General features: G+C 41.5%; 3 protein-coding genes across 3 annotated transcripts; 1 reads left to right on the top strand and 2 right to left on the bottom strand.

Moving 5' to 3' along the window:
• Window positions 1–26,391: 26,391 nt before the first annotated feature.
• Window positions 26,392–35,281, bottom strand: zbtb24 (zinc finger and BTB domain containing 24). Its single transcript, XM_080750719.1, has 10 exons — window positions 35,255–35,281; window positions 33,874–34,147; window positions 32,096–32,838; window positions 31,625–31,792; window positions 30,018–30,101; window positions 29,510–29,593; window positions 29,309–29,390; window positions 28,354–28,543; window positions 27,503–27,967; window positions 26,392–27,171 (listed from the first exon to the last, which is right to left on the bottom strand). Exons 2-10 carry the CDS (start codon window positions 34,107–34,109, stop codon window positions 26,932–26,934), a joined length of 2,292 nt encoding a protein of 763 aa, XP_080606845.1. The 5' UTR covers window positions 34,110–34,147; window positions 35,255–35,281; the 3' UTR covers window positions 26,392–26,931.
• A 243-nt stretch (window positions 35,282–35,524) lies between these two features.
• On the top strand, window positions 35,525–46,204 carry ddo (D-aspartate oxidase). Its single transcript, XM_080750715.1, has 5 exons — window positions 35,525–35,682; window positions 37,350–37,538; window positions 38,105–38,213; window positions 39,480–39,656; window positions 44,341–46,204. The coding sequence occupies exons 1-5, from the start codon at window positions 35,646–35,648 to the stop codon at window positions 44,897–44,899; spliced, it is 1,071 nt and encodes a 356-aa protein (XP_080606841.1). The 5' UTR covers window positions 35,525–35,645; the 3' UTR covers window positions 44,900–46,204.
• A 667-nt stretch (window positions 46,205–46,871) lies between these two features.
• On the bottom strand, window positions 46,872–123,352 carry LOC308306108 (SAM and SH3 domain-containing protein 1-like; the record flags this gene model as incomplete). The annotated part of the gene is made up of 20 exons (XM_080751008.1): window positions 46,872–47,102; window positions 48,011–48,142; window positions 48,514–49,418; window positions 50,827–50,958; window positions 51,749–51,899; window positions 52,348–52,554; window positions 53,663–53,832; window positions 54,199–54,331; window positions 54,927–55,070; window positions 55,226–55,300; window positions 55,715–56,163; window positions 57,010–57,142; window positions 59,489–59,590; window positions 60,287–60,399; window positions 60,571–60,657; window positions 60,995–61,035; window positions 64,006–64,055; window positions 64,783–64,833; window positions 65,934–66,059; window positions 122,867–123,352. The coding sequence occupies 20 exons, from the start codon at window positions 123,350–123,352 to the stop codon at window positions 47,034–47,036; spliced, it is 3,756 nt and encodes a 1,251-aa protein (XP_080607134.1). The 3' UTR covers window positions 46,872–47,033.
• Window positions 123,353–126,865: the final 3,513 nt, after the last annotated feature.

The raw sequence follows: 126,865 nt of genomic DNA, 5'->3' as shown, positions 1-126,865 counted from the left end.
TGCTCAAAATTATATAGCGCCCCCCTTTGGCCATTTGGGGTAAGATAGGTTTCAGTGATATTTGAACTAACCCTCTACACTATTTTGTCATGAAAATCTGACTTTGCATGTATGTTTTAGAGGCAGAAGAATAATTTGCATAAAAATGCAATATTGTTTGAATTATTTAAAAAAGCATGTTTCAATGTTAAAGAAATCCGATCTGACAGATCTTTAGATATCGGTCCAAAGTTCACGTAAAAAAGGTTTTGTGCACGTGACGCGAAAATTCCAGAATAAAAGCGGGTTTACGCGTTTTACAAACTGCTCAAAATGGCGGAAAATCAAAGGGCGGAGCTTACTTAACAACGACACAGATGTCTTCCGCTTGAGTCAAAGCACGCGTGTAACAAGTTGCATGTCTTCAAACGAAACGAGTCATGACTTATGCCCGTTTGAAGTTTGAATTTTCAGACGCTTCGTATAGCGCCCCCCTTTGGCCGATTGGAATAAAATTGGTTTCAGTGATACTTTGACTAACCCTCCACATCTTTGCCAAATGCCATGAACGTGTAACTTTGCATGTATGATTTAGAGGCCGAAGAATAATTTGCATAAAACCGCAATATATATTGAATTATTAAAAAATCATTATTTAACGTACAAACTTCTCACCACATAGCCTGTGTAGATATAGGTTCAAAGTTCATGTGAAAAAAGTTTTGTGCACTTGACGCGAAAATCCCAGGAGGAGATAGATTTTTACTGTTTTTCATATAATTCCGAATTGTGGGAGACCTAAAGGTCAGAGGTCAAAAGTTAGAGGGTAAAAGTTGTTCGGCATGAGGAGACGCATAAGTGTATACAGGTTTCATGGCTGTATGTATAACACAGCATGAGCTATACCTGTTCAAAGATCGCACTTTCGAAGGCTTCCTACAGCGCCACCATTTGGCCGATTGCTGTATAAAGTAATAGCACACGTCGCCACTGTAAGCTGAACACATTGATGTTTTTATTTTCATTTTCTCATTAAGTATGTAGGAGTTGAAAGGTGCCAAAGTATTGAGGAGAACTTACTAAACTAGAAATACTGTTCCTTCGAAACAGTGTGGGCTCGCTTCCAACCCAACAAATGGGATACTTTAAGGTACTTTACAGTACCTTACAGTATTGTACTGTACCTTACTATACTGTACTGTACTGTACTGTACTGTACTGTACTGTACTGTACTGTAACTTACTGTACTTTACTGTACTCTACTGTACTGTACCTTACTGTACTTTACTGTACTCTACTGTAACTTACTGTACTTAACTGTACTCTACTGTACTGTACCTTACTGTACTTTACTGTACCTTACTTTACTGTACTGTACTTTACTGTACTGTACCTTACTGTACTATACTATACTGTACTCTACTGTACCGTACTGTACCTTACTGTACTGTACTCTACTGTACCTTACTATACTGTACTTTACTGTACTCTACTGTACTTTACTGTACTCCACTGTACCTTACTGTACTTTACTGTACTTTACTGTACTCTACTGTACTTTACTGTACTCTACTGTACCTTACTGTATTGTTTTGTACTTTACTGTACCTTACTGTACTGTACTCTACTATACCTTACTCTACTGTACCTTTCTGTACCTTACTGTACTTTACTGTACTCTACTGAACCTTACTGTACTTTTACTGTAATCTACTGAGCCTTACTGTACATATTCTATTGTGATATCTCCCTGATAACCAACAACAACCACTAATACGGCTGATTGTCCCTGCGGGTTCTAGGATATATACTGTAAATCCCATTGCCCGGGATCCTAAAACCTTATTCTTTTTAAGTAAAATTTCTAAAACACTACAAAACATGTCTCAAAGACAAATACAAGCAAACGTCTCCACAGTAACACAGTAACAGGTGTGTGTGTGTGTGTGTGTGTGTGTGTGTGTGTGTGTGTGTGTGTGTGTGTGTGTGTGTGTGCGCGTGCGTGTGCACATTGTAGATCAACTTCATAGCAGTATTAAGTGGTCCATCTATGTTTTTTATTAATAATAAAATCTGCAAAGTAACAAGTAACTGAGGCTGTCAAATGCTGTATTTATAGTAGAGTATATGTAACAAAAATGGAAAGTAGAGTAAAAGTACCTCAAAATTGTACTGTAGGTACAAGTACTTGTATATACTTGAGTAAATGTACTTGGTTACTTTGCAGCACCACAGAACAGCCAATGACAGACAGGCCTTTAATCACAGCTGTCTCAATCAGTAGAGTGTAGAGGGACATTTAGAGATATTTGTAGTTTTAACTCATACATCATACATCACACAGCGTAGATATTTGGATCAAATCAGAGAGCAGACCTGTGTGAACGCATTGATATAAATAGCATATCTGAAGTGTGAACACTGCAGCCACAGCGCCTTAACATAAACATGGGTCTATTATCCTTCTCTCCACTCTGTCCCCACTCACCAAACCCATTGGAAATGCATTGGGTGCTTAAAGTTAAACATTTTTTTTTTTTTATATTTATACTACAAAACATTTCAAAACCAAAAATACAAGCACACGTGTCCTCAGTAAGCTGAACACATAAAAAATGTAATGGTGCTGAAAGGTGTAAGCGTTTAAGAGATGAATCGCGCCAAAATATTGAGGAGATACTGACTGACTGACTGACTGACTGATAGATAAATAATGAAGATAACATACGTGTGCTCGCCTTCCAGGCGAGCCCACAATAAACAAATAAATAATGACAATATCTAAAGTGTGCTCGCCTTATAGGCGAGCCCACAACTAGCAAACCTGCTTTACAAAAATAAAAAAAAATAAAAACGCTAAAGCTATATTAACCTTGGTGGGTCTTTCTTAACCACTTAAACCCCAGCATCCGTATTCTGGGGGAAACCTGAACAGAAAATAGCAGATTGGCGTTAAGTGGTTAATCCTTCCTGTCTGTAGCGTGTCTCTCTGGGAATGCTCAACTACCTGCGCTCTGTGGAGAGGACCTTGACGACTGACCTGGCTGGTCTGTGCTCAGGGGGAGAAGAACTGCTCGGCACTGCAGACGAGACAGGCTGGATGAACGCAGCCAGAGGAGGCAGTGGGCTGGCTGGAGGTCTAGGCTCCCTCCACTACAGCCACAATTCTCCTGTCGACTACAAAGTGTGTACTGTGCGAGTGTGCGTCTGCCATTGTGCACACTGTAAGGTCCCCGGTGTTCATTTGACTCTGAGGTGTACAGTTTTACTTAAATCACTTTGTTTTTTAATGTATTATTATTTGTATTGTTATTATTATTTGCAAATTACTTCTATACACACATCTAGTTTGCGTGATTACATTGAAAGGTGTGGACAACATGAATTATGGCCCGGCAGGCAGACCCTCATAAACAATATAGGATTCCTCTACTCAAGGGCTTTCTCAACAATCTACATTGTGTTTTTCTTTTTTTTTCCAGGTGCAGTGCTCTGAGTTCATGGAGTTCCCTGAAGTGGAGAACCTTCATGACTTCTACAGCACAGAGGGCCGTTTCATCCACACCCAAGACCAGAGAGGTCTCTATGTGGTGTACGACGTTGCTTTGCAGGACCTGGAGGAACAGGAGAACCTCCTGGCTATCGTTGCCTCCCGGTTCATCCAAAGGAACAGGAGGGAGCAGGCGCGGAGGTTCGAGAGCTCTGTACCTTCCGCGGCAGCGGATGTTCAGTCGTGGGGTAGGACAGATGTGGACCGTGTGGCGGTGCTCCTCGACTTGTGGACGTGTGAAACAGAGTTCTTGGAGAGCAAAGTGCAGGTGCGGAGTGGTGATGATAATGGGTAGATTCATTTACAGATCTCTTTGTTGGCTTAGCTATTGAACACACATTTTCAGAATGTTAAGAATAATGACTTTGCTGTATTATTTACATGTTGTATTTCTCAGCGGGCATTCTGGCCTATTTAACGGTACTTACTTAAGCTTTATTTATCTGGGGACAGGTTTTTATTGAGGCATGCAGGTTCATTTGCAGCATTGTCCTGCTTTACATTCACACCATTACACACATTCTCACCTGGGAGCTGCATAGTATAACCACTCATGTCTTCTACCGCTATAACCACTGAGCAGCTTCACTGGACACATCACTTCTGCAACTCACTTTCCATTGGCTACAATAGTTCATTTCACAATGTAGCACTGTAACATTCTTGTCTATTTTCAGCTTCTGAACTGTTACTATGAAGCCTACCAGCATGTGTCAGGGTGTGAGGAGAGGTTTGCCATGGCCCAGGTTATCACTGACATCATGCACAGAAGGCCACAACTGGACCTGGGCCATGATCACTTTGTGCAAGCCTACAGGGCAGAGATGGCCTGCCTTCAAAGTCACCACAACCTCATCAGAGCAGTTCTGGACTGTCAGGTAAGTGTTTAATGGGGGGTGAAATTATATTCACCATTGTTTTTATAATAAGCACATTGTTCGAGGAATTTTTCACCTCTATGATTGTTAGTACGGATGTGGAAATCAGCAAAATGTAATGTAAAAGTGTTTAATGTACTGTCATTTGTGAAAGCAACATTGCTTGAAGGACAAAGGCAGATGCCCCCATTTCACAATTTAACCACTTGTGTACATACTTCGTGGTACACATAGAGGTAATATATAAATAGAGAGCGGACAGCCCCACCCCCAGCTATTCATTGCTCAGTGGCGTTTGAAGCCAAATAGGGACGCCAGGTTGAAAGTGGTTAATTATGCCTTGTAGAATCCCTGTGTATGGGACTGATTAAACCACAACATCTTGACCTACAGTACAACTCTGAGTCTCATGTTTCTGCCCTTTGACTTTCTCAACAACAGGGACACTGAAGCTGAAATGGAGCCATTCACCGTAGTAATATTGTCATCCAATCTGCTTCGTATTATACTGCACTGCCACAAATATAATCACGTATTGTGTTCATCGCCAGATTGACCAACAGCGCCAGTACATCCAGCGCATATGGAGAGGCGGTCAGACAGGCTCTGTTAATGAATATGGCCTTCCGCCAAACTATGTGCCCAAACATCTGGTCTCACTTGGTGGCAGCAGGCAAGTGATACACGGATAGCTGAAGTATATTTATGGGGTTTAGTGTTTGAAATGTATTTGATGCTATTGTTTACACACAACGCATTGTATGTTTTTCCTGTCTCAACGCTGTTTACAGCCCTGCACTGAACAACATGTTCCTTCTGGAGGTTCATCCGTCCCTCTGCCTGGCTGCTTCAGTCTATCACACGTTGGCCAAGGCTCACACAGAGCTGTGTCAGCTGCAGGGGGCTGTGGGGCCTGCCCAGAGAGTCAACCTTGAACACAGGCTCTTACAGCAGGCTCTACAGAACTGGAGCACCCTGGCTTCACCTGGAGCCTCCTACAGCTCTCAAACACAAAAGGATGTATGTTTCTCCCTCTGTATTATCATTATACTGTATATGTATCTGTATCTGTTTTGGATTTTTTGAATACTTTGTCTAAATGAAATTACTTGGTCAGTATTTCAAAAACTCAAGATGTGATGTAGGCTTACAGTAGAATTCACAAAAAGATGTACATTTTCCTCTGTATTGTCATATATACTGTATGTATCTGTTTTGGAATTTTCGAATACTTTGACTAAATTAAATTACTTCAGTAGTAGGTCAGTATTTCAAAAACACAAGATATAGGCCTACAGTATTCTCAAAAACACAATAGGTTTTATAATGAAGTAACCAATATTGTGTCTTACTCTGTCAGTTTGCAAGTGTTTTTCCAAATGCTTTTTTTTTATCAAATGTTTTCATGTCTCATGATCATCTGTGCAACATAAAACATCACATCTTTCCTCCCCTCTGCAGTTGTTTTCCGAAGTGTTTTTCGATGACCCCACTCTGGTCCAAGGTGTTGGTCTGTCTTTGATAAGGTCTGCCGAGGAAAGGGACGCGAGACAAGGGAAGGAGAAGCAGTTCCACGCTGTGGAGACTCTGTCCAAGTTGTTGGAGCTGGTGTCCATCCGTCATCGACTGCTGGAATCAGCCTCTGAGACTGCACACCTGTCACAGTTGAGCTAACACTCACACTTTGATTGATTGATTGAAGACTTTATTAGAAGTTTGCATAGGAAAAGGTACAGTTTCATGACGGTACAGTTCACTGGTACAAGGTCTACTAAAAGGAGATCCATGAAAAGACTAAGCTTATTTCCACTGGAAACCATTGAAGTATCTCATATAACATTGAATGACAGACAAATAGAACACAGTACTATGCAGTAGATATGTAAAGAAAAACAAAATAGAAGACAGTAAGTCAAAACAAACAGTATATACAAAGAAGGGGCAGGGGAGGGTAGGGTTGGGCTAGATTCTTTTTTACCAGTTGCGAACGGCTGCTGCCTGTAAGTGGTTTTTCAGGGCAATTTTAAAGGATGCTAGTGATCCACACTCCTTTGTGGCCTTCGGTAAGGCTTTCCACATTTTGGTGGTATAGCAGAAAAAAGAGTTTGACCCTTTGTTGGTTTTGACTCTGGGTTGAAAGTGATCTGTGGCGCTGCCTCTGGTGTTGTAATTATGGACATCCTTAATGTTTATAAAGTATTTTGACAGGTACTTGGGTATCATAGTGGTGTAGTGTATCTTGTACACCAGGCCCATTGCAAGTTGCTGTACTCTGTCAACTACTCTGAGCCACCCCACTCTTAACTGGTGAGTAGCGGTCAAAATAGAATCTTTATCAACATGATTGTTTTATTCTTCCTTGGATGGGGTGGGGGTTGCCATACTGATGAAGTCAGCCTCTGAGACTGCCCATATGGCACATTTGAGTTTCAAAAAATGGGTCAGACGTTTTAACCTGTTCTAGTACAGGATGTGCATGTGTTTTGACCTCCGGGACAGACAAGTTAAAGGGATATTTCACTTTTATTTTTTTTTGTGGTAATTTTATCGTCTAATCAGGCTTTTATGAACACCCTGAACAAATTTTAATTTGCTTGATTCAATATTAAGATATTTGATGTAAATGTTACCAGGCCCTCCAGGCACAGGGCCTCTCCCCATACACACCCATTGTAACTTTAAACTCCATTTTAACCATGATAGATTCATTAAAGATTCATTCGATAACCTTTTTCATTTATTTTTAATATATATATATATATATATATATATATTCTTTTTTTTATTTCCCCAAAGAATTATTAAAAATACATAGAAAAAGTTATTGAAAAAACATGGCCTGCTCACATATTAGGAGGGTAGTATGAGTCACCAAAAAATAATGTCTGTTTTTAATTAATCTATCTTGGTTATGGAGTTTGAAGTTACAATGGGTGTGTATGGGGAGAAGCCCTGGAGGAGGAGGGCCTGGTAACATTTACATCAAATATCTAAATATTGAATCAAGCAAATTAAAAACTGTTCAGGGTGTTCATAAAAGCCTGATTAGACGATAAAATGACCAAAGTTCTTTTTTAAGTGAAATATCCCTTTAGGTTTCAGGTTGCAAAAGTGTTTCCAAGTAATTCTTCTGTTTCTGACTACCACATGGGTGGGGTTTACCAGATGGGACAACACAATAAGTGCCAGGAAGTACACTATAAATGACTTCAGAGTCAGTCTTGTGTACTTTTCTATGATTAAGAGAACATCTGATGCAAGCCTATCCTAATGCTATGAACTCCACCCTTTTGGTGAAAGGGTGGTGTTAAAAAGCGGTTCAAACCAGTGCAACAACAGAAATCATTGCAACCACTATCTGACCCAGGTTTGCTTACAATACACACAGAAAATATACAGCATAATTAATTCAGTACAGTGAGTGTCTCAGTACAGCTGGTTGAAATCAACAATGTTGACAGCTTGAATTTAAAATCTTCCTTCCTGCATGTAAAGACGTACGCTCTGCAACAATGAGTGATTATTTGACCCTCACAGGTTATATGGAAACCTGGCCATAGAGCTTGGCCTTGATGAGTTCCACCTGTATTTGAGGCCTGTGCAGTTTGAGCTGGCCGTTCACAAAGACAAGCTGGAACACGGCCCGGTGTTTATGACAGCCCTGCTGGAAGACAATAGCTGCGTGGACAGGTCAGTATCAGTCATTTCCCTTTTTGTAATTGCATTGATGAAGATCCACCATTAAAGCATTGCACAGAAGGAAGTAATGTTAATCGTCCGTTTTAGGTACACGCCATCAAGTCTGCCTCTGAGCATTCAGGAACTCGATGAGAGCCAAATTGGGAGGTTCAGCTTCAGCTCAGAGGAAGCTGTTGTACATGTATGTTCATATAAACTAGGGGTTTATCAGTGAATAAATGAGTATACATTTTGAATTCCGGATTTATACTTTTACTTAAGTAAAACATTTTAGTACTTTTCCCACCACTGTAAATGAGTGCATAAATCGCTCGCTCGCTCACTCACTCACTCACTCACTCAATCAATCTCTCTGCCTCTCCTTAGCTTATGAGCAGACCGAGCATAGAAAACCTACAGGTGACCTTGGCATGCCAGGTTGCCCAGAAGAATGCCCTGGTCAGTGTGGTGAAGCAGGTTTGTCTTTGCTATTGGGCAGAGACATCAGCAGGTCCAACAGAGGTTTGCACATTATGCTGCATACTGTAGCTTTAGGTTCCAACTGTGTTCAAAGTAGTTGAATATAGAACTCAACATCCAACAATTATTAATTAATTTCAGCCGCATGTAAAGAATATGCTACACATGCTACAGATGATTTAATGTTGCTTTCCTGTTCACGTTTAGGGTCAGAAGAGCATTTCTTCTGACAATGAGGCAAAATCCTCCACAAGTTTTGATTCACAGATTTGCAGGGACAGTGACAGCATAAAGAAAAGGGCTGAATCTGTTCCCTCAAAAGCAGCTAAGAGTTCTGTCATTGGAGATAAGGACAGGTAGGTTTATCTGCTAGATGGGAAATTACATACATGATGATTGGTAGTTGAAATTAAAATGTTATTCCATTGTGGATGTGCACAATTAAGGACTAGAACTCTTCATTTGTTGAACTGTGATTTTCTTTGTTTTTGTTTCATGCAGACTAATGGAAGCCTTTGTGTCCATTCAACTGGAAAAAGTGGGTTTGCGTGATGAGATGCTGAATTCATTCTTCAAGAAGAAACAAGCAATGGGGGGACTTATCAAAACTTCAGTGAGTTGCATTGCAGTATAACTAAAGCTATTCAGGTGGTTGAGCATGAAGATAAATGTGATGAACTACTCACAATGTCTTTGTCTCACTCTCTCTCACCACAGGAGGAAGTTGCCAAGATCAAAAGAAAACTAATCCTGGAGTTCTGTAAAAAGTACGGGTTAAATAATATTATGTGGATGATATCAAACAACCTCATGTTTTATACATATAAGATTTTTTACCGTAGTTCAGTCTACCAGTATCAGCAAAATATGCCTAAAATGTAAAGGTGTTGGCCATTTGTTCTACAGATTCAGCATGCACATGTCTCAGTACTGTGTGAGAGCACAGATTATTGCATATTGCTCCAGCCTGACGTCCCTCTTGCATAACCTTCCCATCATCCGCCAGTCCAACTTCATGATTGGCCAAGCCAGTGAGCAGAAAGCCGGTTCAGAAGTTGACCTTTGTCCTGACCCCAGGTAGAACCAACCTGAAGTAGTGCAGTTTTGTTTTGCCATTACATGTAAATGTACACTTTAACCACTTAAATCTCTCTATTGTTTTTACCGTCTACACAAATCTCTTCTGCAAAAATAAAAGCTGATCTACAAGCTCACATTGTGACGCGTTGCGAGCTTGTACTTACTTTTGCCTGACACACTTACCAGGGTATATATACCGTCGACAAGGGACCTCCAGAGTTCTCGGTCACCGTTCTTTTCTATAATCTGCGACCAGGTGTATCCCAGTCTCTTGGTGTCTGCCTGGAGATCCCGCCGCACAGTGTTTTTGGGCCGGCCCCTGTTTCTCTTCCCTGGTGGTATTTGACACTGGTTTGCGTAGTGTATGCCCGATTATAACATACAAAGAGACAGTAGTACATCTACTGCAGGGAAAATGGGAACTTTCAGGGGAGCACCAAGCTGGGAGGGAGGCTTCAGCCCTTCACAGACACAACTGGGATGTGGGAATTCATTGTCCCATCATATTAACCACTATGTCCTATGTACTTCATTATATGATGGATAGCAAAAAGAATTTGCTATTTTGACATTCTTTTTGTGTAAACAACAGAAGTGGTTTTGTGTAGCCTGTATTGCAAATAGAAATCACACACACTCACACAGCACGCACAATACACACTGCCATGAGATCACAGAGATGCATTGTGTTTATTCAGTGTCACCCAGAGTCTAACCCAACTCTTCCTCTGAACAGGACCTTGCAGCGTCGCCTTCGAAGGTTGCTGTCTGCAGACGGTAAAGCACTCATCAACCTGTGGTTCATCCCCCACTATTCTGAAGTACTACGCATGTTCAAAACCATAGATGCTTCGGTGAGATACAGTACTAAATCCAATCACATGGATATACAAGCATGGATATTCCCCCTTGTAATTTCTCATTTCTAATGTACAGGCATCTGCCAAGGGTCTCCGTCACGCGCTGGAGATAATGTCTTCTCTTCATGACATAGTCCACTATCTGGTCAGCTTTGCCAGACTAGGAAACACGGGAGAGCCCTTCTCCACCCTCTCCTGGAGGAGAAGACCAGAGGAAGCACAGCCGCATCTGTCGGCTGATTGGGGAGGCACTGAGGGCATTGGTAGATAAATCTTACCAATCAACATTCAAAACAGGGGTTTCACAAGGGGGGGGGGACTGAGTTACTAGGGCCCAAAGTGGAGGGGCCTTAATTATTTTATACTTTAGCTATTGAAAAATAGCAGATATACACTGTGAGCTTGTATATCTGCTATTTTTGAAAAGTCGTGAAAATGTGTGCAACTCTTTGAATATATGTATTTTCTAAGCGAACATAACTCAAATTTTGCTTCTGGGGGGTCCCTGGAACTAAATGTTTTGAGATGGGGGTCAGTGGCCAAATACATATCATTTTGGGGTTCCTTCACATGAAAAAGTTTGAGCACCGCTGACATAGAAACATAGCTTTTTCAAAAAACCTTAGTAGAATTTGAAATATTCAAAGACTTTTTTTACGATTTTTCAATAATAGCAGATCTACAAGCTTGTATATCTGCTATTTTTCAATAGTTAAAGCACAACATAATGCGTAATGAAGAACATTCATGGGGGGCCCACAGTGAATCCTTGTACCCAGGGCCCAGAATTTGGTGCGACGCCCCTGATTCAAAACATTTATCACTATTGTACTGATATCTTTGTCCAACCCTGGGTGTTTCATAGGGGCTGAGCTATGGGACATCCAGCGGCAGGTTGACAGTCTGTCTGATCCTGGCAGCCCTGAGGCTGTGGGCCGTCTGTTGCAGCTCCGAAGGCAGGTTCTCTTCCTGCAGTTTGACCACGCTGTAAGACACCTCATCAGGTGAGTGCCAGGCTGGACAAACAGGAACACATTGTTGTGCTGAGATGATCAGTAGACCCACTGTGTGCGGATGACCGGTGTAGCTTTACAATGATGAATGATAATGCTGATCATTTTGATTTGGACTTAAGCTTTGCTTTACAGGCAAAACAATGAATAAACATAAATAAACCTGACCGACATCTTTTTGTGGCTTTGCGGTTGTGTGTTTCATGTTTTTCTTGTCTTTCTTTTCCATCAGGGAGGCATTCCTCTCCTCAGGTGACATGGTATCTTATCAGAGTGTGAGTGACAACATGGTGGGTGCCCTCCCTCTGCTGAGTGACAGTATTAGACCCACCGTCTACAGTTCTCTGCTCTCCATTCCTCAACCTCTAGAGCCTCAAAGTCTACGGGTTTGTGTCTTTCTTACAATACATAGAATTTAACATGAACATCCCTTGTGCTAACATGTACGACTAGGATAAGTGTTAATATGTACTGTACTGTAGAATATCGATTTGTGTCAAAGGAAAAGGGGAAAGCCTACAATATGCATTACATTCACCCATTGACATCAGCTCATCGGGTCCGCAGTTAGTGGTTAAGTGTCTTGCTTGAGGACACATCTTCGACCTGCAGCCAAGAGGAGCCGGGAATCGAAACCAGGAACCTTCTGATTTCTGAGATGGCCACTCTGAGCCACTGCTGCCCCAGTGAGGGTAGCTGTGGTTTTCAAACGGATACATCTCACTGTCAAAATAGTATTTGAATGAGGCCCACACCAACCCCATAGGAGAAGCTTCTGCTGCAGCCAGAACCCAAATAACACAAAGATAACACGCAGATCTGCATATGAAGTGTTCACTGTGTTTGCATTTCTTTCTAGGCTCAAAGAATGTATCCATGGAGATGTTTTCTAGCTTGTCATGGCCTGCATCCTGTGGATATTTGTGATATCCCGCCTATTGAATATTGCATGCAGGTACATGTACCGTGTATACCACACACAATTCTCTGATCCTCTTCATTTTCCAATAGACTACAATTAGTCATCTCCAAATGGGAAAAATGTTGGTATCAAAACAGAAAGGTGGAATAAACCCTTGTAATATAACAAGATAAGGGTAAATGAAGTACACAAAACAATTATATCCGTAAACTAAGGCAGCTACATGTGTGTTGCGTTTGTCTCCAGCTGTGCCTGAGCGGTCTCGGGGATAAAGGCAGAATGCAGGCAAACGCGGCGATGCTCGGAGTGTCTCTCCTTATGGAGGACGTCCTAGGCAGCGGGCTGGAGGCGGAGCCTCTCTGTCTCCATGACAACAAAGATGATGACTTCCACCGTGGAAGATGTGATGAGGTACAAACCAGGCTTGTAAGGTTATTTAAAAAAATCTTATGTAACAGTCCAGGCTGTCTATAGCAGCCTGGGACTACTCATTATTTATCTACGTATTTAGCAAACTATATCAAATCCTTATTGTTAAATTTATCCTTTTGTAACTCTGGGAGTGTAAATGTAAGGGTCTATTTGGTTACATTTTTAAGAGTTAAACTACAGATTTTACTGTGGAGTCGTATCAAAAAAATCAATAATCTGGCCTTCAAGAGAGACCGACTATGAAGTGAAACACAAATGCTGCATAATAAAAATATTAAATGGACACTGTTGCATTGACAGCTTTGTGGCTTAACTGGTTTCCAGGAGGACACGCAGTGTTTGGAAGCTGACAATGAGGAGACACGTGTCCCAGACTCCATGGTTGCTCTTCGGGATCCCATCCAGGTTCAGTCTGTGTTGAAGGGCTTCTTGCTGCTGACAAAACAGCTCCAGGTGTTCAAGGAGAGCTGGGCTCAAACACATTTGTCTGTAAAGAGGATCAGTACGCCCAGTTTCTACGGACAGTTCCTGAAACTTTACAGGTAGTTGAATCTGCAGTTGAAGTAGACTTCTGGGCACAGATGTATAGACTCCACCACCTTTAACCCTGATGTCCCTATTGGGTATATCATCGTAGGCAAAATGTTTAAAAAATGTTCTGAAACTTCAAAAATAGGGTGTGTTTAAGTGTTTGAATCTGATCATTTCTATTTTGTAAAGACAAATAAAGCGTTATTTTTGTTGCACATTTGATACACAGAGACACACCTAAAAACTAAATTCAGCTAAAACGATATGCACCACTAATTTTATTTTTGATCATAAATTGTTTCTGCCCACTTTAAGATCTGAGATCTTCTACCCCAGTATGAGAGCTTTGGCTCAGCACTTGGGAAAAGAGTGTGAATATGAGGCATTGATCTCCAGGAACCAGTCTCTGCTGCCCCCTCCTGGAGCTGCAGAGGTTGATGTGAAGTCGTGGCAGGTTGTTATGATCCTTCTTCTTCAACAATTACACAACAAAACACACCTAACATAATGTGCCTGTTTTTTAATATTACTTATTATAAATAATACTATTTATAAGATGGAATAATATAATAGATAATAAGATGGTATAGCACATAGAGACACTTTAGAACCATGAGTCCCATTCCCAACTCTGGTCATGTGGATCCCTTGTGGTCCTGCTGGCTTTCCATCCAATCAGGTCGAACTAGTCCCTGGTGAAACAACTAGAATCAGACACCTGCACACATAGAAGGGGACTTGAGCCCCTGCCCTTTTATCCCTCTGAAAGTGACCTCTACAGACCATTAATGCAGTTTTTACTGTGGTGAAAGAAAGGCAAATGCCCTCTTTCCATGCCATACCTGAAGGTGGCATTCAAGAGAATTGCCTTGTCCAAACTCTTATCTCTTGAAATTGAAAGAATTGCCCTCTCTGTGTAGAAATCCATGCCACATCTCCAGTATTGACTTGATTATGCTTATCAAGCTCCGAAAATAGACAACCTCCAAGCTCACAACATGTCGCGCTGCGACGCATTGTGAGCTTGGAGGTCTGCTATTCTCTGTATTTTCACCAAAAGGCCCTTTTAGAAATTGTATTAAACTGGGCAGATATATTTTTCTGACAGCTGAACATGCCCTCTCTAATCTTAAAATACTTTTTGTTTTTAAATACTTTTGTTGAAAAGGTTTCTTGGCTGAAATGGCACCGAATACTAGAAATGACCCACCAATGGTCCTGAGAAGCAGGGTTGGTCACAGCGGTATATGGCCCTGAACAACAGGGTTGGGACAAGCATTAGCAGTAGTGCAGAGGACTGGGGTTAGGAAGAACCGCTGCTAATTTAGCTCCTTTGTTGCAGCTGCACAGACTGCTGGAGGTCACTGAGTGTGACATGATCAGTACAGTACAGAAGAGAATCAACAGAGAGCTCACCTTAGTGATCTCTGAGCGAACGCGACAAGACACAGGCCTCCCTACAGGTACCAGCACAATTATATGTGTATAAATAACATTTTGCACAGTAGCATAGCTCCATATGGTCTTATGTTTCATATATATATGAATATAATAATATAAGAAGTACTACAACAAAACTACTGCTTCAGTGAAATAATCTAAACCTAAAAGGAAATTAAAAATCACACGCAATGTGAAGTGAGCGGTGGTCGTGCTTGCATAACATCTTCAGACTAGGATTTAAGTCTAGGATGTACAGGCTATGCTACACATACACGTTTTGCTATGGCAAAACGCTGAGGAAAAAGGCTACAGACATACGACATATGACATCACTAGACAAACATGATGCTACGTACACACATTTTACTATGGCAAAACGCTGAGGAAAAAGGCTACAGACACACACACAGCCACGTATAGGAGCGGTTTGCACTGCTCAAAAAGAAAATTCATTAAAATACATTTAAAATTAAAAGAAAGAATAAACTGATATAATCTGAGCATAATTCAGTCTTCCTATCTATGGTCAGAGCTGTGGATCAAAGCTCCATTGAAGCACAGTCTGTCCCCTGAGGGACCGCAGGTTGTGGAAAGGTTCATCCAACAGTTGATGGAGAACGCTGAAGAGATTGATGGGCAGGTAGGCAGACCAGAATTTATATAGTAGTGATGTTTGATGTCTGACTATACCTCAAACCGTACCGTACGATCATGTCGAAATGCTTAACCGTTGCAGCTCTATGCATTTGAAGCCTCAATTTATTTGTAAAATAACTAATGAACAACAACAAAACATATAATCCCCAGCTCCTCCTGGCTGCATTGCCTTGAGCAAGACACTGACCCCTAACTATTCCTAATGAGCAGATTGGTGTCTTGGATTGTTTCCCCCATGTTGATGTGTGAATGTGTCTGAATTTGTGATTTTGAAATACATTTTAAATGGCTTTTAAGTTTGACCCTTCAAGGTTAGAAGTTATTACCCTAGAAATGCAATGGAAAAGTATGCATTAAATTTGTCTTTTTATACTTTTTTCTTTATTTTTGTGGTACTAAAATCAGGACAGAAAATGCTCTCTTTACTTTGATTGTCTGTTGATGACAGTGGTAATAACAAGTGCTGATTCCAGGTGAGGGTCTCTGAGGCCCACCTACGTGGTGGGCTCACTGAGCTGGGCTGCTCAGTGATGGAACGAGAGCGTCGCAGCTTTCAGCTCTACTCGCAGTTCTACGAGCAAATCCTGCAGCAGCAGACACAGCTGCTGTACCAGAAAGAACAGGTAGCCTACATACAGCACAGTGCTGCAGGGGGTTTCAATGGATTATGAGTATAGTGACAGCACACTATCCATCATAGCTCGTTCCCTTTGGAACTCTCAGCCTTTACATATCAGCAAATATAGCTCATTCGTCTCACTCAGAGAAGCCCTAAAAACCCACTTTTTCAGTCATATTCCGTCTGCAGTCTCCAGTCCCTGCTTTTAGATACTAAATGCCTTGTCTTGTTTGGTTTTCATTCTCTGTTTAATTGTACTTATCACTCATACAAGTACAATTAGTTGTTTTAACAATAACAATATATAGGCTATATATAATAACAAGATAACAGTACTGTGTGTGTGTGTGTGTGTGTGTGTGTGTGTGTGTGTGTGTGTGTGTGTGTGTGTGTGTGTGTGTGTGTGTGTGTGTGTGTGTGTGTGTGTACACACACAGTATATATATTACAACTGTACAGATTTATGAAAAGCCACGTAAGGTTTAATATTTGGTTTACTATAGAATTATCATGTGTTTTACCTTAAAATATTGTGCAATGTTACAAGTAATTCAAATCAAATTAACCTTTATTTATATAGCACATTTACAACCAACCAATCGAAATTGACCAAAGTGCTAGAAGGCATCAACAGAACAACAGAACAATAATAACAATGTGCAACAATATAGTCACAGCCTGACATGCATGAATAGAATCTATGAACCAAAATAGAAGTCATAGACTCAGACAGTCAGCAGCAGCAAAGGCACTTCTGGTTTTTAGTCTAGTTTTGGGAATTAAGTGATCACCTGCTATCAAATACTATGAATATATGTTCTGTATTTACTCTGTATATTTACGGACATATTTGCAGCTATGGTGTCTGTACATTTCATGAGCTTTTATTAATCCTTTATTTGATTATGATTATTATCGTATTACACCCTGTAATGCAAAATGTATCCCTTTCTCATTGTTATTTCATTCTCAGGATATAAAGAATCTTGATAGTGCCCAGTCACGCAACCCTCAGAATGAGGTATGTACGTAACATAATGTACACTTAGGACTGTCATACACAAAACATCTTAGTCTTAATTTATTCATTTGTAACTTAGAGAGTGTACAAATGTAATCAAATGGACCGGTAAGGGTTCATTTGGTTACTTTTGTTCACTGTCTGAGTTAAATCAATACTGTGTATTTAAGTGTATTTGCAATAAGTGGGGCGGGTGTTGCTGATTGGGTAGAGAGGCCAGCTATGCATCAGAGGGTCATTGTTTGACCCTCGGCTCACCCAGTCAAACTGTCAAACTGTCAAAGTGTCCCTGAGGAAGACAATTAAACCTGGTGATGTCATTCTATACATTTTCAAGAGTCTTCAATAAAAAAGGTTTTTCTTTCCATGCAGAAAAAGTAATTTCCCCTCCTCTGGGACGAGTAAATACTCCTTTATAATCCTGTGTTGTGCAGTGTAAATCTTTTGACAGCAGATTTTGATTGATTTTAGTCATAGCCTTTTGAATAAAATTCCATTTAGTTTTAGTCATATTTTAGTCATCTGAAATGTTTTAGTGTTAGACTAGTTTTAAAAGAATGTGTTGACTAAATGTAGTTAATTTAGTTCAGTAATAGGTATTTTGGTGGGCCTTGTTGGCTGAAAGTCACAATCCGTTGTAAGCTTGTAGATCTGCCATTTTCAGAGCGCAACCGCAAGCATAAAATGACTTGTCTTTTAGTTATACTTCTCCACTAGTCCCTCCTTAACCTTTTTATCTAGTTTTTATTTGTTTATGAAATTGTCAATATATTTATTCTTATTCTTAGTCATCACAGCTTGGTTTTTATTTCGTTTTCATCAGTGAAAACTAAATGACCACTGGTGTTGTGTGTAACTTGGGGTTGTGTGCTCACTGCAGGCAGCTGAACTCTGCCGTGGGATGATGTTGGAGATGTGTGCCCTCCAGGCCAGAGTCACTCACCTGGAGGAAGAGAACAGCACTCTAGAGCAGCAGCTCAGTCTTAAATATAAGCAACGGTATGACGCTTGGATCCGCCAGCTTCTCTGCACATGTATTCAACTGAAGGTTTGGCATTTTACCTCATTTGAATGTTAGATCAATATTAACCACTTTCAACCTGGTGATCCCTATTTTAGGCATGGCATTATGGTATTTTCTCTATTTTCAGAAATGGTATCTTATTTTCAAAAATCTTCAAACTATTTCTCAAATTTGGCTTAATTAAGCGGGGTGGGGGGGGGTATATGTGGGAAATTGTGGGGTATGTCTTTATACATTTCTGAAAATCATATAAATAAAGTTATTTAAAAAAGAGGAACTAGAGGAACATATAATAATGTGTATACTACATTGATTACAAAGTGGTGAATGAACAGAATGAAAATCCCATAGGGATGTCGGCGTTTTGTAAAATAATGTTTGTGTCACAACACAGGCTAGGCTTGATGAATACCGCCTACGAATGGAACAAGATGTCTGTCAGCTGGTCAGCAAAGTGAGGGGAGAAGGTGTGGACAGAATTATCAAACTGAGAAAGAAGTACGGCTCTACCCAAGAAGATGACAGTCTTTCCCTCTCACTGATGGAGGTACAGCAGTGTTTCTCAAACCTTTTCAAGGACCTCACACCTTATCGCTGTTTACATGGAAAAATCATGTGGGTCCCGAGATCCACATGATTCGGGAATGGTGTGTCTTCAACGTTGATCTCGAACTTCACGTGACCAGCCTTCACTTATGATAATCAGGGACGTGCTGGCCATTGGGAAAAGCGGGACAACTCCCGAACGACCGGTTCATTCCTGGCCGGTCCAGGCCGGCCATTAGGAAAAAATTAAAAATAAAATGTCGGCCTTCATTCCATTTTGGGGGCTGGGCGGCCAACAAAGTAAATCGTCACTGTCGGGCAGAAACCTCGTATCTCCAAGTTTCAAATGTATACATTTTTTCGCAAAGCAAAGCCCTGCTTCATCATACAAGGCCGTCGCACAAAAGTAGTGAAAACAGCCGATCTACAAGCACACAACGCCTCGCACCGCGAGGCGTTGTGTGCTATCTTTGAGTAGCAGCAGCGCTATAGAGAGAGAGATCTCTCTCTATAGCGCGCAATGAGGGCCTCTCCAACTCTTTTTCCCGGGCTGAATCAGGGGCCCAGCACGTCCCTGATGATAATGATATTGACCTACTTGCGCTCATGCGGGGGAAATTCAGTTTTAGCTCAACCCATGTGATAGAAGTCCACAGAGAGGTGCAGAGCAGTTAGGGGTTAAGTGTCTTGCTCAAGGACACTTCAACCGGTCATTCAACACATTAATGGCCAGGTCTGGAATCAAACCTGGGATAACTGGGGACTCCGGCACCCCAGGCAGGCTCTCTACTACCACTTCTAATTTGGGCATTTTGACTTCCATTATAAAATGATAGTGAATAATCTCAAATACAAAGTTTGGCGCTGATCAGTCCAGTGGTTTGTTCGAGCTCTGGACACACACACACACACACACACACACACACACACACACACACACACACACACACACACACACACACACACACACACACACACGCACACACACGCACACACACACACTAATAAAACTGCCTTGCTTTGCATTTAGTGATTTAGATCGCTAAAGATTATAAGCTATATTTTTCTTAGAATCCTGTATAGTGTAGCTTTAAAACCTTTCAATATATATATATATACTGTATATTGTTTATCTTAATTCTGAAAATATAATATTTGCACATGAGTTTTGTCTGTAAGTACACAGTAAAAGTCTATGATAACATAATTCTATGATTAATTAACCTTGAGGATTTTACTGTGTATTCACCACTCCCATTCCTTTAATGTGTACTGGTCTGTACTCTTTAGAAAGATGACCTCCATGAGTTTAAGATGGAGAACAGCCAGCTGAGCAGCCTGCTGTGTAAAGTGAAGGCCCTGGGCCACTGGAGGCAGGTGCTTCACCAGGGAAAACTACACAGACAACTCCTCCAGAGCCAGCAGGTGTGATGAGAACAGAAAACCAAATGATACAAAACAACATTTGTGAACTTGGTTGATGCATCTCTTTTGTGAATTTCAGCTATTGAAAAATAGCAGATATACAAGCTCACAGTGCCACGCTGCGAGCTTGTAGATCTGCTATTTTTCTAAATCGTGACTTTTTTTGCAAATCTTTGAATATATATTTTTCAAAGCAAACTTTTGTTAACTCAAATCTCTTTTTCTGGGGGTCCCTGGAACAACATATTTTGAGATGGGGTCCGCGGCCAAATACATGTAATGTGGGGGGTCCATGAAAAAGATGAACCACTGACTTAGAAGACATTTACACACATTTTCACGATAAAAAAAGAAGATCTTCAAGCTCGCAGCGTGGCACTTGGTGGAGCTTGTATATCTGCTATTTTTTAATAGCTAATATAATGGTTAAAGTAATAATGCGTAATCGTTCCAGGCCTAAATGGGTATTAATGCCCAACTTCATCATTCTACAGCGTCAGACAAAAGTATCAAAAGTAGAAGATCTTCAAGCTCGAAACATGGTGAAATGATGCGTTTTGAGCTCGCTATTTAATTTGAATCCTAAAAAGAGTAACAGTTTTGTACATATCATGAGGTTTCCACCCAACAGCGACAATGAGCGACAGTATGTTTTTGTCCATGCCTTAGCCCTTATCCCTAAACAGCTTTGCTTTTTTATTTTTACTATTTTGAAATTGAGTTTAGGAATAAGAGGTAAGGCATGGACAAAAATAGTGCCCGATATGTTTATATATGTCACACATTTTATGTTGTATATATTCTCTACCATTTTAAAGAAAAAGATTGATTGGTTTTCTCAGGAATCCTAAAGAAACAAAATCCTAGCAATTGTTATATTCTTCTGTATCACTATATTAGCTTTGTGTCTGGTATTCTATGATATCCTACTGGCTTTAATTGGTTATGAGTTATGACTTTTATCCTTTTTCTCTTAAAAAAATGATCTATTATATTGTTTAACCTTTTTCTCCCAATGTAGTCATTATCTCAATTCCCAATTTCCCTTGAAATTCTTTTGTTATTCTTTTGTTTTGTCTAGAGAGAGGTCATCTGTCGCAGGGAGGCCCTCAGGGTAAAGATGATGTCAGAGGAGGAAGTGGTCATACTCCAGGAAGAACTGGATGCCACCAAGCAGGCCTTAGCTCATTGTCAGACAGAGTACAGCCGCACCAGGATGCTTCTCAGCAGGAAGGTACACTGGCTTGTCATACAGATTCACCTGCTGTCACAAAGAAAGAGATGCTGAGACATTAGTAGGCCTATAAATCACCCGTGAAAGTGAGGTTCAAACCTTGGCAAATTAGGTGTATACAAATAGACCTCTGGATTTTTACTGTATAGTGTGTGGAGGAAAGTTCTAGTTGACTTTACAGATGTCTTGACCCTCAGCTTCAGTGTTAAAAAATGTCAATGTCTCTAGGAGATCAAAAATGATCTCCTAGAGACATTGTGGTGAAATAAAATGGTTTGCACAGTACAGTACTTATTTACCACCTGTTATTCAGTGTGTTTGGCTTTACATGTGATTTACTATAGTATACACAGTAACATCCTCAGTATTAATATACCCATTTGTAGCTCGGAGTGTACAAATGTAACCAAAACAGACCTTTAAGAATGCATTTGATTTGGCGATAGGGCCTTTTTGTGTGGAGTTTGCATGTTCTCCCCGTGTCTCCTAGGGTTGATACCCTCACAAAAACATGCAGTAATCCTGGTCTCAATAATGCCTCCCCCTGGCCAGCCGGGGCGCTTGATGGAGGGGAAAGGAACTGGTTGGAATAACGTGTTCCTTCCACGCGCTACGTCCATCCCGGGGAAATCCCCCCTGTCAGGTGAAAAGAAACATCTTGGACTACTCATGCATTGAAGGAAGCATGAGGTCAGTCCGTTGTCTCCCCAGACGTGGCAGAGGGAGAGCAGAGGCCAGGAATACATAGGCAATTGGCACTGGGTGAAAAATGGGTTGCAAAATCGTGGGATAAAAATTATAGATAAAAAAATAATGCATTTGAACACCGTCTGAGTTAAATGAACACTAAGTATTTTACAGCGTAGCAGCAGTATAGGCTACTTAATTAATTCATTCCTTCTGGATCCCATGTCACTATCTTGGCTTAATTAACATGTGTACTAATTAAGCTCATGGTGTCTGACTCTGCACTGCAGACAGAGGCGCTCCAGGCCGCCAGGCTCCAGTCTGCTCAGGAGGCCCGGGGCAGGCAGGAGATGGAGCGCCACCATGTGCGCAGCCTGGAGCAGATGAGGGCAGACATGGAGGAGAGGGAGAGACGGCTCGGGGAGCTCCGGCAGCGACTGGACAGGGACGGCAGGGGCAGCCAGCTGCAGAGACAGCGCAGTGCCAAGGACATCCAACAGGTTCACCATGAAGGATCCAATGTTGTTACCTGAACACTAGCCATACATTATAACTCCTGTAGAGAACTTTTATTTTGAAGACATTTTCTCTCTACAAGAGAGAAAATTGTAGAGAGAAACTCTTGAGAATAAAAGTGCTCCACAGAATTTATGATTTATTGCTACCTGAACACTGTGCATATTGTCGTTGTCGGGTGGAAAACTTGTAATGTCCAAAACCGTTTTGTATTTAAAAATGATTTAAACTAGTGAAAATAGACGATCTACAGGTAGATCTGCTATTTTCACTAGTTTTGTGTGACAGTCTTGTATGATGAGGGCTTTACTTTACAAAAAAAGAAAAAGAAACTAGAAGCAGTGCTCTTCCGAGCACAGGTCTCCACCAGGCCGTGCGTCCTGGTGGTGCTACTGTATAATAGGCCAATGTAAAAAGGGTGGCATATGTTCTTCACCTTAGATCTTTCATGGCAATCGGACGCTGCATGCATGATTTCAAGCATTGTGTTCCAAAAATGTGTTTTGCTAAAGTCTACCTGCTGGTGGCGCTATAACAGGACAATGTTAAAAAGGTAGCATTTGTTCCTTGACCTAGTGGGAATATGTGTGGCAAATGTCACGGTAATCGCAAGCTGCGTTGATGATTTGAGGCATTTTGTTCAAAAACGGAGCAATCCTGCAAACTTTGGAAGCTAATATTAGCCAATCAGGATGGAATGTGAAATATCAGACGGATCGGACTTGATCACATGACTATAGAGATACTGTGTACCGATTTGCATGATTTTTGGATAAAATCTGAAGGAGTAATATCCAAAAATGTGTTTTACATAAGTCGGCCCAAAGGTGGCGCTATAAAAGGCTGATGTGAAAAATGCAGGGCAAAGGTTTATCCTTAGCCTCTAGGGAGTGTGCTTACAAAGTTTGAAAGTGATCGGTGGAGTTATAGGTAAAACCACAAATCGGGCTGTTATAGCGCCACCATGAGGCTGATTAAAAAAAAATTAAGTGGCATTTCTTCCTCGGCCTAGTGGGAACGTGTGTGCGCGATTTCATGATAATTGCACTTTGCGTTTGTGATTTGAGGCATTTTGTTCAAAATGGCTCAATCCCACAAACTTTGGAAGCCAATCTTAGCCAATCAGGATGGAATATGCAAAATCGGACAGATCCGTGTCGATCACATGACTGTCGAGATATTGCCTACCGATTTGTAGGATTTTTGGACAAAATCTGTAAGAGTAGTGCACAGAAATGTGTTTAGCAAACATCGGCCACTAGTTGGCGCTAGAAAAGGCCCATTTGAAAAATTTAGGGCAGAGGTTCTAGATTGGCATCCAGGGAATGTGTGTGCTCACTTTGGCAGCGACCGGGCCAACGGCGACTGAGATTTGGCGCTCACAAACTGCGAGGACGCACGGACGCACGCACGCACGGACGGACGCACGGACGGACACACGGACGGAGGGGAAAATATACTCTCCCTCAGCCTTCGGCTGGTGGAGACAAAAATGTACAAATTTGAAACCTGGCGATACGAGGTTTCTGCCCGCATGTGATGCTGTCGGGTGGAAAACCTCATGGGTCTAAAAAACGGTTACTTTAGTTCGTTCCATTGGTTCAATATTTATTCCCGACACAACTAACAACTTGTATCTACTATCTACAAGCTTGCAATGTGTCACATCACAATGTACTGTAAGCTTGTAGATGGGGTCTGGAAGAGTCTCTCCCTGATGCTTCCAGGCAAGTAAACTTGGAGGGTTTGTGGTTTTTCATTTGTTCAGATGTCTTTTTTTTTTTCTTCTTTTTTTTTTATATTGTACTTTCTAAGTCATGTTTATCACTTCAATCTAGATGAAGAACCAGCTTCATAAGGAACGCAGCCTCAAACAAGAAGCTTATCAACAGGTGGACAAGCTACAGAACCAGATGAATGACCACGAGTCTCTCTCCAGGTGCACCTCCACACCAGGTAAGCCAATGTAGAATAGTCACAAAACCTTTTATCTCCAGGTTTCTTTTTTATAAATAATAAGTCTTCATTCTCCTCCATATACTGGTATTTTCTTTTGACTCTGTGACTAATAGTTTATGAAAAACTGTTTTCTTAAGTAAAATAAATTGGTATAACAATATAACAATAATACCAGTAAGATGCTCTAAAGGGCGAGGTCGCGCACACATGGGCGCGTGCACATGGGCGCGTGCACATGGGTGCTTTGGCATGTATACCCTTCTGCTGAGCTGGTCGAGTCATCAGAACAGGTCAGCTATATCCATATATGGAGTCTGTGTGGTCAGCTCCATATATGGAGCTGGTCAATACCAGATCTCCATATTATGGAGATCTAGGTGATGATCCAGTATGGATATCCAGGGTTTGATGAGGTCAGTGTCGTGATCTTCATATATGGAGTAGTCAGCAGTCTTGACTCTTAATGTGCAAATGAATTCTGTCTTGGCCATATACATTATGGAGCGTACATATATGGGCATAGCCAAATATGGGCATTAACAGATATGCGTTTAATATTGATGACATATTGGCATAAAAGGGACAAGGACAGAATTAATTCATAAGTGTGACTTGTGTCGCGGAAACCACACTGGTTAGACGGACACAATATGTCCATACTCCATATATGGGCATTTCCAGATATGGGCTTAATATTGATGGGCATAAAAGGGATTCTATTGTGCAATCGCACCCCAAAGGATGCATCCTAGGGGGTGCGATAGGCCTAAGGCCCAGTAGTTGTGTGTGTGTGTGTGAGAGTGAGTGAGTACAGTTGTATTTTGATGTTTATGGTAATTCGTTTTTAACATTATAGTATGCTGTAATGTAATGTACTGTGTTTCCTGTAATGTAATGTATTGTGTTTGCTGGACTCTTGGAAGAGTAGCCGATAGCTAAAAGAGATCCAAATAAAATCAAATCTAATTTTATGGGAACTCCCAGATATGGGCTTAATATTGATGGGCATAAAAGGGATTATATTAGTGTGTTTGCCCTAACAGGACATCATCTGAAAATCAGATGTAGAGGTCAGCTCCATATATGGAGATCTAGGTGATGATCCAGTCATCCCCATGGGTGTAGTGCTACTTAAAGATTTTGTCCAAAGTATGGTCTCATATATTGGCTGTTGTATTTCTATTTCAGGTCGACCAAGGACCAGCCAGCATTCTGGCAATCAAACTAGAGACTCCAGTTTAGTTGACTCTGGAGCAAAACACGGCCACCTGAAAGCTCATACTGCCTGGAGCCGTTGTGAAACAAAGCTAGAGAGACCCAAAGTAGTGAGTATACTTCAGTGTGCTGAGTTTAGTGAGGTTATATTTACTATGAATGTGTAAAAACAATCAAATTAAACACTCCAGAGTATGAATGGGGAAATACAGTAGGCTTATATACTGTTCATGGGGTGTCACAATTCTACTTTCTGTACTGTTTTCTTTTTCAGGATCCATCTTGTCTGAGATCTCTGACTGCTGAGACACTGCTCCCAGAGCTCTTCAAATGACGACTTACTGTAGACTTCAACAGCTGAGGCTCGCCAATTGGTAAAATACTACTTGCTACATGCTAAATTCGATTGCCAAGTTATGAATTTTGGTTTCATACTCTTATGTGCCATGAAATGAATGGTGTTGTCTTTGCAAGTATTTTATACCTACACCCTTTGGGACAATAAATTGCATCCACTGGACCAATAGAAACATCAGAATATTTCATGGATTTTATTTGTAAAATTCTTAGCGTTTTTACAATATATAGTACATTTATCATGCTTTTTAAACACTATGCAACAGCATTTATTCTCAATCTGTTATCAATCTTAAATTGCACTTGTTAAGTAAGATTGATTGGATATGAACCTTTTCCTTTCATTAAAAGAATCAAATCCTGGAAACCATTTTCTCCTTGATTTGATTTTAGGGCTCAACAAGGCATATTGTAGTTTATTTAAATATCAGAACAGCAAGCCAGCAAGGCAATACGTTCATGGGTTTCATGGGTACAATTATTTTGTTATATCTTCAGTGGAAACACTGTATCAAATTGTGATCGGGAAATACCTGGGCCCTGCAGAAACATTATGACAAATGGGACAGGCCAACATTGCAGTGGTAGAACAAATTTGATAGAACAACATTGCGTTCAACAAACATGCAATGAGTTGGTTCCATTTATATAGTACTAATATCATTAGTATCCAAGCTCCAAGGATCACTGCTAAGTGGCTGACCCACATGGAGGATGGCAATGGAAGAGGACATTCACTTTCGGGATCATTCAGTAAGATCCAGTCAGTAAAACCACTCTTTGGTATAAAAATCACACCCAGTGTGAAGTGAGTGACCCTAAACTCAGCTCTCCTGAGGCAGGCTGGTGGTGTAGAGGTAGGAGACAGTGCCTGCCTGGATCTGAAATGTCTGGCCCTGGATGTGATGGTTGGAGATCTGCTCGTTGGTCTGGCTGATGGAGATGGGCTGGGTGCTCTGGCTGTTTATGTGAATGGCCTGCACATGCTGACCCCTGGCCTCCTGTCCCTGTAATGGCCCTGGCTCCTGGGAGATTACAACCTGCTGGATAGGCTGGTTCATCATCTGTTAACGTGGTGATACAAATTGTTAAAAACAAATTAGTAATAATATGCACACATCAGATTGAAAAGAAAAGTGAAATAATTAAGCAAAACCAAAAGTGACTTCTCTTGACTAACACAATCTAAGGGAAAATAGAATTTGTAATGTTTAACTCCATAAAGGAATCAGAAGAAATACAATTAATTATTCAGCCTTTTATAATTAATCTTCTGTAAAATGAACTAATCATTAAAACTCAGTCACCGGTGCATTATTGTAGTTTTACTCTGTATAAAGAGTAAATATTGGTGAATATTTAATGTGTGTGTGTGTGTGTACAGTGTTGTTGTACCTGCTGTAGTGGCCTCTGTGCTATCTGCAGTGGCTGTGGGGGGCCGTGGTGTGCCTGTAGGCACTCCATGGTCTCTTTGCTCAGAGTGATGACCTGCATCTGTTCAGACTGACCACCGTGGCCCACTTGACCGTCCAACACACTAATGGTCTGGACCTGAGCCTGGCTTTGGTCTAGCACTCCTCCCTGGGAGACCAGAGCCACGTTCTGCACGTGTGCAGACTGCTCAGTCATGAGGGTGAGCCTGGAGTGGCTTTGAACTGCCGGCGCGCCCTCGGCACCGATGATGCTGATCTGCTCCTGCCCGGGGACGAAGTCCATGTTACCCACGTCTCCCGTCACCACCAGCTGGATCTCCTGCTCGGAGCTGGACGGTAGCTGGTACTGCTGGAGCTGCAAGATGTCGCGCACCTCCTCGTTCGCCATGGCTGCTCCCGTCTCCGCGGGGCCGTCCTCTGCGTAGGGCTGTCACGATATGACATTTTACACGACGATTAATTGTCACTCAAATAATTGGCGATGAACGATTTAATTGTGTTTTTGTCGTTGATGATTACATTTCTGTTTGGCTTTTAGGCTTTGAAGTTGTACATGGCAGATATGACACATAACCTAAATATACAAAGAAATTACTGACATATTTGACAACTTACTACTTAAAAAATAACTTTGATAATGGAAATAGCCGATCTACAAGCTCACAAATCTGCTATTTCCACTATTTCTGAAAACGTTTGTCAATGTATGAACATGTTTCAACATTCACGATTATGACGATTACGACAAAATAATTGCGATAATGTCAAATAATTACGATTTAGACGATTATGTAATAATTGTGACAGCCCTACCTCTGCGGTGGCGCGCTCCTTGTTGTGAGATTTGGTGTGGGTTTTCAGGTTGTCCAGGCGAGTAAAGGACAGGCTGCAGAGGGAGCACGTGAAGGGCTTTTTCCCCGAGTGGGAGGCGACGTGTCGTCTTCTGGCGCTGGGGTCCGAGAAGGACTTGTCACAGAGGCTGCAGTCATACGGCTTCTCGCCTCTTTAACAAAGAATTAGAATGTACTGTGTAAATGTACTTTGAAGTCATTTGGAGTCAAGTTACAACTTGTCTATTCATGGGTTGCATTTGTAGTCCTAAACCGGCCATATTGAGGACCAACACAGGTGTTCAATTTGTCTGATTGGCATAGAACCAATGTTCTATGTTAATCAAAACACCTGTGTTGGTCCTCAAAATGGCTGGTGAACTACAAATGCGACCCATGAATAGTAAGAAAGTCAGTCCAAGATAAAGCATTGTGGAAATAAACTCATTGCTTAAAGGAGTAGTTCACCCCCAAAATGACTTTTTTTCTATTGATTACTCAAGCCCATGGAGACTTGAGTTCAATAATATATATTTGTCGCATTCCTAAGGCAATAATTAGATTACAATAAATGTGCCCCCATTGATTGCGGATGGGGACCCGAATGCATTTGGGTCCATCAATGGGGGAAAATTTACTATAGTAACATTATTGTTACTATAGTAATACAACTAATAATAAATGTGCCCCCATTGATTGCGGATGGGGACCCGAATGCATTTGGGTCCATCAATGGGGGAAAATTTACTATAGTAACATTATTGTTACTATAGTAATACAACTAACACAAAATACGACAAACACAAAAAAATATTATTGAACTCAAGTCTCTGTGCCTTAGTAAGCAATAGAAAATAAGTCATTTTGGGGGTGAACTACTCCTGTAAGGCTTATGCCCATCACCCATCCCATGTAATGTAAATAAATCGATCTCTCACCTATGAATTCTGATGTGAGTCTGCAGTGTGCTCTTGGCTGTAAAACACTTGCCACAGATCTCACAAGTAAAAGGCTTCTCACCTGTAACAATAACAGCAACATCAAAATCAAACCTCATTAACTGGCACACTTATGAGCATCATGCACTCATATACAGTATGACTGGCTCGAGAAAACTTGTTCATATTTAGTGTTTTTACCTGTGTGTATTCTCAGATGCTTTTTCAGCTGAGCTGTGTCCATAAACTTGTGATTACACAGAGCACATTCTGGCAAAGATTTACCTTGAAAGAACAGAGAATTAGATTAGACCTACACTATTCAGTATAATATAACCAATATCAAGTGGACACCTTCGTAACACTACAACTACAATGACAATCTCGAAACAATTGTGTGCTTTTTGTTTTTGTTTCTGTCTCGTTACATTTTGACAACCCACAAAGCGGTTTGTGGAAATCAGCGAGGAAGAAATTGACCTGCCCAGAACCCTGACCTAGTGAACGGCAAATGTGAGTATTGCGAGGCAGACCTAATAGCCACTGGCTAGTCAAGTTATTCCGAATCCTCACTGATCTCAACAAACTCTTTTTGTATGGGGCATGCTGAAACAAGAAATGGTATATTTATACGACTTGTCCATTTAATACATATTTTCAAATTATACAACTTATCATGTTACTTTCAGTGTTGTAAAGTGATTTGTACCTGTATGAAGCCTATAATGACTTTTAAGTTGCCTCTTCTGAGTGAAGGTCTTTCCACATTTATCACAGCTGAAGGATTTCTGTTCTAAAAGACAGGGACAAGAAGACCATACATTCAAATACCTTTAATGCAGTGGGATCTTTGTCTTTTTTGTCATTACTAGCCCTTACCCGTTCAAAGATATGAGCTCCGAAATGATATGCAGTGTGTGGGTTATGGGATGTGCACTGTGCACACAGTATATGAGGGATGGAAAGTAACTTTAACTGGTGTTTGCATGATAATATGTAGGCGCATCAATGTAAGAAATACCCGTTTCGTTTAATGGCTACAGAGATACTGTGTTCCAACCCCCCCCTCCCCCCACACCCCCCACACCCCCCCCGCCCGCCCACCCGCCTGCACACACACACACACAGAGCTGGTTAAACATGTTGCCTCATGCTAGATGCAGAATTGATTAGCCTCAAGCTAGATGCAGAATAGATAGTAGATACACCATAAAAATGCTAATATACAGCATACGATTTGTGAAAGTGACAAACGGGCTTCACAGTTATGTTAGGTGTGTTCATATGCTAATGGTGATGCGATTTCAGATCAATTGCTCCAGCCACTGAGGAGAAACGCTGTTTCAGACAGACAGACAGACAGACAGACAGACAGACAGACAGACAGACAGACAGACAGACAGACAGACAGACAGACAGACAGACAGACAGTCACTCACTCACTCACTCACTCACTCAGTCAGACATTCGCAAAATTATAGTATAGATGAGTTATAATCACAAATATGCAGTATATTTTAAAAAGAAAGTGGCAATGATACCCTTTAACCATTTTCAACCTGACGTCCCTATTTTGGGCATGTCATTATAGGTGAAAACCTTCCAGAATTTTCAAAATTTGCAAAAATTGCTGATTTACAAGCTCACAAGTTGCAATGCGTTGTGATCTTGTAGAGATCTTTTCCCTATATTTTGTCAATTTGGTTTAACCACTTAAACCCCTGCATCCGTATTGTGGGGGAAATATTTGCTGAAAATGACCTGCCTACTTACAAGTACCAGTAGATCTGCTATTTTCTGCAAAGATATTTATTGTAGAGTGGACACAGAATTATCACTCACTAAAATACCCCTGAGGGTTATGTGTAGGGATGGGACGATATGAAAATGTCATATCACGATTATTGTGACAAAAGAAATCGCGATTTACGATATTATCACGATAATCAAAATCCATTATCCTGGGGCTGAACATTTGCCAAAAAATAGCAGATCTAGTTGTGAGCTTGTAAATCGGCAATTTTTTGGCAAAGACATTTGATGAAAAAAAGACTGTATCGAGTACGTATATTGTAAGTACCTTTTACCAATTATAAAGGGTATAAGTGGTACCGGATATGCAGCTCGGCAAACAAAAGGTGAACTGATCCCAGTGCATGACGGAGGACGATATCACGATAAATGAAATCTCCACGATACGATTATTGTGAGTGTTTTTTTTTATCACGATAAACGATAATATCGCATATCGTCCCATCCCTAGTTATGTGACAGTAGTATGCATGATGAATGCAGTAGTTTGTCATGAGGTCGTACCTGCATGGAGGTTCATATGCTCCAGCAAGGAGTGCTTGGTGGAGAGGGCTTTGGAACAGACAGTACAGATGAAGGGCTTCTCTCCTGTGTGCATGCGCTGGTGAACCACTAGAGTGTGTTTCTGGGTGAAGCCCTTCCCACAAACATGGCACCTAAATGGTTTCTCTCCTTGGGAAGGGAAAATCATTTTGAATGCTATTAGGCAGAGTGGATTATGTGTCGGTATGGCTGTCAGTCTGAAAGATATGGAAAAAGCAGGTGTGAAGGGCATGGTAGAATTTATTGTTGGGACCTCTGGAGCTGTCACAGATATACTGAAAGTAAAATACATTATGTGATAGTTGTCAACTTGACTGTATAATTCTGTTAACATACAGGATAAGGTCGTATGAAATGAGTGTCCGTGGCCTAATGCAAATCAAGCTAGGAGGCCTTGAAATGAAAAAGCTTGAGAATCACTGAAAACCTCACCTGTATGAGTTCTTTGGTGTATCTTCAAAAAGAGGTGGTTTTTGAACACTTTCCCACCACAGTCCTCACATCGTGCCTCTGTGTCAGGGTATTTCCTTCTTCTGCCTCTCTTCCCAGGCTCCCTGTTTCCCACAGAGTCATTGTCCACCCTGTAGCCCTTGTATTTCATTGGTGGCCTGATTTTGCGTCTACTCTGTCGGGGAAGGTCAGCCCTTGGTTCATAGTCTGCGTCGTCCGAGTCTTTATGCTGTGGCACAGTCGGGTATTCGTCTGCCGCGTCACAGTTCGGGGTGCAATTATCGCCAATAGGCTCGTCGTCTGAACTCTCAAGCGGAGCACCTCCATCTGAAATCTCATGTGGATCACCTCCATCTGAAATCTCATGTAGATCACCTCCATCTGAAATCTCGTGCAGATCACCTCCATCATCTTCATCCTCGACTTCAACGACTTTAATAAATATCTCATCATCACGCCTCTCCTCTGTCACGGTCATGATCACATTCTTCCTAGGGCGCCCTCGCTTGCGCTTTGGCAGATTTGAGAACTCTGCGTTGACCTCTGCGGGAGTTGTTGTTGTTGTGGTGGTGGCGAGCTCACCGAGGGCCTTGACGAGGTCACTGACCTCCAGAAGACGAGCCATGGCCAGGAGCTGTTCGGTGCCACTCTCCTCCACAGACACCTGGGCGCGGTAGATGAACTCCAACACCACAGCAAAGTAATCGGATGCCATGCCATCTAGCCTGTAGGTAGGGAGGGACCACATGAAAATTATATATATTATACTGTGGTAAAAAAAAGATTATTGCGATAAACTATATTAACGCGATAATGAAAATATACTTAAACAAGTATGCAATATTCTTGAATGCTGCCTTCAGGTATGGCATGGAAAGAGGGCATTTGCATTTCTTTCACCATAGTAAAACTGCATTCATGGTCTGGAGACTGCACTTTTTACAGACAGGTACTGCACTTTTATGTGTGCACGTGCCTGCTTAAAACTTAAAATTACACTTTTGTCAACCACTTGAACACTCAGCAAAGCTATTCTAGGGGGAACGTTCGCCAAAAATAGCCGAAAAATAGATCCTCTATTTTGGGCGAATGTAGAGTAAAGCAAGAGTGTACTTGTTTTATCAAGTATACAGGGTTTTTAGTGCTTCTGAATTTGCAGCTCAACAAAAGAAGATTCATAGTGTACTAGACCTTACCCGTTTGAAGATATGTGCAGAGTGTGGGTTATGGAGAAATTAACTGTAACTGGTGCGTGTGTGAGAATATGTGGGAGCATCATAATGTAAGGAGCAACCCATGGAGGAGTGTATATTTTTTGATGGATACAAATAATTTAACAGCTAAATTAGGTGAATAGAAGTATGGGGATGGAAGATAAGACACACATCAAATGCACCCGGTGCATTAGTGACCCGTGCATGCAGAGAGAGAGAGAGAGAGAGAGAGAGAGAGAGAGAGAGAGAGAGAGAGAGAGAGAGAGAGAGAGAGAGAGAGAGAGAGAGAGAGAGAGAGAGAGAGAGAGAGAGAGACATTCCTAACTGTGAGATTGGTGTGTGTTAGTCTGATACTTCAGTCCGCACATCACCACCCCCTGTTGGTGGGTGGTAGCATTTACTGACTGACTGACTGACTGACTGACTGACTGACTGGCCTACTGACTGACCTGGATAATTATATGTTAGATGACGGAGGACAATTTCATGATAAATTAAAATCTCCACGATACGATTATTGTGTGTTTTTTATCGTCCCACTCCCACCTGTAGGTAGACTGGTTGATCTGGTCCTCTGCAGTGAACATGAGGGAGAAGTATTCACTGCTTGCGGCCAGCAGGGCCTTGTGTGCCTTGAAGTGTACCTCCTCTACGATCAGCGTTGTGTCGCACAGCAGGTCTCGCTTTCTCAGCCTGTCAAATTTGCTCAAGATGCCGTCCTTGTGTGCTTCTGAGCGAAGGGCCATGAGTGAACCAACTGAGGCTGGAGTTGGCTCTGTCATTTTCTACAGTTCCCGTTTTGTGTCAGTATCACCTGGAACTATAGGAAAGAATTCTGTAAGACAGTGGTTATCAAAGTGGGGTCCGGGGACCCCCAGGAGTCCTTGAGGAGGTTCTGGGTAGGGGGTCCCCAGCTAAATCAGGTAATAGCCTAATAATAAAATCAGTTAAACCACTTTGACCCTATTTTTTCATTATTCAAAAATAGCTGATCTGCAAGCTGGATAAATCTTGAGCAAATTTGATCTACTGCTATGCCACCAAAATGTGGAATGCATGCCCTTCCAACAAACAAAAGGTGTAATTCCATGACCCCCACCGCCCCAACCAACATTTTGAAAGATCTGGAAAATTATTAACAACACCTGGATCCTAACCTGACTTTCGCCAGATAGTTGCAGCAGTGCGTAAAGCAGAGCGTTATATACGCAATGCTGTCACCATCTGGCGAAAGTCAGATTACCTGGATCCCCCTTAGCCATGAATCTTAACTCTTAGTCCTAAAATAAAAGCACTCTACAAGAGTTATGATTTATGGCTAGATCCCCCTGGTACATAGGCCTAATCTTTTCAGATGGGGGTCCGTGGTAGAATATTGAAAACATTAATTTGAAAACTGCTATTAGAGAAAGGACAGCACACTTGGAGTAGCCTATTTATATAGCACCTTTTACAGAGTGCTTTACAGGCACTGAAAGAAAAACAATAAATGCCACGGTGGAGGAGGAATTAAAGGAGCATGCACCTTCTGTACTATTGATGGGAATATCTATTCAAATGTTTTGTTTGTTTTGTAACTTCTTCCTTTAACATTTCTCCTCATTGAATCATAGTTCGGACTAAACCTTTCAGGTAACATAACTATGTAGATTTATGCAGCACTAGTCTGTATCATCATTTTATTAATGTAATGATGCGCCAATAAACAAACAAACAGTAACAGTGGGTTAGCAAACTGTTAGCTACATTGTCTCCAACAATGCTCGCTGTGCTTGGAGATAACTCGCTAGTAGAGGACGAGTAGTCCACGTTTAAAAGCAACTGAAACACGGCCGTAAATATAAATATACGAAATAATATAAATCTTCTGTCCCCAAATTCAATGCAACTGCCTGAAATTCGTAATATCGAGCTTTTAGGACCTTACCTTCTATTTTTATCCACTATGGAGGACGTGAACGGGACTGTCGCGAGAGGTGTGGTTATGATGACGGAAGCAGGGCGCATGTACATGAACTTCAACTGATCTACACATACTCAGGGTAGGACTAACGCACGTTCTACAAGTCTGTGATTCTGAAGCTTTTACTATAGATCAACTAAAGACTTTACTTGACATGGTTGCGCCTGTGCTGTCAATGGTTAAATAGCAAATAGCGATGATTATTTCAACCAGCGTGATCTAATATGACATTGACCGAGTTGTAAAATTATTTATGTGTAAACTTGCATAATTTGCAATGCATTTTTAATTTGTAATCATACTAGTGACGGTGGTGGTTGCGATCCAGCTGTCAGTGAGAAAATGTGCAAGAGAAATGCAAAAGCAGGTCCATGAGAACACTTTTTTAAAAGGTAGGCCTACGTTATGTAACACATTTTTCATTTATTTTGTGCTCGGCCAGTATTGCATGCGTTATGATTTGAAGGAAAGAAGCACACATGATACAATCATGTATCAATGAAGAAAACTATCATGTCCCCTAGATGTCAGTCCCCATGTATACACAAGTCATGCTATGGTGAACAAGTGTCATCCTGACCATAATTATGTCCATGTCATAACGTTCATATTAACATTGATTATTATAAAAGGGTTAGATACACTAATTATCTATTCCCTACAGCCTACACGAAACGATTGTATAATGAGTTAATTTGTTACAAATAAAATTAACTTTAACTCGAGCTAATGTTTACCAGATTAAATACAATAGCTTACTTGGGCCATCTCAGGTCAAGTTGTAAAGTCCCAAATGTGCATGAAGCAGCTATCCATGTTGGCAATACATTTACAAACACACATAGTTCACAGAATGACAATTCAAAGTTTATAAACAAGCTTGATCTTAATAGGCTACTTTATCAGGAGGATGCATTGCAGGCAGAAAGAGAGGCTGGTGGATTGGATTTGGGGTTTATGTTTTTTTGTATTGATGTTCAAGCTGTACACATACTTTTTAGGAACATGCAGGAGATTCAGTATCTCAGATGGGATCATGAGGCCTTCATCTAAATGTCTTTATAGTGATAACTGACTGTCCCTTGATCACACACATACTGTATCTTGGTGCATTAAACAATAAAACCAATGTTGAAATCAGTCTCTAGGCCTATGCATAAATATGAAATGTGATTGAGTTCAGTGCTGATGTATTGGTGTTGTTTCAAGGTGTTCTCTGATTAAATTAAGGGGTATTGTTAAAGTCTTTTAGGGTGTTCTATGATGAAATGATAGCATCTTCTAGGTAGGCCTATTGTTAATTTGTCATGCAGGAACGAGGTGGTCAAGAGATAGACAGGCAGAGGGAGAGAGAGGTAGACCAACAGGTAAAAAGGAGAGACTTATGTTCTTCACTGACCTAAGGAACTTCACAGCATCGGTCACAGTACAGTACCAGTGCAATTATTACATCATCGTCTAAACACAATTATTTGAGATAATCGCATATTTTGCATAATATTTCCTGTATAACAGTATAACATTTTTTAAACTGTATATTTTTAGATATAAAATATATAGCTTATATATTCACATTTCTTTAAAAAAAATGACTAAATATGTCAGTGATTTTAAGACATTTGTCATACCCGAGTTTCTCCATCAGTTTACATTTTGTGATTGTGTTCAATGGCCAAACATAGTCGATGATGTTCTTACAGTATGTTCCAGGGTTAGGAATTGGTGTGGAGGGCAGCAGTTGTGTCATCATCATTGTAGCTGTTTGAGTAGTATGCAAACTGGTTGGTCCATTATGCCGGGAAGCGAATATACTGTTGGCCTACACAGACATTTGCCATTAGCCTGCTCAGAACAATTTCTAGTGCTTGTTCTAAGCAGGCTAATGACAATAAGCCTCTGTAGGTCAACAGTACTGTCTGCCAGTATGACTTATTGCCTTATTAACCCTTGAACTGTCCTGTAGTTGTGGATTAACTTGCAGAGTAACTCATTTACTCTTATACTGTAGGTAATCAAACAATCAAGCTGCTTTTGACACAGCCAGTACTCTGTATTTCAGACACAGTCCGGTCCAAAATGAAAAGCGTGAAGGTGGTTGTGGTGGGAGCAGGTGTGGTTGGACTTTCTACTGCCGTCTGCGTTGCTGAAGCTCTGCCTTTCTGCTCTGTCACGGTTCTGGCTGACAAGTTCTCTCCGAACACCACCAGCGATGTTGCCGCAGGGATTCTGTTTGCTGCACAATATCCAGGTATGGACTAGGGCATTCACCAAATATTCGAATATTCGAATATCAAAGTCACTATTCGACGTTGTTCACCAAAGTCGAATATTCGCTTATTTCTATTTTTTGTATTGTTTTGTCTTTAAAAAAACATATATATATTTCTTCATGGTTTATAAAGCTTGGCTAGATAGGAAGTCATAAGAACCCTGACAAGCACTTGGAATTGTAGATATTACATTTAATGTGACTCGGTTCCGCAGATGAATATTGTGAAAATAGCAGATCTACATGCTGTTGCGAGGCGTTGTGAGCATGTAGATCGGCTATTTTCTATTTTCACAATGTTCGCCTCTTGCTTGACTATTCGAATACTTTGAGGTCGAATAATTCGAGTACTAAAAATCACTATTCGTGAATGCCCTAGTATGGACGGAGTAAATTCCTGTCACAAAAATGGTTTGCCTTTTCTTTCCACACATTTTGCGCACTTGTGCATAATGTGACTGTCAGGTCAAGTTCATTCATAAACGTAATTTTATCAGTCAACGATTTGTATCCATCTAATTTGTGTTTCTTTCATTCAATTCTAGATATTCCTCAAGAACGTCAGAAGCGCTGGTTCAAAGACACCTTTGATCACCTGTTGAAAATAGCAGAATCCCAACAGTCACCAGAAGCTGGTGTAATGCTGAGCTCTGGGTAAGCAGTGATATTCATCCAGCTGTTGAGTGAAAACCATTCCAAAACCAAATATCAAGAAAGAAGCCAGAGCATTATAAGTAGCCTAAAGATATTAGGCTATTAAATTAAATCATTTATAGTGCTTTGCTGAACAAAGAGACAGGTGTTTGAGATTAGAATAATATGGTGTGAAATATTGTCAAATGAAATTAAACATTTTCCAAATAAGGATTCGGTGCCTTGTCTGTCTCAGCAAGAGGTTCAATAGAAGGTACTGTAGCACTACAGCATTTCATTGGATAAGCACGGTAATAGCATTTTTCTGACAAAGTGCACTCAGGAGGTGATCAGTGAGGTGAGGTGACTTCACAACTCTTAACTAAGGCACAAATGGAGACCAAACCAAACTTTCTCTAAAAACAAATGACAAGCACAAAAGCAAGGTAATGCTGTATTATGGACTGCACATTTCTCCCAAATGGAAAAAGTTAGAGATTAATACTGTGAAACATAGTTACAATGAGAACTTGGGACACAGAAACCAAACTTGAGAAAATGACAAGCACAAAAGCAAAGTGGCTGCAGAAAAGAGATTGACGCTGCCTTTCGTCAGTTTTCGTAAAATTAGAAAAACTAGCCCTTACCCGTTCAAAGATATGAGCTCCGAAATGATGTGCAGTGTGTGGGTTATGGGATGTGCACTGTGCACACAGTATATGAGGGATGGAAAGTAACTTTAACTGGTGCTTGCATGATAATATGTAGGATCAATGTAAGAAATACCCGTTTTGTTTAATGGCTACAGAGATACTGTGTACCGATCTGCATGATTTTTGGACAAAATCTGTAACAGGGCCAGACAACCGACCAACCAACCGAGAATAGATATGCCTCAAGCTAGATGCAGAATAGATATAGATACACCATAAAATGCTAATATACAGCATATGATTTGTGAAAGTGACAAACGGGCTTCACAGTTATGTCAGGTGTGTTCATATGCTAATGGTGATGCGATTTCAGATCAATTGCTCCAGCCACTGAGGAGAAACGCTGTGACAGACACTCACTCAGACAGACAGACAGACAGACAGACAGACAGACAGACAGACAGACATTTGGAAAATTATATGTTTGATAAGCTGTGACCTCTGTGAAGCTGTGAAGTCTATGAATGTACTATGGTGTATGATGTATGGAGGTAATCTGCTACTGGTACATTTATCATTAAATAGTTGGAAAAAAAAACAGAAGTGATACCTTAAATAATTTCTTTTTTTTAAGGTGTCAAATTTTCAAGGAGGTTCCTGTTCAGAAGAAGCCCTTCTGGGCAGATTTTGTGTTTGGATTCAGGTTCATGTCTGACCGTGAACTGGAACGGTTTCCAGATCACAAGTTTGGCATGGCTTTCACCAGCATAAAATGTGAATGTTCTTCCTACCTGCCATGGCTAGAGAAAAGGTAAGCTATATTATGTAATACATATTAAAATGAGATAAGAAATCCTTTCAACATACCAACTGGGTCACAACATTATTCTGTGCATAATTAAGGGACATTTTAAATGTAGAACAAAATGCACTTGTTTATTTGGACTATAACCATTGTTTGTCTTAGTATAATAATAATATGAGATATAAAGACATTATGTTTATATCATTTGGAGTTTGCTTTTATCAAGTTAGTTCAGGTCAATCAATCAACCCTAATAAAGTTATGATAACATTCTTCACAATACTCTTATGCCTATGTCATTCATTTGTGAATACTGTCTTCACTGAATTTACATTAATATTAATTATTCACTATGCAAATGGTCTCAAAGCGGCATCATGAATAGAAAATATGTATATAAATATGAAAAATATGTATTATCTTTACCAATTATACACTTATTTGACTATATAGGTGTACTAATTTGCATGCGGTTTGGACACAATCTCTTGAAGTACCTTAATATAACATTTGGCTAAAGTGAAAAATCCTTGTTTCATTTTGTAGCATTATTTCAGGGTGTCCTGTTTTCAGTGGTTACTTCGAGTAGGATTTACTTTGCTCTTGTGTTACTTTTATTTTGTAGGCATTATTGTTCCTAGTGTTCCCTTTCTACCCTTGTTACTGTTACCTGTCTTGTCTTGTCTCACCTCCCCTGCTTGCTAGTTTCCTCCACCTGTGTCCTGTTAGTCTCTTAGCCAATCCCTGTGTTGATTGTCAGTTGTGTTCACCTGTGTCTGGTTAACCCTGTGAGTATTTAAACCCTCAGTTCCTCCAATGTTCCTCTGCAACCACTTGAATGCTTTTACAGTGTGCAGTAGTAGTTATGACTCTCTCTGTATATGCCTAAGGTTATTCTTGTGATCATTTTAGTGATTGTGTGTTTGATGGAATCAACCTTTATGTATTTGCCCTGCTCTGCCTCTTGATGATCTCTTGAGTCACATCCTGATCAAAAGGAGTTTAGTATGTTTATTTAGTCTGCTCATGCATTGACATTGGAATATTCTATGAAAAACGTTATACTCTGAGAAATGCAATATTCATACAATATTGCAGTTAAAAAATGTATGTCATACTTTCTTGTGAGGCTAAATTGTTTGCAGTACAGCTATCATTTGTTTTATTTAAATGATTGGTCTTTGTTGCATTAAATACATGAAATGGAAGTGGTCGTTTTCAATATACATGATTTGTTATTAGAACAGCTCAAAGCAATGCTGTTCAGAAGCTTTCTCGAATAAACTTAATGTAGCTAATCAATGAAGCTGGGGTTATAATACCACAATGAGAAACTAGTTGCAAACATTAATATTTTCCTATTCAACAGTCAAAAGTGAAAACTGCAAATGCACTTGATTTAACAAAACATTGTAACTTTTTAAATTTTTAATCAGTTTTGATCTCCTGAAACTAAGGTTTTCAAGTTTCAACTAATTGTGCTTTTTCAATGATCTGAGTGTTCTAAATTGCAATTGTCGTAATGAACCCTGGTCATAAGAGGGTGTATCTAGTAGATTCAGTCATTCTGTCAGGGGAAGAGGTGTTCGCTGTGGATTTTCATCTATTGACCTGTCAGCTCTCCTTTTCACTATACATATAACCGCCAACCTCTCATTAGTGTGAAAAACCTGGTGGCGCAGTAGTAAAGCAGAGGTCTCACAAGTTGAAGGTTGTGGGTTTGAATCTCACTACTGGAAAGTCTTTATTTTTGGTCTTTTTAAGGCGAAGAGCATGGAAGCAGCCCACCTCCCTCTTTCCGCTCTGGTAGGAGGGGGAGGAGCATTGGAGGCAGCCCAACCTCTTGTTCACACCCACTTTAGCTCCGGTAGGAGAGGGTGGAGCATAGATAAAGCCCGCCTCCAGAGGGGAGGAGTTTAAGAATTTTACAAATTAATAATTTTTTATCCATTTGATTCTTTTGAAGCATTTGTTATTGTTTAATTGTGTTCTTTATTTAACTCCATCGCAAGCTTGACTTCATCCAAGTTATTTTATTGAAGGTTTTGAGATTTTTGTTGTTGTTTTAGATGTTTTATTTTGAGTTTTAGTTTTGTTTGAGCTTTGAACCTGCAACCTTTGGTACATGAACCTTTGATTTATCTTTTGAGCCATGCTGGCACAGAGAAATAATCGGGAATGTTATACTTAACTCACCTTTTAGAATTCAAATGGACCTTGAAAATGTTCACCGTGGGTTTTGAACCTGCAATCTCTGGTACATGAATCTTTGATTTATCTTTTGAGCCATGCTGGCACAGAGAAATAGTGAGGAATGTTATACTTAACCCACCTTTTAGAATTCAAATGGACCGTGAAAATGTTCATCATGGGTTTTGAACTTGTAACCTCTGGTACATGAATCTTCGATTTATCTTTTGAGCCATGCTGGCATAGAGACATAATCGGGAATGTTATACTTAACCCACCTTTTAGAATTCATATGGACCGTGAAAATTTTCATCGTGGGTTTTGAATCTGCAACCTCTGGTACATGAACCTTCGATTTATCTTTTGAGCCATGCTGGCACAGAGAAATAATCGGGAATGTTATACTTAACCCACCTTTTAGAGTTCAAAGGGACCGTGAAAATGTTCAACGTGGGTTTTGAACTTGTAACCTCTGGTACATGAATCTTCAATTTATCTTTTGAGCCATGCTGGCACAGAGAAATAATCGGGAATGTTATACTTAACCCACCTTTTAGAATTCAAATGGACCATGAAAATTTTCATCGTGGGTTTTGAACCTGCAATCTCTGGTACATGAATCTTCGATTTATCTTTTGAGCCATGCTGGCACAGAGAAATAATCGGGAATGTTATACTTAACCCACCTTTTAGAATTCAAATAGACCGTGAAAATGTTCATCATGGGATTTGAACCAGCAACCTTTGGTACATGAACCTTTGATTTATCTTTTGAGCCATGCTGGCACAGAGGAATAATTGGGAATGTTATACTTAACCCAACTTTTAGAATTCAAATGGACCGTGAAAATGTTCATCATGGGTTTGAACTCCAGTCCTTACACATATGAACCCTTGATTTATCTCTTGAGCCACAACAACTTGGAAGAAACGATTGAAACAATACCACAATCCACCTTTTACAATTTGGATGGACTGTGAAAATGTAGCCTGGCGTTGCCAGCCTCTTTCACACATTTCGTTGTGGGGTGGAGTTCAGTCGGGCTGGAACCCAGGCTGCTGACACAGAGAAATAATCGGGAATGTAATACTTAACCCACCTTTTAGAATTCAAATGGACGTGAAAATGTTCATCATGAGTTTTGAACTCCAGATCTTTCAATTATGAACCATTAATTTATCTCTTGAGCCACAACAATATGGAAGAAACATTTGAAACTTAATACTTAATCCACCTTTTAGAATTTGAATGAACAGTGAAAATGTAGCCTGTTGTTGCCAGCCTCTTTCACATGCTTCGTTGTTTGGTGGAGTTCAGTCGGGCTGGAACCCAGGCTTGTGAAAATGTTCCTTTAGGGGATTTGAACACCAAACCTTCGGCTTTCAAACCCCGTAGTTATCTTTTAAGCCACACTGGCTTGCAAGAAAGGATTGACTACTTAATACTACAATACAAATGTATTTTTTAATAATATTTCACATCTGTTTTATTCTTTTGAAGTATTTATTATTATTTAACAGTGTTCTTTACTTAACCCCATTGCAAGCTTGACTACATTCAGGTTATTTTATTGAATCTTTTGAGATTTTTGTTGTTATTAAGTTGTTTCATTTTGAGGTTGATCTTTAGTTTTGTTTGAGCTTTGAACCTAGAACCTTTGATACATGAAGCTTTGATTTCTCTTTTGAGCCATGCTGGCACAGACAAACTATCAGGAACGTAACACTTAATCCACCTTTTCGAATTTGGATGGACAGTGAAAATATAGCCTGGTGTTGCCAGCCTCTTTCACACACTTCATCACAGGGTGGAATTCAATCAGGTTGGAAAGAGCTTCGAACCGCAAACCTTCAGCATACAAACCACATATTTATTTTTTAAGCTACACTGGCCTAGCCTGATACTTCAGTCACATCACCACCCCCTGTTGGTGAACGTAGTGTGAGATGTCTGGCGCTCGCAGTCAGGCAAACACTGGCCTGCAAGATGGAATTGATAACCTAATACTTGACACAGCTTTTAGAATAGGTGGTGAAAAGGTTCTTTTGTGATTGTTGAACCCTTAACCTTTGGTTTATAAACGCCAGAATTATCTCTTAAGCCACATCAATGTGTTCTGAGGTTGTAGATCTGCATGAAGCCCACCTCCAGGGGGGAGGAGTTTATGGAGTCGCAGCCCCAGCCTGAAGCCTCAATAGTCTAGTATCTGCTCTCGTTCCATACCATAGGGATGTCCCTTTGGAGTGATGGTTAAGATATTGGACTTTCACGTAGGAGACCCGGGTCTTATTAATCATAGAAATGTATTCATTTTTAATTTTATTGAGACATTATTTGACATTCAATTGTATTATTGTTCTTTAGCCCATCACGTGTTTGATTTGGTCATTGTTATTTTATTGAGGCTATTTTAGTTGTTTTGTTTTGCTTTATTTTTAGATTTGAACCTACAACTTTGGTATTGTACCTTTGATTTAACTCTTTTTTTCTTTTCTTTAGGTTCAGAAAAGCTGGTGGCGAGGTTCAACAGAGGAAAGTTAACAGTCTTGAGGAGTTAAGCAGAAGCTATGACATCATTGTAAACTGCTCTGGTCTGGGCTCCAAGACCTTGGTAGATGATTCCCAGGTGTACTCAGTCAGGGGCCAGGTCCTCAGCGTCCAGGCCCCCTGGCTGAAGAACTTCGTCAGAGACGGTGACGGGAAGACCTACATCTACCCTGGGATCCACAGCGTCACTATTGGAGGCACAAGGCAGGATGATGATTGGAGGCTGGACGTGGACAAAGGAGACACAGAGAGCATCCTGCAGCGCTGCTGCAAACTGGAGCCATCGCTCAGCAAGGCCAAGATTCTCCATGAGTGGGTCGGTCTGAGGCCAAGCAGGAAGAACCCAAGGGTGGAGAGGGAGGAGGTGCCACTGCAGGGACGCAAGGTGCCTGTGGTCCACAACTATGGTCATGGGGGCTGGGGGGTCACCCTGAGCTGGGGCACTGCCCTGGATGCACTGGGGTTGGTCAGGCAGTGTCTTCATGAAATGCTGCCACAGGCAAGACTTTGAGCAACTGGTACTGCTGAATTATTATGATATTGTGCCAATAACACTTCAATTTTAGAGAGGAAAAAAATAGAGGGGTTTATTTTAACAAAGAAGACTTAGGGGTGCTTGCTGGCCTACTGGTCCAGGAGCCTGGTCCATGGATTCCTGGTGGGGTCACCGGTTCGATTCCCGTGCATCACTCCCCATCTCTCCACCATTTCCTGTCAACCTACTGTCCTATCAAGAAAAAAACAAATCTTTTTTTTTTTTTTTAGATTTGTTTTTTGGGCTTTTTATGCCTTTATTTGATAGGATAGTAGACTGACAGGAAATGGGGAGAGAGAGATGGGGAATGACATGTGGCAAAAGTTGTCTGGATCGGGAATCGAACCGGCAACACCAGCAGGCATCATGTGGTATGCGCCTTGACCACTAGGCCAGCAGGCACCCCACAAAACAAATTTTAAGAAGAATTAAAAAATAACAATACCTACCATTTAAAAAAGGGGGAAAGAAGTTCTAAATAGAACTGCGATTATCTTTTCTTAGTAACTTTAAATTAATCGAATAATCGAGAAGCACATTTTTGATAAATTATTTTATTTCAGTTAATCAATGCAAAACAATTCAAACTGAGTATTGTTTATAATCTATTAGATGTATTACATACCTGCAATACATACATACAGCAGTACATACCTGCTGCTACTGTATGTGGACATACCGAAGTGCTAACACTCTTTTGTGTCTAACTTTATGCACCTTATGTCTAACCTCATGTAGGCCTACCAGCTGGATTAGGCTACATGTATATAATAGAGTATACAGTTTATGTAGCCATATCAAGGCACTGTGGCATAACAACTGTCAGATTGTTTGAGTCTGTAGCCTGTGCTTTATCAACTTGCACTACTATACTGAATGCATTGCACACACAGGACTTCATGTGGTTTAGGACTTCTTTTAATGATGCTGATTTTAAAAAGCGTTTTTCTAAATGTATTCTCCCTTCTTTTACATCCTCATCCTTTAGTTACTCTTTTAAACTGCAAACGTGAAAAAAACTCACTTTTACCGGTAATTGTGTAAAAGTAAAACAAATACATACAGTATACTGGTTTCAGAATTTGTATTTACTACTGAGAATGATTTACACAAAGTGTGAAAATATTTTACATAAACCAACATGATTTACAGTATATTTACTGTAACATTTGTCTTATTGCTACAATGTTGAGGATCCAAAACTCAAGAATTTCAATGGTATACCTGTACAGTATATGGGAAGTAACACTCTTGAAATATTAAAATGATTGTTTGTTGATATGATTGACATTCCCCAGAGTTTATTTTGAGATGACGTCCTGTAGACCATAATACTTAAACGCTTGCATGTATTATTTACAGGCAACATTTGGATGCTTTAAAAAAAAAGTTAAAGGGGAGAACCACCCATTTTCAACATTGAACTATGTCATTAATATACCTTTGAGTTGAAATAAGAAAAAAGTGCCCGCCTTCTGTGTCGCCTAGAACTGGAGGATGGATTTGGGGGTTTGGCTAGCAAAGAAAGTACATTATTATTGAAAATGGGTGGTTCTCCTTGGGCTGTCACAATTATTACATAATCTTCTAATCGCAATTATTTGACATAATTGCGATTATTTTTCATAATCGTTTCCATGTTGAAAAATGTTCATATATTTTTTTTTAAGTAAAAAATAGTAGATCACAAGCAGATCGGCTATTTCTACTATCAATGTTCTTTTTTAAGTATAAAGTTATCAAATATGTGAGTAATCTCTTTGTATATTTAGGTTATGTGTCATATCTACCATGTGCAAATTCAAAGCCTAAAAGCCAAACAGAAATGGAATAGTCGTTAATTGCAATTATTTGAGTGACAATTATATGTCATGTAAAATGTCATAATCGTGACAGCCTTATATTCCCTTTAACCGGAATGCTTTGTGTAGCGATATTGAAATAACGGGTACAATGCAAGCTACTGTAGCCAGGAATTTAAGAAATCATTATGACCAACTTGGAAGTCACTTTTAGTCCATTTACAGTTTACACTTGTAAGCTTCATGCAGGCCATGTCAAAACGCCTACTTCTGGTTTCTACAAACAGGTACATAGATACAGTCCATGCTCATATTCCATTCAGATGAGCATTTGACTCTGGCGTGTGACATGCCTCGGTCAATCCTTTTATTGGGACCTGTAGAAAGGGTGACAGGAGGACAAAGGAAATCAGTTCAATGCAACTTAATAAAATAATATATTTGTTACTGTGCCAGTGTAGTGAAACCCTTATATACTGTAGTAATTGTGTAAAGTAACCAAGTACATCTACTCAAGTACTTTACTTAAGTACAATTGAGGTATTACTATTTTTTACTTTACTGGAGTATTTCCAATTTTCTGTACCTCTACTTCTACCCCACTGCAGCTCAGAGGCAACTATTGTACTTACTCCACTACAGTTGTTTGAGAACTTTAGTTACTAGTTAAATTGTAGATTTGTATTTGAAAATAGCTGTTGTGAGCTTGTAGATGTGCTATTTTCAAAAGATTAGTATACATTTTGAAACCCGTGCAATGGGACATTCTGCATAACGACTACTTTTACTTTTGGTACTTTAAGGGGGAAAAAGTGGGACTGAGTTACTAGGGCCCAAGGTGGAGCAGCCTTAATTATTTTAGCTATTGAAAAATAGCAGATCTACAAGCTTGTAGATCTGCTATTTTTGAAAAGTCGTGAAAATGTGTGCAAATCTTTGAATATATGTATTTTTCAAGCAAACATTTGTAACTCAAATATTGCTTCTGGGGGGTCCCTGGAACGAAATATTTTGAGATGGGGGTCCGTCACACAATATTCAAAGACTTGCACAAATTTTCAAAAATGTTCAGATCTACAAGCTCGCAGCGTTGCACTCGGTGCCGAACTGTGAGCTTGTATATCTGCTATTGTTCAATAGTTAAAGCACAAAATAATGCGTAATAATGCATTCCCAGTCAAAACGGGTTAAACCCTGTCCCCCTATGAAGAACATTCAGTGAATCCTTGTACCCAGGGCCCAGAATTTGGTGCGACACGCCTGCGGCAGATAAAGGGTCACTCACTGCCAGGCGTTGTTGCTTGCGTAGATGCTGAACTCTGAGCTGGTCCATGGCACAGACAGTCTCTCCTATAGGCTGCTTCAGCTCACTGGAAAACATCTCAATCACGGACTGAGGGATCCCATATCGGCCATACTGTCAACAAGATACAGCTGTGTGTGAATTTCTACTGTAGTTGGATTGATGTGGCATCATAAGAGGATGACAAAACACTGTCTATAGTGGTTCCAGATGGATACGTCCATTCAAATAATACATTTTTTTCCTTCTTTTTTTGGGGGGCAACACAAGGATAGCAGATGTTCAAAGATTAGATTACACATAATTATGCATAATTGTATTTATACTATATGACTCCAACCATGGTTTTTACGTCTGCTTAACTTTAAGCAAAGGATAATATCTGTTCCAAATAAAATAAAAATTTGCCTTTGACCACAGCAAGTGTTGATGCAAAAACAATAATTTATTAACTCAATGCCCATTTCATCTTTGCAAGACAGTACCTTGTCAGAGAAGGGTTCCATAGTCAGATCGATACCCTGCTGCTGAAGTCTTTCCTCCAGAAGACATTCGGGGTTCACAGACTTAACAGACATCTTCTTCTGTCTCTTCAGCCTGCGGGCTTCACATTGTGCTGAGATGGAAACATTTCTCTTGCCCTCCAAACCGAAGGTGTCAGAGGTATTTATGCACGGGATGTCATGAGCAAGGCTCATTTTAACTGGCAATGGCTCTCCGCATGGATTTGATAATGGAAGCATAGATACAGGATGACTGGACTGTCCTTTCTGCACTGTGGGAGGTAATTTAAGGTGTGCGCATGGGCTTTTCTCTTCCTGCCCGAGCGTGAGAACAGGCGCCGTTGGTAAATCCACTTCTATTCTTCCAGGCACACCACCACATAATGCGGTTGGTGTTTGCAATCTTTGAAACCTGCCCTCTGAATGTCTCTGAGGATTTAACCTGCGCTGCGTGGACTCCTCAGGCTTATACATACTGAAGTGTGTAATCTTCCAGTCCTTTGGGATAATAAGTAGTTGTCCTCTGTTCTGGACATCTTTCTTTGTGTGTAGGCTTCCCAGGGAGTGGCAAAGCCTTAGCTGCCTAGTCTCTGCTGCGCTAGCACCTCCCAATGCTTCCCAGCTGTGACTCCTGGTTAGGGTTCCACATGGAGGCTGAGTCCAACCCTGGCATATCAGACTTAAGGTGCTCTTAGGGGGTCTTAAGGAGGGTAGGGCACAGGGCAGGTGTCCCGGTGCCCTCTGGAGGACGGTCTTAGTGAGCTGGGTAGAGGTCGGGGTCAGGGTTGAAGTCAAGGGAATGAAAGGTTGTTCTGGGGACGGAAGATGGCTTGATTCAAAACCAGACGAGGACCTGCTCATGGAGGAAGATGTCTTTTTGTCCCTCCCTGAAATAAATAAGTGCAACGTGTGCATATCATGCATATTTCAATGTATTGTAAATGTACATGGTATGTGTTTCACGTGCAAATGGAAGAATATAGCGCTGTTGTGCAGTACTTTGGCAGTGTTGGAAAGAAAATACATCATTGACTGATGTGAAAAGAAATGGGGGAAAATGTGTAATGAATGAATGAATGAAAAATGAAAAACAAAGAAGAAAAAACAAGACAGGAAACAGGCGAGTAGTCCAGTCTGGTAAAGCATTGAGCAATTTATTCCTCATGCTCAACTGTGACAGTAGCACACTTCAGGACCTTTTTGAGACTGAAGAATCTACACCTCAATCAGAAGTGCTAGTGTTACTTGAACTTTTCTCTTATAACGGTTTTATTCATTATATCAGAGCGGTACTTTGTTTTCAAGGTTGTCCTCACTATGCGTTTCAATGCATTTTACAATTATACAAAAAAAAAAGCCACCTTTCAACAAGTATTATACCATTTAGTAAAAGTTTTTTTTATTGGTCTGCTTAATGCAGTTTTCAGGCACATCATAAAATATTGCTTAACATTATATAGTACTGAACTAGAAAAATATACACACAAAACGGCAGAATTTTGAAAGAACTATACAAGAGGGGAAACATAAGCAACTCTGACATCATGCTCTTCCCCACATGCCCTTTTAACATTCACAAGAGCCTTCGATTATATTACGACAGTAAGCATAACCCTTCGTATTTTTTAAAACTTTTTTTTCTCTTCCAAAGACGTAAACCAATGCAAACAACCACAAAAAAATAATGATCAATTAAGCAAGCGTTCACAGTAAATAAGTACTGCAATTACCGTTAGATGTTCGGTTTCTTTTTCTTTTTTTTACTAGTACTTTCATCACGCCTTGGTTCAATAGTCATCACTTTCAGCAAACGTGAAAAACCACCACGCAATTCACAACAGCAGATGTATTTGTGTAAGCAGACCAACAGGCAGCTCTACACAGAAACTGTACAGGTATTCTTAGATGTGAGTAATCTAGAAAAGCGCGCACCACCTCGCCTCCCTTGTGAATTCACTTACGAGAATGAAATTCTTGTACAGAGACAGGCGATAGTATCTCAAATGAATTGAAGCAGATGGGAGGCACAGCTCATAAGACGGCCTTTTCCATCCAATGCTGAGGAAAACAGAACAATTAATGACTAACAGAAAAAGTATTAAGTATGCAAGGAGGTGGGAATAAATGAGAGTTGCATATGCATGAGCGACAGGGAAAGAGCCTTTCCGAAAGAGCATGAAAAACTGAAGTTTGGTTTGGAATGCTCAAGCATGAAGACCATGGTGTCCTTAGTGACGAAGGAGGGCAGAAGCGGAGGACAGTGATCCGGTCACAGGCGACTCAGGCTGTCATTACCGTGCTCCAAATTCTCGCTGCTTTCATAGCAGCCAGAGTCCCTCGGCGAGTCGCCCAGAAGGCCAGGTCTGTCTAGGAGCAGCTTCTCTTGAGAGCCTCCAGACTGGCCGCTTCGCTCCGGGTCACTGCTACCTGCAGGGCACAACAGAAGCACCTCCAAGGTCAACAACACATGCACGTCCTTGTACTGTTGCCTTTTATATTGGATTTAATTTAAACTGCAGTTGTACTTCTGTATTTTACACTGCATCGTGCGGTGCAGTTTTGTTGCCATTTTCTAAATTCTCCCCAAGCCAGTCACCACTGTTGGCCTGGAGATGGTGTAGCCAACCATGTGCCTCCTCCAAAACAGAGTCACCAGCTGCTTCTTATCACCTGACGGTGAGGAGTTTAACCAGGAAATGTATGCAGCACAGAGGTTTACACAATCATTGAGTAGAGGCCCTCACCAACCAATAGGACACAATGTCCTGGTGGATTCTCAACCGCCACCACTGGAAATTGTTGGAATGCCCTGCCCTACCCGGCCATCCCGGAGGCACCACTGCCTCAAAGTAGTGGTGGAGAATACTCAACGCTAATACTTAAGGTATAGATATTCATGGTCAAACAGTACTCAAATAAAAGTGACATTTTCTATGTGAAATGTGTTAATGTACTGGAGTACTTGCTTTTAAAAATACATAAATATTACAAGTACAAATTACAAAGTACATTTTCTTTTTATGATGAGTGCATTGTAGACATTTTCCAGCTGATACGTAATAAAGAAAAATAAAGAAGCAACTGAAAACTCAACTATGTTGCCTACCCATACGTGATTTGTAGCTGTACCTGCAGACTGCAGTGCTTAGCCACCGAAAACCGGATGAAAGAGTTATGAAACGAAACGTTTGTATGTATGTTGTCATCTCAGACCCACCGTCATACTCCTGCAGCAGCTCCACAGCCGTAAGCAGCACAGCTCTGTGCTGAGGGTCTCTGATGTTCAGCTCATCCAGGTCCTCCTCCTCCAGAAGCTTGAAGGTGTCAAGGTCCTCGTAGCCATTGAACAGGAACGTGGGAAGGTGCTCCTGGGGAGGAAAGAGAACACAAAGGTCAAATGGTTAAACCACACAACACTGGCGTCACTATTTCGGGTTCGTTCAAAAATGTTCTAAATGGGTTGGCAGAGGGAGACTAGCGCTGAGGATTACAGCTTAGGCAATTGGTACTGGGAGAAAGATGGGTTACAACATCGTGGGATACGTTGTTTAAAAGAAACCAATGTTCTAAATGTACAAATAAATCCACAACAATTCATCCATTTCAAAATATTCAAACATAGAAGATCTAAATTAAAAAACAATGTTGGAACAACTGGTGGGTTAATAATTCAACAACAACATCCACATGTCTTGAGACAATCTAATGCTGCCAAGTTAAAAACACTATTACTGTGCATTTCTTGCTAATGTGCCATTATAATTTCCTTCCAGGAAAATAAAATCTATTTCTCTCTTTGTTTGACAAATGTATTACTTTGAGATTGATGCGATCAAGGAGCTCCTCGACAGAGGTGGGTTTGGGTTGCCGGGCCTTCCTCCTCCTGCGGGTCTTTTTGGGCTTCGCCACCTCTTCATGCAGGACATCCACATAGATGAATTTGAAGGTGCCGACTTTCCCACTTAGCAGGCCCATCCATGTACCCATTGGTGGCTTGCTGATGATATCAATGACATCTCCAATCTGCAAAACCAGAGGACTTAATTATAGACTGACCGTGCGCAAAGATTAATGGTTGAGTAGTGGGAAATAAATTATAATGGCTGGGAGACAGAAAGGGTTTGTTATGAATGTGTACTGTAGGTGGCATTATTGCCTCTGTTTCCTTAACCAACAGTGGCGCTAAACGCATTACACATGGATGTATTTCAATTGTAAAGTGAAACAAAGGGATAAAGAATAATAAAAAGGAAAGTACTCTAGTTCTTTTTGTCTTTCTCCTTCTTCTCCTTTATCTTTTTCACTTTGATTTTTATTATTATTATTTTCAATAATTACTGTGTTGGAGGGGTCAGCGTACTTTTATTGAAGTGGTCAATGAAGGGTTGCCAGATCTTGTAGAATTTGTCTTCTCTCCCTCTCAATTCGAACTTTATTTTTTCTAATTGTAGATAGTGCATAACATCTTTCATAAGGGCAGTATGCGTCTGTGCATGCACCGGTTTCCAATTTTGCAGTATCAGCCTACAAGCCAGTATAGTCACAAACATCACCATGTTATATTGTGCACTAGTCAGTTTAACATTGGGCCCTCTGACTCCCAGAATAGCCGTCAGTGGATCCGGGTCGAAAGGCTTCTTAATTATGTCTGACAGTGATTTGAATATATTTTGACAATATGGTGTTCATTTTGTACAGTGCCAGAACATTATGAGCCAACGTTGCTGGAGCCTGGCCACATCTGTCACATGCTGGGTTTACATTTGGATACATTGTTAAGTTTTTCCTTTGACAGATGTAGTCTGTGTAAGATTTTAAATTGCAGGAGGCCATGTCTTGCACATATTGATGATGAGTGTACCATTCTTTGGGATGTATTCATTTCTTTTTTTAATGTATTCTTAGCAGCATAAACAAGCTGTAATGCTGTAATCAATGTAACCAATGCTTTATGACCACATACTGTAGCTAAACACTAGTTACCCAGTATAACTTTATATTAATAATACCTGGAATTCATTTTGAATTCAAACCAGGGACCCAGGGACCTGTCCCCAAATTGAACCAATGTAAAAAGACTAATTTATCACAGGTTTCATTTTTTCTTATTGGAACTTCTGAACTGCCTTACCTTGAGTTTGAGGGAGTCTGTGTCATATGGGCTTGGAGTGAAGTCAGTATGGACCAGAGCACGTCCACAGAAAGGTCCTCTGTAAGGCAGTTCATCTTCCTCCCCGTCCTCAGACTTGACGCTCTCCCTGTTGCTGTTGGAGGAGTCAGTGGTCCCCACCGTTTGACCGCCTGCAGACAGCACCAGCCGCATGGCGTTAGGAATATTGACATTGGATGTGCATGTGCTGCACACACAGAGCATGCATACTAATTTGTAGGTCATCTTTTATTGTACCGAAAGGGAAATTTGTATTGCAGGGAGAGAATGCATACACCAGGAGTCATCAATGCTAGTTTCCAAGGGCTCTCTCTTTCTCACACACACACACACACACACACACACACACACACACACACACACACACACACACACACACACACACACACACACACACACACACACACACACACACACACACACACACACACACACACACACACACACACACACACACACACACACACACACACACACACACACACACACACACTTACTCATAGAACTCTGTCCACTGAGTGAGCTCCTAAGACTCTCCACGGACCCTCCTGGCTTCAGTTTGGATTTTCCCAGAGATTCTCGGTCAGTGTGGGGGGATTGGGGGCAGCTAGATATGTGGTCAGGGCTCGACTACAGGGCAGAGAAAGAATGCTTAGTTCTACTTTGCACACCACAGTTCTGCAGACTGTTATGTGTAAACTGAATCGGTTTTCCAGCATGGCACAAAATGTTCTTTCCACATAGGGTCAAATAAAACAGTATAGGCCAGGGGTCTTCAATGTTTTCAGGCCAAGGACCCCTTAGTTGAGAGAGAGATGAAGCAGGGACCCCCACAACCTTTTCATAGATTCCATATAGTTTAATCGTTGGACAGCACAATCGTCAGTGTATTTTGGATTCATGTCAATGTGTGTTTTCAGATATTTAACCACTTGAACCGTCAATACTTAATAAACTTGACCTTTCACTCTGTACTTAGTCTGCTCTTTTTCCCCTCTACACTAAACCCCTTTGCCTAAAATAGCCGATGTACAAGCTCACAACGCCTCGCAGCGTGAGGCGTTGTGAGCTTGTAGATCTGCTATTTTTGGCTAAAGTTCTCAGGGGAAAAAAAAGTTTCTATCACACAAAGATTTGGAGGACCCCCTGTAGAATCTCTAATGACCCCCTACGGCCCGTAGGGGTCCCGGACCCCCTGTTGAAGAAGCATGATGACAGGATTTACCTGTTCAGAAAGAGAGCAGTGGTATCTCTTGGATATGCGTTTCCTCATGGTCTCTCTCACAGACTTGACCTTTTTGCCCAGGGAAATGCGGGACATCGGTGGAGACTTAACGCAGGCTCTTGGGATGCCTACAGTGTTTTTGTTCTGATTTGCAAATGGGAAACAAGAACAATTTACAAAATTAGGCACACACATAATACGGACATAGAGATAAAAGCACTAACCTAAATCCACTCCTTAGCTAACAGATAAATGTTAGCTATCAGCAATACCATAATACCATGAGAATGACTACTTACAGGGCCATCACAATCACAGTTGACTGTGTGCAGCGACCGGCTTGTCAGGTCAAAACCTCCAAAACTGCAGGTTCTCTGTGAAATAAAGAGGATATTCTGGTTGTAAACAATGAATAAACTGGGATGATGAGGTGATTTAAATTATTTGGCATTACTAAGCAACACGTACATATAGTTGAGTCAAACAGGTAGGCTAATTTTTACCAACTCAAAAACCCATACATTTGTTTTTAATTTTATACAGCTTTGATGAATACTTGATTCTGTAGCATTGATTAATGTGCAGACTCAAGGCATTTCGTGGTCAGCTTTTCCCAGATAGCACACCAATGTTATGAGTAATAAATAGACCAGTGTTCTGCCCCCGTTTTACGTTGCTCTGGAAATATCAGTCTTGCATCACCCGGTCATGGTTTATTTTCCAATAATGACCACCTCACTACACATTATCCTCCTCAATCATCTCCTAACTCCTCTCACCCTACTCACCCCATGCTGTGTGAGAGGACTGAGTGCCCTCCGGCGGAGCTCTCCCTCAGTGACAGAGCGGGCCATTTTGGTCTCCTCCTCTACGCCTTCCCCACTGCACCCTGTCTCCGTCTCGGAGAGAGAAGAACCGCTGCCCCCCAACCCCGGCTCCCTGGTCCCCTCTCCAAGGCCTTTCTCCTGGTGGCTGTGGGAGCTGCTGCTGCCAGTAGACTTGCCAAAGGCTCTGAAGATCTTGTGGCTGCTGCAGGTGTCCAGGCTGCTAGAGGAAGGGGAGGTGGTGGAGGTGGTGGTGGTGGTGGTGGTGGTGGTCAGGCTGTCCGAGTCACGGTCAGAGGTCAGCTGATCGCGCAGGGCCGCGGCCAGGGAGTCCACCTGGCAGCACGTCACCTGCCTCTTCTGCACCCCGGAGTAGAAGGAAGCAGCAGCGTCCACCTCAACACTCAATGACTCTGTTGGGGATTGAGGACAGGGTATATTAGATGTAATACCTTAAAGGAGTAGTTCACCCCCAAAATGACTTTTTTTCTATTGATTACTCATGCCATGGAGAGTACAGTTCAATAATATTTTTTGGTTTTTGTCACATTCCTAAGACAAAAATTTGATTCAGTAAATTTACCCCCATTGATTCCGGATGGGGACCCGTTTCGAAACGGGTCCCCATCCGGAACGAATGGGGGTAAATTTATTGTTATCACATTTGTGTCTTAGGAATGTGACAAAAACTAAAAATATTATTGAACTCAAGTCTCCATGGCGTGACTAATCAATAGAAAAAAAGTCATTTTGGGGGTGAACTACTCCTTTAACACAGTGTTTCTCAAACGTACAAGTTCTCCCCTTAACTCTGACCCCCTAAAGGAAGGAGTCCCTGGAATCCACTTTGAGAAACACTGCCCTAACCTGAAGACGGCAGTTGTCTAGTGAAACATTGGTTTCCTCACTCTGCATTCTTAAATAAAATATTGGCACTTTGACTACCAGTGTGTGCGTCCGCAGTCTTTTAAAGACTACCATTTAGAATAGGTGTAATTAGGTGTATATGATGATGATTGATTGATTGATTGATTGATTGATTGATTGATTGATTGCGGATACAGTTCACCATATTCACATGACGACCACTATGCCCTTATGTCATACTTCATGCGTCATCACCGACTACGACGTAAAAGCAAAATGGCTGACATGTGATTACAGTCAATGGCATTAACGACTTTTCTTTTCTATCATGTGACTGATTGCCTATCCATGATAAATGCTATTCCCTCAATATTACATGCAGTGTACTGTACCCTGTGATCCAGGCTTCTTAGACTCATCAATCCTGATTAGCTTCTTCTTGGCCTTGCGGGTGGAGTTGACCAGTTTGTGGAGTCTCTTAAATGTGACAGATTCCTCCTGTTCGTCGTCTGACAGGTCACACGGCTATCACGAAGAACGCACAGAAAAGGTATAGTGAGAAAAATACGAGAGCTGACATTTGAGAGTTATATCAAGCTATATTATTGTTATGAACAATAACACAATACACCTTACTGTACAAGCGTACTGTATGTTTACAGAATGGTGAGCAATAGGGTTTTTTTATTTCATTCGTGACATCAGGAAGTTCACACCGTCTCAAAATTAGGCAGCGAGAAAGATATTTATATTGTACAGTATGCATGCTGCAGAAGCGGCAACTGAAACCACATGTTGCTCGACATAAATGTGATATATGAACCCACAGACTCTGAATGCTATGTGGAGAACCAGTGGTCACCCTCCATGGCTACTGTAATGTTTAAATAGACTTGTGGGAGGGGGGTTCACATGGGTAAACAAATGGTTTGCGTGCTGGAAATCACCTTGTCCAATCCCCCCTGGTAAACCACACAGGTTGAATACAATGCTTCAAATGGTTTGCAAACATGCATGTACCAAGACAGGGAAGTCACTCAGAAACTGTCTGTGGGATTGACACATGCTTTTCACAGTATACCCAGGCCGCAGAAAAACCGGACATTAGACATATGAGCTATTCATAGTGGAACGAGCGTTCCGTGAGACTTTCTGTAAAATGAAAGACTATGTGTGGGAGGAGAGAGAAAAAGATGTAAAAAAAAGAAGAAGAAAAAAAGAGTCACATCTCTTTTACACACAAATTCGCGATATAGAGAGGGCCGGAGAACACACAGCGAGAGGACAGAGAGAGAGAGAGAGAAACACTGAGGCCATCCAGACAAATCTGAAAAATGTGCTCTGAACCTGAGCCCCCTAATCACCCCACCTAAGCATAAAAGAGCTGTGGCGGGCATAACAGGGCTCTGTGCTCAATCCACCCGCTCACCACAGCACAATAGGGGGTTAGCGCTTTGACAGCGATGAATAGGAGCCCGTCCAGTGCCCTGGAGTTGGGAGAAGGCCCTGTGCAACAGGGCTTTAAAGGGGCCCCGGTTCATAGCCAGGACAGAGGGAGAGAGGGAGAGAGGGAGAGAGAGAGAGGGAGAGAGAGAGAGAGAGAGAGAGAGAGAGAGAGAGAGAGAAAGAGAGAGAGAGATGGAGAGGAGAGAGAGAGAGAGATAGTGTCAACAGCTACAGTAAGCAGCAGCCTTGGCACTGGTAAAGCGCTGCCTCTTCACTCACACTCATGTCCGAGGTAGTGATTCAGCATTTGGGCTGTAACTAGGCATGGGATGATATGAAAATGTCATGTCACGATGATCCTACACAAAGTAAATGTGATTTATGATATTATCCCGATAATAATCAGAATTATGCTTAAAACTCTTGAAATTGCACTAAACCCTACTGGAATCACGTTACCTTACATTTTGTTAAGAAAAATAATTTGTATTGCGTCATATGAAAAACAAACAAGGACAGATTCAGACTCCCGTCATCACCCAGCAGGTGATCATAGTGTGTGACTTAAATCTAGTAATAATAATCTAAAACTTGATATCCCAGCATTTACATGGTTCAAATAGTTAAGTGTTATAGAATAGATAAATTATCTTGTTTGTGGTTTCAAATTACACACAGAGAGAGGTAGGGAAAGGACAGCAGAATTCATAAAAAGAATATACATAAAATGAAAGAAATGTAATTTTAAGATCTCACTGCATAAATAAGCGACAAAATTAAAAACAACAATAGCAACACTGTTGTTACTTCTGCTCTTTAAATAAAACAAGGCCACCTCACCTGGTATTGTGGAACAGAGTCAAAGAACTACTTTGAACCGTTTTTGGAATACATACCTAAATGAATAATCTGAAAGACACTTTTCTGTCATCAAACACTACTGCTAGCCTTGTTGCCTAGGGTGTGAGACATGCCAAACCTCTGTCCTTTTCAAGATAGTGAAGTGAGTGCAAAAATGTCAGCATGTTCACTTTTTCTGGCTTTAGTTGTGCTCATAGAGGTGTGACAAAAAGAGCTAAACAGCTTGGAAGAGAAATTTAGATCCGGTGTTAGGGTATGACCACTTGTCTGTCTGAAAGTCATTTGTTTCATCTGAGTAAGTACAGTAGGTGTGCTCTATAAACTCAGAGGTAAACATGATTTTAGCACTTGCGTGGGACATGATAATAACAGATTGGTTAGTAGCGTAGGACATGATAGTTACAGATTGGTTAGTAGCGTAGGACATGACAGTTACAGATTGGTTAGTAGCATAATAATCACAGTAAAAATATAGAGAAAAGCCTTCTGGATAATGCAGCCCTGGATCATTTCAGCATTAAAAAAATGTAGGAGGCTCTTACGACACACTGAAAACAAACTTACATTGCAGTTAAAAGACTCGCTTGTAGGACTGGAAGGATCAGTAGTCCATTCTGTTGGTTCGGGCCTGCAGGTCTGTCTGTTCTGAGATTCAAACTCCTTCAGCTGCAAACAGAATAGCAAGCAAAACAATGAGAGTCTGTGAGCATCTCAGTGAATGATGCAGGTCTACAGTACGGTCCACTTCCTGCGCTGTACCAGCTGGTAGCCTATTGTTCCTTGAACAGCTGATCAATGTACAGTATTTCTGTTCAAATGGATGGTTAAAGAATGATTAAAGAAAAGCTCTTCCAATTTCCTATTAAAACAAAGTTACATTCAGGTCACTCAGGCCTTCGTCACTTTGTTTTAACATTAGCAGCACTTCTTCTCAGGGTTGTTTGAGAACAAACTTTCTACACATTACAGGCTATGTTGTTTTTACTTATTTTTTTAAAGTTTGTCTCGTCCTAGACATAATCGCTGTCATCAGATAAAATAAAATAAAACTCCCAGTAAGACTATCCTATTTTCTGATTGGCAGCCATGGGTATGAAACCGTTTACAAGAGGTATAAAAAGGTACAGTCTGTCAGGTAAACCTTCCATGCCAGGGGCTAAGCCTAATGGCAAGACCTTTGTCCCTTTGCATCAGTAAAGACATTAAATAAAACATGTGGTGATCTGTTCTTTTCAGCTGAATGACACCATCATGTGATGTTAAGAATACATTAAGCTCAACAATGCCACGAAGCAGTGACAGGAGGATCTTAGCGTATTTAATAAAAGGAACAGCACAAATATGGGTTAGGAGATTTTGTACCCGTGCCAAAGCTTCCTCCACAGAGATCATGTTTTCTTTCACCATCATCATCAGCTGGATACGCTCTTCATCACTCATGGTGATCTCACTCGCCACAAAGCCAACATCATCACCTGCTGGGAGGGGGGGAGGCGGGGGTTTACAAATAATACACACCTGTACTTTTAAAGTGTGAGCTAATGGGTGTAAGCACTCAATTTAGATGTTATTAACATTAACCCCCGAAAACATAATTTCTATGCATTTATTTTTTAAATAAGTGTTTTCCTTTTGACTAAACATACCTTTTGAAGTCTGACGCACGACAGCCTTCTGCGACTTGCGGAAGCTCTGCCAAAAAGACTTGTTTTTTTTCTTTCCGTCCCACTTTCCTACACAAACATTTGTTTTAACTTTAGTGCATTCAGTGAAACACTTTCATGGCTACAAAATGTAACTGAAAATATAGAAATTAAGGGTACATAATAATAAGTAAACTTGAAGTAAACATTACTGCCCTCTTTAAACAAGCAACGCAAACCAAAACCAGAGCAAAGATAAATAGGAGTAAAATACAAAACAAAACATTTAGCCTCTTCAAAGGACTGCAGGCCAGAAGGTTTAGCAAAATTCATTCTCTCAGGTAAAATGGAGATACTAGTGTGGGTTAACCAACAGCTGTCTAAACAATTATAATAACATGAAAGCAGCAGAAAAACCTATACTTACCCCCTGATCCATCATCAGAGCTGGATTTGTGTACAGGGAACCTACGAATCAAAGACAATATTTACTTGTTTTGAACTGGAACAGATGAAAGGAAAATCAAAAACACAAGTCAAATTCAAATATGTTGTCCCACCTGTTTTCCAATACTATTTTCTTCATTTTATTTTATTCTATCCTACCATCTCCATCAACATCCTTTTGTAATCTCCCTTCTTCCTTCACATTAAAAAACAAAACAAAATAAGCAGTCACAAAGGTACACTATCTGTCATGACACTAGCTTCATTCTGTTGTTAAAAAAAAGGCAAATCAAAGCATTCAAAACAGAGGAAAAATGCTCTGTGCTCTTGGCTGATGAACAGAGGTCAGTGCACTATAGCCATCACCAGAACAATGGAGTCTTTCTCACGTTCTGCTGGGGTTTTACAGCTCAACTCGCACTAACGTGGCCCCTGCATTCCCTGCATGCCCTCTCTCTCTCTCTCTCTCTCTCTCTCTCTCTCTGTCTGTCTGTCTATCTCTTTCTGTCTAACCCCCTCTATCAATCTTTCTCTGTGCATCTGTCTGTATCCCTCTTGCATTCAGTCCCTGCCTCACTGTGTGTATTTGCAGCTCATTATTTAACTCTTTAACTCTGTCTGTATTTCCCTCTAACTAAACTGTATCTTGGTTTCTCTCTTTGAGTCTGTATCTCTCTCTGTCATCAGCTGACACTTGCTGTAGCTAGTGGGAAGTGGCCTGTCAGCCTCTCCTGGCCTCATTCTGCAGGTGTCCCACAAGGGGGCAGTCCAACACCATCATCTCAGACCATCTGTTTCCATAAACAACCTTTCAAATTATCTGCATGCTCTCTCGCCCGCTCTCTCTCTCTCTCTCTTTCTGTGGCTGTTTGTCTGTCAGTGTTTCTCTCTCCGTGTCCATGTCTCTTTCTCTGCCTCTCTCTTTCTTCCCCCCTCATCCTCTCTCTCTCATCAGGCGTCAGCTGACACTCGCTGAATGCTGATGCCAGTAACCAATAGGAGAGGTCAGTGTAACATGTACTGTAAATGAGCCTCACGTTTTTCATAAACAACTTGTGAAATTACATTTTGAAATGACCGTGTCCCTGAAATGAGCAGGAGGAAAAGAAAACAGTGGATGCTTCATGTTTTGAACTCTGAAAGCTTTAAACACTTTCAAGATTCCGTTTGTCAATGTTTGTCAACGCTTATACAAGTACGCAGTATACAGTAGGCCTACGCAATGAAATTAAGTTCAGTGCACTGGCCCTTTAAGGCATGTAATCAAATCAATATGTGTCTGCGTTATTAGTCATGACCTATATTCCCCCTTTTTCTTAGTCTACTTTCCAATGACAAAAATATGACTAATCTTCGAAATCCATCAAAAGAAACAATAGGGGGAAGGATGTCTGGAAGGGGGGGGGGGTGTTTCCTAAAAGTGACTGTATGGCAGCAGGAAGTTTGAGTAGCACACGTGTCCCCATACTGATGAGCTGATAATAAATGGCAGTGTAATCCTATTTTATCCTCTTAAAAGCCAAGTCAACACTTCTATATACATTATATTGCATATGGGGAAAGAAATGTCAGGAACCCTCAATTATGCCCAGAAATGGTTTTGGTGGTTAAAATTCTCTTCAGCAAAACCACTTGCATCCTCCCGCTAACTTAGACGCTGGCAGAGTCTGCACTCCTGTCTTCCCTTCTGCTTGACTCTGTTTTTCATGCCACTTTAAAAACAAAAAGTGTTAATTCATCCATTTGTAAGTAACTTTGGGCATGTACAAATGGAACCTACTTGACCCTTACACTATACGTTACAGAAATATAAATGCCCAAAATGAATGTGAAGTTGGTGCTGGCTTTAATCCCACCGGAATTTCTCCTCCGTTTCCCTCTCAGCCATTGCAGCCATTGTCTTAATACAGAAACGACTGTAAACTAAGACAGGAGTGGACAGCCTACATCGGATGCAAACCGATATACAGTACAGCACAAGATTCCATAGTGGAGCTCTTAACATTAGTCATTTCTTACAGGATACTGTATGAAATGATACTCTACAGTCCTCTGACTGAAATCCATTAGGGATCCAAACCCAGGCCTCCCACACGGGTGATGAGATTTCTACCACTGAGCTAAGACAGAACTCCTGCTTGGGCAGGGGAGATATTGCTCTTTGAGCTTCATAAGAAGGGAATATCTTCAGAAAAGTGTCATATCCTGGAATAAATATTTATTCACCAATGTATTTGTAAAGGTCTCTAGTAACACATCCCACAAAGACTGAAATTCAGTTCCCCTAGGAGAATCTGTTACAGCTGATGAAAGTTGGAATCCCATTAAATTAACTATAGGCCTACAGGATAAAACACACCAAAATAAATATGCTACAAGTAGCATTTGAGGGGTCAAACTAGGGTTTTTTAATGATTCTGAATCCATTGCAAGCATTTGTTTTGCACAGAAAACATTCCTTGGGGTCAAGGCGGCTCCCACAAAACTTTGAAAAGTGATGACTCATCACTAAACAATAATTGTATGGGGGCTGTTTCTACCCCAAGGAAAGTTTTTTGAGCAAAACAAATGCTTGCAATGGATTCAGAATCATTAAAAACCCCTAGTTTGACCCCTCACATGCTACTTAAAGCATATTTATTTTGGTGTGTTTTATCTTGTATAGTTAATTCAATGGGACTCCAACTTTCATTAGCTTTAACGGATTCTCCTAGGGAAAGTGAATTTCAATCTTTGTGGGATGTGTTACTAGACACCTCTACAAACACATTGGTGAAGAAATGTTTTGGTAAGGAATTTATTCCAGGACTTTTTAAGATATTCCCTTCTTATCAGGAAATACCGCTTGTCAAAAAGTAGGTGTCCTACTTGAACTCTAAATGTAGTTCTATTGTATGTTCTACATACAAATTGGTAAAATATAACAACTTATTCACAAAACAAAGTTCCAGATTTTTTATTAAGTGAAAGCCACGATGGTGCATATCTTACCTTCTGTCCGTCTCTGGAGTGGACATGGTGCTACTGAGACCTAGGGACTCCTGTGAAGGCAGGACCACAGTAATCAGGTCCAGTATGGACACAAACTATCAAAACCTTCTACCAGTCTCATTTATTTGTCTTTTCTCGTCTCCATAACACATCCCACAAGAAGAGTGCTACCGTTTCGTTTTCTTAGAGTGCTACTGTTTAGTTTTCTTGTAATTGTGTTAATGTGGCTTCTTCCTGTTATTGAACTGAATGCTGAATGAAAGTCACACTCTGGATACCAGTGCCAGATACATGCGATGAACACAAGCACAACAGTCCTATTCTTACTTTGAACATTTGGAATTCAGTCATTCAGTCATTCAGCATTTAGCAACAGATGACCACACATTCCACACGTCACGTTCCTCTATCTCGCTCCGAATGTGTGTCATCCAATTTGAGGGGGGACAATCTCAAGGGCACCTTTCTCTCTCACCGGTATCTGAGCTTTCCTGGGGACAAATCATGACTAGGCACTTCCAACTGCCTCTTGTCAGGGTGAATCGTTTTGGGTGAGTCAAGAGAGAGGAAGTAACTTCTCCTGGGGACTAATGCCTCGTGTACAGTGTACTTCAGGCGTCTCGCACCGGAAATAGCAGATCTACAAGCTCACAAGTTGTCGCGCTGTGACACGCAGTGAGCATGTAGATCAGCTATTTCCGGTGCGAGACACACCACGCAACCAAGTACAAATCAAGCCCAAAAGAACACACATGAGACCGGAGCAGGGCTACTCACCTGGATCTGTGAGCGGAGCTGCAGTGATGTGGCCACTGAGTCAACCTTTCCCTGAAACACACACAGGCAGTGGGAAGTGGACGAGTAAATTATAGTGTCATCATAGTGCTGAAATAGACATAATATTTAGATGACCGAAGCCACACTGTGGAATAATACTGGGTATATGTATCGCTGCTGACGTCCGTAGAATTACACACAGTGCTGCTAACAAAAGGTGTTTGGGACACAATGAGTATGAAATGCAAAATGAAGCAGGTTTGATGGTGTATTTGGATTTCCTTCATGTAAATTGATAGCATACAGTGATTCACTTTTTGACTTACCGGTACATTATATTCATCTACAGTATTGAATGATAAAAACACAACAACCCATGCTATTTTACTACAGTCATACTGTAGTCAGACTGCATGTTTTCTACAGTATTGGACTGTGCCTTTGCACTGGACTTGGTCCAGACAAGTCCATGGTGTCCTTGTGTGTCGGTTTATACGGTGAAATTTGGCAAGTTGTCAATGTCTCAATCCCAATATCACAAAGGCAAGGCAAGGTTTATTCAAAGTACTTCACATAAAACGTAAGCTTCAAGACATTACAGAATTAACCACATGAAGCCAAGGACCAGGGGCAACCATTCAGAAAAAATAGATCTACAAGCTCACATTGTGAGAGATTTGGTGTAGAGAGAAATACTAGGTGACCTACAGTAGAATAGAGCCCTGGGGAACACGAGTCAACTAATTATAGAGGGTTTAAGGTTAAGGTTAAGCAAAATAAACACATTATGAAAGGATATTTCAATAAATACATCTGGCTGATTAAACTGTAATCTGTCTGTAAACTGTAACGTCAACAGTGTAAACCAACAATACTTGCCATGTCTACATTTTAACCACTTAAACCCTACAGTATATACTTGGCACAGGGGTCTATAATTGGCCCCCTCATTTTTCCCCCCACTCCAAATCTCCTTGTCAAAAAAATAGCTGATCTGCAAGCTCGCAGCGCTTTTTGAGATTCTACAGTGTAGATAACAATTTATTTCAGATGTGGATGAGTGGCCTAATGCATGTCAAACTGGGGGTTCTTGAAATCTAAAAGAGTGAGACTGCTGGGATAATATAACAGCGTAAACAAAACTTACTTACCGCGTTTGCATCTACCACTTTACGCTTGCGTATCTCCTCCATTCTTGCACACACGTCACTCACTGAGGTGCCGTAGAACTCTGAGTATTCCTGAGCCAGGTCATCGATGTTACCCAACGACCCATCCTGCCAAGAAAAGACAAGAGTTTCGTATGAGTGAACATCTGAGGGGTAAAACACTGGGTTCAACAACGTTGCCAATAAAGGTCTCAAACTAAACAAAGCAAATATCCATATTCCGGTTTCACAAACTTCTGTGTTTATACTGTCAGCAACAACAGCAACACCAGAATTCCCAGCATGCACTAAGATAAACACCAAGAATTATGGCATAAAGAGTTCTACCTAACAAAGCTCAAGCTAAACACCATTATGTGGACATACTATATACCACAATATTTCCAGTTCAATTGGCTCGAACTGGGATGCATATATCGTCATGCGTTTATCTGCATTTACTATCTTGATTCTACAATATGAATAAACAGAAATAAACTCCATTTTCATGATAAAAACCAATAAACCAATATATAGCTAAATCAAATAAGAGGAAAATTCAACAAATGCATAAAGTACAAACACTAATCTTGCTAACTGGTCTAGCTACATACAGTCAACAACAGCACACAAGGAAACACTGAGACGAGAGACATAGAAATGTGTAACTCTGAGTCTACAGACTACAGATACAAATAAAAAAGGACATAACAACCATCTTCAAGATAATCCAACGCTTTTAAGCAACAGGTCCCAGCCTAGGAGGAAACATACTAAGATAGAAATACTGAAACGATCTCTCTGTGCGTCTCTGACGCACTGTGCCTGTCCAACGGACCCCTATTCTTCCTGATCAGTGACCCCTCTCTTTAGGCCCTCTAAAGACGTGACCCTCGGGGACAGGGGAAGTGCTGTGTGACGCAGCCATGGCCCTCTCGCCTCTCGGTCCACTTCAGGAGTCACCAGCAGGGAAGTCAAGAGGCCAGTGGGTTTAGTCTACCGTTCATCACCACAGCACCAGGGACGTGCAGAGAATGTTAGAGAGGCAGGGTCTGAAATTTCTAAAAGGGCCCTTTGGTGGAACTATCGAAAATAGCAGACCTCCAAGCTCACAACGCGTCGCGCTGCGGAGGTCGGCTATTTTCGGTGCTTGATACCACACTGAACTAAGCACAATCAAGTCAATACTGGAGAAGTGAATGCAGTAAAGCATGGATTTCTACACAGAGAGGGCAACTCTTTCAACATAAGATGAGTTCAGGAGAGTTTGGACAAGGCAATTCTCTTGAACGCTGCCTTCAGGTATGGCATGGAAAGAGTGCATTTGCATTTCTTTCACCAGAGTGAAAACTGTATTCATGGTCTGGAGAGGGCACTTTTTTTTACAGACGAATAAAAGGGCAGGTGCTCAAGCCCCCGATGTTACAGTATGTGTGCACGTGCCTGCATAGCACACTGACCATGGGTCAGTCCTCCATAAATCACACATGTGTTGTCCTTTGTCTTGACACCATCTTAAAACGTCCCAGTACCTCTAGAAACTTCTGGGAAGTTTCCTACAATTGTGCTGCTACCTGATGTGTTGTGGCACTTCATGGATGTGTGGGGGAGTCATACGGATACAATATATCATCTTTTTCTGAGAGGAGTTTAGGACCCAGTAACCTTTGCAAAGAGTCCAGAATACTTAATGTAGGCTGCAATATATCGTTGTTGTCGGGTGGAAACCTTTTATGTCCAAGACCTTCCTTTTTTATTATTTTAAAAACGATTTCAAATTGTGAAAATAGACGATCTACAAGCACACAACGCCTCGCATCGCTTGTAGATCGGCTATTTTCACTTCTTTTGTGTGACACTTTTGTATGATGTTATGTTATGTAGGGCCTTTATTTACAAAAATAAAACATCCAAATTTAAAACTTGGAGATACAAGGTTTCTGCCCGACAGTGACGATATCCATTCCACACTTGGCAATACAGTATACTAAACACGAAGATGGGATTAATTTGTTTGGTTGTGTTAGTCTAAATCAACCACATGTAAACAAAAAGGTGACAATATTCTCCAACAAATATACCTTCACATATTATTGTGCAATTAAAATAGCCCAGTAGCTTTCAGATAACCAAATTACATGTGACTGTCACTTCCAAGTGGTCAATATGTTGTCCTTTCAGTGGCATTCTTCAAAACAAAAGTATCTTGGAGCATATTTTCAAGGCCATTTAAACATTTAGCTCAAATTCATTCCACTTCTTTCCCTTTTCATGTGAAGGACTCCACATTTCTGAACACAACACTTTATCTGCAGTTCATCAATGATGGTAATCAGTCAGCTCCAGTACAGTAGATCATTATAGTGTGTAAACCATGCTACAGTATAATACAATGTTTAACAGCTTCTCAAATAGGGGATCAGCTGATTGGGAAAACAGGCAGCATAATGCTATGTCTGTCTCTCTGGTCAGTAATGAGCATGCAGCATGTCCATAAACTGTACCACACAGAATTATTATCATTATGTCTCCCTCATTCCCTGTAGGTATGCAAATGCATCTGCTCAAAACAGTGGTCCGCTGTGAATAGCAATACTGTAGGCTCGCTTGTCTCGTGGTATGATGCTCAGTGACTGGCTCAACAGTCCAGAAAAGAGGGACCATTCATTTGGTAAATGACATGCCCCAGGGTCGAACGCTGCCTGAAAAATCTGGCTGGCTTTTCAGCCAGTCCATAAATGAAGATGATGGAGACAACGGAGAAGCACTTGGCTGTGCCAGGCTGCAGTAACTCTTCGGCTTCAAACTGCCACTGTGCCACATAAACAGCCTATTGTGATTAGACCACATGGCATCGCATTGCCCCGGGTGCTATTAAAGACTAATTTATACTTCCTCATATGATCTTGTTGCTGCTCGCCGAAGAAGACAGATATTGTGAAAAATGTGACATGCTACATGCCGTGTACTGTATATATAATATATACAGTATATACCCAAGTAAAGAGACCCACCCTACATAAATATTGCATAAATCAAATGGTGGTTCTGCGTCATATTGTCACTGATTAACAGGATCTTTGTGATATTAGCACATGGTACACAGTGAAATCATCAGTTAATTTATCAATTTGTAACTTTAAATAAATGGTACTACAGTGTACTGTACATAAAGTGTACTGTACAGTATACTGTACATCCCTGTTCATCTGTGCCACAGTGGCTACATCCACCTCTGATTTATTTACATCACTGGCCTTTGTGGTGTGACACAACCACCCTGGGGTGTCTGTTAGACGTGGCGTGGGTGTTTTTCTGTGCACTATTTATTTGGCCAATTACCCTGTTTAATCTTGCACTTCAAGTCAATCTGGATAAGTGTGTCTGTCTACTTAATTCCTAAATTGTAATTGTACATTGTGCGTATACATTATATAGACAATATACTGTAACCCCATTGCAATCAGCAGTAAAAAGAAACTGCCTTTAATAAAAAAAATAGGCCTCCTACAATGAGAAATATAAAATAAGAAGCTTCCCGAATTCTCACTCTGAAAATGCTCTAAAAAGAAACTTCCCTTTCAAAAACCTCCCCATTCATCAATATACTTTTCTTCTCCAGATTAAAGGTCTCCAAACCAAAAACGGAGGCCTGATCCATCAACCACAGACATATTTGTTCTGCTGCGAGGCTTGAAAAGGAGAGTGTGGGGTCGCATTTCTCTCCTGACAATGATTAGGGTTAGGGTTGAGCAGCATCTCGGAGGCAGACAAAAGATCCACGTGCCCCTGAGGCCAGAAGTCTAATGAGTGTTTTTACAGTTCATCCGTCTTGTCTCCTCTGTTTAGCGAACAAGAATCAAGGGCTAGAGTTTGTAGTTTTCATTTTAACTTGCTTAGAGCAGTGGTTCTCAACCTTTTCAGGCTGCGACCGCCCAAAAAAAACATATTTTAACTGGGCAGCCCCCAACCCTGACAAGCACTAAGAGTTGAGGAATTACATTTTGTTTAATACGGTTTCTATTGTAAAAATAGCAGATCAACGCGAGGTGTTGTGAGCATGTAGATCGGCTATTTTCACAATGTCTGCCTCTTATATTTGACAATTTGGCCAATTTTTAATTTGTCATTTTAAAGGAATTAAAAGGTCCTTACATTTTCACTTTAGAAATGTGCAGATACACTTAAACTTTGTTGGTTTGTTTACTGTTGAGTGAGAACCACTGGCTTAGAGAAGTATATAGGTGGGGTTGTTAGACAAAGTAGCACACCCACATGCCAGGATGTTTAGATACCTTGGAAGCTGATTTAGCACATGCTTCTTTGACTGACAACCTAACTGATGAAATCCTTACTGGCTTTAATGGGATCAAATCCACCCATCTGGTGCAACAAGAATGTTAAAACAAACAGCAAGGATTTTAAACTCTACCCGACTCAGGGCTGCTAGGAATGATACCAGAGGGAATGGCACATCTGGGCTGATGTGGTCGTGATTATTCCAGACAGGGTTAGCTGTATAACACTGCTCAACTGCAACGTCTGCGTGTAATTAAAATTCCCCATATTATATGCAATTCACACAGACATCCTACATCATTGAATGTTAATCAGCCTTATTAAACACATATGTCTCCTTTGGTATAGCCCAGTCATTCATTTGGCGATCCACCCACTAATCTAATTTCAGTGGAATGCGTCAATGTAAGACTCGGATTCAGCAAAGAGAGATGCCAAGTTGACAATATCGTTGGCTTTTCTGTGAATAGGTACTGATGCTACTTTAACAAACACTGTTGACAGGGAGGGGTAAAACAAAACAAGTTGATAACAAACTCTGAACTTTTAATGTCTTCATTAACCCACAACCAACAGCCATCAAGTCTGCTCAACAATAGCCTGTAGTGGACCCTTTATGGCTGTCATTCTAAGTGCTGAATGAAGATGTTTTTTCAATGAGATAAAGCCACAGTAGCAGCAATAAACAGCTGGTTCGTGCCCAGGCAAAACATAAAAATACACTCACCACAAGCTTGCTTCTGGCTAAGATACACAGGCAACGTCTTGTCCTTGTTCCTCAGTTCCAACTCACTGTTGTGAGTGAAAAGCTCTATGTTGAAACTTTACTCAGCTCAGTGAATGGAGAACAATGCACGCCGGAGTCAAGGGGAGGGGAGTCCGGCGTGCATAAATCTGAGAGTTTTTTTTTTTTGCCAGGGGGACAACCACATGTGACGATAGAGCTGTTGGGTGGGGCTCCCACACTCTCTCCAGCTGCAGCCCACAGGGACTGGCTGACTCACAAGTTCAAATAAACCACCACCTCTGCTGAGTTTTAATGTGTGTGTCTTTGTCTATCTGTCTATGTGCACATGTACAGTGTATGTGTGCTGGTGTGGTTGGTTAGTTAGAGAGAGTGTGTGTGTGTGTGTGTGTGTGTGTGTGTGTGTGTGTGTGTGTGTGTGTGTGTGTGTGTGTGTGTGTGTGTGTGTGTGTGTGTGTGTGTGCAATATGGATAATACATAACAAACACACTATTAAAAGGTGCTGGTTCTTGGTTAGGTATGTGTGTGCTTTTAAGAGAGGAAGTGTATATTAATTAATGAATGAATGAGCAAGAGACAAAGAATACAAAGGATACATTGCAATATTTAGCAAGTGTATGTGTGTTCTGTGTGTGTTCTCTGTGTGTGTGTGTGTGTGTGTGTGTGTGTGTGTGTGTGTGTGTGTGTGTGTGTGTGTGTGTGTGTGTGTGTGTGTGTGTGTGTGTGTGTGTGTGTGAGAGAGAGAGAGAGAGAGAGAGGTGGCTGACTGCATAGGATAAATGTATAATAAGAATAGAAAATGTAACAAAGCATACATTAATTGCTGTTTAGTCTTAAGTCTTGTGAACACAAGACTTGGTAAACACACATGCATGTATGAGCAATCGCTCATACATGCATGTGTGTTTACCTTAGGGAATGACAACATGAGAACATCTGAACCAATGCTGTATATTCCCCCTTAGGAATAAATGTGGACCAACATCAAAGTATCATGGTTGCTCAGAGAGCAAAGGCTTATAGGCTACCATGATCTACAGTACCAAAATTGTGGGTTCAAGTCTGACTCATTACCTTTGTTGCATGTTATCCACCATGTCATCCACCCATAATCCTCTCTGTCCCTCCCCATACTTCCTGTCTCTTTCCCCTGTATTTCCTTTAAAAAAGTAGAGTGAATTAAGTTGATAAAACTAGGCCTAGTTCCGAATAAATACACTATGTCTGCCTTTGTTGAAATAACTTTGAATTGGTACTGGGAACAACTTTTTTATTTAGTTATGATCACTTGATGATTCTTAATCCAACAATAACCAGCAGGTGGCAGCAAATAGCAACTCTTTGACAGAATCAATCTTACTGCCCTAATGACACCAAGTGATGAGTGAGAATGGCAAGGCTTAGTGTGTGTGAATAAATGCACATTTGAAGTTACCAAGAATAATCTAAATTAATAATGGCATCTCAAACATCCATCCTTCTCAACCTCTACTGATTAAATAAAAAATGTAGAGCCTAAATAGAGAGCCATATTTACAATCATCTCAAACATAGCTTATGCTACACTGTGTGCAATTATAACATGTTTTAATACCCATTTAGAACGGGTACACATTATTGTGTATCATTATTTCATGCTTTAACTATTGAAAAATAGCAGATCAGAAAAATCATGAAAATTTGAATTTTGACCTGATTCTATAAAGTGTCTTTTGAATCCTTCTAAGGTTTTTTGAAAAACGTATAGGTTCCGAACGGAACCATGTTTATTTAATACCGGAGGACAAGGTCCCCCATTGGGATAACAGCGCCATCTGGCGCTGCAACAGAGTAAAACTCATAAGCTCCCGTACGAGAAATATCATTTGTCGGTAGGGCTGTCAATCACAAACGAGGGCACCGCCCCCGAGTGTATATAAGCCCTGCGGGCTATCATAACTTCCTCTAAAGCCGCACCTCTGCGCCCGCAACTAGCGAACCGAGGGGCTTTATTCTGGGGGACCTTGTCCTCCGGTATTAAATAAACATGGTTCCGTTCGGAACCTATACGTTTATTGTCATACCTCCAGACAAGGTCCCCCATTGGGACTCATACACTCCCCGAGAAGCCATGAACCGACAAGACTGTCGTTCACACCGACCACACCCGAAAGGAGGTCCCGTCAACCGACGTGACCCCTTTCAAGACTGATCCGACCCAGACCCACAGGGCCTGGGCGTGTTTAGACAGAAAAGAGACCCTGACAGACCGAGGCCTGCCATATGCACTAAGGGCAGACACAGGTCCGCCTTATAATACTACAGTAATATAAGGGAAAGACTCAGGGTCCCCCCCCAGGTATCCTAGAGACAGTAGCAAGCTGTCCCAGGAAGGGGAGAGAGCCGCCCCACTACATAGTAGGCGGGGCAGCAGCACCTAGAACCGTATGCGCCATAGCAGAAGGCGCAACGACCAGGTGATAGTAGGTCGCAAAGGTGGACGGCGAAGACCAATTCGCCGCCGCACAAATCTCCTCAATGGAGACACCTTTGGACAAAACCCTAGAGGTAGACACACCCCTAGTACTGTGGGCCTTAAGTGCTTCCGGCACTTCAGACCCAGCCCGGGTGTAAGCCAACCTAACAGCATCCACAATCCATCTCGACAGAGTGGGTTTGGACACCGCTTTTCGCTGACGGGCATTCATGACCACGAAAAGCTGAGAAGTAGACCTGCTGTCCACCGTCTTGTCACAGTAGGCCTTCAGGGCCCTAACTGGACAAAGACAATGAAGACGCCTATCCTCCTCCGATGCAAACGGAGGAGGATGGAAAGCCGTCAAACAACAGGTTCCTTCGGGACCATTCGGTTCTTAGGAATAAAACTCAATTGAGGTTTAAGAAGAACCCTGGAGTCATTATTGAGAAACCTCATACAATCAGGGCTCAAAGAGAGCGCATGAAGGTCGCTCACACGCTTAGCCGCAGACAAGGCAAGCAAAAGAGCTGTCTTGAAACCTAAATGTTTCAAAGAGGTCCTCCCAATCGGTTCACAGGGTGCCTTGCAAAGGCCCTCAAGAACCACTTGTAGATCCCAAGCAGGGAACAAAAATCTAGTCACAGGTCTTAAACGGTCGACACCGTGTATGAACTTGACCACCTCAGGGAATTTAGAAAGGCCCATGCCTGACACCCCCAGGTGACAGGCATCAAAAGCCGCTAAATAACCCCTAAGCGTAGAGAACGCCAGACCAAGGTCCAGGCGGTCCCGCAAGAAAACTAACGCCTTCTGGGCTGGAGCCAAGTGAGCCACCACAGGTGGCTCCTGTAGCTCACACCAGTCCAAGAAAACATTACACCTTCCATCAAATACCACCCTAGTGGAGGGGGCTTTAGCACTCTGAAAAGTAGCTACAACCGCCGTTGAGAAGCCTGCGGCTAGCAGGTTCTCCCTCTCACAGGCCAAAACCACAGGTCTAGGGCCTGGGGGTCGGGATGGAAGATATCGTCCCCCGCCTGGCGCAGCAGGTCCCTATGCAAGGGGAGCTGCCAGGGGGACCGGTAGAGCAGTGGGGTGATCAGAGACCTCCACACTCCCCTGGACGGTGCCAAGAGAAGAACCTCCAGGTTGGAACTCCTGATCCTCTCCAGTGTGGGAAGGATCAGTTCCAGCGGTTGGAACGCATAGAGACGGCCTTCCGGCCACTCGTGTGCGAACGCATCCACCCCCAGAGGCGAAGGTCCCCTCACTGAGAAGTAGAGGGGGCACTTCGCGTTCTCCTGGGAAGCAAAGAGATCGAACCGAGGTTGACCGAACCTGGAGAAGATCTGTCTCACCACCGCATGGTGGAGAGACCAATCCTCGTAGCGAGGCTCCCCCCTGGACAACAGATCGGCGCCACCGTTCTGAAGGCCTGGAACATGGGAGGCTCTAAAGGACCTCAGGCGCGGTACGCACCAGAGAGTCATCTCGCGCGCCAGCTGATCCAGCGTGCGCGAGGAGAGGCCGCCTTGCTTGTTGAGAAAGTACAAGGCTGCCATGTCGATGTCGTCCGTCCTGACCAGGACATGACAACCCCGGAGAAACGGTTCGAAATACTTGAGAGCCAAGTAGATCGCCATTAACTCCAGATAACTGAAGTGGTACTCCAACGTGGCCGGGGTCCACAGACCCCTGGCTGAGCGCCCCTCGTGGGTGGCGTCCCAGCCCGAGCGGCTGGCGTCTGTGGTGATCACCTTGCGTGACACCACCACGCCTATGGAGACTCCACTCATTAACAACGCCTGGTCCCGCCCTGGGACCAGCGCGTCCATGCAGGCCTGGCTGACCACCACTTCCCTGCACCCTTGCAGGGGAGGAATCCTGAGCGTCAGTGTCCACCGCCAGAACGGTCTCATATGAAACCTGCCCAGGCGAAGAAGTTGCACCGCTGAAGCTATCAGCCCTGCCAACTTCATACACTCCTTGTAACTGACCACTTGGTCCAATTTGAAAGGAGCGAAGACACGTCAGGAACCTGTCCACCCCCTCCAGAGAGAGGCGGGTAGACATCGTGGTCGAATCCAGAGGTATCCCCAAGAAGGAGATCTGCTGGGAGGGCGTCAACATACTTTTGCCAAAAAGACGTTGAAAACCCAAGGCCTTCAGGTGGGCCAACACCAAGTTGGTGTGATATCCCTAATCCAGAAGGGATGCAGCCCCCCCCCCCCCCTTTTTCCACGAACCAGGAAAAATTCGAGTCCAGAAACCAAGCTGGTTCAGGTCTCGTAAGAGCTCTACTACAGCACCATTGCATAGTACCGAGCTTATTTCCTCACTCAGAGCCCCTGCTTACAAGCGCGAGCTCGAGTGTAATTACCCCAGCTGGAAGCGGGGGTGGTTCAAGAAATGCAATCTAAGGCCACGTGTTACTGACGTAACACCCATTGCTCGGATTGCACAGTCTCCAATGTTTATCAGAATACCCTCAAGGGTATTAAATAAACAAGGGTTCCGTTCGGAACCTAACCGTTTCACACAACGTGCTAACGTGCTGTGAAACGAGGGAGAAACCGTTAGGTTGCACGGGGGAGAAGGAACGTTGGGGATTAGCACTTCCGTATCCGGGAAGCTCCCCTCCTTATCCGGTGACGGCCGCGCCAACGGACGTGACGTCAACATGTTGAACGGTGGTGGAAAGAGAAACAGAAAGAGCATTCTGCGAAATACGGTTCGTTACGTAAAAACATTTACCCCAGCACGGGGAAGAACGTGTAAACGTTTAAACCAGATCTGAGGCCTTTAATAGTTCCTTGCAGGGAAATTTAGGCCAACTCATAATCCCACACACCGATAGTGAAACACTTCCTGTCCTGCACTAGAATCGACACTACAGTGCCGTTTAGTGTAGGCAGAGGAAAATTGCACATAGGAGAAACCGCACCACTGTGAACCGCAGTTAACATGGGTGGGAACCTCAGCATGTCTGCAACCCATTCTGATTGTAACCTGTCTGCATGACTGCAAGACTGGGAAATCTGTTATCGTGAGTGAGTAGAAAGCCCTGCATGGGCTTCATTACACTGAGCGGTTGCAAGCGATAAGAGGTTGTCCGTGCAATTGTAGGAGTGAGCAGGCCACGCTCGCTCAAAACACTTTTATTTTTATTTTTTATTTTTTTTTAAACTTGGGGACAAGGGAGGCAGTAACCATTTTCATTATCCCTGCATGGAATAAGGAAAATAAATATTAGCGCCTGGGGGAAGGAGGTCCCTGTGTAGTCAGGGACCCCTGTACCCATAGTCCAAGGTCATTTACGCCACCTCATCCCACAGGTTCTGTGGGAGGAGTCCGGCTCGGCGTCCCTGAAGAGTGTTAAGATGCTGTACATAACACTCCATACTCCTGTTCTGAACTGAACTCGGCACGACAGTGCCGCTCAGTGGAGACAGAGGAGAATAGCACAGAAGAGAAGCTTTGTTATTGTGACTAATAGCAAAACAGTGGAGCCCATTGCAAACCAGGGAAAAACCTTTTAATTGTCACCAGTCTGCAGGACTGGGACAATAAGTAATCCATTGAGTGAATAAAGAACCCTGCATGGGTCTCTATACACTGACTGGCTGTAAGCAGAGAGGAGGGTCCTTTGTGCTAGGGACTGAGAGGTAGGTAAACAAAAGTTTTGTTTCGACTACCATACTCTTACTGATGACATGGGAAAAAGCTACTGGGCAACAGAGATTTTCATTCTCCCCTGCGTGGGACAGAACTCAAACGTCTGCATTCGGGGGGAGGAGGACCGTGTGCCGTCACGGAACCCAGACCCCGTGGAGGGCTAGGCCCTCAACCCTATGTCATCTAACACACCCACTTCCCACAAGCCTTGTGGGGAGAGCTGTGTTCAGTGCGCTTGGGCGCAAGTAAGTGGTCTCCTTGAGCCCCACCATGTGGAAAAAACCACAGTCCGGGTGCCGCAGACCCAGGCCCCCTTCCACTGGCACAGTGGAGGGGAGAGCGGGATGTACTGGGGCGCCGCCGACCCATTCCACTCCTTCTGCATGGAGGAGGGGAGAGAGGGGGTAAAGGCGGAGGTGGGCGGAAGGATGCAGGGTCCTCGTGGAACCGAGGACTTGCAAGACTCACTTGTAGGAGGAATACTGGGAGAAGAGCCTTCAACCCAATTCCATCCCTCCTCATCCTCACTCTCAAATTCATCCCCGCTTTTAACAGCGTTGTTCGGAGGCGTGCCACCAGAACATAAGCGTGCCAGGAAGATCCGGGCTCAGCCAGCATGGCCGAGAACGAAAAATCCAAGGGGAAGGAGGAGGAAGTCGCCGTTAGTCACCCCCAGCATGGGGGCAGTCAGGCGGACCAGTAGGTTCTCTCCCCTGAATAAAACGGCGCCAGCCGTACCAGGGAGAGAGGGCGGGAACCGGCGGGGGCGGTGAGCGGCCAGGCGGGGTCCCTCAAGGTTGCAGACGCCAGCCGTAGGGCACCAGCGGCGCGCTGGAGCCCCCAATAGGCGTTGTGGCTGCAGGCGGGAACCGGAGCCGCCGCTAGCCGCCCCCGGCGTGGAAGCGGCCGGGCGGGGTCCCTCGAAGTTGCAGAACGCCAGCCGTAGGGCCCCAGCGGCGCGCTGGAGCCCCCGATAGGCGTAGTGGCTGCAGGTTGCAGCCCGGGGCGGAAAGCAGCGCTGTGGCGTACAGCGCCGCGAGCCCCGGAGGCAGAAACAACGTGGCGTCGTGGCTGCAGGCGGGAAAAAACCACGCCGCTAGCCGCCCCCGGCGTGGGAGCGGCCGGGCGGGCTAGCAGGTTCTCCTCCCTGGGAAGGCGGCCAGCCGAACCGGCGGGAGAGAGGGCGAGAACCAGCAAGTAGTCCCGTGACGTTGCAGCCGTCCGCCGTAGGGCACCAGCGGCGCGCTGGAGCCCCCTATAGGCGTAGTGGCTGCAGGCTGCGGCCCGGGGCGAGAAGCAGCGCTGTGGCGTACAGCGCCGCGAGCCCCGGAGGCAACAGAGTCCGGTGGAGGGAAAACCAGGCAGGCCACAAGGCTAGTGGAGGCTAAGTGAAGGAAGCACAAACAGCGGGCACCGCTGCGTGCCCACAAAACCTGCCAGGAGAGGCCCGTAGCCCTGGTCGGCGAGACCAGGGCGGCGGGGACAACACGAGAAACCACCGGACAAACATTGGAAAGTCCTAGCCAGCTAGAAGTAAAGAAAATAGCGACACCCAGCTAGGGCGCGCTAGCAATCAGTGCCCTGGTGAGGGCCTTCTAGCATGAGGCTATCAAACAAGGAACGAGCAAGCAAGGCACTTGCTAACACTCGAAAGACTCACCACATGAAGCAGCCTGCGGGATCATCGAAGGAAATTCCGCGGGTGGGTGTCCTCACCATCGATAAGTCTCCAGCATCGAGCACACTTCCAGGGGAACAAGGATAGCAGCATGCTAGCCGAGGGCCGTGGAACAACGATAGCTTGAAGCTAGGCTAAGCTACAAGAGGCTATCGGACAATAAGAAGCTCAGAGAAGAAGCTGGAAACTTACAGCGAGAAACAGGTGAGAACGCCGAAACTGTTGGAACTGAAGAATAAAGACGTACAGGAGATATTCTATAAAGGCCGGTGGCCGACTTCCTAGCCGACGCTTAGGCTAAACTTTAAAGAAAATTATACTTATATGGCTGAGTTCGCAACACTCTAGTTGCAGGTAAGCAGAGGTGCGGAAGAGGAAGTTATGATAGCCCGCAGGGCTTATATACACTCGGGGGCGGTGCCCTCGTTTGTGATTGACAGCCCTACCGACAAATGATATTTCTCGTACGGGAGCTTATGAGTTTTACTCTGTTGCAGCGCCAGATGGCGCTGTTATCCCAATGGGGGACCTTGTCTGGAGGTATGACAATAAACCTGTGTTTCTATGTCAGCAATCTGGCCAGCCATCGTCAAAGAAAAGGTCCTTTTCACTTAACTGGAGCTCAGCTAGTCTGTTCTTGAGAGACTACTATGGTCAGTGGTTCTCAAACCTTTTCATGTGAAGGACCCCCAAAATGATATGTATTTGGCATCTCAAAATATTTAGTTCCAGGGACCCCCCAGAAGCAAAATTTGAGTTACAAACGTTCGCTTTGAAAATACATATATTCAATAATTCAATAACATTCAATAATTCTAGGCCTAAAAAATGTATTAACCTTTATTTATACAGGGGAGGGTGGACTGAGCCAGCATGCTAGGGTTGGGATCCGGAACCGTAGGAACAGGATCCAACATCAAGGAGTCTGAGCCGTTTCTGGAACTGGTTTTATCACACTGTCAGAGCTGGTATGTGCAGAACAATTACAATACCAGTGGTTCTCAAACCTTTTTATTTAAAGGACCGCCATAACTCTGAGAATGTACAAATGGAACCAAATTTAGAACCCTCTATACTATAGCATACATGGGCAACAGGCGGCCTGGGGGCCACATGCGGCCCCCACCTTCACTTAATGTGGCCCGCAGGTTAATACCAGAATACTGATATATTATTGATTTCAGCTGTTAAAATTACAACCATGACCTGCTTTAATTCCGTCAGTCTATATTGGTAGCTTAATGACTAGTGTAGTAGTATTAAAATGTATTTTTTTATGTCCATTGTTTTTGTATTTAGGTTCATAAAGTTAACGTGAGTGAGTATATAACTAAATTGAAATTAAATCAAAATGTTACATTTGAGGATTCCATTTAAAAAAATAACAAAAAAATAATTCAGGATTCCAATTCAAAAGATGCGTTTTGAGCTTGTAGATCGGCTATTTTTGCTTCTTTTGTATGAGATACTACACTACAATGACAAAATAGGACGTAGCAATATGCAATGTGGCCCTCTGGAGTGAAGGTGAAAATTTAGTGGCCCTCGCCATCATCAAAGTTGCCCACCCCTGCTCTATAGGAAAACTTAAAATCATAAAATCCTGACACTCCTACACTGGACGATTGGTATAGAGAGGTAATGGGGGTGATACTGCTGGACAGTTCAAGGAAAAAGACTCTGGTGACCTGTAATATGTAATCATGTCAAACCAGTGGTGTGCTTATCGTTTTTTGTCGGTTTTATTTATTTTCATTTTACTGTTGTTGTTTAATGTAATGTCTGTATTTTTTCGGTACTTGCTATTGTCTTTGTGTGCTTTATAATGTTAAAGCAGCTATGCTGCCAAAAATGTGGGGGTTCGACATACATTGTACTAGTATGTAAGCAAACAGAACCTCAATAAACAAATATTGAAAATAAATAAATAAATAAAATCCTAAAGGATCCCAATCCCTGTCCCAAATATTTGTGTCTTTTTGGTGTGGGACTAAATGGGAGTACCTGCGGGCAAAGCCCATGTGAACACTGGGACAACATATAAACTCCACACAGAAACTTCTCACTGTGAGGCAACAATGTTAACCAGTGAGCGAGCCACCATTGAAATAATTGTTCCAGTGAACAACTGTGTGCATTATTACACCAAACAACAGTATCATGCAGTGTTAAACTCCATGGAAACACTGATGGGATTTTCTCCGGCGTGGCTCCTCAGTGCCACCTCCTTGTTTTCTACAAATGCAGCATCTTTACATTGTTCTAACCATTTAAACCCCATATTGTTGGACCAGAGTCCATCAGGGCTCTATACTATTTTCTGTTTTCTGATATTGTGGGGACATTGTGGGGAAAGCCGATCGGCAAGCTTGTGACGCGTTGTGATCTGCTATTTTCTGCAAAAGCCTTCTTCACAATAAGGATGCTGGGGTTTACGTAGTGGTTAATACCTCATTAACCACTACGTAAACCCCAGCATTATGGGTGGTGACCCGGACCCCATCATCTGATAACTCCATGGTAAGTCTGTAAGATTATGGGTGGGAAAATCAATTTCTTCTTTGTCTATTCTTTAATCTTTCACCTTCGGTAAGACTAACCGCTGGCTCCAGATCAGTAGAAGCAACAGTATCAAGAAAAGGAAACAAGACCTGCACCATCACCTCTGTGGAAAAAGACCTAGGGGAGCGAGAAAGAGAGTGAAAGGGAGAGAGATAGAAAGAATGAGAGAGAGAGAGATAGATAGAAAGAGAGAGAGATAGAGGGAGGGGGGGAAGGAAGATGAGCAAAGGAGATGGGTACACTCTGTAAAAGCAGTGCCAGGGGCCAAGAAAGACAGCTAATGCTAGAAAGGGCAGTTTTCCGCCTGGCTACACAACGGTGGGCTGTCCGTCACCTTGGTGCACATGGGGGACCAGGAGATGGATGCCATTGCCCCGTCTGAGAGCCAGCTCACCTCTTATCATGTCTCCAGTTCTCCTGTCTTCTGTGACAAGCTGGTGCATCAGCGTGGTCATCTAAGCTTTGACCCCCAAGCAGAGAGCTTTCAAGGTGTGTGTGTGTGTGTGTGTGTGTGTGTGTGTGTGTGTGTGTGTGTGTGTGTGTGTGTGTGTGTGTGTGTAGGCACGAACGCAACTGACAACTGTGGACCGTCAGAAAACGTTCATTCCACAACTTAAAATCTTTTCTATGTAGCATTTTTTACACGCTTTTCCAAATTAGAAATGTCAACGCAATTTCCCCAGAATACTGTATATTGTGAATAAAACAGACAAACAAACAAAAACAATTTGTATAGCTATCTTAGAAAGGGGTTACAAATGCATCACATCACAGTTGGTTTAATAATAAAAAAAAATCCACTCTAGCAGGAAATCTGAGATTTTACCAAAATATAATGCAACATGTTGAACCAGTAAGACTCCCTAATCGGGAGATAAGTGACCGTCAGGTTGTATACACAAACTTTAGAAGGCAATGGTAACCAATCAGGAGGGAATATGGGAAATGGGACAGATCCATGTTGATGACATGACTTTAGAGATACTGTGTACCGCTTTGCGTGATTTTAGCGCAATATCTGTAGGAGCAGTGTCCAAAAATGTGTTTTGCAAGAATCATGTGAGAATTGAGGGTGGAGGTTGTGGTTTGGCAGCCAAGGAGTGTGTGTGCAAAGTTTGGCATGGATAGGGGCAACGGTGACAGAGATACTGTATGAGTAGGGCAAAAGGTGTGACGTGACGTGACGTGACGTGACGTGACGTGACGTGACGTGACATGACGTGACGGACATACTGACTGACAGCCGGTGGAGGTTTTGATAGTAACTGCAACCTAACAGTCGCAATAAATTCAACAACTTGGAGGACATTATTCAACATCTGAAATCCTCCTCCTGCTGTCTTGATATTCTGCCAACTGGATTTTTCAAAAACTAGACCGGTGGTCATTGGTCTGCGGCCAATACCTGTACCCATTATACCCGTCTTTACTTACTTTGCGTCTATTTTAAGAGCAGACCAAAGTACAGTAACGTTACAAGAGAATACTGAAATAAATTCAAAAGATTACGAGTGGTTGCAGGATTGGTTATATAATAACTATGTTTTAATACCAGTAAGACTCCCTAATCGGGAGATAAGCGACCGTCAGGTCACAGTATACACAAAGAGGCCTGTAAGTGGCATTGGTTCCACCCACAAGTTTGTACGACAAACAGTTGATGAGTAAAGCCAAATAAAGTTTCGGCCAATGAGAGGAGTGGGTGGGGCAAAGTTAAACCAATTAAGGTGAAGGACTGTTAATGAAGTTAATTGACAGCACCCACAAGTGTGTACGACAAACAGTTAATGAGTAAAGCCAAATAAAGTTTGGGCCAATCAGAGAAGGGGGCGGGGCAAAGTAAAACCAATTAAGGTGAAGGACTCTTAATCAAGTCAATTGTCACCACCCACAAGTTTGTACGACAAACGGTTGATGAGTAAAGCCAAAGAAAGTTTCGGCCAATCAGAGGAGGGGGCGGGGCAAAGTTAAAGCAATTAAGGTTAAGGACTCTTAATCAAGCCAATTGACAGCACCCACAAGTTTTTAGGACAAATGGTTGATGAGTAAAGCCAAATAAAGTTTTGGCCAATGAGAGGAGGGGGCGGGGCAAAGTTGGAGGTTTTGATAGTAAATGCGCAATTATGCTTAAAGATGTAAACATACAGGTGAAGGACTTGAATGGTCAGGGGTACTGTAGGTTGTTGTTCCAGCTACACAGTATTGATAGGACACTACAGTAGTCAATAGACTAGACTACTGTAACGGTGTATAACAGGTCTCCCTAAAAAATAAATCAAGCTGTAGTATATAGCTTGCTGCTGCTCAAGTCCTTACTAATGTGCAGCTGTACGAATGTGAAATGTTCCAGCTAGACATCCCAGGCGAGACTAGACAGACTAAATGACAAGAGGAATAGCCTAACCAGCCATGCCCGGGTGCTAAGTGGGGTTTTGACATGTCCCAATGAGGGTTTGATGAGTGGGGTCACACTGTGACATGTGTGCTGTCACTCAGCAACAGACATGTTGCATATAAAATACATGTGATGAATTGCATTACGGAAGCGTTCAGCGGGATCCCAGCCCAGTCCCTTATCTCAACCTCTCAGTTAAAAATGGATAACAAAAAGACCAGCATCAATGTTGACTCATTGTCCAATATCAGATGTGGTAGATAAAATGGATATGATCACATGTGTGTGAAAATCTGAGAATCTAGAATCCTTTAAAAAGAAAATGATACAAAATGATAATAAGTGAACATTATTGCAAACATGGATGAACGATTGACAAAAATAGCAGATCTACAAGCTCACAACAGACAGATTGTGATACTTTGTTATAAATCAAATTGTGATCATTACAACCTCACAAGTATATTGGGTTAAAGTGGTTTAAAAATTACCAAAGAAGATTCTGAGGTTATTGAGAGGGCAGAGGGCAAAGCTTTTGTCCAAAGCACTAAATCTGACAAATCTGATGGGGATTTTAAACATTAACTTAAATTTGTAACAGTTATTTTAACTCCTGTATGGTGTATGCACTCGGGCTGTAACTGTGCACACACAGTTACAGTAGGCTACCCCATTCATAATGCATTTCTCTAAATGTAATGAAGATTCCTTTGGATTGTTTCTAGTCCTTGGGACATGATTAATGCAGAAGTGCTGAAATCAAATACAGAAACATCCACTTTAAAATGTAATAAGATTCATGCATGGAAACATTGTGCCGTTTATACTGTAATGCTGTTGTGGATTATTGTGCGTTTCCTCTTGTAGTGTTGTGGCCTACAGTATGTGAATTATTCCTATCCCTAGAGAACATTCATCAGAATTAATGCACTGAGATACTGTGTATAGTCCCTCGTTACAGTATGTACTGTAGAACACAAGTGGGTTGCACTGTTGCTCTGCGTTTTAAAGTGAAGCGGCCTCTACTGTACATTGTTCCTTTCTTGAAGCATGTTTAATTCATGTAATGGAATCAATTTCTGTGACCTCCCTTTTAAAGTTAAACTGAATTCATGCATATAGTAATATGCTTTAAAGGCAGAATATTATATATGTTTTATATTGTATTCTATGAATATTCTACCCCCCCCCCACCCTCTCCTCGGAACCCTGCCAATCATTCATTTTAAATTGACAGATGAGATGCCAACATATATTTCAGCAACCTCTCCTTTAAAGCGCAATCAAGATTCAACTTCCCTTTAATAAAAATGTCCTCATAAACCGTAGCAGAGAACGCTGGACTGTTTAGCGCTCCTTTACATTGTTCCCATTTCTCTGAGTGTGTAATGTATGTAGTGTATGCATGTGTAATGAAATCAATATTAGATATCACCTAATCCTTCACATTAAAAATGCATCAGAATTCACTCAAACGTCTTTTCAAAACAAAGAACGCTTTCAATTGTCCTGTCAACGTTCTAAAGAATCCTGTGGACTGCTACAGTATATGCTCCGTCTCGTCTTGTCATGAAGCAGCCTGTGGATTCTTCCAATTCCTTGGAGCATGTTTAATTCAGAGGTGCTGAAATCGTTTCATCTGACCCCGACAACCCCCACCCCCAAGTCAGGTAATTACCCTTGTGTGACGGAGACATGGCTGCCAGTTCACACTGTCTCCTGCTGTATTATCAATTCGGCAGCGCACACTCCACAACAAGTCTACAAGATCCTCAAGCCTCCCACGTCCCCTGTGAGATGCAGAGCAGGGGGCAAGGGCGGCTGTCAATCATGCAGTGTGAGATTATGGGGGCCCCTGGAATGAGGTCATTCCATGTGGGGTGAAAACAATAAGAGAAAGTGGATTGGTCCCATAGGAGAGGAAGTGCCCTTTGGACACTGGAATTCTACATGAAAAGCACAAGCAGCAGAGACATTTCTTCATTTGGTTAGTTTGACAATATTAGAGGTGTTGCAGAAAAGACTTAAATAAAAAAAATACTGTCTTACAAAGTGCCTCTTGTAAGAGGTTCATAACCTGCTTTAGAGAGCTGCCATCGTGAAGGATCCATTTCTCAGAAGACTTCATGCCGATGTACAAGCCCTGTTCCTGAGACACCGTTCACCAACTACGCTTGCATCTTTTGACTATCACAGACACAGGCTCACTAATCTCTCAAGAACAGAAACAGAGAGGGTGCCGTTTTTCCCTTTTCTTTGACGATGGCTAGCCAGACTACAGGCTCACCAGCTACACTCGCATCTTTGGACAACCACAGGCTCTGATAGAGACATCCCAACAGAGCAGTCTACCAGACTACCACATCTCTTGTCAAACCTTATTTGTTTCCTCCGCCATACTATCAGAGGCCCCGCCCATCACTACTCCTTTGCCTTTCCAAGGACATCCAACGTATTGCGGCTACGCATCATCCACAAATGGCTCCTAACCGCAACTAGCTGGTAAACATATTCTGACATTACAAGGATTGCATGAGAATCCAGAGTACAGTAGTTCACCTGAAAACTCTTTATCAAATAGCATAACAGCTGGGGCCTTGCTTTCAGTGTTTCCTTCTTGCAATATTGACCTTCTAATACAGGAGCTAACTAACAAATATTAGGACTTGAATTGTTGAAGCTTGAGCATGATGTATAGAAGCATGCAACAATACATGTATTAATTCCACAGCAAATCTGTTTGCTTAATTATGCGTCAATTACATGTTTGCCCTCTAATTATGTGGGATTATGAATAAATGGTTTAAATAAAAAGTTATCTGTTGGCAATATAATACTACATATTCACATTTTGTTTGTAATGACTATTATGTTTATTTACATATATACTTCATTAAATATGTTCACATCAATGCACACGATAAAAATAATGTTACAGACAGCACTCGGATAAAAGTCATTCTTATTTATTGCCTCACTGACCCAATTTTAGAATAAAACCCTTCTACAATGTACAATTCACTTGCACGCAAATTGCATGCTGAAGAAGGGTTTTATCCCTCAACGTCAAATGTGCACCAATGGATAAGAATTATACCTGCGTTTATTTCATTCTGGGGTCATTTTGGGGTCATTTTGGGGATTCAGCTCCTCATATCAAGAAGGTTGAGCATTTTCTTCTCATTATTTCACATCAATGCACAACCAGTTGGGTCACAGAATATTGCCCTCAAAAAAGGTGGCCCTTGAACCCATATAGCGATAAACTGTACATTTCTCTTGAAGTGCACTTACAGGACCTTAGTGACCTTGCTGTAAAAATATCACCAACCTTTAATAATGCAGAATAGTTAAACCATGGCAAGTGAAGCGGTAGAAGTGGAGGATAAAATGTTATTAGAGTCATGCATTATAAACCGTGTGCTTAGTGTAAATTCCACCATATCACACTCTACACACTTTGGCTATTTCTTAGCACCAAAACTAGTACAGAGTCAAAGGTCAGTTAAGTTATGTTTGAACACACATTAACATGAATCCAACACTGATGATAGTGCTGTCAAGCAATTCTATGATGAAAGTTATCTATGAAAGTTTAATATGCATTGCACACACACACTTGTAAATAATCATCTCTCTCTCTCTCAACCAAGAGGTCCTTGCCCTGAAACATGTTGGAGACCCCTGACCTACTGTTAAGCAGCAGCCTAAGCCCAGGCCAGCCTGTATTTGGGTCCCAGACTGGAAATATTGCGGAACTAGAAGGTACTGCAGGGCAGGCTGTCAGAAAATAAATCATTGGAGGAACGGGCGGGAATTGTCAGAATCTCAAAGGGAGAGGGGTGGAAGCTGAACTAAGAAAACTGTCCTGTGCAGGGCTCTAGTTGGGATACTTTGATGAGGAACGATTAGCAAAGCAATTAAACAAGTGGCAATGGCAATGTTCTATGTCCATTGAGAACCTCTGTTCACAGTGCTTCTAGGGAAAGGACATGCTGTTGTTCCCAACGGCACTGAGAGCCAAGCATGTTTTTAGCACTCATTTGTCACTCAGTCCCTAAAACAACAACCAGAGTTTTGCTAAGGTGCCAGTAATACTGGAGGGAAAGAGACACCCACAGGACTGGATCTACATGCTCTTTAAAAACATGTGTGAGTCGCCTTACTCGCCTATAACTGAACTTCATTCTGATTATACGGGAATGTTACAAAATCTTCATTAATACAAAAAGAATGGCTGTGTTGCCAATTTGCTTTGTTCCATCTTACAGGATTTTCTAGTGGGCTCTTAACTGAAATTCACTTCTTTTTGTCTCTGGTTTAACGCTCTTTCAATGTGGGCCCTCTCCCCCCTCAGCACTTTGTGCAGCTTCAGTGGGCCACAGTTGTTTCCTTGATTGAAAGCCTCCTTCTCTAACCTCAACCCAACCCGTTTGTCTTCATGTCCTCTCTTTTTCCCCACATGACTACCATGGCGCTCACTCTTTGTCCTTAGCGCTCTTTTTTGCATAAGCCTCATTTTCCCCACCTTCTTTGTCCTACTTTCCCTCCTTTTTCTTTCCCTCATGTTCGTATCGCTGTCTCCTCTCCTCTTTTCTTTCTTCTCATCCCCTTCCCCTTTCACTGCATCCCCCCCTTGTTCTTATCTCTCTTTAATGCAGTTTTACCATTATTTCTCATGATTTATCACTGAGTCGATCAACCAAATCAGACCAAAGGTTTAATCTATCCATTTGCTTTATGATGCATTAAAAGGAGACCTATGCTATACACTATGAATCTAAATAACAGACATTTAAAATTAAAACGACTTCCTTGGGTATTTTATGGGGATGAAATAGATTACTTACATGATGCATACAGTATAGGCACAATGCAGGGCCTCCTCCATATGTGAAATTGGAGTCATGACTAAACTATGGAGAAATGAGATGCAGTATAAAGGAAGTCATGAGGTGAGGCAGATAAGCTATTTTATGAAAAGGATTAAAAAAAGATGCCAGTTTGTTACTATGCAGATATACATTGTTCACATACTGTATGTGTTTGACATTTAGATTTGTTTTTGCTTGGCCAAAAATGCTTAGATAGCATGTTGCTCAGACACTAGGTTTGATGTTTATCTGGTATTCTAGAGTCATTGAAGCACTAAGGTGGTCGTTTGCACTGTACTTAAATTACTATTTACCCGGCTGTGTGTTTAATAGTGTAAATGCCCAATTCTAATAGTAATACATGGATAATGGACAGCAGTTACAACTGTTGGTCAAAAACGATCACTGTTCCCCATATTGAAAGTCATCAATCAACTACTTTTATTATTTTTTATTTTGATATTATTTTGAGAAACCATTTTCAGTCATGCAATCAGGCAGAAAAGCACATTGTTTTTGAGCTGAGTCAGAGACCAGGGGCAGCTGACTTAGTGATGAGTAATACAGTACCACACGGAAAGGAATTTTATTGGTGGTCTTAAGTGAGTCAACGATTCTGTTTGCCTCTTAAGTTGTCCAATATACTGCTGCCTAACCCTAAATAATTGTTTCTATAAGGCCAGGGTTCACCTCCCAGCAGCAGCACCTCCAGCTGGTGAGCGCTCCAATGGTCCCCACAACAACCAAGTTCACATGTGGGAAGGAGGGGATTGTCTCCTGGTGACTGTATTAGCACCTCCTACTGGATGGTTGTGACTCCTGTTCGGTGAGGGGAACTTGGAAAAATAACATGAACCTCTGCTCACACTCCCGCTGAAACCTCAGCTATGGCAGCAACGAGGACCACAGTACACATGGAAAATGGTATTTGACTTCTTTGGAAGAACATGAAAGATAAAAAGTTGTTCAAAACAATATTGTATAATGTATGTTAAAATGTTTTTCTAATATATTTAGTGTACTATGTAATGTATAAGAGATTAGTTTAATAAAGGGAAATGTGTATGTGAATATTAAAGCATGGCACAATATGTAATGTATAAATATGTGTGTATGTGTAAATACTGTATGTACTTCTATGTAGATATGATTTGTTTAATCTCAGACCACACAGCTACTATAAGCCTTGGTCGGTCTGACCGAGAACTGGTCGCAGCCTATCATGGTAGATGTGCTTCATATACCTTCTCTATATTCTCTGTACAACATTGCTTATTGTAAAAAAAAAAAAAAAAAAAAACGTGGACTGCCCAGAGTGAGAAGGCCTACCAGTGGTTCCCGAACCTTTTTGTGACCCAAAAAGAAATCAAATGACCCAAACTAGTGAAAATAGCAGATCTACAAGCACACAACGCGTCACTTTGCACCATGTTGTGAGCTTGCAGATTGTCTATTTTCACTAGTTTGGGTTCTTCCTAATTATATATACTAGAAGCTGGGGCGGCCCAGCGTCTAGTCGGCGACCTGGCCAACTCGGAACAATGTAAATAGGGAATGAATGCCCCGCCCTTTAATGCTAACCCCATTATACCTGTTTTCATAGGACCCGTTTTGACCATCTGTCTGCCTGTGTCCATTTATGCCCATATATGGAGATATCTGTATCTGTCTGTCTGTCTGTCGGCGTCCATTTTATGTCCATATATGGAGATCACTGCAGTTATAGTTCTGGGTCCATTTTATGCCCATATATGGAGATATGTGTCTATCTGCGTCCATTTTATGCCCATATATGGAGTATCTGTCTGTGCCTCCAACTGTGTTGCAGACACAGTGCCGGTTCCCCCTTTAATGCAAACCTCATTATACCTGTTGTCATAGGACCCATTTTGAACATCTGTTTGCCTGTGTCCATTCATGCCCATATATGGAGATATCTGTATCTGTCTGTCTGCGTCCATTTTATGCCCATATATGGAGATCTTTGACCATCTGTTTGCCTCTGTCCATTTATGTCCATATATGGAGATATCTGTATCTATTTGTCTGCAATCCATTTTATGCCCATATATGGGGGCATTCATTTTATGCCCATATATGGAGAACGCGCGTGCCCGTGGGACGAACGCCCATATATGGAGAACGCGCGTGCCCGTGGGACGAACGGTTCTCGAGATACGCGGATTACATACACACATACACACTCACAGAGATTTTTTGTTGACTCATGTGGCGTACGTGATGTCAGAGCCTTTTATGAAGTGATGTCACAATGAGTCAGAGCTTTCGCCGATTTCCTCCGGAACAGCCTGATGTCAACAATCAACCCCGCATAAGGAGATTCCGAACGTTTCGCGCCGGTTCGGGAAAAACGCGCGTCGGGTCGGGTCGAGACCCGGCACTGCACTCCGTGCCGTGGCGGGGAACGCGCGTGCCGAATCTGAAGCCGGTGGGACGAACGGTTCTCGAGATACGCGGATTACAGACACACAGAGACTTCTCGCATTTATAGATAGATTAATTATATTTTAATTTATGGAATTTGGTAATTTATGAAATTTGGTATAAAATGTATAAAATTCTTCCAATTTTGTTATTTCTTAAAAATATATATACCGTAGATTTTTTGGGGGGAGGGGAAAATCTTTTAAATAATATTTTTCTAGGGAAAGAAAATGGAAATTTTACTCGAGTCGTGACCCATAAAAATTGGGCCCGACCCGCTGTTTGGGAAACAGTGGTGTATACTAAAGACAGGAAGAAACAGAAGGATTTATTCGTGGGGTTTACGCTGCTGGCCTGACTATTACAATACCTGACACACCAGCTTCCTGTCATTCCTCACAAAAATGCACATTCTGCATTTCCTCATGGCCAACACACCTCTATTATCACTGGAACACCCACATCCTCCAGTTTATGCTGAAAATTCAGATTTAAGCAAAAATAATGCTATGTTGGTTTTTTGTGAATTATAAAACACGCAAATATCAGTTGAGCTAGAGCTTTTTGCATATACTGTAGTTTCATCACACACACACACACACACACACACACACACACACACACAAACACACACACACGAATATGGGATATGGGATATAGAGCTTTTTGCATATAGTTTCACCCCACGTTATCATGGTGGGGGTTTAACAAATGCCCTGTTTCAATATAGTGGATTTCCTTCTGAGCTTGGGGCATGGGCACAATGCCAGAAATACAAACGTCTGCCAATATCGCAATTTCAATCTTTTTCTTTCCAATTCATTATAGAGCCCTAATCTCTAGTCCACTCCAGACACAATGGATATAGAGAGCACGCAGCAAAATCCTGAGTGTTAATTTACTCTGAGAGTCGACAAATGGAAGCAAATGTGTTAAATTAACATTGTGGATTTGTACAGTGCAGGTGCTTCAAGGCAACATCTCCCTCCCTGGAAACAAGACATCAAAAGCATGGCAGATGCTCATTGCTCAGATACATCACTCCAATCTGTACAGGTGGCTCCGGATTTCCATGGTTGTTGAAATTCTGTCGGGATGTCATTAACAGATGCCTTCTTCCTCTGCCAACAAAGCTTAAAATAGCCCTGGATTTTACAGTGCATATTCTGCCCTGCCCTGGGCCACATTACCTCGTACATTGGAGGTGAGTGACACAGATGTTTGTCAATCGGACATACATGGCCTGTTGCTATAGGCTACTGCACTGTTGCAGGGGAAATATCTGCACCACCGAATATCTCAGAGAGAACCAAGCATCAGATCACTGAAGATGATGCATCTATAGGGACATCTTGGCAGACAGATCCTACAGTAGGAGCAATGCAGTCCATAATGGGGGATAATGTTATATTCATGACCATAATGTAGAGTAAATCTAATCTAATCAGAGTCACATAAATGTATAGGAATCATCAAGGAACTGTGCATTGAAACACCAAACGGTGTCCAAACCATGTCCTGAGAGAAAGCTTGGTAAAGACAGCTGAATTAGGATTTAGTCCAGTGTTCACAAACTGGAAAATATTGTCAAAACAGCTGAGGCTGAGGTTAACCTTATTTACACTTGTGTGCTAAAAGGGAAATTGGCCAAAAATGTTTTTGACACAAACAAGGAGAGAATACCTTCAGGTAAATACAACAACATGAGGATTCAGTCCAGCGTTCACAAAATGGAACATATTTGTCAGAACAGCTGAGGTTTACCTATTTACACTAACAGGGAAATTGGCCCAAATTGATTCAGACACAAACAAGGGAGAGAATACCTTCAGGACAACTGAGAAATCATCCAGGTGCACTCTGGTGGAAAAGCACTTTGAATCTGATTTAACCACTTAAGCTCTATCTTATTACTAGTCATATATGACGGGATCGGCCTGCAAAAAGCACAATGACATCTCCACAAATTGTAAACAATTAATTTTAAATGATTCATAATATTTTTGTATTAAAAGCGTTTAACATGTTTAAGGTGCCGTGGACCATATTTTTAAGTCATTCCTGGATGGAAGTTGTACTGCAATTGTCCATTCACAAATGTAAATAGATTAATACAGTGAGTAATGATTAAAGATTTGTTCTAGAAGGTTATTATAGTCAGGCACAGTACTACTAAAACACACAGTTCTCTGAAATAGTTATCATCGCAATGTTCTCCTTCAATTGTAAGAAATGAGGTCATCCACCAATCCAAACATCTTCATCCACTTATCTGGAGTTGGGTAGCAGGGGAACAGTTCCAGCAGAGAGTTCCTGGACCACATTAGCCACTTCATACTAGGGGTCCCCCTAGGCTTTCCAAGGCCAGCGTGGCCTCCTCCCAGTCAGTGTCGATTTCGTCGACTAAAACTATGACGAAAAATGTTTGTCGACAGTGTTTTTTTCACTGACGAAAACTAAATAAAAACTAAACAAAAACTAAGCTGTGGTGACTAAAACTAAGACTATATGTTGACAATTTCGTCAAAAAAATAAAAATTAGACTAAAACATTAGGGAGGGACTAGTGGAGAAGAGAGTAATTTTATGTTTGGTTGCTCTCAGGTGTTGCGTGCTGAAAATAGCCGATCTACAAGCTCACAGCGCGACGCGTTGTGAGCTTGTAGATCTGCTATTTTCAGCACACAAACAAGTGTAAAATCAGTCATTACGATGCCATCAAGGCCTGCCAAAATACATTTTAGTCGACTAAATCAACTGTAGATTTAGTCGACTAAAATCTTATATTTAGTCGACTAAAATTAGACTAAAACTAATACTTTTCAGGTGACTAAATTATGACTAAAACTAAAAGACATTTTATTCAAAAGACTATGACTAAAACTAAATCAAAATGTGCTGTCAAAAACAACACTACTCAAAGTGGGATGTGCCCCGAGGACCTCCTCCCAAGGGAGCTGCACTGGGAGCATCCATACTAGATGCCCCAAACACCTTAACTGGCTCCTTTCCACATATAGGAGGAGCGGATCTTTCCTGACCAAACGTCTCACCCTATGCAATGAGGCCAAAAATCATGTTTTTATCCGCTTCTAATAGTAGGTAGCAATTAGCAAAACCAATGGCTATAAAGCCATAAACTGTCCACCGCAAATTAGATCATATGGTACACAACACTATAAACAAAAGAATGAGCAATGGAAAAGAGGGGAGGGAGCCCAGACTAATATATACAGTATGTAATATGGCCATGACTCGCCACCTCACCAAACAGTGACATCTCCACTACTACACATACATGCAGCCACACTGCATAGAACTTCTGCGATAAACTTTATATGTATGTAGGCCTATATACTGAAGAAAAAGAAAATCTGTGATAGCATTGCACAAGTGGTCCAATAGCTTAAGTGTGCTGTCATGAGTTTTGGTAGTTGGCTCGCTGCGTATGTTTTGTAACATTTGCCTTTCGCAATTACATACAGACACTGTTCCTGTAGCTTTGCCCTGTATCTTGACTTCATCTATCAACTGAATGTGATTAGTTTTGTTATTGACTTTTGTCTCCATCCCACTTGATTTCACTTCTCTCATCTACACATCACTGAAAACTTTCAGCTTGTTGTTTTCATGTCATGGAATGCATTTGCTGGTGGGTCTTCCTTTAGTCATCCATTGCTCACCAATCTTATTATATGCCTTAATGAGGTTGGAGGCAATTTCCTTGGGGGGGGGGGGGGGGGGGGCTGCCTTTGCCACGGAGATGCTAATGAGGTCCTGCTTCTCTGCAAACGGGTTGACCAATCCATGTATGTACTCCATGACGTTAACCACTACTGCTGAAACTGCTTCCACATCTTTCTGTATTCTTGGCTGCTGTAGCTCTGCATGACAAAGCACTGATTTGTTGCCTTGCACCATCACCCTTACTTGTCCCAGGAATGCACTGATAGCTTGATAGCTCCAGCATTTAGGCTGAACCACGAGATGCCTCTTGGTGTCTCTGTTAAAACTGCAATCTGTAACTTTTGTCCTACCTGGGATTGGAACCCACATCAACCATGCGAGTGCTGAAATGTCTACCACAAATACAGTGTAGATCTTACTCAGGGGGGGAAATGTGACCTTCAGGCAGTAGTAGTACCACCTGTCAACCAGTAATGGTCCAGTAGAAGAGCAGGGAGACCGTACAATTTGGTCAAAATAAAAATGTATTCACTAAAAATAAGTTACTTCATTCAGTAGCCTGGTCCACAGGGCTGCGCCCAAAGGGTTTGTTACTTGACAGCTGATAAAGTGATTGTCACAGATGGATTTTTGGGAGGTTTGTTATCTGAACAAAGTAGATAGCTATATGACATAATTCAACATATCATAGGCGCGAGCCTCTTTTTTAAAACGCAGTTCCGGTCGCAGTCCTCCAAAACCCTTCTCCCTGTTCCTCTTTCTCAAAAACAAAAGGCACAACAAGCACTTATTTTTTAAATAATAATTAATAGACAACTTCTTAGTGTTTTAGCCGAAGCAATCGTGCATACATTTCAGAAACAAGCTCTCTAATTTTATTATTGCAATATCCATAATTTTCTTCAAAGAGATTCTTATAGAGGCTTGCAGGACTACTGCATATATTACAGCTCTGCATTAAATATCTGCAATATCTATCTTAATATCTAACTATTTATTTTATTTTATTTTTTCCAAAGAGAAGCGCTTGTTGTGTCTTTGTTTTTGATAAAGAGGAACGTGGAGGTGGGGCGCAGGGGACTGCGACAGGAACTGCGTTTGAAAAAAGAGGCTCGCATCATAGGCACCATGGGTTGATCGGATGATGGTTCTTATAGCTTGGAGATGCAATTCCCAGTTAATTTTAATAGAGTACAGAGGGCCAAGAACTACATCCTCTACCATGTCCATGTACAGTATGTAATCCAGAACAGAGAAAATGGTGAGCTCTCCGCTGTTGTTACACAGGTGTTCCATAATGTCTTTCCACAGGTTATCGTCTCCACCACACGACCTTGCTGCAAATAGTTGTCTCCGCCAGGCCAAAAGGCATGGCTGAATGATTTATCATCCTACGCTCTACAATATTATCCTCAACCACAGAGTGACCTCTGCCCATGCAATTGTCATCAGTGCTTCATAGATAGAGGCTACTTCCCTAAAACACCTTGGACAACGCTACACATGCCCTAGACGTTTCTCCCGCCTTGATCCAAAACTGACCGCCAAAACAGACCACCTCTCTCATTGTATCCCTTCTCGTCACCTATTATTTCGATTTGTTTTACTTGACCACAAATATTAAGAATGATATTTAGATAGAATATTATTTGGAAAGATGTTAGTTTCATTGTTTACCTACTATTTTCTTTGAGGCAATTATACATTGTCCTCTCTTCAATCTACAGTATTTACAGTATTTGTTTTTGACTAGGGTTGATGCTTGCTTACTCTGCTTACTCCGATCATGCAAGTGTAACTCGCGTTTGTCTGCTAAATGCCTAAATTGTAAATTGTACTTGTAGACACTGACAGCATGTCTGATGCTGATTTTATCAACATTTCAGAAAAACTTCTGAGGCTCTCAAATAGTCCCACCAATCCTCAAAGAGAGATGGTCAAAAAGAGAGACATCAGTTTGAAAGTTTCAGCCAACAGTGTTTATTGTCACACCTGACATTTTAATTGTGATGATTCAGTGAAAAACTAAATATCTAATCCACAATTAAAACAAACACCAAGAAATGTATGCAACGTAAGTTCAGTAGTGGAGACCACCCTTCGCTCATCCTAGCCACTCACGTTCCTTACCTAATCATACACACCTGATGGCTCTCAGCCAATCCACACGTAATCACCACAGTATAAATACACCCCCATTTCGATCCTCTCACCTGTTTGCTTCCTCTACATGGAAGCCAAAATCCCTCCCCCCTCCCCAATCACCTCATACCTCAATACTAATAATAACGTTTAATTTTCCATTCCGTGTTCTCTACTAACGTTTATTTTTCTCCATCCTCCAGGAGTCCCGAGGTGGGGCAGCGTTGGAGCAGAAGCGACCGACTGCTCCCGAGCTGAGCAAACCGTGGTCGTCAGCTCCCGAGACTGCACCCCCACCCTGAGTCTTGCCCTACCTCGGGCTCCTCATCAACGCACACACATACATCTCACGTTATATAATAAAGTCTGTTTAATAACTCGAGCAGAAGGTGTGGTTTCTTTCTAGTGAATTACTTGTGTGGCCTGTTCAGATAGGGATCTCCATGTAAGGGCATAAAAGATATTGTATGTTGTGATGTCATGGGAACCACTCTAACAGAATCCCTTTTATGCCCATATATGGAGATCCCTGATGTCATAAATTTTAAGCCCATATCTAACAGGACTTCATATGGGAATGCCCATATATGGCGGAAGACAGCCCATATCTGTGTGGCTGGTTCAGAGTGACAGGGATCTCCATGTATGGGCATAAAAGGGAAGTACTATATACAGTACATGGATCTCCATACAATATATCGGTAACTGGTCCGATATACAGTACATCACTGGCCAGATGGCCAAGAATTGACCTCGCCCTTTAGGGTGAGGTCGCATGTCGCCCTGACTCCCCTGAGGCGTCTTACTAGTAACTAACACTGTCCTGTTTGTATCTCTGTATGGTTCAGTCATGTTTCTTGATAGTTCACACTAAGAAGGGCAATCAAAACAAGGTAATGCAATCTCCCCAACAAAGGATTGAAACATTTCAGCTGAAGGGTAAACAGAATGGTCACCCTGTAACCATACCACTACTCACCACCATCCTTTCACTTGCAGCATGAAATACCAAACAAAGCCTCACATAGTTACCAACAGTGACCTAGTCACTTGGTGACATTTAAAAGTACTCCCAGCAAGATGGATTCTGTCAACTTGGATGATTCTCAGCAGCACGCGTGCATTCATGCACACACACACACACACACACACACACACACACACACACACACACACACACACACACACACACACACACACACACACACACACACACACACACACACACACACACACACACACACACACACACACACACACACACACACACACACACACACACACACACACACACACACACACAGTATTGGGTGACATTATGAGGAGCAGGTCAGAGTCAGTGTGCCTGACATTTCAGTGCCATTATGGATGAAATTGTTTTGACATTGTCCAATTTTCTCTAAAACTCACCAAGTTATACAATCCAACAATGCACTTCCGTGTGATGTGTATGCATTTATACTTCTGACAATCATAATTGTACACATCAGAGAGAGATTATTTTCTTTTACATAGTTTGATATGATATTATTGAATAGGAGTGTAACACTATAGTAACTGTATCGAAATATCGTTTTTAACTTTAAAAAATCGAAGTATATCGAAATGAAAACAGCTAAAATGTAATCGTATCGTTTTATTTTGTATCATATCGAATCGGCAGTGCAAAGAATCGATTGTATCGATACTACCTACTTGAGCAATGTATTTAGCATTTTTAAGAAGAAAAAAATACTTTTCCTTTCCATATAGCTACACTGGTCTATCGATAAATGTGTGAAATCTCTGGGTTCATGTCAAGGTGCAGAATTGTCAATATACAATGTCCATGTATTTGGCAGATAATCACTGTGTTTAACACCTTTCACACAGATTTAATTTCTTTGCTAAATAGTTACTATATCGATTTTAAATCATTGAATCAAATCGTATATCGTATCGCCATGAATGAACCAATATCGTCCATGTATCGTATCGTCAACCATGAATCATGATATGTATTGAATCGCTATTAAAATGTATCGTTACACCCCTATTATTGAATTTTCCATGCCATTTCTTTTGCCCAGCCACCTTTCGTTTTTAACTGGTACAGACAGGCTGGTTCCTAATGGACAGTAAAGTGGCTAAATAAATATAATATATACAATCCAACAAACATCCATTATTCCTGTATTGTTGAAATGGAAAAATATAACACACACGCACGCACGCACGCACACACACATGGCATGTAAATACAAATTATTTACATTCAAGCAGAGTTTTGTGTATATTGCGCATGTTTATATTGTCTATTTGTGATATATTGTGCACAATGAGCAGCCCTAATGGACACTAAATTAGATTGGACTCAGGTGGTATTGCCAGGAAGTAGCTCTCAGAAAAAATGCTTTTGTGGCCATAAAATGCACACATTATAGTAATTTAATGGACAAAATAGGGTGGGGAATGGGGATACTTACTCCATATACTCCAGCATAGTATACACGTACAGTAGTTGTTGACGGGAAGAAAATGACTTACAGTAGCTGTATTTGTCATTTCACAACTACAAAAACAACATAACAATCTTTATTCAATCAAAACTGTTCTGCTGTAGGCAACAGTTCAAGTTTGATCAAAGCATGAAAGTGTATTTTACATGAAGTGACACCTGAACAAGGAGATTCATGTAATGTCATGTCGATGTTTTTCAGTCTGGAAGTGGTCAATGATGTCAATGTCATACAAATGTAAATTCGTCAAAACCTCTGGCAACATGGGTCTTAGCCTCTGTCAATTATGGCATGAATAATTAAGATCACTGTTCTACCTACTTAAGCGGGTGTATTTTCATCAATAACTAATGATCTGTGGAGGTGGGAAAACCAGAAGATGTTGCATCTTTAATTTAAGCTACGCATGACAGGTCCAGGTGAGGTTTCAGTTGTTACAACATTTATGAAGCCTCATTATGAAACAAGAAGTTTCATAATTAGGCTTGAAGTGTAGACTTGATTAGTAAGATGCAAATGTTGTAGTGTCATCAAGCTAACACAACATTAACTAACTACATTAATGATCTTATTAAATAGACTAGCCTACAGCCCCTTGGTGTGAAGCAGACAGACGCTTGTTGACGCCCATTTGTGATGTAAATCGCATCACAGGACAAAGCCGCCTACAGGCCAAAATTTGGGGAAATATTTTAAACATTTGGGGATTATGAGAAGTAGAGACACATTTGAAGGTGATAAAGTTGATGTTGGGCAAGGTACATGCGTTATTGATTTTTGTATTATGTTTTTTAGACAATTGAACAACTGCTGAACGTGGAGTTACAGATGGAAACACACACAAACACACAAACACACGGGGCGATTCTAATTAAGGTTGTATATTAAATACATGATGTACGTATAATGATGTCATGCCATCAGCAGCTGATCGAACCCTAAAACCCCACCCGTTCATTCAGATCAGCTAACACAGGGATGCTGACAGAACCCTCGCTAAAAACCCCAGGACAACGATCCACTCGTCCTAGACTCTTTGCCCTCCTGTCCCCCAACTCAAGCTGTGTAATAAACTCGTTACACTTACAACGGCAGACTCACTCCCTAGCTTCCGCCGTGGTCTGAAGACTCACCTCTTCAGGCATCACCTTAGCCCATAGTAGCACTTACCGTAGCACTTGCCTATCCTCAATGACCATACATGTAATTAAGATAGCATTTTCATAGATTTTCTTTATATTTATTTAACTGAATAGGTGCCTGGTCTACTGTACCTACGTTTTTTCTTAGATTACTATTTCTATGCATTTGATGTATTGATGTATTATCTTGCTATTGTAAATCGCTCTGGATTTCCAGTACATCTGCTAAATGCCTAAGGAAAACACTCTTGACTTCTCTCAGTTTTAAAGTGGCATTATCTCATACTGCCTAATTGTTCCCACAGCTATGGACACACCGCTATGTTAACTATTGCTTTTGCATGTTAAGCAAACAAATTCACAGTGGGCCTTGTAAAGGGCATTTGAGTTTATAGGTCAAAGAGCAGCGATATGAATGCTACAAGTCTGTAAATCCTACTAATCCTAATATGCAAACTGTCATTGCAGTAGTGGCAACACAGTGTGAGATGGTTTCTCAACACAGTTCCAGGGTCAACAACATGCTGAAGCACATCTGAAGCAGTTCTTCTGGTAACACACACAGGTTTCAGGCGATAAAAAGCTTCAATTAAAAGAAAGGGAGATACTGCATAAATGAGACTACAGTATAATGATGGATCATGATGTATGAAGGGAATGGCTGGATGTAAACAAGCTTTCATATTTGAGTCACCCAAGCACAAAGACAAGACAACAGATCAAGCGGTTTGTGCATATAGCCTATATACTGTACGACGTCTCACTGAATATATTATGGATGTTTGCATCAGCCACGCTTAGGCCACACATCTGTGCTTGCTGACAGGCTAGCTAAGAACTGTAACAGAGTATGAGTAGTAGTATGCAGACTCCCTTCCATCTTACACCAGCTCCATAAATCCAAAGTGAATGGTTGGGAGAGATCCCAATAGCAGAATGGTGATGGAGCACATGACAGGAGGAGTAAGAGGAAAAAATGCCTTGTCCTCTTTCATTACACTACTGCTGTTCAAATGACAAGATACAGATGTTGCGATTTAACAGCCAGAAGGCAAACAGGAACCATTTTTTTTGTATTAGATTATATATTTATTTGGTATACGGTCCGATTTAAATGGATAGGACAAAGGAGAGAGAGAGGACAGTGAACGTAGAGTAGAGTTGAGGAACAACATGCAACACAGGTCACAGGATCAAACTGAACACCAGTTTTGTGTGTGTGTGTGTGTGTGTGTGTGTGTGTGTGGGGGGGGGGGGGGGGGGGGGGCTTGGGTGCCACATACCATTATTGGGACCTCCCAATAGTCAGACAAACGTCAGGTTACTGTGATGTTAGGATTAGGATTAGTTACTGTATAATGCACGCTGTCCAACAAATGGTACATTGGAACAAGGGACTGTCAGACTAATGGCATGGCAGCCTTACAGTAATATGTGGCCGGCAAATATACTGGTTTAGCAACCAGAAACACCCTATGCTCTGCAGCTTATTCCTGTCTTCCAGCCATGTGTGATCTAGGTTAAGTCTTTCCTCTCATTTATGTACAGTATATCACAAGTGCAGTGACTGCAGGCAATCACTCATGCAGTGTGTAAAATCCATCCAACTGTACATTGTCCTGAACTGACCCATTACTGATCCATTCAGGATCATAACTGCTGCTTTCATGCTGAGCTTATTATTATTATTATTATTATTATCAAGAGCTTATTTCTCCAGATTCTGCAGAAGCAAAATTGTATTTATATTTTTTGTAAATGACTTGAATAGATAGAGAGCACCACACATGTAATGGTCTACAGTCTAGACCACTAATGAGCTACAAGTAAGACTCCGCTACCAGTAAGACTCCCTAATTGGGAGATAAGCGACCGCCAGGTCGCATACACAAACTTTAGAAGGCAATGGTAGAGCCAATGAGGAGAGAATATGGGAAATGGGACAGATCCGTGTTGATGACATGACTTTAGAGATACTGTGTACCGCTTTGTGCGATTATAGCAAAATCTGTAGGAGCAGTGTCCAAAAATGTGTTTTGCAAGAATCGGCCTCATGGTGGTGCTAGAAGGGGGCCATGTGAGAAATCAGAGTTTGGCATGGATAGGGGCAACGGTGGCGGAGATATGAGTAGGGCAAAAGTGTGACGTGACGTGTGACGGACAGACTGACTGACAGACTGCCGGTAGAGGTTTTGATAGTAACTGCGACCTGTCGGTCACAATAAGGGAAATCAGCAGTCTAGACTCAGACTGCTGATTTCCCATACAGCAGACCTGTGGGTATTGTTGTCAGTGACCTTTTTTTGGCCTTCCACATTGTAATCTCTTACATTAACAGTTGACTACCGCCACCACTCCCTGGGAATCAATTTGGAATACAATACAGACTTCTGATTGAGAGATTAAAGCCCTATAAGCATAAAGCCATACACCATGAGTTGTGGTAAGCAGCATGAGTTACATTCACTAAGCTACTGTAAGCCCCATCCTGCACACATTTCATTGTGTATGAGACAAAGTAGAGTAAGACCATAGGCCTTCTAGCACCGGATGTGATCACACTTGAACAAGGAAAAGCCAACCAACATCTCCAGATGTATTCTAAGAGCAATCCCGGCAGAGTACTGGGACAAGAAGGTACTGCAATGATATAAAAAGAATACTGTTCAATATTTCAAGATGTCCATTACATCTGATCCAGAAAAGCATATAGGTGCTCTCACTGTACACAACACTTTTTGTTTGCCCTGATTCTTTCATCTCATAACATAACACCAACCGTAATGGTTTCAGATTGATTCCTACAAAAAGTAGGACTGTCTTGGTCATGTAACTGTCATACGCTGAATCCCCACAAATCTAGCTCCCCAGAAGCTCTTTAAAAGTGGTTGGATCCTACATAAGCCAGAAAGTATATATATTCTTCCGTTGTCAATGTAAAAAGTAAGCATCAATTATCAATGTATTTTCTCAATAAATAAATAAATCTATTGAATATGTCTTACGGTCCAAATTAAGCCGCCAAGCGGCCACTCTACCTCCTGAGCCACTTCTGCAAAACTATGAACCATGAACCATGAATTATATTATACATACATTAACTATGGTTGTTACCATTCCTCCCCTTTCAGTTAATGTAGTCCGCGTGCGCAGACACATTTTGCTAAATTAGAAAACACGCCTATTATATTGTCTTCATGAACATATTTTAGCGCTGAGTGTAATTGCATTTGGCTCTGGGCTGCTGGTTGTTTTTAGAAATTGTTTGTATAGGAAATTGTATCAATTGGCTGCATGCAGCCAGACTTTAGTATCACACGAAATTATAGAAGGTATTAAAATCTGTCTGGGTCAGATTCTTCACACCTTTCTGGAGACTAGAGTACTAGAGTAGTGTTGCTGCATTATTTCGATTCAGTGCAAGAGGTAGTCAGCATGGGAACAGGTTTAATATCATTGCCAGAGACCCATTGCTGTAGACAGTACATTTGATTTGACACACGAACATTGTGTATAAATGCAGGTCAAACACAGATGCTTGATTACATGCATGTGCAGAGACCCATAAGAAAATGGAACAGCTGGGAACAAGTGTGACTTCTGCAGTCAGGCTTTGTATGCAAACACTTCTCAACCCATAATGTAAACACACATTCGTTTTGGATTAAAGTCTGAAATGATGCCAAGACCCTCGGAGTCAATGAAAACACCAATGACATAGTTACCATGTATAGACAATTCTGTGTGAGCGAGCGAGTGTGTGATATTCTTATTTAAAGGACAACTTTGTTTTTTTACAACAAGGGTTCACATTTTAGATAGTCATTATAGAAAAGAAAAGATGAGTGTTAAAATGTTTTCATTTACTTCGTTTTAGTGATTTTAACGATTTTGATTTGCATGCATGCTCCCAGGTTGGGGCAATATACAGATAATACACTGCCTTTATGTGAAAATATATTGAACTTGTGCGAGCAATACATGTTTTAATCATTTAGAGACAGCAGTTTATAGGTTGAAATGAGGCCAGTACAGACAATTATGTCAGAGAATCTGTCATATTAGCCCCATCTTAAAATGTCCCTAAAGATGGTGGGTGCAGGGTTAGAGATTATTAGAGTTTATTATTAAAGATTAAAATGTCCTTTAGTTGAATTTATTAAAATCTCTAGGTCCCCCCTCCACGACATCCAGCTTAATTTGAACAAAATAACATCTACTGTATAAAACCTCAGCTTCTTCAGAATCAGGTTTATTTCTCAAAGGTGTAAATAAGTGGGTGAAATATTTCTTTGCACGGTTCATAATTTCTTGCAATCAGTAAATCACAATTTATTTTTTATTCATTGTTCTGGCCTAGTGTTTGTGGGCCAATCTAACATATAATTCACCAAATGTCTGAGTGAGTGTCTGAGTGAGTGTCTGAAACAGCGTTTCTCCTCAGTGGCTGGAGCAATTGATCTGAAATCGCATCACCATTAGCATATGAACACACCTGGCACAACTGTGAAGCCCTTTTTTCACTTTCACAAATCGTTTAATTGATATTAATTTATTAGTGAATTAATTTTTCCCATTGACTTATAATGGGAATCGCAAAAACTCACATTCAATATTTTTTTTCTCGCAAACCATAGGGGCTACAGTTACAAAACTCTGAGAGGAGATTTATAATGATATCAAGGATTAAATAAAAAATAACTTGTCAGTTGGCCTCATGGTGGCGCTATAACAGTCCACTTTACGTTTCGGCCTGTAACTCTTGAACCGTAGGTCGAAAAATTAAAATTCTTTTTTCCCTGGATTCCTTGGGTCAATACGCATCTCCCCATATAGGCCCCGCCCATTTGCGTCAGGATAGATTTTCCGCCATTTTGAATTTTCTCCAAAACACACTTTTTGCTCCTTTTCCTACATATTTTCTTCAAATGTCACGAGAATGGGTACACATGATCTCTGAACCCATGCAATGAACATAGTCAAGGGATATTTTGATAGTCCATACCGTTCGTTCGTAACGGGCTTCCAAAGTTAGCGGGAGGGGCCCGTTTTGCAAACAATAGCCATAAATCACAAACAAAACGTCGAGTCAACACTGAATTTCTGCCACAGGTTGCGGGTGGCTTACTCAACGAATCCCCAGAAGCATTTCCAATTCCACCCGTAGAGGGCGTCACAAACGCGCAAAACGTAACCGTTTCGTTCCAAAACGCGTTTTTCAGGCGGACCGACCCTCTCAAAAAGAAACACAGACTACTCTGCGGATGGTCTCACGGTCCAAACCGCTGCACGCACACACACACACACACACACACACACACACACACACACACACACACACACACACACACACACACACACACACACACACACACACACACACACACACACACACACACACACACACACACACACACACACACACACACACACACACACACACACAGCCATTAAACGAAACGGGTATTTCTTACATTGATGCTCCTACATATTATCATGCAAGTACCAGTTAAAGTTACTTTCCATCCCTCACATACCGTGTGCACACTGCACATCATTTCGGAGCTCATATCTTTGAACGGGTAAGGACTAGTTTAAACTAATTTTAGAAAAACAATTGATGGAATCCAGTTCATGACCTTTGTTACCCGTCATTCTCTCACTCTCTGCCACCTCCTTCCTAACTCTCTGCATCAGACACATCTAAAGCAGAAACGCTTTAAACATTATCTTAAAAAATGGGTGGGAAATAATCCTTCAACTCCTAGAATGGTGACTGTAATCTCAGAACTATACTGTATCTGTATTGTATATTTTGTACGCTTCCCACATAGCTTTAAGATAAAAGACTTACTGGCTGCACAGCAGGAGGTTCATAAAAGCTTAAGGATTCTCCTGAGTGTTAAAAGAGGGTGCAGGGTGCTCCTAGGGGGAATGGGGAACTGCTCCATCTAATTTGGATTTCTTGGAGTAGACTACAGGTACTTTATACATGTTTACAGATTATAGGCTATATTATACATGTTGACAGATTATAGGCACATCCAAATATTCGAAGAAATAAAAAGCAACAAGGATGAATAAATGAAGTTAATAAAGATCATTCCTAACTCAATTTAATATTGGAGAGAACAAATGCAGTGAACTATTATGATCCATGCAAATGGCGCTACAGTAAGCGTTTGGAAGTGGCTCGGCTTACAGTCTGTTGGCATGAACCACATGCAATAGTGTCAGTAGCCATGTCATATGAAATTCATAAGGGAGGAGGGGTCCTTCTTGGCTGCCTGCCTGTGCTGTAGAAGATGAGGAACTGGGTCATAATCTCTGAGGTGTGGAATGTCCATGCACTGCAGGAGTGACCCTTCGCTTTCTGCCCATCTAATTGCCTGTGAGGTCAGGTGCCTGAGGGTGAGTGCCATGATGTTATGACAGGATGAAAGCTTGACTTGCATCACATCAATGACACGATGCACTGATCCATCTAATACGACATAGGTCAATCCATGTGACTACTCTGCTACCTTACTGGGATTAATCAATGACACGATGCACTGATCCATCTAACACGAAAAAGGTCAATCCATGTGACTACTCTGCTACTGTACCTTACTGGGATTAATCAATGACACAGTACATCGGGATGAAGATGGATAATCCATCGGGACAGGCATACAGCTAAGAGAGACATAAAAAATAATAATGAAAAGGCCAATAAGTTACATTAAATTTGAAAAGCCTGTCAGTGAAAACTGTTTAAAGAAAATATTCCAAAGAACACTGTAAGAAAATATTCCAAAGAACATTAATTCTGCGAACCTAATTTTAGGATTTACAAATCAGAGTTGGATGGCAAAGCTAGAGCCCACACCACCCCACACCTATGGAGCACACATGGCAAAGTGGCAAAAGGATTAACTCTGACCCGGACATGGATGGATAAATGTCATATTATGGCACATTGATTGAACACACTAAAACAGTGGCATGAATCTAATCCATCCCCTTGCCCTAGAGGCCAAGCCACTAATAGTTCATCATATCATGCAGATGGTTTGGAGGCATATGGCTCCTGCACATCCTGAATACCCAGAATACCCATTTCACTGTCACTAGATCTGCAACCAATCACAATTCACATCTGAAATGTATATCTCTAAAGAGGCTAATAAAGTATTAAAGTTTGCAATCTAAACGTAAGTCTTACCTTAACTGAAAAGGCTTGCACACTGACAGAGGCTTAAATATTTTGGAGCACAAGAGATATAAAAGTAAAGACAAAAAGTAGAAGCAAAATGCTGTATAGGAGCATGTGTGTGTGTGTGTGTGTGTGTGTGTGTGTGTGTGTGTGTGTGTGTGTGTGTGTGTGTGTGTGTGTGTGTGTGTGTGTGTGTGTGTGTGGTTACGATTCTATTCAGAATATGTAGTTGAACATCTCCCTGTTAACATAGTCAGTTTTTCTACGAGCTTCAATAAATAAACCCCCACAGATAAGAAAAGTAGTACACCTGTCTGGCAGGCTGTTGCAGAAGCTAAAGAAACTAAAAGCTGACTCCACTGCCGTTATTGAAATCTGGGATTTTTATGTCCTTTTATGCCTTTATGTAAAGAACCTTCAACTGCCTCTGTGTATTAACCTATTTAGACCCAAGGCTGATTGGAAAAACGCCTTCTAAATCCTGACCTGAATAACCAAGTGCGACATGAGTAAAGTCAGTTCTTTCCACAATGGCTGCCTGATAGGAAGATCTGCCCCATTCTGTCTCAATAAAATATCAACAAAAGAACTCTACATGAAGACTGGCTGCCAGGGGCGTCACAAGGGGGGGAAAGTGGGACTGAGTTACTAGGGCCCAAGGTGGAGGGGCCTTAATTATTTCATATTTAGCTATTGAAAAATAGCAGATATACAAGCTCACAGCTGCGAGCTTGTAGATATTTTTTAAAATACATGAAAATGTGTGCAAATCTTTTTGAATATATGTGTTTTTTAACATTTGTAACTCAAATTTTGCTTCTGGGACTACCTGTAACTAAATATTTTGAGATGGGGGTACGTGGCCAAATACATATAATTTCGGGGTCCTTCACATGAAAAAGTTTGAGCACCACCGACATAGAAACATAGATTTTGAAATATTCAAAGACTTGCAAACTTTCACGATTTTTCAATAGTTAAAGCACAAAATAACACGTAATAATGCGTTCCCAGTCTAAATGAGTTAAACCCCCTTCCCTATGAAGAACATTCATGGGTGGCCCGCATGGAATCCTTGTACCCAGGGCCCAGAATTTGGTGTGACACCCCTGCTAGCTGCAGAAGTTAAACACCGTCGTCTATGGCTTGGACACGTACTCCGAATGCCCCCAGAGCAGATCCCCAAAGTGGCCCTCAGATGGATGGAAACCACCAGGGAAAAGGAAACGAGGCCGACCTAAGATCACAGAACTGTCGAGGCTGAGCTGATGGAGGTGGGTCTCCCGTGGGGCACGGCACAACTGGTTGGACCGTGATAGGCAAAATATGAAGGAAGAGAGGAAGATAAAGGCAACTTAAGGTGACTACAACAAATGGAAAAAAATGACAAACAATCAAACTGCAACCTGTAAATCTTGCACTTCTCAAATATTTTCAAGTGAATGAAAGCACTAATTTAGTGAACATTGTATGTGATCTTAAAATGGTAAAAATCTGCAACCTGCAGCTTCTGTTGGGTACCATCTGAAGACCTGTGGTAATGCTTATAAGTGTATCAGTTCAAGGACATAGATGCTTAACAAATCAATACATCCTTTATTTCTAATTGAAAAACACTATCAAATGGAGAATAGTGAGAAAACATTGAGTTCAGTTCTAAGTCACAACTGATAACAACAGATAATCTTGGACAGCTGTAGGCTACAGTAGAGATGACATCATCATCACTAATGAACTGTAACATATGGTGGAGGCATGACCAGGTTAACTATGGCAGTGTGCACCCCGCACTGTATGGCCCTTCAGCATCAGAGATACTGTAGATGTTGTGCTGTCACTGTCACCAGGCCCTTTGCTCATTTGTGAGGGTAGGCGGAAGAGCAGAAAGAGCCTGTCACATCCACTCTCTTTTGTTTTGTAAGATTTTCCCTGATATTCTCATAAAAAAAATCACTAAAATCCGATTTTATCTATGCCCATTTAATTTCATATGCCCATTTTATTCTTGTATTTTATCCCACGTTACTTGTTTTATTGGCAAAAAATCTACTGATTTATGTTGTATTTTATCCCACGCTACTTGTTTTATTGGCAAAAAAATCGACTGATTTATGTTTATAAAAAGAGTGATATTACATCCTCTTTGTAATCACCATGACTCATGCATAACATCAGGGAAATGCGCGTGGTTATTCCAAGGCATATGGCATTAATGCATGTACGTCATTGTCATATGTGCAAGTCTCCATGCATGTACGTCATTGTCATATGTGCAAATCAAATATGACCTATATTTTAAAAATAAATAAATAAACGACTACAGTAGTAAAATATACAGAGTATACTAGATTATCACATGTGCATTAGTTGTTGCCTGAGGTCAACTATCCAAATCTAACCAAATGCCAAACGATAATTAGTTCATCACACACAGAAAAATATCATTTGATCAACACTTTAGTAAAAAAAAAAAAAAAAAGATTAAACCGCTGAACCTTTAATCAGGATGAACTCCTGTGTAGGAATACAACTACAGGTTATTTTCTTAGCGATTATTTGATTCCCTTTTTTTTAATTACTTAAGTAATCAAGAAGCGTGTTTTTTCCTAATAATGTTTTTGTTATATGCTAATTTTGCGCAATCTATGAGCTCAAGTTTGTAGAACTGCTATCTTCCTCATTTTTTCTATTGACATTTTTTATTAATTTCTAAAATACTTTTATTAAAATGTATACTTTTTTATAATTGATTAAATTGATTTATAGTTCATTTAACTGTTGACTCAAAGGCTATACCGCCGAACTGCACCCAAACCCTATTTTAATTAAGTTGAGGACATAATAATTCATAATGCTGGTGTGTGTTTTGCGTTTCCTCTGTTTTATATTTTAACATGATTTCGGCGACTCTGACATCATCGTACAGAATGTCAGTTCTTCCTGGACTACAATGGACTACAGCCCATGTTTCCTGTAGTTCCATTTTTCTTTTTTTTTATAGATTTTGGGGCTTTTCAAGCCTTTACTGATAGTTCAGTAGGTAGAAAGGAAATGGGGAGAGAGAGGGACAAAGGCCATCGGCATGATAGCGAAAGGCAACGGCTTTCTCCCAAACCCCGCCCTACCAGTGTGCGATTGGCTGAACCGCTCCAGCGCAGGGCAGACTCAGTCCCTTTGAGCCGCAGTCGGACGCAGAAGCAGTCCCCTGGTCAATATTTACTATTCTGTCCATAACGGCACATAACTCTGTAACAATGCTGAGTCGGCTCAAGCGACCTTCGCACCACTCGGCCCGGCGACTCGCTCGGCCCGGCGACTCACTCGGCCACACAGGGCTCAAGGTCGCCTGAGACGAGTGAATCTCTCCATTCCGACATGTCTCCTTTCCGACAGACACTAACCCTATCTCTTACCCTAACCTTAACCTCTATGGAAGTGTTGCCACTCCGACAATAAGAAGTCACTGTCGGAGTGGCGACATGTCGGAATGGAGAGCGCCCCCCGCCTGAGACGGCGTGCCTCCATCATGGATAATAATTATACTTCATTGCCACAAAAAAAAGTTGTTTGCATGGTGGCGAAAAAAAAGTGGCAAAAGCGGGATGCAAACCCGGGGTGCATGGATTGGGAGCGCCGTGACTAGTCCACTAAGCCCGGAGCTGGGTGTGGCCATTCGGTCTGTATTAGTAGGGGAGGAGCCTCTTGCGGTTGTCATTCAAAGCGACCCCAACCAATCACAGCATGTCTTTTCCGGGACTAGGGAGAAAGCTGTTGCCTTTCGCTATCATGCAGGCCATCGGGATCAGGACTCGAACCTGCAACACGCTGTCAGGCTACATAGTAGCCTAGGTGCCAGGACCTCTAGGCCAGCGGTATTTGTATTGTGTCTGCAAATATTAATGTTATTAGATCTTGTTTACATAATTAGGCCATATCTTCTAAAGTTATTGAGTGTTATGGTGCCCTTCACTGTGGAGGTGCTGGTAGTCTAGGTAACTGATACCAGCAGTCATCAAGGTTATCAAGGTGGTTGACATCAGCTGGAGGAGAAGGTCTGACTGGAACTGCAGTGCAGAGTGCCATACAATCAATGGGACAATAAACATCAAGCTAGACAAACAACATTTCAATCACTGGACGGAAGAATATGTTATAGAGAACATGTCAAAATACTCTAGTATACTCCTCAGAAGATGGCCTTTCATATTGTACATGTTCACTTCTAATGGAGTTCAAACCCCAGCTCCAATCATGCAAAACATAAAAACACGTATAACATAAATAAATCACTACAAAACAAACATGCCTACGCTAGTGTCGTGGCACGTATGTACCATAGTCCCCTATTGCCTCTGGCAATGGAGGGGGGGGGGGCAATGCAGCTCTAGTGACTGAACATGCTTGTCAACCATAAATGGCCCATCTTGGAACATACAGTAAAAATAGCTTGGCAGAGAGCCTCAGTTAAGGGTGAATTATACTTAGTTGCATGTTGGTATCGTGCACTGAAAACAACAGATCTACAAGCTCACAATGCGTCACACTGCAACATATTGTGAGCTTGTAGGTGGGCTATTTACGGTGTGCGACAAAGTAGCCTATACAAGCCCTTTAGCGAGAAGTGATGGAATGTGGCCAAGGTCAGTGTAGCTTAGCTCAAAGACAAGACCCATGTTCTGATCCACAGCCACAAAGAGAACATGAGAGAGAGAGAGAGAGAGAGAGAGAGAGAGAGAGAGAGAGAGAGGAGGGGCCTAAAGGCTTTTATCTACAAAACCACAACAAATAATTAATGGGAGAGTTGAGATTCATCAAATGGTTTAACCAACATTGATTATTTCCAATGTGTAGTGACATCAAAATCTAAACCCTTCTTAAATTGTGTGTACACACACACACACACACACACACACACACACACACACACACACACACACACACACACACACACACACACACACACACACACACACACACACACACACACACACACACACACACACACACACACACACACACACACACACACACACACACACACACACACACACACACACACACACACACACACACACACTTTATTTTTATAATTGACTAAGACTAAGACTCTTTGTCTGGGAGAACCTTGGCAGATGCACACTATTGTACTAGTCAGAGCCATACAGCCACACCTACATAGAAGCTGCATTTTTTCTAACTTCTGTTTTTCATCAAGCACCAACAGCAGCCAATAAGAGGGAGCGCTCCAACGCATTCCATAGACTTAATACCCCGTGCTTCCGAAGCAGTCTCTTATTGAGCTTCCTCATTCAATTCCATTTCCTCTGAATAGTGTGTCTGCTCCAGTGGTAAAAGAAATCCCCCCCCCCTTGCATTGATTTAAATTCGGGGAGCGCCATGAAGGTTCAAAGACCTGCTCAGCATTGTTACACAAGGAAAAAACAGAGGCCATTGAAGGCAAACGCCTTAAGGGATTGGGTGTTTCAATGGCGGGGAGGGTGGCAAAGGGAAATAAAAAAAAGAAGCACTTTTTAGCAGAAAGAAATCAGAAAACATGCTCGCTTGTGGCTGATATAAAGTCAAGAGGGATGCACAGTCATGAACGCAGACCCTTTCTAGAACCTTGTAAATGTGTGCTAAACCACAAGCTCCTTCCATTGGAGAAATAATCCCCTGCTTCCCTGTTGGTATACAACAGGAATCAGGGAAATGTGTTTCATAACATGTTTATTCACAATCAGCCTAAATAGAACGATATATAAAAAGGGACAATTAGCTAATAGCTACAGCATAAACACCCACTTGTCCTTTAGCCTCCAGTCCGCTGACCCTAGATCATTCTCATCATAAATGCAACAATATAGGTCAATGATTATGCCCCTCTTAACACAGTGTTTACATTATGCATAGCATGGCTTTCACCACGGCAACAAATATTCCCTGAGACCTCGGAGAAGCTCCAGTGCCGGGAAGAGTAGATATGCACTGGTACAATGCCAGCTGTTTTATTGTTCATCTGGTTTAGACATAAAGCATATTGTGAAAGAAGAGAGGAGCAGATCCTCTCTGTATGAATGTAATGTCTGAATGGGGGGGATTGATAACATATCACACTGCAGGCTACAGCTTAGCTTTTGAGTGCTCCATGCAATGCAGTGCTACCCTCCAGGCACCATCAGTGCAATAATCCAGCGATATTCCACTAATGGCTCCATGGTTTGACCAGGTCTGTATTCACATAGATAGATTAAAATGTCCATAAGTAGGCCTGCAGGACATGACAAACAAGGGGACATTTGCTAATGCAAAGGTCACATCAACTGTTCGGACTTAAGTCTAGTGTGCACTACTACAATGTGGCTAGTAGTGGTTATTCTTACTAGAAGCAAAGCATTTAGCCTAGGCCAGCATTGCGGTCAAAATATTGAATGCTATACATCAACTGAAGGTCATATGATAAAAATGTTTCACTGCTATGCCCTATTACAATGCAACCAATCACCATCTGCATATTTTTAGATATGAGACTGATCATTCCCCCCATGAGTCTCAGCATTGATCTCACTCCATGATTATCACTTCTCTCATTCAAATCACATTTACTTTTGTTTTCACATAATGCTCCATTGCTGGTGTTGTAAAACCAACTACACAGCTCCATTCAACCCCCTGTTTTGTGGGGACAAAGACAGAGACAGCTGCCAGCTGCTGCAGTGTCTGTGTGTTTGCCAACCTCCTTTCAGAACGTCTTTTCTTAGAGCAGTTTCTATCAAAAGAGGCCTGCTGTTTTTGCTTGTCCTGGGAACCTCACAGAGGGCAAAACAGGCAAATCTTCTGGGTGATGTGAGATTTGTTCCCCAGATTTTGTGAATTGCTGTGAGAGATTGTATGGCTGTTGCATCCCATTGTTTGGACAACTAAGAAGGGAATCTTACCCAACAGGGTTCCAGCATGACTAGCCTCGCAAGCCAGTCTCTGTTTCACGCTCATTGCATCACTACCAACACGTTGCCATATGCCTCGCTGACAAATGACTCTATTTGACTCTGTCATTTGTCAGCAAGGCATATGGCAATGTGTTGGCCATGCTGCAATGAGAGTAGCAATATTTTCTAAATGTAGAGAAAGAGCCCAATAATTGCAAAACAGACATTCTTATCTTATCTTTGATTAAATAAGAAATAAAATGACGAAATGGTTGTACAAAGTCAAACTTTAAAATACTGTACAAGAGTGTTTTCTTATATAAAACAGCTGTTGAAATTTAAAAAGGAAAATGAACCAATATATTTACACAAACCTTCCAAGTTGACAATATATTTCTCTTTAAAAGTCAAAACTTCAGTAGATGTTTCTACTTTGTTGATGACATCAGACATTATAGTCTTTGTTCTCTTGTATATGGATTTTAGGAGAGAGATGTTGAAATACAGAACCGTTCAAACCAGGGGTCTGGGACCCCTAGGGGGTCCTCAGAGTTACTACAGGGGGGCCGCCAAATCTTTGTGAAATAGGATAGTTTTTTACATTAAGCATTTGAACCCTAGCATCTCTATTCTGAGTGGAACATTAGCCAAACCTAGCAGATCTACGAGCTTACAATGCCTCGCAGTTTTGGCAAAGAGGTTTGTAGACTAAGTATTTGACGGTTCAAGTGGTTAAATGTCAGAAAATACACATTACTCCAACATGACAGTGCCGTCAAATAAGTCTAAGCGGTCTAATCTATGAACATAACACAATTTTATACAATATGTAGTGAGGGTCCCTGCTTCATCTCTCTCTCAGCTAAGGGGTCCCTGACCTGAAAATGTTGAAGACCCCTGGTTTAAACTCTAAAGCGGTCTATACATGGTCACTTTCTTTTTTCCCTCTACACCAAATCTCGCAAATAGGCTAATGGTCGACTACTATGACACGCCCAGAATAAGTAACTTGATTCAAAATTTAGACATTTTATCAGACAGTACTGTAAGTCCATTGAATTTCAAACTCCAGGTTAACCATGTTATACATGTCCCTGCTCCTGGTGACTGATATGCTCCTTCTGAAGAGTGAGTGGACCGTGTTTTTCCAATTACTTTTTTCAATTATTTTATTTCTTCAATTGAAAAAAGATAAGAAAATCCCGAACCGTCACACATTAGAAGTCACCAGAAGCAGTGATTTCGATGAGTCTAACATGGTTAAAATTAAGTTTCAAGTTAATTGGATTTATGATGAAATATATCAACTAGAAAAGTGTACTCCTCGGAGCATAAGTCTCTGCCAGGCCGAGTTGCCTACCCAGGGCCATCAAACTTGAAAACTTGAAGAAAACGCACTATGGCAGAAAATGAAATCTGGCACTAACAGGGCCTATAAGCCGTGTCATGATCCAAGGAAGCCAGGAGGAAAAGATGTTGATTGTATGACCTATGGTTCAAGAGTTTTGTGCCAAAACATGAAGTGAGCTGTTGTAGCGCCACCATGGGGAGATTTGAACATTTTGGGGTAGAGGTTCATCCTTGGTTATCGGGAATGTGTGCGCAAAGTTTCCCATCAATTGGGTGCTGCATTCATGATGTGAGCAGCATTTTGTGCAAAAAGGCCACCCCCACAAACTTTGGAAGCCAATCAGGATAGAATATGAAAAATCTGATAGGTCCATCTTGATCACATGACTACAGAGTTCATGTGTACCGTACGGAGATCATGTGTACCGGATGTTTGGACAAAATCTGTAGGAGCAGAGAACTGCCTCCTGGTGGTGCTATAACATGCCAATGTGAACAATTTTTGGGGCAGAGTGCACATTTTCACGCCAATGAGTGCAATAGTGCCAGAGATTAGCTGTTCACAGACAGACGGACGCACACAAGGACGGACCCAACGGACAGGAGCGAAAACATGGTTTCTGCCACGCCAAATACTAAAATACAAATACCCAGTAGAAGTTCAAATGTTTTCTAAAATAAATAACCCTTTATGGGATTTAGAATTCATAGGAAACTTGAACACAGACCTTACGTACTGAAATCTTCAGTGAAAAGGCACCCGTCCACTAAACACCACTTTTCACAGGTGCTTGTGGTTAGGTCACTTGTGCGACCAGTTTTAATTGTATCAATTGTTTTCTCACTTTAGTCTCCTTACATACATCCACTAATAGACCACCCTGCCCCCATCGTGTGAACTAGTCATGCTGCATGTGCTACAGTAGTCAGGCAGAAATGCACATTAGCTCAGGGAGAACTGATTGCACCACAGAATCTACAGTATACTGAGAGGTTGAGTCACTACGTAATTACAGATCCATTATTTATAGATCCAATTAGGATAACTTCTGAATCACTTGTATTCATTGCGTTGCAAATAAGATGGCTTCTGTTCTGAGTAGTGCTGGGCAATGTGGACAAAATAAAATAACGTATCACAATATTTTTTAACTAATATTTTTAGTTACAAAAACTTGATATTGGGATGATAATATATTGTGACAATATTCTTTTAAATATACAGTAGCAAAAATCTACAAGTTCTCTGTATGTCTCATGAGCTTGAAGATCTGCTATTGTCAGTTTTTGAAAGTATAAAATAAGGCTTACATAAAACCAGGAAAAACAACATTTATATCTCATATCACTATATTACAATATCCAAAATCTCACACAATATCTAGTCTCAAATCAAGATATTGATATCATATAATATATTGCTAAGGCTACTTCCGAGGCCACAAAATAGCCTTCTTTAATGAGTTTAATCTCATCAAGACATAATTATGTCAGGCATATATTAAAGGGGGATTTGAAATAAGCAGAAGTAGCCTATATGGCTTTATTATTCTACAGATAGGGATGGATGTATGATGTCAGATGTCATAGATGTCAAAGGACTTTCACATAACGAATAACTGAGTAAGCATGTTTGGGGTCTCACAGCATATCTCCATATACATGGATCTCCATACTGTATAGGTATCAGGGGTCTGAGGCTCCATATATGGGTAACTGGTCCGATATACATCACTGGCCAGATGGCCAAGACATGGCACGACCTCACCCTTTAGGGCGAGGTCGCTTGTCGCCCTTAGGCGTCTTACTGGTACAGTACCTACAGTATGACTGTTTACCTACAGTACTGTCTGTATAAGAGTATCTGGAATAACTCTGTCCTGACTATAGGACACCATCTTCCTAAACATTAAATGCTATATATGAGAGAGATTGGACCAAAGGTTTCCGAGAACCCAAGAACAACGAATATCTGAATGCACTCTGTATACGGATCTGCGGAGGACACACCACATCTCTGTGTTTTGGAAGGGTGTTCCCCTGGCTGCTGAACACTTCACGTACCATGCACTTCATTTCATTCCTTTCTTTACACCTTCTTTATGTAAGTCATAGAAATTAATGCAACAGGTAATATTTACAGAGAAGAGAAAAAAGGTGATTTCTATCACAACACACATGACAAACAAACACCAAATCCCACCCAAGTATCCACAGCCTATCCTGTTAAATTCAAATTCAACTTCAAATTAGGAATACAAAATATTTTCAATGAATAGAGCTGGCTGGTGGAGCGACAAGTGGAAGCGGGCCCACCATGAAACTGTGAACTGTCACATTTGTGCTTGTCTTATGCACACACCCAACCACCATTAGAGTTGAAATGTGTTGAGCCTTTTTCTATATCTACACGAGGAGCAGAGTGCCAGGTAAGACAAGTGCAAGACTCAAGAGTACGTGAGGAGGAAGGGTTTGTGTGTGATGCAGAATTTTACCCGGAGCCAGTACAGGTGGATAATTATGGGGGTGATATGCTGCCAGGGCTTTTTGTGGGCAAGAACATTGGCAACTGAGTTTTGCACATACTAGAGCCTGTCCAGACCAGGACTCCATTGCGTTAGTAGCAGTAGATACAGTAGGTCTACCGTCTACAGGTGAATGTTAAGCTCTCTGTAAATAAATAGGCACTTGTATGCAGCAAAGATTTCCCACAGGAGGGAATCAAAAGGGAACTAGGATTAGGGGAAAATAAAATACCAGGTCACAAACTGGTTTTCATTTATGTTTCATTTTTGTTCAGAAAAAACATGGTCTCTAGCCTCCAATGATATCCCTGGTGACAAAACATGGCCAATATTTGCCATGGCCTACATATACATTCTGGGTCCAAATTAATCGAGTAAAGCCCTTTGCACACAGGCGCGTTTAACCGCACGGATAAAACGGACAATCTAATTTTTTGAAAAGAAAACAATGATTCTCTATGACCTCATGCACACCGGCTCCGAATTAGCCGTGCGACGAGTGGCTGCCGCCGTGCGTTATTTTCTCGATCGAACCCAGTTCGATTTGTGCGTCTTGTCGCATGCGGTAAAAAACTCATCACTCCTTTTATGACTCCTTTTTGGATCCGCAGCGCCGATTCCGCACAGCCTTGCACACCAAATCCAATGCGTTTTATTCATGCCGCAAACGAAAAAAACGCAACTGTCCTGTGTGCAAAGGGCTTAACTGTGCTGAACCTGAACAGCCAGGCTGCTCTAAAATGCTGGTACCACTGTTCAAATCAGTCTCTGAGCTAGCTGATGTGCTCTTTCTGAAATGGCTTTTCTGTGGTGAAGTGTTTCACATCAAGCAGGGGCTCCAACACACTATAGAGACCGACCAATGGCATATTTTTGGGTCCGATGCTGATCCCAATTTTGAGACTCTTGGAGGATATTTTGTCAATAAGTGCAAAATGTTATAATCAAGCCTAGGAGAATTGCAGTTTAAAATATAAATGTTTCGGTGTGAAAGGTCAATGCAGTCAGACATTAATTTCCACAAAAGGGAGTTGTAATATTTCTGCATTTGTGCGAATGCCTGTAAACAGGAATAATTTACCAGTTGCTTTCTTGTAAAAACATTTGTAGTCTATATTTGTAGTCTACTTTTATGTATCGTGGTGAGAGAATTCATACCCCAGCAAGTTTATGGTAACCAAACATCCCTAGTCTGTGGTTCTATTAAGTCAATATACTGTAAGTGAATAGAAGTGAACTAAAGCTGCATGTGCATGCTTTCATTGCGTTGGAATGAACATAAAATAATCAGAAGTGAGTCACAGAAGTGAGTGCTCTGCTCACTTAACCAGATAATGCATTGACTACGTAAGGAAAATAACTTGGGGTTGATTTCCATCTCAGGGCCCGAGTTGCTGTCATCACCCTTCCTTGATCTCACTGCCCTCTCTCTCTTCAAATGCCAAGTCTCAATAAAGCATAAACCCCTCAAATATAGTCTTAAAAAAGCTGCAAAGTGCCTCTCTGCACTTTGCAGTATGTAGCCTTTTAATCATTCATGAACTTTATACTGTACTGTATGTGGCAGTGACTCTGAGTAGTACAGTATACAGTGCAACCGTCTTAAAGCGCATGCCAGCATGCAAAGTCATTTTAAGTATTATTTTGACAAAATGTAACTTTTGAAGAAGCATACACAAAACCGTTGTATATACTGTAAGTCCGAACTCTTACTGTAAGTGTACTGAACAACCAAGGCACATTTGCTCTATCCCCAAGAGGAAGAGTGCTTGGAAAAAAACTAAACAAAATTAAAGAATCTAAAGATCAATCAAAGCTCCCAAACGCTATAGACTTAATTGCTTTTGGAGCTACTTTGTTGTGAATAGACTTTAATTCCCTTTCCAATTTTTGCATTTCTTTTTGTACAAATGTAATCCTGCCCGACATTTTGGGATGCGACTGTCCTATTGTTAGTGTTTACCAACTAGACAGCCAAGAGACATTTGTCCTTACTATATGCCATTTTTGTTGTAATCCATAATGATTAAGAAATATTGGCTTGCAGTGGTAATGCAGGATGAAGAACTTGGTAACCACTACAGTGACATTGGTTGCCGTTGTAGCTAGCGCCCTGTATGAATAAATAAGGCTACATGATATACTGGATGTGTTAAGACACCGCAGTAAAGTGGACAGTGTCTGGCACCATTGTGTTATGACCCACAAGTCAGCTCAAATCAAACTTTCTGAGCAGACTGTGGGGCCTTCTGGACAGCTGTGTCTGGCTCACCACTTTCTCAGATCACATTCCTTCATTGGTAATGAGGAGTACTTTAAACTCGTATCCGCAGAGACAAGACAAAAATCTAGAACAGTATGAATGCAAGAACAGGTTCCCTGAACTTCCCTCCCAGCTACATAAAGTGCCATCTCCAACAACACGCATTGTGCCTAAGGACTCTTCAAACACAACTTTACTGGGACAGCACCAACAGTGGAATTCAACAGGGATTTATACTAAAGCATTTTCATGGTACGTGTCAAGGCCATTCGCTATCACTTGTGTGTCACATGATGTATTACAGCAACCAGAACTAAACATAGGGATTCAATGTACTGTGGTAGGCCTACAGTACAGTAAAGCATAAAAAACTAAATAATAATAATCAAGCATTCAGTAATTAAGGCAACCCCTTGACTGTGACAGATTGTTGAACCCAATCCAACAAGGTCAATCAACCATTCGTCAGCTGGCCTCTGAGCAAACATAGAATGTGTTATGGACTAAACGAGTTGATGCCAAAGCTGAATTACTGCCCCTCTCGCTGTAATTACATTAAGTAACAGTCTCTAAAGACAGGTCCACACAGCATTAAGTCCAGACAGCAGTTGTGGGAACCCAAGCGGATCCCCAGACAGTAGATGGTGTGCTGTACTGTGCTGTCAGTCTGTGACTGCATTCTCCTGGACTAAACATCTGTCATCAGGATATGGCTGACTGATCTGTGTTCCTGGATCCATTATCCCGCTGAGAAGTAAAGTCTGACTCTGAGCTTTCTTATCTGTCTGGCTCTCTAAAGAGAGACTGCAGTTGTAATTAATTGGATGTATTGCAATTATAGATTACAAGTATTAGAGTATTAATTGGATATTGATACGATATTTCACTTCCTTCAGCCCACATCTTGATATGAATCCTAAATCATACATTGATTGTGATTGCCATGAATATTTAGAAATATAATCCAGATTCAAACTACTACAAATGTGTTTGAAATGACCAAACCTGCCTACCGATAATGTACAATTTACAATTTAAGCATTTAGCAGACGCTTTTAATCCAAAGCGACTTGCAATAAGCAGGCAATACATCATTATATTAAGCAAGATAATATGTCAGTACGTCAACAACAATATAACAAGGCATAGGAATATCAATCTAGAAAAACAATAACATAGGTAGACCACGCACCTAATCAGTAAAGCACTTTTCTAAAACAAAAAAATGCTATCTAGCTTCATGTATGGTCATTGAGGGAAGGGGAGTGTTACAGTAGTGCTATGGGTTTAGGTGGAGTCTGAAGAGGTGAGTCTTCACAGTCCCTGGTCAGATTTGTGAACTGTCCACAGCCCTCCTCTGAGACACAGAGCACATAGAAATTATGCCAGGACTAATTATATCAAGATGGCTGAAGTGGGCCTTTGAGCTTTACTTGTGCATGCAGCATCCCCCTACTCTGTGGCTGGAAATAGGAGTTATCTTTCACTTGTGGATGAGTAGACCTGAGTGGAATGGGTACTGTAAGTCTTTCCTGCAAATGACAGCTAGAATGAATGAGTGGTCCCATGTCTGATTATTGTATACAGTACATACATCTATACGATGTCTCTTCTCCTGCCAACTTAATGTCAGTGGTCAAACATTTACCTGGTAAAATGTGTCTACTTTTAAAGTAGGTCACTGTTACTTGCTGCAGGCTGTTACCAAAATGGGTCGAGGGTTTGATGCACACTGCAACCCACAATGTGCTTAGTTGAGTTAATTTTGTACCCTATTATTTGACTCTACCATTTTATAATATTTTGGCCTGGGTGATTAATTATACATATTCAAATATAATACCTCAATAAGTAAACAAAATACTGTATATTATCACTTCAGATTTTCTGGGACAGAACATCTGCCTATCAAACCCAAGCGAGTTTAAAATTATCCCTTGGCTGCCTGTACAATCAAATACATTTGACACACTACTCATCACAAAGAACACAATGTAAGCCCGTGAAATTGAATGAGGCAGCCTATGATTAGCCAACACTTAACATTAACTCATGGTAAACATAGCCAGCCTACCTTGCAGCTGTAGGGTGCATCACTGAGGTCGATCCCATCTTTTGCAAGTTTATCTCTAATCAATATCTTCAACTTCAACTTGGGATAAGTCACAAAGTCATTGCAATCTGTGAATCTTAGATTGTGGTTTCCAGGACAGGAGTGTTGGTGTCTCTCTGTGCCCCCTGTTCTTGACCTTGACCTCTGGGACTGATTCTCTCTCTCCGAGTGATGCGAGTGGAGACAATCTGAGGGACCCAAAGGCTCCAATGTGAAATAAAAACCGGCAGATTTACGTGTGTCTTCCTCAATCAACTTCTCCACTGCATTGAGCAGCCGTTGTCTGTGGTACTGTGTGATGACGCCTATGGCATCAAGGTCCGGCTCTCCAATTTGTTTACAAACTTCCAAGTCGTCATATCCATTGTCAACAAACGACTCCACGTATTGAGTCAAACTAAGGGTTGACAGCCATTCAAAAACAAGGTTTGTCCCTCCTTGGCTCATCTTGAGACAGGATACATGCAGGGCTTAATCCTTATTCACCAAAAAGACAGTTGGTGGAGGCTGGAGCGTCAGTCATCTCAATTCACACCATTGTGTCGCTCCGGGGCAAACAGGCGCACTGTTCCACGCTCGTTCCCTCTTTTGGTACCAAGTTTAAGTCTCCAAAAAAGAAGCATCTTCTGATTGTAGGCAGAGCACCGAGGACACGATTGATATTCACGATAACCATGCCTGCCTGTTTCTTTGCCGCATCAACCTATGGGTTCTGATTGGCAAACTCTACAGCTAAAAGCCCATTATAGCAATAACAATCCTTTGATCAAGTAGGCTACGCGCAGCAGGATGTGCGGCATGTATTGCTTTTCTTAAAACATACACGTATGTTTTTCCTCGCATGCAACAAACAAGTCATCATTGATTGCGCTTACCAAATTTCTGAAGTTTCTCTAACAAATAAGGGTCTCCCGAAGTTGGCGATCAGACTGGGATTCATCTCTTTTGTTTGATCCAGAGCCGGTGTTAAAACACAGTTGACACTGTGCAGAACAAACAAAACACTGCCACTGCCATGGTGGCATTGAATAAAACGAAAAGGTTGCCTGCAAACAGGATTATTGTCTGTACCTGTTGCGAATGCACTCGTTTCGGCAGTTTACTTTGTGCCCTGCCGTCCCTCCAGACCACCTTCACGATATGAACTTTATTGGCTCTCCTCTCCATCCACCAGTGAGCGTGATGCTCAGATCAGACCAAGCACATTCACAAAGCTTGGATTAGTTCTCCCTATTGGTTGAAAATATTCATTTGACCTCTGGCGCCTCCTGTCGGTGATATTGGGACAGGGGCTACTCTAGAAGTGGCCATGTGGCCATGTGGGCTTCAAGTACAAAAAAAAAGCCTTAACATACAATAAAGCTGACTGACAACATAAATGACAAAACAACCACGATTTATTATACATTTATTTTCCATTGCACAATAATATCTATATATATATAGTATCTACATGTCTAAATTGTTTGTGGCAGCAGATTAAGTCAGACAACCATGTGAAATTTATCTTAATAAAACTGTACAAAAATCGTCTACTATGAGAAAATACTGCAACTCCACAGATATTCATCCCCGAAGACAGATAGATCATGTTAAGTTATGGCGACTGAGAAAACCTGGACCACTCCTGCACAAGTATACTGCAAGTCGAGTGTAGATTTCAATGCTTTGCTATAGTACAAGGTATGCAAGAATTGTGTAACGAATCCAACAGAAAAATAAAAGTACAAACCAACATGAAAATAAATATAATCTCTCACACTTATACAATTGGCATGTTCAAAATCTAAATAATAAAAAATAAACGGTAGAAAATGTCTCGATGTTTTGATGAGAATATAGATTTTGTTCAACTTGGTGGTAGACAAATGCCAGGAACAGTCAATCTCTAAAGGGGATAATACATGGTTGTTTCAAGTCTGTAAACACTTCATATCATGCATCCTCCAATGTGCAATAAGAGACCATTTAGGACATACAATGTTTTGTGAATTCAAGCACTCTTTCAAAGCCTCTAAGCCCCATTCCCAAGGGAGATCACTCCCGAGACTGCAGGAAGCTCCGATCTAAGATGAGCATGTTTAATATATTATCAGAATATGTTTATTTCCATGTTTGGACAATGGATAATTTATACAGAACCACTGTTTAGACTTAAATGTGTTTTCATCTCAAAAGTACATTAAAGGTAGTCATTTTTAATATATAATTGAAATAAAATGTATATATATGTTCTCAAATATATAAATATATCATATCATCATTAAACTGACAGTGAAAACAAATCTGAAAGTGAAGCAATCAGCAGAATTGGCAAATGACATAGATAAGCGTTAGTTCCTTCATATTTTGGTCCTTTTAAAAAACAAGATAAATGTAGAGAAAGCAAAATGTTACAAAATCATACTCGACACGAATTACTCTGGTACAAAAAAATAGTGCAAAACCCCACATCTACTCATTCCAACGCATTCGCTCAGTAGTACACGGCACAGTAAGAATGATGTTTATTTCTGCCAACCAAACAAAATGAAGGGTTTCACTCCAAAAAGCTCCATATCAGTCTTTGATAAAAACATTAATTTGTGTTGATTACTCAGTACTTGGTGTGGTGGATGAATACATTCTCTAAGATGTGACAATGTCTTAATGATCCTACAGTGGGATACCAAACAAAAGATGTTCACTAATACTACATGGGTTTAAGTTTCGTTGCAGCAATTGTTCGTTATGAGTACACAGCACATAAGTGTCTCGCATAAAGGAACTCATTTTGGAATGAACCCCCTCAAATACACTTTTCCTGTCTTCTGAATACATATACAGCAGTATGGGACGGTATGAGTGGATGCTATGGCCTCAAAGGCACCCCCCTCTCTATACACACACACACACACACACACACGTAGACCTCAGGATTTATAACAGTGTTAAAACCAGACTGACTCTTGCCATTTGAGGAGAAAACTAAAACAAGACAACGCTGTGAAAATAAGCAACTCTTTGGTGTCAGAAAAGAACTTGGCCACTAATGTATGTCACGTGGCCTAAAACCTGCACTGTCAGATTTGTGTCCAGTTGTCCTGTTATTTACAACGTTTGGCAGCAATCTGGACTGATACAAGGTCTTTGTCTCTCTATTTTCAAAATAAAAGACAAATGATGCTCCTACATTGACACAAATAGCAGCATATCCTTGCACCTCATAAAAAAGATCCTAACTACAAGAGAAGTCTAGGTAATCACACTGGAAAACACTGTCAAGCAAAAACAAAGAATCTCAAAAGTCCTAATGTAATTAATATACTGTATCTATGTAGTATTATAAATATTGGTGCCCATACACATATTCCTGAATATATGCATGTTCACAAACACACAGATATACACATAGGTAGGGGTTAGTATATATGCATCATGATAGGCAAAGGCAGAAGAGAATATTTTTGTTTTGTTTTTTTCAAGTGGATGGTTTCAGAAACATGACCAATGAAATGTTGTACTGACACTTCGTGGTGCTTGGTCATTCTACTGGCATCTAACAATACAGACAGCAACACCATTTCCATTGTGCTGGAATAGACACATGCATATTTAGGTGGAAAATCTAAACCCTACCAAAGAAAAATCAAAAGAACAGATCAGAATCTTTTATCACAAAAGAAGTGAGAACTGTAACAAAACAATAAACAGTTATGTAATCTAATCATGTTTTAAGGACAAACTGTCTAACCCATGAGTAATTTACGCCCGATTTCTACTTGGTTACACGGCAGTGTCTTGCACCGATAATAGCCGATCTACAAGCTCACAACGCGCCACACTGCAATGTCAGGCTACTGTAGCTGCAGCCACTGACAACTGCAGGGGCTTTCCAGTGTATCAACTCTTCATTTGTCCAATAAATCAATGTAAACTCTCTCAGCCTGGGGTAAACATTTCCTGCACATTCCTGTGCAT

The sequence above is a fragment of the Nannobrachium achirus genome (genome assembly GCF_963921795.1).
Source record: "Nannobrachium achirus genome assembly, chromosome: 20".
Taxonomy (NCBI): Eukaryota; Metazoa; Chordata; class Actinopteri; order Myctophiformes; family Myctophidae; genus Nannobrachium; species Nannobrachium achirus.
The sequence above is the reverse complement of the archived record's forward strand: the minus strand, read 5'-3'. Positions and strand labels throughout refer to the sequence as shown.

Excerpts from the sequence above, each read along its gene's own strand:
- zbtb24 (XM_080750719.1), bottom strand. The coding sequence starts at position 34,109 with ATGACAGAGCCAACTCCAGCCTCAGTTGGTTCACTCATGGCCCTTCGC. Across the intron at positions 30,102-31,624 it reads GCATATGAACCTCCATGCAG|AACAGAAATCCTTCAGCTGT; the intron begins GTACGACCTCAT and ends CCTGTCTTTTAG. Across the intron at positions 27,172-27,502 it reads CACAGAGGCCACTACAGCAG|ATGATGAACCAGCCTATCCA; the intron begins GTACAACAACAC and ends CCACGTTAACAG.
- ddo (XM_080750715.1), top strand. The coding sequence starts at position 35,646 with ATGCAAAAGCAGGTCCATGAGAACACTTTTTTAAAAG. Across the intron at positions 38,214-39,479 it reads GGTGTAATGCTGAGCTCTGG|GTGTCAAATTTTCAAGGAGG; the intron begins GTAAGCAGTGAT and ends CTTTTTTTTAAG. Across the intron at positions 39,657-44,340 it reads CTGCCATGGCTAGAGAAAAG|GTTCAGAAAAGCTGGTGGCG; the intron begins GTAAGCTATATT and ends TCTTTTCTTTAG.